This window comes from Thamnophis elegans, chromosome 4 (assembly GCF_009769535.1).
Source record: "Thamnophis elegans isolate rThaEle1 chromosome 4, rThaEle1.pri, whole genome shotgun sequence".
NCBI classification, from domain to species: Eukaryota; Metazoa; Chordata; class Lepidosauria; order Squamata; family Colubridae; genus Thamnophis; species Thamnophis elegans.
In genome coordinates, this window is record NC_045544.1 from 55,817,221 (window position 1) to 55,961,399 (window position 144,179).

The 144,179-nt window shown below is 42.0% G+C and overlaps 1 protein-coding gene across 1 annotated transcript; it reads right to left on the minus strand.

Moving 5' to 3' along the window:
- Nucleotides 1-19,584: 19,584 nt before the first annotated feature.
- On the minus strand, nucleotides 19,585-119,331 carry CNKSR3 (CNKSR family member 3). Its single transcript, XM_032216684.1, is given in 19 exon segments — nucleotides 19,585-20,821; nucleotides 22,026-22,115; nucleotides 24,011-24,219; nucleotides 26,718-26,836; nucleotides 29,277-29,423; nucleotides 31,132-31,200; nucleotides 35,445-35,459; nucleotides 35,461-35,490; nucleotides 35,492-35,506; nucleotides 37,398-37,517; nucleotides 42,779-42,820; nucleotides 45,604-45,691; nucleotides 51,015-51,132; nucleotides 51,135-51,170; nucleotides 51,173-51,215; nucleotides 61,847-61,878; nucleotides 61,881-61,982; nucleotides 61,985-62,008; nucleotides 119,095-119,331. Coding segments are annotated over 19 exon segments (1,650 nt in total). The 5' UTR covers nucleotides 119,147-119,331; the 3' UTR covers nucleotides 19,585-20,522.
- Between the last annotated feature and the right edge of the window lie 24,848 nt (nucleotides 119,332-144,179).

Consider the following 144,179-nt stretch of genomic DNA (forward strand, 5'->3'; position numbering starts at 1 on the left):
TTAGGCATTGGGCAACTGGCCTGTATTTATGACCATTGCTGGGTCCCAAAGTCATATGAATTTTCATCGTAATTACAGGTAGTCCTTGACTTATGACCAAAATTGAACCCAGCATTTACATTGCACCCATGAGCCCTGGGACATTGCAACTGTCATAAATATGAATCAGTAGCCAAGCCGTCTGAATTTTGTTCATGAGTCCATCAGGATGCTGCAATGGTCATAAGAGTGAAAAAAGGTCACCTTTTTTTCAGAGCCATTGTAACTTTTAATGGTCACCAAATAAACTATCGTAGATTGATTAAAATTGTAGAAAAATTAAAATGCACATAGCATTAATCAAACCAGGAGAAATTTTGATCACATGACTACGGATATACTGCAACAGTCATACGTCACTTTTTTCAGTGCCTTGTAACTTTGAACAGTCATTAAATGAACAAGGATTACCTGTATAGCAGCTTCCTGCATCTTTTTTTCCTACTATAAAACAACTAAATTGATCCAGAAGTCACACAACATGCAATGTGCTTTTTCATGCATAAAGAAGTGCCTCTAATCACATACTACTACTTTTGGGTTGAAATGATTTTCCAGTGACATTACTGTTGCTCGGGGATTGCCCAGTTGGGGGCTCCTCTGTGTTCCTATTAGTTGCCCACTGAAATGGTACCCATTTATTTGCATCTGGTCACCCACTTTCGAACTGCTGGGCAGGCAGGAACTAGACTCTCTGACGGGAGCTCATTCCACCCCATGGCAGCAGCAGGTCTCAAATGCAAGCCTGTCAATCATCAACCCAGTGTTCTAACCTCGTGAGCCACCGCGCTCCTCTTTGATCATGTGAAGATGCCTCAGGGTAAGAATACTCATGATGACTCCTGGTAAGAACACATTAAATTAACATGCCCACTCAATCCCGTGCAAGGCGTTTATATCAGAACATGTCTTAAAAGAGTTCAGGTGCACCTAGCAGAAAGACTGCACAGAACAACTCTGTGTATTTCTACTCATAAGTAAATCATTCATTCTTCAATTGGGCTTCTGTGTAAGGGTAAACAGAGGGCTGCAGAGCTGCTCACAGGTGTTCTTTGCACCTTTAATTTGCATTCCCCATTCATCTAGTATGTTCCTTTGGCACAAAGGAAAAGCCCAAAATACTAAAAGCCATATGCAGGAAAAGTAAAGAGGAGCCAAAAAATGGGAGTCCCGTTTTATTCAAACTACAGTATGTATCTGTTTTTTCCCCTCACTTGAACTTTACAGAAAAACACACACACACAAATAAGGCTTTGTGCTGCCCTGAATGCGGTCCACAGTTACTGGTCCAAGTAAATATCAGCACCATCTCTATTTGGGAAACAGAGAACGAGCTTGTTGAATGGGCAGCCAGTAGCTGATTCTGATAAAAGCATGAGATCTGCAGATTTATCAGACCAACATTCTATTACTCTTGTTCAGTTCCCTACCAGGACATCAAAGACAGTCTGCTTCGTTACTGCTAATAAACTACACCATTGCTAAGGTCCCACGGTCATCACTGGAGCTTAAGAGACATTGCATTTGGGATAACAAACTTTGTATTTGTGGTTTGAATTTATGTCATTGTCATGCTTATAAATGCCCACTTGCCTGAAAGTAAATCTCTACTGGAATAAGAATATATGTTGTAGATCAGCGGCCCCCAACCTTTTGGGCACTAGGGACCAGTTCTGTGTAGAGAGATTTTTTTCGCAGACTGGAAGTTTTGTATACTGTCTGTATTCTGCAATAGAGGTTCCACTTGTTTGTGCATCCCGGTTTCAGATATTCCGTGGACTGTGCGGTTGGAGCACCCCTGTTGTAGATAATTCCCTTGCCTGGATATTATACAGACGTTACATTTGAATAATCTATATGGGCTGTATGGATGGATGTATTAGTATACGTTTTATGCTTATCTGAATATGGCTAACTCTAAGCAGCTCACAATAATCAACAAGCCACCAATACAAGTAAAAGAAATAATAACAAAGAAGAACATCACATCATACAACATTAAATCCACAGTGTCATCATTCCAAGGCTTGTTTCATTTTGTTTTCATGTTTTTAGATATTCATGTCTTTCCATTGTTCTTACTTTGTTTCTCACATGTACATAAATTGCACATGCTTCAACTGTTTTATTTACCAGGGAGAAATAACATTTTCTTGTAAATGGTTAACAAAATGTTGTTCTCCAAGTATTCCCTTGGGTCAAGTTAAGATTATACACCTGATCCCACAGTTAGGAAAATAATGTAAGAGCTAAGGCTTAGATGCAAACAATGTCTGATTTACAAAGAACAAAATGCAAACAGGTGTGGGTGATTTCGGGGAAGAAACGGTGAATTGAAGACAGCGCTGCTAAAAGAAAAGTCACCAGCCACAGTAGGATGAAGAGCATAATTCCTCTGTCCGGACAAGGAAAGGACTAGAGCTCACTCACAAATGCTCCAGATAGTTGCTCCTTTTGAGGAGATCACAAGACAGTGGTACCAAGAAAGTGATTTTGATAATTTTCTATATTGGATTTTTACAAAAGAGGCTTGTTAAATCTTTGAAGAATTTTCTGAGAAGATACAAAGAAAAAATGAAAAGCAATCAAGCTCTAACACATTATTTGAAGAAACTAAATATTAAGATAAATAAATAAAAGGAAGGAATATAAAGTTGGTTTATTTAATCAAGGTTAAGTAGATACATTGTTATCTCAGGTAACCCTTAATGAAACTTTGCTGATCCGGACAGAATTGATGTGGTTTTAAAGATTTGCTTATGGATAAGACATGAGATATGGGAAGCAGAGATCATTTATTGTATTTTAGAATCAAGTGATAAGCTACTAAAATTGTTTCTATTTGTGATGAATGGAAAAATCATTTCCTTATATATTTTTCTCAATATTGTTAAGTTATGAATTTACAATGATTTTGTCCAAAGTAGGAGCTACAATTTATGTAGGTGTATAGTTCATTGATGTTTAAATTCTCCTTGCGCTGCTGTTCTACCAGAAGAACTAATTTTGCTGCAAGTCAATTTAATGTTTGTAGCCAGAAATACTTTATCACTCCTCAAAACTCTAGCAGTTCAATACAACAGTGATGAAAGAAAAACAGCCTTTAATAAATCATTATAATCTCTTGCCAAGTTAAACAAATCCTAGCATGTGTAGCATAGCCCTCAACCTTGAAGAGACCTCTCACATGGATTATCAGTGACCTTGTTACTTCACTCCACAAATCTTTTTGAACTGTCAGGTAATCTACAGCACACTATAATAGCCACATTTTGTCTTATTTCCTATGAATATGGCCTTATATCAAAATATTCTGCTAACCACTTTGGAAAATGATGTTTGCCTAGGCCAAAATTTGAACAGATCGTGACATTTTATACAGTGACTATTGTAATGCTGAACAAGTATCACGGTGAGGGGGCTTTTCTTTTTCTTGCATCAATAATAACTTTGGTTACCATACAAAGATACAAACATGCATTTTTTTTTCCTCATTTCTCTTGCTGAAAGTTGTAGAAATAGCAGTATGTCATTTTATCTTTAGCTATGGAATTCTTACTCTTTTCATATCAATATGTGGGATTCTTATTCCTTCCATATTAAGCAAATTACCTCAGAATTGAATATCCATAGCTGCTCTGGAAATGAGGAAACAATGGGCAGCTAAACATGGCTCTATGTTGCATTTTCCAACTGTTATTCTATTCTATTCTATTCTATTCTATTCTATTCTACTCTACTGTTGTTTGATTTTGACTGGATGTATTATGAGAACCCATAGCCAATTTGACTTATTTAAGAATTATTCTATTCTGTTCTATTCTATTCTATTCTATTCTATACGGTTAAGCCAGTTAAAACTTAGACTCACACATGAGGCTAAGCCATAATGTTGTTTGATTTTGACAGGATGTATTATGAGAACCCATAGCCAACTATGACTTATTTAAGAATTATTCTATTCTATTCTCTTCTATTCTTCTAATTTCCTACCAGTAATAGCACCTTACTTGGACTCCTTTTCCTTGATAGTATCCATATGCCAGAGACAGGGAACACAGTTGGAGTCCCTCCCAATCTTTTTTTTTAAGGGGGAGGTAGGGTAAAAATAAGGCCAAGAAGCAACAAGAAATTAAAGAGCAAATCTTAGGATGAAGTACACTGAAGAAAAGTGTACATTAATCTAATTCTACTTAGGGTGAAAAAGCTTTTCTCCACCCAACCTTCAGGGGAAAGCAGATGAAGAACATAAGGTGATGGCGAGTGAAGCCACAACGTGAAGTGAGCAAGGCCCAAAGAAATCTATCTTGTTTTTTTCAAAATAGACATACAAAAGCAAATCATTATGCAAAGATAATCCATGCCACTAAATTCACTGAAAAGTCCTTAATACAGTAATCCCATTTCCTTCTAAAATAGGCACATGGCAAATGTGTCTTTCCCTCTCTTCCTATCTAAATGTGACAGAATGGGCATTTGTTACTTTCCTTTCAAAGTCAAGGGCTGAATTCTCAGTCTTGTTCTGCAGACAACACTGTTCTATTTTTAAAGCTAACACAGTAACTTCGGTGTCTCCTAAATTGCATTACGTTCGATATTAAGACTTAGCTTCACCTGTCTGTATTATGGCTATCATTTAATTGGGGAAAAAAGCTAGACTATGTAAACAAACAAAAATGGAGCAAACGTGGAGAACTTGTGATTAATTTATTGACTGATTGATTGTTTGATTATATTTGTTAAATGCGTCAATCAGATACTTCTGGACTATTTCCATGCATCTATTTTAACTTCTGCTTGAGCTGAATAAGGAAGCAGAACACCATGTTGTGTTAAAGGCTACTTTGAGGAAGGCTAAAATATTTCATTTATATTTAGCCATAGTAGATTTTCTACTGCTTGTGTCTTTCTTCCAAAATGTTATCTCTGGCATGGTTTCAGTATGAATTGGAGTGGGGGGAGGAAGGCACTGAATTAGGAACATAACTTGACAAAACTTGATTTCATACCATTGCTCATCAGGACACTATGAATATTAGGAGCTGGAAAAGAAACTCAGCAATGGGAGTGATGCTTTTCTGACCTTTGACCCCTCTTCCTACACTGTGGTATATCCAGTGTGATGTATTGTGGCTGATATATGTTTAATTTTAGAGCAAAGCTGGGTAATGTGCAGACATTCAAATGGGAACTGGAATGTATCATCTGGAGGGGAACTTTTTCCTAACTTTGTTTTCAAGGCTTTGCTTCATGCTGATATTTAACTGCAAGAAATTTTGAAAAACAATTCAGTGGCAAAGCAAAAACGAATCTCAACTTTATTGTTTAATCTCACAGGGTTGTAAATTATAAACTTTGTTTTAATCTTTGGAGAAGTCTTTGTATTTCATTTTGGTTTTTGAGAAAGGTACAAAGATGGAACTAAACGGATCCATTCAGATAATATAATTGAAAAAGCTATGAGTGATCCCTTCCTTTCTAAACTAGTGATGTCACTGAAAAGACCTCTTCACTATATACAATTTTGCCTGGAAGTAGCTGTCCACCACTCCCAAGTATTAAAATCTATATATGAACTCCATAAGCCTTTGTGATGTTGCTAAGGATTTCAAAACATAATTCCAGCCTTCCACATTAGGAAGGAGATTTTTTACAGAAATTTATTTTGAAAACTGGAATGCTTTGTTGATAATTTTATTGTATAGAAGGTGAAGGAGGGAAGAAGAGGGTCAGCTAAATTGAATTTAATATTACCAAGAGGGAGGAAGTGGTCATTGAAGTGAAGCCAGTAGGAACCTTGGATGAAGGTGACCACATGAGCCAAAAATTCACTATATTAGAATTTAGGCATGGAAAACTGCAGATAGCTAGTTAAGTATTCTAGATTTCAAGAGGCCTTCAACAAACTAAATCTTTCATATTTTGGAAAGTTTCCATGAACAAAAAATGCTACAGAGGAAAAAAGATCAGGAGAGCTGAGTAATTCTGAAAAATAGTTTTAAAACTTAATTACCAATAATAATAAAGATGGGGAGGCCACTAACAAGGACAACATGGTTGCATGAAAATCTCTCTAATAAACTAAGAAACAAAAAGGATGAGTGCATGAAATGAAATGAGAAATCAAGAAATGAGAGCCAGTTGGTGTAGTCGTTAAGGCACTAGGAAAGAAGAAAGAAAGAAAGAAGAAAGAGAGGAGGGAGGGAGGGAGGGGAGGGAGGGAGGGAGGGAGGGGAGAGGAGAGAGAGAGAGAGGAGAGAGAGGAGAGAGAGAGAGAGAGAGAGAGAGGAGAGAGAGAGAGAGAGGAGAGATGAATCAGAACTAGCCCATATCTCCAACAAGTCCAGTTAGAAAAGCTAAGGTCAGCATGAGCTGAGGTTTGTGGTGAATGTCAGAAAAAAGGGGCTTCTTGGGTTTCTGCAGAGGCGACAAAAATAAAGGAAACGGATGCTCGCTCTGCAGGTCAAAATAGGTAAGGCAAGAGAACACCTAGCTGCTTTGAAGGAATTCAAAATCTCCTGTACTGGATGGAGCCCATGGTGGTAACAGAACTGCTAGATGTTGTCTTAGAGCCCCGAGGAGAAGGGAGCAAACCCAAAGCACAGAAGATTGGAGAAGAGACAATATTGTTCCAAATGGGAAAAAGGAAACTATAGACCATTTAGCAGGATACTAATATCTTAGAAAATTCTAAAAAGAATCAAGCGGTGGGCTTGCAATTATTTAGAAATGAATTAGACATTACTTGAATTAGGATGGGTTTATTAAAAACAGCTTGCACCAGACAATGTATTGTTCTTTCATATTGCGACTAGATAAGCGGACCAAGGGAATGTTGTAGGTATACTGTACTTAGACCTCTGTAGGGAATCTGATAGACTATAGTCTCCATCTTAATAAACTAGATCGATTTAGGATGTTTGTCACTACTACCAGATGGATTTGTGGTTGGCCAAACGATCATAACCAATACATGGTTCTCAATAGGTCTATGAAAGTGATGGTGAACCTTTTTCGCACCGAGTGCCCGGAATCAGCTGTTTTTTGGCACTGCCGCACATGCGAAGGACAGCTGATCATTGCGCGCACATGTGCACCAGAAACCCAGAAGACAAACAGGCAAGGCCAGGTGCCAGGTGACATGGCTTTGTATGCCACTTTGCCATAGGTTGCCATAGTTTGCCATAGGTTCACCATCACGAACCTATGCCCGGAATCAGATGGTTTTCAGCACTGCCGCAGATGCGAAGGACAGTTGATCATTGTGCATGCATGCATGCCAGAAACCAAGAAGACAAACAGGCAAGGCCGCGTGTGCCAGGTGATATGGCTTCACATGCCACTTTGGGCATGCGTGCCATAGGTTTGCCATTACAGGTCTATGATCACATAGTGGGAAATATACAGTGGAGTACCTTAAGATTCTGTTCTAATCCCAGAACTCTAAAGCACCTTGATAAATAATTTAGATGAAGGAATAGAAGGGGTGCTCATAACATTGCAGAAGATACAAAGTAAGGCATGTATATTGCTAAGTTCAGAAAGCACAAAATTCAGCATGCAGAATTTCTTACGATTCTGCAATTTGGTAGGAAAAACCAGATGCCAACATACATGGTATGTGGTACGTGACTCAACAGTAATACTTGCCAAATGAATCAAGGTGCCCTTGCAAACTGTAGCTTTAAGTAGAATCCAGCAGTTTGATACAGCTGCAAAAAGAGCCAATGTAACTTAGGACTGCAGCAAGGAATAGTATGAAAAGAACAACAAAAATGATAGCACTTTTCTATGCTGCATTGGTCAAACCACATCTGGAATATTGTATCCTTTTATATTGCCACAATAGAAGAAAGATGCTGAGAAACTGGAAAGAATGCAGAGAAAATGGACAAAGCGATGGGCCTGGAAGCTAAATCCTATGAAGAGTGATTAATGGAACTTGATATGTTTAGGCTAAGAAGATAAGGCTAAAGGGAGCCATGAGAGCAATCTTCCAATATATGAAGAAGGGTTCAGCAGGTTCTGACAGGTTCTGGAGAACCGGTAGCAGAAATTTTGAATAGTTTGGAGAACCAGCATATACCACCTCTGGCTGGCCCCAGGAGTGGGGAGGGAATGGAAATTTTGCAGTATCCTTCACCTGCCACACCCACCAAGCCACACCCACAGAACCAGTACTAAAAAAATTTGAATTTCACCTCTGATATGAAGGGATGTCACAGAGCAGAGGGCACGGTTTTATTCCACATAGGACTCGAGGGTAAGACTTGAACCGGCTGATGGAAGCTTTATAGGAGAGATTCAAACCTGAAATAGGAGGAATTTTCTGATTATTAGAGCTATAATTAGATAGTGGAATAGCTTGTCTCCTGAAGCGGTGTCTGTTCCATCACCAGAGGTCTTCAAGATTGGAGAGCTACTTGTCTAGGATATGTAAATTCTCACACTGGGCAGGATGTTGGACTGGAAGACCTCCACAATCCCTTCCAACTCTTTGATTTGATGAAACTTGGTGTTTCTATGAAAGATTAAAATAAGTGTAGCTCCAAAGCTCATTTTTGAAACCTATTAGCAGAGCATGTTCTGCCTCTTCTGGACATCTTTATTGTAAAACCAATGAAAACCCAATAAAATAGGAAAGCTCCATTTTACCACCCATTTCTTCATTTGGCAGACAATCCAGACTATTCCCTCCCATCCCAGATATTGTACAAATGTTTTAAAACCATTTTTTCAGAGAGAAAACAAAATGTTGATTCATTTCCATGTTTCTGAGGTTTTATATTTTTATTCTGTAATGAGCTTTTCTATAGCCATTAAAAGTAAATCCATCTTCCATTTTTCTTATAAGGTTTAATAATTCCTTTTTTTTGGTATTTTGGTATTTTATTAAAATTTATAGGCCGCCCTTTTCCCTGAGGGGACTCAGGGCGGCTTACAACCATTAGGGAGGGGGTACAATACAAAATAAACAATATATAAACAAAATAAGTAGTAAAAACACAACATGCATTCTACATTCAACACTCGGGTGGGGCAAATTAAGGACTTATCCCCAGGCCTGTTGGGAGAGCCAGGTCTTGAGGGCTGCGCGGAAGGCCTGGACGGTGGTGAGGGTGCGTATCTCGACGGGGAGATCGTTCCACAGGGTCGGAGCTGCAACAGAAAAGGCTCTCCTCCGTGTAGTCGCCAGTCGACATTGACTGGCGGATGGAATTCGGAGGAGGCCCAGTCTGTACGATCTAATCGGTCGGAGGGAGGTAATCGGCAGAAGGCGGTCTCTCAAGTACCCAGATCCACTACCATGGAGTGCTTTAAAGGTGGTCATCAGTACCCTGAAGCGCACCCGGAGATCGACAGGTAGCCAGTGCAGCTCGCGGAGGATGGGTGTAACGTGGGCGAACCGCGGTGCGCCCACTATAACTCGCGCGGCTGCATTCTGGACTAACTGCAGTCGCCGGATGCACTTCAGGGGCAGCCCCATGTAGAGCACATTGCAGTATTCCAGCCTAGAGATCACAAGGGCTCGAGTGACTGTTGTGAGAGCCTCCCGATTCAGGTAGGGTCGTAACTGGCGGACCAGGCAAACCTGGGCAAATGCCCCCCTGGTCACAGCCAACAGATGATGATCGAGAGTCAGCTGTGGATCCAGGAGGACTCCTAAGTTACGAACCCTATCTGAGGGGTATAAAATTTGACCCCCCAGCCTGATAGATGGAACATTAGCCAAATTGTTGGGAGGGAAACACAACAGCCACTCGGTCTTGTCCGGGTTGAGTACCAGTTTGTTAGCGCTCATCCAGTTCCTAACGGCCTCCAGACCCTGGTTCATCACATCCACCGCTTCATTGAGTTGGCACGGGGCAGACAGATACAATTGTGTATCGTCCGCATATTGATGGTATTTTATCCCGTGCCTCCGAATGATCTCGCCCAGCGGTTTCATGTATATGTTAAATAGTAGGGGGGATAAGACCGAGCCCTGCGGCACCCCATATTTTAGGGGCCTTAGGGACGATCTCTGCCCCCCCCACCAACACCGACTGCGACCTGTCCGAGAGGTAGGAGGAGAACCACTGCAAAACAGTGCCTCCCACCCCCACCTCCCGCAGTCGTCACAGAAGGATACCATGGTCGATGGTATCGAAAGCCGCCGAGAGGTCAAGGAGAACCAGGATGGACGCATGGCCTCTATCTCTGGCCCTCCAGAGATCATCGGTCAATGCGACCAAAGCGGTTTCTGTGCTGTAACCGGGTCTGAAGCCGGACTGGAAGGGGTCAAGGTAGCTAGCTTCATCCAAGGCCCGTTGAAGCTGGAAGGCCACCACCTTCTCAACAACCTTCCCAACAAAGGGAAGGTTGGAGACAGGACGGTAGTTATTTAAAATGGCTGGATCCAAGGATGGTTTCTTCAGGAGGGGTCTCACCACCGCCGTTTTTACGACCGCCTGGATCCAGCCACGTGTCACCTCACTGCTGTTGGCAACCAGCCAGGAGGGACACGGGTCCAGAATGCAGGTGGAGGCACCCACAGCTCGAATGGCCTTGTCCACATCCCCAGAGGCAACATCCTGAAACTCAACCCAGAGATGGTTTGCCAAGTGATCCTCTTGTGTCCCGGCTGGGTCTGCTGCGGTGGAGTCCAAGTCCGACCGAAACCGAGCAACTTTGTCCGCTAAGAATTGGGCATAATCCTCAGCTCTACCCTGCAAGGGTTCCCCCGCGTCCCTCCTATTTAGGAGGGAATGGGTTATCCTAAACAGGGCGGCTGGGCGGGACTCAGCGGACGCAACCAAGGTGGCAATATGAGATCTTTTTGCTGCCCTAAGTGCCCTGATGTAATCCTTGGTGCAGGTTGTTAATAGTGCTCGGTTCGACTCGGACTTATGGGACCTCCACAAGTGCTCTAGGCGTCTCCTCCGGCGCTTCTTCTCCCGGAGCTCCTCGGTGAACCAAGGAGGTCTCCGGGATCCGCTGACCCGGAGGGGCTGTAGTGGCGCAATCCGGTCAAGAGACTCTGATGCCGCCGAATACCAGGCAGCAGCCAGAGTCTCCGCCGAACTGTGGGCGAGAGTATCAGGAATAACCCCAAGCTCCGTCTGGAACCTCAAGGGGTCCATCAGTCGCCTGGGGCGGAACCACCTGGTCGGTTCCTCCTCCCTACGGTGGGGGTTTGGCCTCCGGAAGTCAAGCCTCAGTAGGCAGTGGTCTGACCACGACAGGGGTATGGTGTCATTTCCCCTCAGACCAAGATCACACATCCACTGCTCCGAGAGAAATACGAGGTCGAGCATGTGACCCGCTGAGTGGGTTGGGCCCGAATTACCTGGGTCAAGCCCCTGGCTGTCATGGAAGCCATGAACTCCTGCGCCCCATCAGAGTGTTCACTGAGCGATGGCAAATTGAAGTCCCCCAGAACCATAAGCCTGGGGAACTCAATTGCCAGCTCGGCTACTGACTCGAGGAGCGAGGGGAGGGCTGCTGCAACGCAGTTGGGAGGCAGGTACGTTAGCAGCAGACCCACTTGACCCTTGAGGTCCAACTTCACCAGCAGAGTCTCACACCCGACAAGCTCCGGAGCAGGGACCCTACGAGGTACTAGAGACTCCCGGATAACAATAGCCACACCGCCACCCCTTCCCTGGGCTCTCGGCTGATGAAGCACCTGAAATCCTTCTGGGCACATCTCTACAAGGGGGACTCCTCCTTCTGTGCCCAGCCAGGTTTCAGTAATACATGCCAGGTCTGCCCTCTCGTCAGAAATTAAGTCCCGGACGAGAGGAGCCTTGTGAACCACAGACCTGGCATTTAGCAACAGCAGCCTGAGACCAGGGTCCTGACTACTCACGCCATCTGGCCTTGGAGTGGGACTCATAGGGCCGGAAGGAGGGATCTCTGTAATATAGCGAACCCTCCTTCCCCGGTAATGGCCAGCCCTAAAGTCCCCGCCGTATCTGCCTCTCCCTGTAGTGACCATTATGCTCCGACCCACTCCCGTATCCCTGGTCCCCCCAGCCACCCCGATGACCCCCGCGTTCCCCAGCAGGTCCTCCGAGGCACTCATACTCATTCACTCACCCAAGCAGTCTCCACACGGTAATTAAAACACAAAATACAGCAGATAAGTCAATAAAAGTGGAACCATTCGCTCAATCACATGCGTATCCCATACATATCCCATACAAAGGAAAAAAGAGAGAAGAAAGAAAGAAAAAGAAAGAAAAGAAGAGAAGAAAATTGCGCAGTTACTTAAAAGGTGCAAATTCTGGGAAAGTCCAAAAGAAAGTCCCGAGTGGTTGGGGGAGGGGGAGGGCCTTCTTGCGAACTGTAAGTGCCCTCCACTCGTCCAGTAGTGGTGCTGTCTGCAGCAGCAGGTCCGAGGTGGCATCAGGCAGTGATGGACATGGTAGATGGAGGTGCAGATGGAAGTGCAGGTAAGAGGGCAGATAACAATACAGTCCAAAAAGTCCAAAAGCCACTCTCAAGAAGGAGTCAAGTCTCACGCAGTAAAAGGCCCTGCAATGGCGGGAGCCCAGTGGGAGAAAGAATGCACTAACAGGAGAGGCCAGGCCGAGGGGAGAGGAAGGGGGGTGCAATAATAGCAGATGGAAACGACCTCCCATTCTCTCCCAGTGCTGTCCCAGGCTGACCGCCTTCTCCCTAGGACAAAGAAGATGGATAGTCCAGTGCAGTTCTAAGAACTCCTCGCAGTCCTCAAGGTCGGGAAGGCGCAGCTGAAAATGCCGAAAAAGCTGAGAGGTGCCACCCAAAGGCATCATACGAGGGCTGCCCAAAACGGCGACCCAGCTGTTTGCTTCTTCGGGCCCCCTGGAGCTCGTTCTCCTACAGGAGCCTCTTCCCTCACCGGCCTGAGTCACTAGTCAGTTCCCAGTGAATTTGCCTAGCTAACAACATTTTAATAACGGATTTTCTAATTCATATTTGCAGTTCCTGGGTACTCAAAGGCTACATGTGCACATTTAGAATAGCTTGTTTTTAAACTTTATTTTAAAACTTATTTCTTAATATTTAAAACTGACCTACTTATAGCAATGTGTCAGTTATTTCCAAGTTGGTTTGAAATAAGATAAACTAGGTTAAAACAAATAAACACTTTTTATATATTTATAGGAGCTGGATCAAAACATTTAATTAGGGAGGCAAATCCAGACTTAATTCCAAAGTAAGGTATTTTTAAAAAGATGGAGAAGTGGTATTCTCCTTCTGCTACCTTTTACTTGGCAGAGAAAAAGGGAGCAAACCAAATTTAAAAGTGATTACTTTTGATTACTTAGCCAAAAGTTTGGCATGAAAATAATCTCCTCAGGAAAAGGAATAATGAGATGAGCATGCAATTAAATTATGGTTTAGGTTTAGGTTTTATTTGCATTTGTAGGCCGCCCTTTTCCCTGAGGGGACTCAGGGCGGCTCACAGAAAACCAGGGAAGGGGGAAATACAACATTGAGACAACAACACATAATAAAATAATGGGCAACATGCATACAACATTCGGGCGGGGTAGGAATCCTTATCCCCAGGCCTGACGGGCGAGCCAGTTCTTCAAGGCTGTGCGGAAGGCTTGGACGGTGGAGAGGGTACGAATCTCTACGGGGAGCTCGTTCCAAAGGGTCGGGGCCACTGCTGAGAAGGCCCTCCTCCTTGTGGTTGCCAGCCGACACTGGCTGGCCGATGGAATGCGGAGGAGGCCTAATCTATGGGATCTTATAGGTCGTAGGGAGGTAATTGGCAGAAGGCGGTCTCTCAAGTATCCAGATCCACTGCCATGTAGGGCTTTATGGGTGATCAATAGCACCTTGAAGCGCATCCGGCGATCGACAGGTAGCCAGCGCAGCTCGCGGAGGATAGGTGTAATGCGGGTGAATCGGGGTGCACCCGCAATCACTCGCGCGGCTGCGTTCTGTACTAGCTGAAGTCGCCGGATGCTCCTCAAGGGCAGCCCCATGTAGAGCACATTGCAGTATTCCAGCCTAGAGGTCACAAGGGCCCGAGTGACTGTTGTGAGGGCCTCCCGATTCAGGTAGGGTCGCAACTGGCGCACCAGGCGTACCTGGGCGAATGCCCCCCTGGTCACAGCCGCTATATGATGGTCGAATGACAGCTGTCATTTAATATCATTTAATATAGTATTATCATTTAATACTTTCCCTTTGGAAAGAATTTACAAAGAAAAGCAGCTCATTAAGGCTCCGACTAAATATGGTACTTAGTCAGGTTTAATGGAAAAGAAAGAGACCATCTTGCTGATTAAGAAAAGGATACCAAGGAAAAGTAAACATTCTCTCTCACCCGTTATAGCGACCAAGAATCGCTGTAATTTTAGTTTTGTGGGGAACTATGGTGGAACTTTTTCAGAATCATTTTTTAATATTTATATCTATCTTCATTTCTATCTGTCTGTCTAATCTTATTCCTGTTTAGTGTCACATCTTAGGATATGGACACTCTGGTGCCATAAAATTTGTATTCATGTGTGCACTCTGATCTTTACATATACAAATTAAGTCAAATAAGGAAATTTGCTCCATTTCCACATGTATATTTTACTTATACAGTATATGTGTTGCTTTTTGGTACAATGTACTTCAGGCAAAGGAATCAACGAGGTCATTAGAGCTCCATGCCTTGAATGGAAATGTTATTTAGGATTTTTTTGGAATTCAAGAAACTTCATCTATATTTTATTGGAGTCAGGTATGAGAGTTAGAAGCATGTTTTCCATATTTAAAAGTGGAGATTGCCAGAAATTTAAATTCTGCACTGACTACCTTCTTTCTGTACCTATTTCAATTCTTATGGTTGTGAATATGTATCTCTCCAATGGGCCGAACGGAAACAATAGTTCTCCTAACTAATGACAATTACATGATAAACAAGGAATTGGAGGAAGATCGTTTTCAATCCTATTTCATTATGGTTCTGGAAAGTGTGGGAATTTCCTCTCCTTGGGTAGTCTTTCCAGGATGCAGATTTTGGCGGTGCCTGGGAATTGCAGGATAGAATAAATCTGTTTACACTGTGATGAATTGATTTAAATTTAAGTGTGAAAACTTAGACAAAGTTTAGGATAACAAGAGTGGTGTTGCTGGTTTCAATACAGCACAAAAATGCAAACATCCACTTAAAACTGTTGGTATCTACTTAAACACTTTTTTTTTGCTAATCCCAAAGTAGTGACTTCCTTTGACTGCAGACTTCATAGCAAGGTTCATTTGTTACTTTATCACTCACCAGCAAAATTAAAGTAAAAATTGCTTTTTCACACATACAAAAAAGGACAAGCTGATTTTGAATTCCAAATGAACCTAGAAGGACTTGTGAAGTAGAGGTCAGCTATCATATCCCGGGCAGGAATATGCAGTTAATTATAAAGGAAGCTGGCAAATCTCATTTTTAAAATCTTAATTGGCTTCCACTTCTCAACAAGTTAAATTTATTTTGCAGTAAAGCTATGGCCTTCTCTGCAACCATAGAATCAGCACTATAAAACTGCACATATCTTGCAAATTACAACAACCACATACAGAAAGGCTAATTTTATGGCTGATTCCCACCAAGAGTGGCACTCCAAGGGTAGACAGATTCTGACCAATTCATATGTTTTGCCCTATTTCCCATTGTGGAACTGCAGCACTTAGGAACTGCTCCCTTGTGTACATAAACACTTAAGGCTAAAAACAGTTGAACTTTACTACATGCATGATTATAACCAAAGATGCTTTGTCAAAAGAGAACTGGACTTGGTTTTTTCCTTGAAGACATTTCACTTCTCATCCAAGAAGCTTCTTCGGTTCTTGGATGAAGATCTGGAGGGAACTGAAGAAGCTTCTTAGATCAGAAGTGAAACATCTTCAAGAAAAAAACTAAGTCTAGTTGCCTTTTGAAAAAGCACCTTTTGGACAATCATGACCTGGATGACTGAGAATCTCCATGGATATGCATGATTACAGATAGCAAAGCCATTAATTTTTCTGGTAATTTTTATGCATTTGCTGCATGCGTAAAATGTAAAAAGACTATATTATAGTTTAGATCTGCAAGACCTCCTACTGTATCTGGTCACTTTCCATGGAGACATATTCTTTGCAATGGGTAATTGTGAGCGGGTTTAAATTTTTCTCCTTTTCATTGATGCAAAGAATTCAAATGCAGCTGGCCTGGGCGGGACAATTGTTCTGCTTTCTGTATTTTCTAAAATAGAAGAAATATAACTGAAATTTGCATGCCTACTGCCTTCTAAAGCGGTGGTATCTATTTCTAAAGAATTCTGTTAAGAGATCCTTGAAATATACCCTAGAGGAAAGAACTATTACGGGCACTGAATTCATACAAGCATAGTTCCAAGATTACCTCAGAGATCATGTAGTTCTAGATGATTTCTCCAACTGTGCTTCTGTGGGTAGATGATATTTCATGAGAGATTAATGGACTTTGGCCCATCATCAGGTCCCAAGAAATTTCTTTTAAAAAAATCTGGGAAGTTGCAAGGCCTGAAAGTTTGAAACACCTAATCGAGTCCAGTTTAATGTCAGTTTTTCTAGAGCAATTCCAAGATGGCTCTCCAGGACCTGTTTGAAGACCTCCAGTGAAAAAGAACATACCATTTCATGAGGCAAGCCATTATACTGGTTGACAGCACTTACCACCAGGAAACTTCCCATATCTATGCTGATTCTATTTCTTCCCGATTGTTTAGTCTTGCCGTTCGGGGCAACCAAATAGTCCACTCTCTCCTCTATATCACAGCATTTTAGATATTCAAAGGCTGTTGTTATATTCTCTTCTCTTAGTCTTTTCTTCTGGAGCAACATACCTAATTCCTTTAGCCACTATCTATAAATCATAACCCATTACTATAAATGCAGGTAGTCCTTGACGTAGGACCACAATTGAGCCCAAAATTTATGTTGCTAAGCAAGACAGTTGTTGGCTTTTGCTCCATCTTACAGCCTTTCGTCCCATAGTTGTCAAATGAATCATTGCATTGTTAGTAACATGCTTGTTAACTGAATCTGGATTCCCCACTGACTCTTATTTGTCAGAATGTTGTAAAAAAAAGGTGAACACATGACTACAGGACACTGCAACCTTCGTAAATACAAGGCAAATTTCGATGACATGAGAATGCTGCAACAGTTGTGTGAAAAAAGTCATGTCAATTTTTTTTCACTGCCATTGTAACTTCAAACGGTCACTAAATAAGTCAAGCACTACCTGTACTTTAATCAATGGCCCCACAGTTGGAATGGTGAAAAGTAGACTTGGGGGGGGGGGGTTGCACTGTTTTGAATCTGTACTCTATAACTCACCAAAGGAAACACAGTGCTTGAGCGATGCAAACATCTCCGTAACAATTCTCCATGCCTTCGTTCAAAATAATCTTTGATATGTTTTTTCAGAACTTTTACTCTAAAAATAGTAAAATCAGGATTAGACTCCACTATGCCTCATCGGTTCATTTACAAATTTAAAAAGACAAATCTTCATTCAATGTAAGCATTACCTCACTCTTACAGATAGAAGGTAAAGGCTAAATGGGAGTCCAATCAGGATTACACATTAAATGTCAGATAACATCTCAACTCAGGGCTTCTTGACTCACAATCAGTAGTACAATCACCTTTTTCTCTCTTATTATTTTCAGTATGTACCTTCCATTACCTGCTAGCTAAGCTGGGAAAGGTTTTAAGGCACAAGATTCCTTCTTTTGCCACAGCAGTGGTTTCTGCCTCAACTTGTAGAGAAATTATCAGCTTGATTAAACAGACATATCAAAAGCATGTTAGGTCTCTTGTCCAACTTGTTGAAACCCCCAAGATAACTTGCTAGTCTTAGAAACATCCTCCTCTATCATTGTATTTGAACTGTTTAAATTTTATGAGAATTCTTTGTAGTATACTTATCCAAATTTTTATAGACATTTCTGAATTTCAGTTCCATTTGAGTTTTTGGGGAAAAGTGCGTGGAGGAAGTGTCTTTCCCTTTAGAATACAGGTAGTTCTCTATGCAAGACCACAATTGAGCCCAAAATTTCTGTTGTGAAATGAAATGTTTGTTAAGTGAGCTTTGCCCTATTTTATGACTTTTCTTGCCACGATTTGTTAAACGAATGGCTGCAGTTGTTAAGTTAGTAACACAGTCAGTTTTTAAATGAATCTGGCTTCCCCATTTGACTTTGCTTGCCAAAAACTTACAAAAGGTACATGACCCCAAGATGCTGTGACTGTCATAGATAGGAAATCAATTGCCAAGTGTCTGAATTTTGATCACTTGACCATGGGGATACTACAACTGTCATAAGTGTGAAATATGGCCATAAGTGACATGTCTATGGAGATTCTCAGTCATCCAGGTCATGGTTGTCTCAAAGGTGCTGGAACGGAATCTTTTCATTCCCCATCATTTCAGAGCTGAAGAAGCTCTGAAGCTCTTTTCATTCCCCATCATTCAGACAGAGCTGAATAAGCTTTTTGGAGGAGAAGTGAAACATCTTCAAAGAAAACCCAGAAAGTCCAGTTGCTTCTTGTTTTTCAAGAAGCAATTTGGGACAGCCACAAGTTACTTTTTCAGGGCCGTTTAGTGACTTGGAACAGTCACTAAATGAACTGTTGTAAGTCGAGGGCTACTTGCAAATATTTTTGATACAATGGGAACGCAAACAAAATAAGGCATGATGACTCCAGCATTACTGGAGTTTGTTGAACTGATACCACTATCAGGTTGGGTGTGAAAGCAATATTGCTGTCTCATTTTTGGCTCTTGACTACAAGGCATATTATGTTGATCAGCTTCAGTTAGCAGTTTGAATAGAATCTAATTTGCTTTGGCTTCATAGATTATGTGATGCCTATTTTCCAAATGTAAAAAAAAAGCCTTATTAGTTTCAAAATTAACATTTTTAGTTGATAGATTTGTCATGAACTGCCCAGTATACAACCTATGGAAGTCAATCCAATATTTGAAAGCAATGTAAAATCTACCTTTTTCTTTTTCATTGCAAATAATATACCCCAAAAGAGGTTTTTGGGAGTATATGACTATGACAAATCTAATAACAATGGCACCTTCACAGCTGTCCTGAAATCATCTAAATGAGTTAATTAAGTGAGATAAGATAACAATAGGTTCGTACCAGAGGTGGGTTTCTGCCAGTTTGGCCCGGATCGGGCAAACTGGTAGTGGCAGTGGTAGAGATGCACAGAAGCATCTCGCACATGTGTGAGCACACACGAGCGAACTGGTAGTTTAAAAAATGGAAGCCCACCATTGGTTCATACTCATTAGTAACTAAGGGAATACACTGAATGACCTCTAAATCCAAATAAATAAACTTTAACAGAAAAATACAGCACAATGCCATTTTTAAATTATTTTAAAAATGAACGCTCTTTGTGAAACTATACCAATACTCTTTTTACATTAAAAAACAACACATTCTTAGTCATTTTGCAATTACTTTCTTGCATAAATGGCTCCCATTCCAACCCAATGCTACGGAAATAATTGGGACAGACACAATTTTGTCTACCAGTGTTTTAACATAGCAAACTGTTTTAACAACATTGTCATTTATCAGAACTCAATCTTTATAACACAAACAACATCAACCCAGTTCAACCTTGACCCACCAGGATTCTCCAGAAGTCTGCAGGGTTTTAAAACACCACTTTGGTTAACAGCTATTCAGTCTTTTTTTATTTTTCCACAAGAAAATATACATTCCTTTAGTTTTTACCATTGTCACTTAAAGGGCGTATCGGTGACATGTGGTGACAATCTATGTCAAGGGGATCAAGACTGCAGCAGTTAAGGCAAGGATAACTCAAAACGGCACTGAGGTTTTAATAATTGGGATTGTACCCAAAATAGTGATATTTGTGGTGAACCAGAAGGACTGAAGAAAGCCTTCTCTTCCCTTAGAGCTGTAGCTTCCGTAGGCACTTGCAAGTTGCATAGTTTTGAAGCAGAATGACACCTTCTCCTTTCCTCTTCCTTGGTCAGATTTGGAGCTTAGAGGTTTTTCTCTCAGTGCTACAAAGCCTCCACGTATGAATAGCTGCATAGCATCTGAGCAAATGAAAGGCCACCTGACCTTAGGCCAAAGTAGAGACTGCTTCTGACAAGAATCCATTGATTTCACATTAGCAGTGACTCCTGAAGTTCTCAACCTGGACTGATTTCTCTGGAGGACTACGTGGAAGTTCTCTTCATAGGCAGGTGTTGTTGTTTTTTAAACATCTTGAGTTCTCCTCTGCCTCTCCAATAACTCTCCTCCCCTCCCCCAGCTCCACCAGTGAATCTGAGATAGCAACATTAGGGAAAAAGAAGGATTCTCTGAAGGAGGAGGAGGGGAATAAAAGACATAGCCACTAAATATCTCTTTAGGAAATAGAGATCTCTCGGACTGGAGAATAAAAGAAGGCACTTGGTGAGACATTCAGCCACTTTCCATCCAATCTACTCAATGAGTCAATAACCTCAACCTTGTGATCCAGCTAACCAGCAAAGAGGGTTCTGTGGAGGAAGATTTCGTGGACGTGGTCACAGGCGGCCTTTTAGCAACATCCTCCTGGAAAGGGATGGTTGCACTGTTGTGGAGATCCACGTTAACAAAACACCTGCTACCCCTGATGTAGTCGGCTCCTTTTACTAACTGTTTTTCCGCCACTGGTCTGGGAAATGGATGTTGCAAAGGGGAGTTTTCTTCAATAATGGGTGGGATTCTTTCATTGCTGAAGTATCGGCAGAGGGCATTTTCAGCTGGAAAACCAAGCAGAAAAGTCTTATAAGAATTCACATTCAAAAAGCCTGCAAAGACTAAGTAGCTTTTAATATTATGCCACTCTCCAGCAAACATGAGAAAATGATTTTCTCTGCCTGTTGTGCAGGAGGAATATAACCTGAACTGGCCTCCACATTTTTTTTTTATACTGACATTCCTTTTCTTAATCCGCTAAAACCTGAATCTTAATCATCGGGAACAGCACCAGCCCAAATGTTAATGAGTAAAGTTGTTTAATTCCTCAGTCTTTCTTTTGGAACTTTCCATTTATCACTTCTACCATCTCCATGCCTTTTCCTTCTAAGCAAGCTTTTGAAACACAGCAAACTGAGATTGCTTCAAACTCTGACACAGATATAGTGATGTAATGATGCACATTTGCATCCTAATGTTTGCTGCAAGTATGCAAGTCACACTTTCTGAACCACGGTGCATGTTTTGGACTTGACACACACAAATATATTCACACATCCCTTGCAAACGCCAATGCCCGGAAAAGGCTCTAGGAGACAGACATTTTCCTATTTCGGCCTAGTACTTAAGATTTGCTAGCTGTGAGCATTTTAAACAGTATTTTAGCAACAATGGAATGTCCCAACTTGGTATTCATCTCAAATGAGACATTAAAACCAGTGTTTGTGCAAAAGTCCACAATTCCTGCTAGGCTAAGGGCCTCAATATGGGTGACATCAAACTGTATTGTGATTTCATTTACGCTTCATTAAAATTAAACATAAGTCTTGATGTGATTACTCTCCAATTAAGCATTTCAAAATTTCCTCAATCTATCGCATTAAAAATTAAAATTTGGTAAGCATTTCCAGAGGTGTCTGATGCATACACCCAGGGCTTTCGGGAGCCATGGGCAGCCAGGGTTGTGCACTTTTTCTCTCAGTATAACAACAGATTATTACATTAATATCTGGAGTATAAGGTATCATCGAAAGCACCTCTTCTATTAGATTAACATAATATAAACTAAGAGTCAAATATTGCTTTGACATTTGCCAAAACAATGTCTAGTTTGCTGACCCCAGGGAGGCTATTTGATTAAATAAATATGATGCCTGTGTCTCTCTGCTTGGCAAATGTACAGAGGGAAATCTAACATTAAATTGCAACGTGTACCATGAACAGACATTCTCATTGGGAAAAGCCACTGAATGTCAACAAGTTTCTTACCTTTTCTCCCCATCGCTCGCGGCTTAGAGAAAGATTCTGCAGCTCCCGACCAATTTCCATCAGCAGGCATAGACAATGGGCGAGGCTTTCCTAAAAACCACAGATAGTGTTACTACAAAGATACTATTAAGTTATGTGTAGGTTCTTGGTGCTCTTTCAGCTTGGTTGTTTTATTGCAGACATTTAATTACCAGGCTAGGTAACATCATCAATGTAAGAGGGGGATATTTTTGCCTTGATGGTAACAAGAACCCAGTACTTCAACCCTGAGCTACATATACTCTCCTCCATGTGATCTGTGTGATGGCAATTATTGTGAGAAGACAACTTTAAACAAGTTCATCTAAGGCCAGCAGCTCCCATCAAGAGACCACTGGATTCTCACAAGCAAGACCTCTTTACGTCCTAATATCTAAAGCTAGACTATTTCAGTATATGGGAAGTTTATATAAGTTAACAAAATTCAGGTGTTGATTTACTAATCATTAATAATCTGCAGATGAACTGATAATTATTTTTTCACTTATTACATTAATTTGTATGCTATCCTAGTTAGCCTACAGCAAATAACATTATAAAAATACATTAAAACCCATTATGCCTACCCAGTCCCTCAGGTACCACAGCTTGAAATAATTCCCAGATCTGAAAAATCCCATGCATTTATCCCATGAAAAATCTAGTTAATATATCAGAGCAGTCTGCAGGAGAGTTGTCCAGTCTATTCTTGTCCAACAGGGAGCAGCTGACCTTAAACATGAATTTCTATGCATGCAGTAAGTGTGGAGAAGTGTGACTTTCATCATTCTTATCACCACAGCGTAGACCTAAATAAGGGCATGCACTTGTATTGAATTATTTTCATTCTTCACCTTCTGCCACCATTACTGTATGTCTCCCTGCAGTTGTTCTGTTTCTCACAATTCCTTGGAAAGCACTCATTGCACTCTATTTCCATATTCCTGGACTTGTGTGGCACAACTGACTGTCTTCCAAGGTGAGTAAAATGAGGACCCAGATTGTTGGGGACAATATGCTGACTCTGTAAACCGCTTAGAGAAGGCTGTAAAGCACTATGAAGCGGTATATAAGTCTTAAGTGCTATTGCTACTAAAGGATCCAGGCATCTGAGATGGACCACCTTAACTGATCCTCTACTTTTATCTCTTTGGCAGAGGGTGAGAACGGAACTAATTATTTAGAGTTAAATTTCAGCAACACATGATTTTGCAGGTCTATTCAGAAACAGCTTGATATTAATAGGTTAATATGGGAATTGTTCCTATGTCAGTGAGTATAAGACGGCAGGAGAAAAGTTATAAACTCCAGATACATAGCAGAGCTTACCATATTTTTCAGATTAGATGCATCTCCCTCCCCCCTTAAAAGTGGGAGAAAATTATGGTGCATCTTATAGACTGAATATGGGCACTTTTGGCCTCCCAATCCCTCCGTACATCGCTTTTTCATCCTCCCCGGCCCCCAAAAGCACTCTGCAGTGTTCCGTATATCCCATTTTTGCCAAAAACTGGCATGTTTTCTCCAAAAATGAGCCTGTTTTTTAGACTCCTAAGCCCTCTGTGCATTGTGTTTCTGTCTTTCCAGGCCCCCAGAGGCATTCTGCAGTCCAAAAACGCTTTTGGCGAAAATGGGTCATGCAGAGCACTGCTGAGTGCTTCTGGGGGCCAGGGAGGGTGAAAACACTACACACAGAGACAAAAAACTATTTTTTTCTTGTTTTCCTCCTGTAAATTTAGGTGTGTCTTATAGTCCGATGTGTCTTATAGTCTGAAAAATACGGTATATTTTAAAAACGTTTTAAGTAATTTCATAATTTTTCATAATACAGTATTTCTATCAGTTACAGATTCTCTATGTTTGAGTTTTCTAAAAAGGAAGAGTTTTTTAAAGAGTTTTTTTTTTCAAAGGTGTGGGTTAAACCTTCGGAAGAAGAAAAACCAAATATAGGCTCACGGTGTTCTCACCATAAGATGGAGTTTTCTCCCTCATCTTTGCTAGTGGAATATTTGTTTCTCTGGGATAGGCAGGCAATGGATCAGAATCTATCAGGGTAAACCTTCGTCTTCTACATTCCTGATCAAGGAAAGAATTGGGAGATTCTGCACCTTTAGAACCAGGGAGAGGCTGTCTGGGTTTATTGCCTCCTCCATAAATGAAGTTCCCCTTCTCGTCCCTGAAAAGATATGAGATTTAATTAGCAACATAAACAAAGGGCCTGAAACCCTGAACAATTCTAAGGCTATTCAGTTGCTACCTGAGAGATAGTGAAAAGCGTAAACACAGAAGGAAAACAAAAGGAACTCGGAGTTTATATGCCTGCTGCAATTTTGCAAGTTGCAGGGAAAAGTAGAAAATGTGGGACAGCCCCAGAATTAAATTTTCTTCTCTTCTGTTTTCTTTATAAAGTCCCATGATTTTACGGTGCAAGCAACAGCATGTTTAAAGATAACTCAGATATTATCACATAGTACTCAGACAGGCGGCTGAATAAATCACTGCGATCAAAAGAATGGCCTAAGTATTCTGCAATTCAATTGTTCTTCCCTAATATTGGCAGCAACTCAATAAATCATGCAAGAGACCTGACTCATAATTTTTCAATAAATTACACAATGAGCACACCTATATATCATTTCCTAATTTATACAGAGCAGAAGAACTAAACTTTTACCTTCCTTTAGTGTTCTATTAATGTTATATAAGATTTTTTTTAAAACAAGGGAATTACTGGTTAGTACTGTCAAATATTACAAGGATTTTTTTTAAAAAAATAAAACTTTTATTCTTTTTATAGGAAAACTTGCTGCGCACTTTTCCATCAGTATCCCTCAGAGTTCTATTTGTGATGGATGCATTATTTGGAAACTGACAGTAACTTCAAGGTAGCTTACTTTTTCCTTTTACAATATGTAAAAATACCAGTATTCAAAACCAATTAAAATTACATCCCAAGCTAGCAAATTTAAGTAATAAATAAAAAGTTGAAAAGGAAAGACAGAATGATTTGTTATCAAAAGCTGGAAAGAATGAAGCTGTTTCAACAAATCATTTAGAGATGTCATAGAACTACTGCATAAGATTGATTCTGACATCTTACATTTATTTTATTGCTGAATATCCAGGTGAGAATATCCATATGCAGAGTAAAACAATACTTAAAGAACAATTTGCTTCTGGGGACATAAATGATTGAACTAGATCTCTCACCCTCCCACTCATGTGACAGAAATGTTTTGGCAAATCTCTGAATAGTAGAATCTGAATGGAGTATTCAACATGTAGATTTTTTTTATCCAAAGCAAAAGATTCCAATTGAAGCTTTACCATGTTGCAAGTGTTGTGCATGAATATGTGCTTAATGTAAGTCTCCACACTAACATCAGAAGACAATTATCCTTTTTCACTTTTAAGTGACTTTGGCATGGCTATTTTGGCTTCCAATTCACAGTCTTAGCATACAGCATTCTCTATCTCAGAGGCATTTGGAAGGTGGGTAAGTCAAGATGGCAGGTACCCGTGTGATCAAAACTCCACCCCCAGAATAGAAGTGGGACCTTCTGACAGTCTTCCCAATAAACTAGACAGGCAACACACCCTGATGATTTGATTCTACTTTATTGTAAAACTACATTAAGAGAATCCAGCAAGTCTAAAAGTACAAACTACCCATTGCCACTTTTAACTGTTTGATCCATTAGACTGGGTTCTCCCTAAGTTTTTCTCTGACCATTAAGTCAATGGGGGCTCCTCCCTCTCTTGTCTGATTATTTCCTAGGCAAGACTTCTTCCCCCTTGTATCTCAAGGTCATCTACACATTCCACTACACCATCTTTTCTGCAATCATGCTCACATCTTGGCTTTCTGACATGCCCCAAGAATGCCCTTCCTGCTTTTTTCTTCATTCTGAAAAGCAAAACCAATGTTAGCTCTAAACGTAAGCTATTTAAAACATTTACGAGAGATGCACAGACATTTGCATCTCTTTTTATTTCCACATGCTTTTTTTATTTGAGTATAAATAAATGTGGCCTCCGCTAAATATCTACTGCAATCAAGCCACTGTGAATGCTCACGTCCTTTGAACCTAGATGAAGCAACTTTAAGTCATTTCAACTGCTTAAAGTTATTTCAGCACACCAACTTGGATTCAAAAGATTTAGAGTAGAGGTCTTCAAACTTGGCAACTTTAAGACTTGTGGACTTCAACTCCCAGAATTCTCCAGCTAGCTATGCTGGCAGGAAAAATCTGGGAATTAAAGTTCATAAGTCTTAAAGTTGCCAAGTTTAGGGACCCCTGATTTAGAGGCACAACCATTTAGAAAAGAGAAATAAAAACATCTAGTGCTAGACAGGAACCTTTTAGGAAGCAGAGATACATAATGGACAAAATGTAGGCGTTTTGCCAAGCACTACCCCTAACCAAATTATACATCTTCTAGTAAAAATTTTCTAGTAGTTTCTTTTTGTAGTAAAACCTGTGCTCTATAATTCTATTGACAAATATTTTTTCAGCCAACAGAAAATAACACTGCCGTACATTTAAGAGTTCAAAACTCTATGAAATACAAAGTAAATCCCATTACAACAAAGTAATTCATCTGGAAAATGAATGCCAAATAGCCAGATAATAATGAGTGGCTCTTTTAAGTAATATGTAGCTGTTGGCATACCGAGGTGCGTAGGGAACAGTTGGTGGTGGAGGTATGTAAAGATCCAGAATGGCTGGTTTCTCTTTCTTTAGTGATGTCTCCTTGGTGTTTTCTGATGATTGAGTTGGGTGTAGGCTGGTCTACAGGGAGAAGATACAACAGTTCTTAAATCATTTTAAAACTACAAATGCAGTCAGGCCAGTTTCTCTACCATATGCTTACGTTATTCTCCATTCCTCATTTTTATCTGATTCACTGGAAACTGGAAACAATGATTACTTTAAATACTTTATTTTAGGATAATTATTCTTGGAATGTTATCATATGCTAACTAGCTAGGGTTGTTGACAATAAAGACATGAACAATGTTTTAAAAATAAATACTCTGTCCCACACACAGGTGCCTTTCATTTTTTGTGTTCTATCATGTTGGACTTAGGTTTGGCCAAAGTCTTTAAGCCAAACAGAAGTACAGAAGCAGTTTTAGGAATACAGAATTGCTTTAAAACATTAGGCACAAATTAAGAATTAAACATTGGGCAGAAATTCAGGTTTACCCTACTAGAGACAGATGCTATCTATGGAAGGTTTAAGATTGTTCATCAACATGGAAGCCATTTCCCCAATATGATCTTTCCCCAAACCTCCTCAAGCATTCAAGTGATTAATCTCATAGGGTAATTCAGTTAGATTCTAAGTATTTCCCCTATATATGGTTCAGATCCTAAATAACTTGCAGAAGAGTATAGATTTTGTTACACTTATATAGCATGAATTAATATTGTAAAAAGAAAACCAAGATATTGTTTTTTAATTTTTAAGGCGCACTGTTTTCCTCAGTGGATTCTTTCTTAGAGATATTGAATTCCCCCTTCCCTTGCCATTATCTGCTTAGACCCCAAAGAAATTCTCTTTGAAAAGATTTTAATCCCTGTATCTTCCACACCCTTTTCCCCTCCCAGGTTACACAATGCCTCCAGTTTTGCTAATATCAGCAATTGGCACTTCAAGGGGGAACAGCATAATTCAGCATAACAGCATAATTCAGAGAGGCTAATAAAGATTAATCTTTGACAAATGCAATATTTGGTCACAATTTTTCTACTCTCCAACTATCCACAGTTATTTCCTGAATTCAACTTTTGCAAAGGAGTATAAACAATTCAGCTCAAATAGCCTTTTAGATATCCACCCCAGTTAAGAATGTTCTGGGAGTCAAGGGAAAAAATTATTCTTCCCTATTTTTTTAATTTCTTTTGTGCAGTAAAATAAGATTATTATAAAAGGAGACTTCACAAATTCATTTAAATTTTTAAAAAACGCTGAAAAACTATTTTGATAAAATCAGCCATTATGACCTACCAATTATTAAATTTGTTTTATATTTATTTATAAACATACACACACTTGCTACTAATTATACTAATGATACTAATATATCTCAGTACATTTCAGACCTTTTCACTGGCTCTCTTGGAGATTTTGTATTTTTTGTTGATTTTCTTGCTTTAAAAAAAAAATTATTAGCCACCCAGATTTGTTTAAAACGGACAATCGCATTAAGTAAATAAACTCAACCTATCTAAAGGAACTGTTTAGATGTACTATTTTTGCTTTAGTTATCTTAGAATTAATATGTATTTACTGCATTTTGAGCTAATTTGACCGGGTTGATTTGTATTTACTATATCGTGTTTTTTATACTGTGATTTTTTTAAAAAACATGTGTTTTTAAAAAATCATCTTCTTAGCTTAATTGAAAAATTCTGTTATGAGCTAATGATGCTGTAAAATGTTTCAAACGCAGAGCCTGCTTCATTTCCACCTCCCATTATAATCTATAACAATCAAGTTTACACCTTTAAGTGTGCTATCATTCGAGCTGACTCCTTTTCTTCCTTTCATTTTCTGAAATCAATGTTGGAACATTTTAAGTAATTCCTGAGTCCCTCCTGGAGAAGGGCGGCATACAAATAAACCAAATACAATAAACCAAATACAAAGGAAATAGGGGAAGAGAGATGTAAGCAATTCAAAACTGTCTTTTGCAAGACAGTCCTTTCTGCAGGAATGTATGTAAATGAAAGATCACAGAGTCAAATGCCAATGATTAAAAGATTTTTAAAAAAAACAATCCCCAAAACTGCATACGGGAAACTGGAATATAAGAATCACAGCTACTCTAAAATCTTAGTTTCTGACATCCTAATTTTTCACGTTATGAGAAGCTATCTTTTTGTTTTTGTTTTTTTTAAAATAGAAGATCACCGGATACCAAACAACTTCAACCAGTAGCAGTATGAAAAATAACAATTCAACAAGGACTCTATCTAGTGCTTATTTTGCATGGTTAAATGGATCACACACAAAAAAAGTACATATGTTTTCCAATATGAAAACTGCATTTATGATAACATTTCTATCCCACCCTAGCTTTGTAAAATCCAAAGTAGTTTGCATAATAGCAAAATTTAATTAAAAAGTTCTGTCACACATAACCAATTATGGAGACAAAATATACATATTCAGTAAATAAATAAATAAATAGGTATATATAAAGGGGAAAAAACTTCATATTACCTGTACAAGTGGTGGTTTCCACCTCAGATTTTTAAGCGGCGCGGGGGTAAAATTAAAAGACCCTGTATGGCGTTTCTTTACTAGGAGAGTAACTCCAGAAGGATTCTCACGGAGCTTCCTTACGAGATTTTTCAACTGCCACCCCACCTTTTAAATACACAACATATAAATCATTTCATTAAATCCAATTTAAGAAATGAATTCTAAATAAGGGCATCTTCAATACATCAGAAGAAAGTCAAAATGTTTTCCATTGCTATGGTTTGTGATTTTTATTTTTATTTTTGCATGCTTTCAAGAGTGTAAGTAAAAAGTCTTGATGGATACACTCTTCTTCTTTGACATGAAACAGTTATGGACAAATAGGATATCACTAATCTTAGGTATATTGTTTCTGTGAATCCCTTGGATGTCAAATGTCGAATAGCTTTAGAGGAAGAACCATTGTGGAATAAATAATGTAGCTACAGGATCTACGTCACCCCAAGTAGGTAGATATGGTTAATTCATGTGGAAGATGAAGTGTTACACCAATAAACTCTCTCCAGCTTTCTTGAGGATATTAAGTATTTTTCTGTTAACAGACCACTTCCATTAGTTCTATAAACTTTCAAGCCACTTGGACATTTTAAGAGCAAAAATAACTAGCCAATGCAAGAATTAATTTTGTCTTTTTTTAACCACTAACCATAACACTTTGATTTTTCTTTTTTTGCTTTTTGGCAGAGACTATGATTACTGTTAAGTTAGGGAAGGCAAATAATAAACAGGGAACAAATTATCCTATCCTAGGGCAAAAAAGAAATAACGATGGGGATGATGATGATGGCCATTAAACCTGAATACAATTTCAAAATGGAAACTGCCACCCAAATTCCTGTTCCTCCAAAGCTCTCTGTGCGTCCTTGGTTATGATGGAAAGGCACAAAGCCTTTTTTACTTAACTGGCCAAGAATATAATATTTAGTGTATGTGCTGCTTGACTATATTGCTCAAAACTTTTAAGCTGGCAGACAACTAGCAAAGCACAAAATCACATAAGGCAGAGAGAAACTGTAAAGCAATAAATAAAATCCTTTCTTTGAAGTGGAAATATTTCCCATAATAAAATGCTAATTCTGCTAAATAGAGATGCATTTGTTTATACAGTTTAGTATTCATCATAATTGTAATGATTTGTAATTGTAAAGATGCCAGAGGCTGCATTCATGGACATTTACAACATTCCTTGCATAATGATCTTAGACATTTCGCTTGGATAAATTCATAAAACACTTAATAATCCATGAAATGTTCTCAGCAGCCAACAGTAAGTTTGTCAATCAGAAAGGTCGGCAGTTCGGTGGTTTGAATTCCTAGCGCCGTGTAACAGAGTGAGCTCCCGTTACTTGTCCCAGCTTCTGCAGTTCAAAAGCATGTAAAAATGCAAGTGGAAAAAATAGGAACTACCTTTGGTGGAAAGGTAACAGTGTTCCGTGCCCCTTCAGCGTTTAGTCATGCCAGCCACATGACCATGGAGACGTCTTTGGACAGTGCTTGCTCTTCAGCTTTGAAACGGAGATGAGCACTGCCACTTACGTTGGAACAACTAGCACATATGTGCGAGGGGAACCTTTATCTTTACCTAAGTATCTCTATTTTTTAATAAGAATCAATTATTCAAGCCTGTGTTTTCTTTAACCAAAGTGGTTTGTGACATTTAATTCTTTTTTTTAACAGATGGTTTTGCTACTGAACGCATTAAGGTATAAGCAGTGTTCCAGTGTAAAAATAAAGGAATGCAATAGTAATTCAGGCTAAATTTTGATTCTAAGTGGGATCTTTTGAACCACTTCTGCTGTGATCATCTACTTACCACTGTCTGCCGGTTCACCTGAATCACTTCGTCACCAGCATGGATTTTCTGAGACCGATCAGCAGGAGACTACATAGTATAAAAACAAAGAGAACAAACATTTCCAATTTAAAAACCTTCAAATGATACACAACCTTTGGCAGAAAAACTATATAAATGGAAATGTCTGCAGTGTTTCTGTATGAGCTACAGCTCCAAAGGCAGGCCCCCTACAATTTACTAGTCATTAAATAACTAGCCAATTGTTAAAACCCAAAAAGGACTTTTCTTACACTGAAACAAAAGCTAGCAATTGAAAAGGGGGGGAGGGAGTTCATTTCAATCTGCAGAATTCTTTTCTATTTCTCTAATGACACCTGAAATTTAATTATGCATCCCTAACTGAGGGAAAAGCCACTTGATTCCTGACAATATTCAACCTGAAAGAGAGAATTAAAAACTTTAATTTTTAATTCAGAGTTCAGAGATCCTAGGAAAAGAGGTGAATTGTTTCATTCTCTATTAGCAGGCAGCTTTGGAGTCAATCAACATATCATGTTGATGGAAAATATTTTTTGCTGAAGAAACAAGAGGAAAATTATTCCAGAATTCCTTTATGTGCCTTTAAAGTCTGCGGCAGAGACTCCATCAGAGTGTGGGAAGAAGAGCAGAAAGTTCTGCTCTGCTGGCAAAGTTAGTAAGACAATTAGGAGAATTTTTGCTCAGTTCTACACTACAAGGGACACAAAGGGACGTGGTGGCTCAGGGACTAAGATGCTGAGCTTATTGATCAGAAAGGTCAGCAGTTCAGCAGTTAGAATCCCTAGTACCGTATAACGGGGTGAGCTGTTACTTGTCCCAGCTTCTGCCAACCTAGCAGTTCGAAAGCATGTAAAAATGCAAGTAGAAAAATAGGAACTACCTTTGGTAGGAAGGTAACAGCACTGCATACGCCTTTGGCATTTAGACATGCCAGCCACATGACCACAGAAAAGTCTTCACACAGTGCTGGCTCTTTGGCTTAGAAACGGATATGAGCATCGCCCCCTAGAGTCGGAAATGACATGTGCAGGGGAACCTTTACCTTACACTACAAGGAAAGGAATTCTGCAGACTTTGTTTGAAATGGCTCTGCAGCTGCAAATCTGTTCCAGTGATTCTCTGACAGATCTCATCATAGAGAAAGAAAAAAAGTTCCTGAATTGACCTGTGTGACTCAAATCAGCTGAAACCAATGGCTCATTTCCCCTGTTCCCTTATCAGGTGCAATGCAGGGCAAGAAAAATTCCCTTAGGGCCATCTGAGATGGAAAATCTTATTAGGAAAGAAATCCCCACCGTCATCGGACTGAACTAAGGCATTCTTTTCTTACACATCAGCATTAAGAGGCAAAACTATACATGTTGCATCCTTTCATAAATGGAAGCTCTGGCGAAAGAGAGGAGAGACATTGGGAAACATACAGACTCCAAGATAACTTCCTTTTAGTAACAACATTCCTTTCAGGGACCTAGCCGATCTCCCTCTAAACAGACAACTGTAGACATTGCGTATCCAAAACACATTCTTTCTGAATTGAGAATTAATTTGTTAATAAACAAGAGGGGGGGGGTGGTTTGAAGCCCAATCAGCTTTCATCACTAGGATTTGGAAAGTGACTGGAAAGTTTTGTTTGGGTCAAAACATTCCCATCAAAAGCAGGAAATCAAAAGTCATTTAAAACAACTTGGAAATCCTGTCACCTGACAGGAATTGGACACATCTCTCCATGGCACTAAGAGCTGCTATGTCAGAGATGCAGCTGGATAGATACCAAATGACAGGAAGCCAACAGAGGCAAGACGCTGTTCATTATACTGCTACAAAGAAGAGAAAGGACGCTTATCTTAGCAACATGATTTCTCAGCAGAGATCTGGAAACCCAAGAAAAGAAGGTTACATGCTTGTGAACGCCAACTAAGGTTCCTAGCACTGATTCGTTCAACAGAAAACATAAACAGTCAATCTAAAAAGGCCAGTTTGGCATGGTTAGGAGAAAGATTTGAACACATCCATTCCTTAGGTGTTTTATATGGTTTGGGATAGGAGGCAAAAGAATATCTCAATGACAAAGGCCACACTGGCTGGGGAGAATGGGATTGTCATCCAGTTCTATATCTGCAGTTCAATGGGACAGTGACATGGTAGAGAATAGAATCGTTATCTTTCTATTAAGGGCAAAAATGAACTGGAGCTCATAATTAGTTTTCCCCACCCATTAATTAAATCTCCATGGCTTTTTCCTTTTCAATTCTAGAGATGCTATGCATTTAAATAACTCTCTCTCTCTCTCTCTCTCTCTCACTCTCTCTCTCTCTCTCTCTCTCTCTCTCTCTCCCTCCCTCCTCCCTCTCCTCTCTCTTATTTTAATAAGTTCCTTTGATTCCCAGGAAGCCTATGGACTCTTCCATGCCCAGTCTAAATATCCTGCTGGTGTTTTCCGGAAGGAATAGAGTGCACTACTGAGCATGATTTTGCTGAGACTGCATTTTCAGTCTAAGCATTTGCTCATTCTGGGAATTCCAGTTGTACAACCCCAAGTAGCATTAGAAAGACTTTTACTGATTTGCATACAGCAAACTGAACTAAAAGGTGGATATAGAACAGATAGTCAGTCATGCACATGCTAAATTACTGCTGCCAGCAATAAGATAATGATAACACTATGAAATCAAAATAAATGAAAATATACACAAGTAGTTGCTTTCTATCCCATTTTTTGCCACTTTGGTAGAAGAAATGGCAAACTGAAAACAATGGAGCTTTGATGACTATATGGACTGCAATGTTCCAACAAATGGACATGCTCTTCAGGATTCTGGACTAGGAGAGATTTGGAATTGTCCACAAGTATCTTCCGGGTGATGGTACCCTGTTTCCCTGAAAATAAGACCTAACCGGAAAATAAGTCTAGCATGATTTTTCAGGAGGCTTTTAATATAAGCCTTGCCCCTCCCCCAATTAGCCCCAGTTAAGATTGGCAGCCAGATGGGCGCATTTAGTGCCGTATTTCCCCAAATTAAGATCTAACCAGAAAATAAGCCCTATACATCTTTTGGAACAAAATTATTAAGACCCAATGTTATGTTTGGGAAAACACGTAGTCTCCAGCAGTTTTAGAAGTCCATATGAGGGATCCCAACCTTTGCCCAAACTGTGATTTTGTGTCTTTATGTACATAGGGTTCAAATACTTCCTTCTTAACCAAGTTTGGAAATGGCTGGTTAACTGCTTTTCAGATTTTAATCAACCTTCAAATGGCAAGATTTGCTATACCAAATGAGTTTCCTATAAATACAAATTTAAGGACTGCATTTGGAAGATGATATGGAAGAGGAACACATTTCAAAGGATAGGATTGAGACTGATCGGAAAGTGATTTTAAAATGACTAAGGGCTGTAGAAATGATGTAAGGACACTGGATATACAAATGAAACTTTCTGATAGCTTAACAGACTAGCTTGACAACTCTTTGGTCAAGAATCAGTTACACCCTATGTATGTGTCCTGAGATGGGCACTCCAGGTCTCTAACGCCTGTGAGTCCAAGACAACCCTCTATACCTTACTCCCTGAAGTACAAGGGGCTTCCAGCTTTACTTGTACTTCACAATGCAGTTAAAACCATCCTGTTCAGATGGACCTCTTGGTATAGGCTATATTGGTAGTTGGACTGGACTATATTGGTAGTTGTTTAGGTTGTTTAAAAATAATGACCTGGATAACTTTCTTAGGCCAGATTTACAAGAGACCTATTAAAAGGTTTTTTTTTAATTTGTTAAAATGGGACAAGGAAAAAATGAAAAGAAATCAACCTCTAGGACATTTCTGAGGGGATTAAGAATCAAGAGTGTTAAAAATAAAGTAAGAATATAAAAATATCAAGTAAAGTAAAAGGAATATGAAGTTAGTTTATTGGACCAAGATTTAAAATAGTATATGCTGTTATCTCTGGTAATCCTTAATGGACTTTTGCTGACCAGGACTGAATGTCAAGGTTTTAAAGATTTATGTATAAAGAGATGGAATATGGGGAAAAGAGAAGGTGATAAATTACTAAAATTGTTTATATATGTTATGAAGGAAAAGTTTTTCTTTATATATTCCATTTTTTAATTCTTTTCTATACTTTTATTTTCTGCACTTTCTTTTCCAGTTTCTATTAGTTCTTATCTTTTTAATTATAACGTTTAATAAAACTACTACTTTAAAAAAAGAATGTTTTGCTTTTGGTTCAACTTTATCACAAACAGTTAATGTTAATTCCCTTTGATGTAGTCATTAAGAATACTTACATTTTCTGTTGTCCCCAGTTACAACATGTAAACCATCATAAGTAGAATTTTATGTACATTCCCTAAATTGAGAAATAGAAAGATAAAATAAGCATAAGAATAATAACAGCACATCCACAGTTATACCTCAAATGCTTTCAGACAATTATTTCTGAGGAACAGTGTGGCTGATAATACCACGCTGGAGCCTGCCCCAAACCAGCCCTGTTGAATTGTGTAAACAGAGTATAGCCTCCTTTGGAGAAAAAAAAGGAAAATAAAACCTGCTCACCTACGGAGGTCAGAATCTAAACAAAAACTACTTAACACCAAGACCCTCCAAATCATCATGGAGCAAAGTGATCTCAATTTATTTCTTAGGAGAACATCACAAACAGAAAATTCTTGAATGGCTCAAGGGAACAACTGTTTATTTGGATCTTTAACATGGGGAATAAAAAGGAATATTTATGTTTAGTCAAGGTGGCTTGATGTTCTGTTTATCTATTTTTCACATTTTGAATCACCCATCTCCCTTAGTGTCCTTCATGTTATTTTAGGATGGTATTGTTTTACTGAATCTGTGCTGGCAGTACTTACTCCTACTTTTGTTATTATTGATGGGAATTGGGCGACCTTAGGTATCTAATGAATAAAACAGCATAAAATGATTTATCTGTATATAAAAGTTGAACAATTTGATTTATTGTAGCATACTATATGCATTGCTTGTCATGCTCATTTTGAATTGTATAATTGAAGCAGTATATAAGCATATGTGATGAATAAATAAATAATATACAAGGGTATGTTTCCCCCATATTATGTTATTCCCCCATCTCGGTATTGAGATGAGGGACCAAAATGAGTGTGGGTCTCGTGGGAATGGCTGAAAATCTTTAGTCTGAATATAGCCTAGAAACTCTTCAAAATGTATATATACGTGCTGGTTGTCAAATTTAGCTTTTTAAGATGTTTTCTAAGCTAGAGCATAGATCACCAAGAGGTTTGCAATATTTCAAATGTTCCTCTAAAACAAATCAATTTCAATATAATGAAAACGTTAATATTAATACACAAATCCTCTCTTGATATCCACATTTTTAGCATGACAAATCTTAATGGGACTCCATAATGACGTTTCAGGGCCAATACAAAGAACCCTGTTTTTAAGTGTTTCTCTGTTCTCTTGTATATAGTAGAATACTTCCCTATTGAAAAAAAAATTAAAGTCCTGGACATGAAGAATTACAACTTTTATATTTCAGTTTGCAATGTAAACTAATTATTCAACTAATTAAGAGGGCACTTAGGTTTAGGTTTATGGTTTATTAGATTATATGCCGCCCTTCTCCCAAGGACTCAGGGTGGCGTACAACATTAAAAGAAATACATAATACAAAAGTTAAAAAAATTAAATAGAATAATCCAAACAAACCCAATAAGAATTGACAATAACATTTAAAAAAAAAATTTTGAATTAAAATTAACAATGACCAATAATTTATTTTGTTTTGTTCAGGCCAGGCTGGCTTGCTGGAAAAGCCAACTTTTTGGCACCCTGCGGAGGCCAACTCTGTGGGATCGCACTGGACGATGGGAGGCTACTGGTGGCAGTAGGTGGTCTCACAGGTACCCTGGGCCTAAGCCTTGCGCTCTTAGCCAAAATACTGTCATAAATAGGAATGTCCACAGGTCTGTCTGTCTTTGTTTGTTTTGTATGTATGTATGTAAGAGGCAAACAGTGAAGAGAAATGTCAAGATGGTGACCCACTCCTTTTATATGTGCATACACGCTGTGGACAAGATACATATTAAAAAGGGCAGGATTTCAATTATGCAATTATAGCCTCCATCTTGACTTTCTTTTACCCTTCCTGCTTTGAGAAATAAAGTAGACTTTGTTATTTTAAATAAATTTAAAGTAGTAGCTGGGAGCAATTGAGAAGAGCAAGAAAATGCAAATATTCTTACCAAGCCTTCCCCAGGTTTGATATTGTTTAAATGAACTTCTTCGAGACAGGCACCCTGACTTATCAGTGGATCAGTTGTTGACCTGATTGTCTTGTCACAGATTCCATTCAAAACCTTTGACTAGAAAAAAGAAGAAGAAGAACATGCTTTATACATTATTTCAGGAGGTGGAGTGCTGGTCTCATGCACAGCCCCTCCAACAAAGAAAATAACAACCTAAATTAAGAATAGCTAGTTCCAGAGTCATAGGATACATCATTCTGCTCAAAATTAACTTTCATTAATTTCATTGGTAACAAAGCTGTGGTACTTTATTTCAAACTAAAAATTCTACAGCCATAATATAAAGTCATTTTTAATTTTGGACACATACGATCCAAGATGGCTATAACTGTTTATCATCCACAAACCTGGAAAATAGTAAATAATATTTACTGGCAATCCTCTGGGACAAATGATACATATAGGCTGAGTCCAATTAACCTGAAAACCATGAATTAACCAGGAGATTTTCCTCTCCCGTATCTAAGTCAGCTTTCCGTTCCCTATGCCCAATCAGATGTACTACAAATGTCCAATCAGGGCGGACAACAGCTAGGAATTACTAGATTTACAATCTCATCTCATATGGAGAAAATCAAGTTAGAGGAGAACATTTCCAGAAGTTCGGTCACCAACATTAACCAAAAACCTGACTTTATAAAGAAAAAAAGTTAGTCTAATTATCTTAGTGGTTATTAAATTATAGAATTTATGTCCTAAAATACACCAGAAAATCCAGTATTAATCATTTAATATGCATTTAAATAAAATTTAAATGAATTCTGTTTGAGTTGGCAATGTTACTGTTTAGGTTTTAACCTTTATAGTATTTACTTATTTCAAAAATAATGAGATTAGTTGCCTTGGATTCCCAAATATGGATGCATATTTCAAATGAAAGAACATTTTATTGCCTTGTTTGGAATCCCAAACTTTTGGCTCGGAGATGCAATTTAACAATACCGCGGGGAGGGAGGGATCAAAATTAGATCAAACTGAAGCTGGCCAAGGCGAAGCGGATTTTAGAAAGGCATTGAAGAACAAAGTCTTCCCATTGTGGATTTTTGCTATTGTGATCCCTGCTTCTGAGTTGACTCAGCAGAATATTTACAGCATGAAATGGAGAAAAAAAGTCAAACTTCCTCATCCACCAAATGCATAGTATACAATATATATATATATATATATATATATATATATATATATATATATATATATATATATATATATATATATATAACCACACATCAAGATCATAGGGAAAATCTCTTCTCTTCCCTACACTGTACATATACTGAATGGCTAAGTCTCTTTCCTCTAAACACATCCCTTTCCTTCTAAACTAAAAAGCTCCCCCAAAGTAATTTGAGGGAATATTAACAGTCATAGCATGCTCAATTGAGGATCTAAGGAGAATTTTCCTCCTGTCAAATAATAAGGAAAAAGAGCCATGGTGGTGATGTGGTGGTTAGAAAGTAGTACTGCAGGCTAACTCTGCTGACTGCTACCAGTTCGATTCTCACCGGCTCAAGGTTGACTCAACCTCTTATCCTTCCGAAGTCAGTAAAATGACGACCCAGAATGTTGAGGGCAATATGCTGACTCTGTAAACTGCTTCGAGACAGCTGTAAAGCATTATGGAGTGGTATATATATCTAAGAGCTATTGCTAGCCAAGAGCATTGAAACCTGAAGGCAGCAGCAAACAGGGAAGTGAAAAGATGTTCGACACAATTGTAGAAGGCACAGGAAGGAAAGACCAAGAGACAGTCTTCTCAAAAGAATGCATCTTTGCACCGTCAACATCTACAATGTTATCACTGAATGATAAACACTCAGAATTGTTTCCACATCATCTCACATTTTAAAAGGATGCAATGGTTATATATCATGAGGCAAAACAGGATAAAATCATTAGAATGAGGCTGCAATTATTCAATGGGCTCTCAAACAAAATGTCACTCAAGAAAACTAGAGGGAAAGCATCAGAAGATAGGTACAGGTTTGGATGTTGGACCGTGTCTCAGAATCTATGTGCACAGGTACACAATTGTATGCAGGAATGTTTACGGTCAAATCATTTGAAAATTGAAAAAAATAAAATATTGCCAGTCATAAAAGGCATATTGTAACAGTGAAGTAAGAAAACAAACTTCAAAGATCTTTGTGAAACATTATTTCAGTAAATCAAGGAATCATCAAGAAGAAGAATAAGCTTTGAGAGCTGCTGAAGTCAGTTTATAAATATAAATATCCCCAAATTAAAGAAAAGATACTCCTATAACAAATGAATGCAATTACCCTACATGTGCATCTCCATTGTCAGTCAGAATAATGTATTAATCTCAACAATCAAATCAATTGAAATTCTCCAACACTTATCTAATACCTATCCAGCCTTGTACTTCCAGCTTCTCCTTGCTATCAGTGCCCAGTTTTTATCCCTTATTCACCAATATGTATGTATAATTTCAAACCTAACCTTGTATTGTTGCAAGTTCTATCTCCATAAGTGTTGCAAGTTCCACCATAATTTATTAGAGGAAAAGCAATTATCTGTATCTTGCATCTCATACAAACAATTATAGCCTCAGTAATATTTACTCCTGGTACCTACTATTGCAAAAGCTAGGAACACTGTATACAAATGTTGTTGGAATTTGACTAATAAATTGACTCTTACCTACTATTTTGGAGAATTGCCCCAAAGCCAATACCTATCACAGCATTTCCCTTATGGGGAATGTTACTACCGATCAGGGTGAATAAAAATTGATGATATATCTGCTGTATATTCTGCAATATTTAAATTTTTGGTAAACTCATTCAATGAATCCAAGTTCTGCAAGATGAGATAACGTGCACTGCATTGATGCATTCACACAATTTCACAGTAACCATGAGATAAATCATAAAACATAAATCATAAAATAAAGTTCAGGAATATTCCTTTATCCCATTTTTTGCAAACTTATGTACTACAAACTGAATGATTGTTAGAAGAGAAATGCATTTGTACCACCAGGCTCTAAATGTGAGGAGGAAGACCAAGCAGTAAAAATTAAAGTGAAACCTTCTAAACAGGTTATAAATGTAATATTAAAGAGCACCTGTCATTTCCGATCCATCATGGCAGCCGGCATCCACTCACCTTCTGCCTGCCACATCCCTCACCTTATTGTGTCACTGCCGCATCACCAGCCGTCCCATTAAAGTGAATGGGACTGTCAGTGAGTCAAGAGCAGATCAGAGAAGGAGCCTCTGCAGGACAAAAATGACAGCTGCTCTTTAAAAAAATTGATTTAAATCGAGTTGATTCAAATCAAATCCACTCTGCTACCAATATAGGAAGAGTGTCAGGAACACCTCTCAAGCTCCAACCCAACACACAGTATGATACTAATTAAACAATCATGGCTACTAGACCAGAAAGGGATATGGGGCAGTGAAAAGGAGCCAGTGAGCTGGATAGGCATGCTTTGTAAGCTATAAGCTTCTCATGTTTTTAGAACACAGTTGTTGAAAGCAATTGCACTTACACACACACCAAACAATGTTACTATAAAAAGTAAGAGTATTGAACAAACCATAATGCATAAATAGAAGGGCGTTTGGTTTTTTTTTTTTACGGAGGGTAATCAACAATTGTTCTGTTTTGAATGGAGGTGTGAGTATTTTTAGATGCTGTGAATTCCTCCCCATCTCACTGGCAGGCGGAAGGCCTTATCAAAGAACACAGCCCGATTCATGTCAAAAGGAGGAAGCAACGATTAACCATTACAAAATATTGAACGCAGGTCACTGCATCCCTATTCCAGTCACAAGGCTGCCTCAAACGTATTTGGAAAAATCTCCTTTCACATCACTTCTGATTCAAAAGAGTGTTTTTTCTACTGTTGTAATGTATTGTCAAGGGACGCGATGACTCAGTGGCTAAGACGCTGAGCATGTCGATCAGAAAGGTCAGCAGTTTGGCGTTTCGAATCCCAAGCACCACATAACGGAGTGAGCTCCCATTACTTGTCCCAGCTTCTGCCAACTTAGCAGTTCCAAAGCATGTAAAAATGCAAGTAGAAAAATAGGAACCACCTTTGGTGGGAAGGTAACTGCGTTCTCTGCACCTTTGGCGTTTAATCATGACCACGGAGACGTCTTTGCCAGTGCTGGCTCTTTGGCTTTGAAACGGAGATGAGAATCGCCCCCTAGAGTCGGGAACGAGTAGCACATATGTGCGAGGGGAACCTTTACCTTTTTTGTTGTGTGTTCCCCTTAAAGTTCTGTCCCCAGAACAATGAGCTCTGAGCTCTGTTGAAGCCTTCCTACGTCCATTGGAGGCCTCAAAACAGATTGTCATACTATTCCATCTGTCAGCACCCTTTTGCTCCAGCAATTGTGACTAAAGCAAGGCAGTGACTAAAAGAAAAAAGAACAGAATTCCTTTCCACCTATTTTACATTAATAATACTATTCATTGGGATTTATAGGCCACTGAGGTCCAGTGAGACTCTGAATGTGTACGTTTAAAACAATAAAGCCACATAACAAAAGAGTCACAGCAGGAAAAAGTACTACAAAGACAACTATGGCTATTGAAGGAACCATAAGTAAGCATCCATACAACCTAGGCTGGAGGTCCCCAACTTACAAGAGATCCATGGTTCTATTAAAGAGCCAGGTTTGACAGCTCTCCTGAAACTCAGCAGGGTTGAGTAGATCGAAGGAAGGGCAGAAACAATGCAACTGGACAAGAATCTTTCATTTGCTTTCTCTGTGGGTCACATTACAAGCAGCTCCCATTGTTTTCCATTTCCTGTCCTGAAATTTCTCTGCTCACACAGAAAAAGGAATATAAACTCCCCATTTGATGGGCCAATATCCTTCGTATTCAACCTCGGTATATTTAGTCATGAGTCTTGCAATGACGGGATAGGAGTCTATATGCATTTCTTGAGAAACAAAAAATGCTATCAACTGAGCTGGAATCCAGAATAATGAACAGACTTGTATTTGCATTTCAGGGCAGATGAAAACCAAACTGAATCAGCAGCAGAAAGAATGTAGGGAAAATGCTCCCTACATTGAATGGAGGCCTCTACTTTGTCCATTTTTAGCCTTCAACTAAGCAAGCTACATATCAAAACAGGGCTTTTGGATCATCCAAAAATAGTTGGATTTTCTCATTTTAGGCGATTAGATAAGCCTGGAAACTAGGCAATAAGGAGCCATAGATGCCTGTTGTTCCTATTGAGCTTTGTAATAAGTAAGCTGCTTTCAATCATAAAAAAGTCCTTAACAGAAAGGAATTTGAAAAATGAATTGAACATAAACATTTATACTTACTACATTGAGAACTTTATCTTCCATTTCAGCTACGAGGCAGTCCTTTAAAAGAACATATTCTATTACTGGAAAATCCTTATATAGCATCAAACTGTAATTTTGACTTGACAGTCAGTAAAATATGTCTGGAGCATAGAGAACAATGCAGAAGGGTGTGTTTTTTACAATGATCCAAAAGCTTCTCTGCGAAGCTTCAGCAAGAATCTTTACTGTTGGTTTTAAAATGTTTTTATAAGCCGTTTAATCAAAGCCTCACATAAATAAAATAGATGGTTAAAGGAAGCATAAAGTTAAACCATTCGTTCCTCAATAGACTGGCAGCTTAAAATCAACATTGATTTTAAGATGTGTGGCCTTCAACTCCCAGAATTCCTCCCACAACATGCTGGAAGTCCAGACATCTTTAAATTGACACGGGTAAGAAACAGTGCTTAAAGAAAAGGGAAGCATCAATAAAGGAGGATACTTAAAAATTGAGGGTTGAAATGAGTGGTCCTTAATGGTCTCTGAGCTTGGTTGTTTTCTTGCAGATGTTCCATAACCCAAATTAGGTAACATTCCAGGGTTTCAGAGGCAAGTATTTCCCAATCCTAACCAGAGATGCTAAGGAACAATCCAGGACAAAGGAACAAGGCACTCAATCTATCATGTAAGGTATGTGTCTGCAACTACAATAGAGCCTGTACATCTTCTGAACACACAATATAAAAAAGTAATGTAAAACACAATGATTTGCATCTAAATAAGGGCCCTTATGTGCAAATCCTCCATCCACCAGCTTAAAAATATTGGACAGCAGCTTGACTGTCAAATCAATCCCACTAAATTGAGAAAGTTTGATCAAAAAGATTTGCTAGTTGAAGGACACAGGGAAGTAGTGGGAAGGAAGCAAATGGGAGGAAGGCCTATTTGTTATGTAGATTTCCAGTTAAAGTTGGAAGTTTGCATCTTCCAACATCTTTCATCCAGCAGTGCTATTATCTTCACCTGCTCTACTATAACTCCAAAAATGTGATTCACAATGTATTCTCATAGAAAGGTGTTTGGCTTTGCAAATATTACCTGCAAGACTCTGGGATGAAAGGACTACATCCAGCGAGTGTGAAAATATACAAGCATGTCTATTTTGCCATTCTGGCTCAGACAGTTTCTTAAAAGAAGAAAGTGTCTGTAATCTTCTAATTCTTCATTGCTCCTGTTGAATATATATTGCCTTGTAAGCACCTCAATAGGTTACAGCTTAAAATAATTTATCTTGATCCAAGCAAGAAGAAGAAATGACCATGCCATTACTGGGAAAAGAAAAGACCCTAAAATGTGCAGTTCTGTAAAGATGGCTTCAGCTGAAGATAACTATAATCACACCTATATTTAGAGCATAATCTTTTTAATCCTGTGTGTGATTACTGTAGAAAGTGACAATAAAGGCAAGAGTGGCTAGAGAAAAAACAAATATTAGCTATTGTTGCCCACAAACCCTACACATCCAGAGACAGGTTTTTAGACCCAGCCGCGAATTAAAATATTTATTGGATCTTTCAGCTGTTATGTTTAGTCTGACTCTAAACTGTTTCTACATTTGAATGCATCACTTACCGTGTTTCCCTGAAAATAACACAGGGTCTTATTATTTTTTTATTCCCAAAATAAGCGCTTGGTCTTATTTTCGGGGAGGTCTTATTATTTTTGAGGTGCAGGAGGTGGCGAGCATGGTCATCTCATGGCTGCTGCTCTGTTGCAATATTTCTTTGGGGGAGGGCTTATTTTAGCACATGCTCTCAAAAGCCCGATTGGGCTTATTATCTGGGGAGGTCTTATTTTGGGGGAAACAGGGTATTTCTTTCTGTCTTTCTTTTTGGATCAATATACAGGTAGTCCTCAACAACAACAACCAACAACCCCAGGTTTCTGTTGACAAACAATGCAGTTGTTATGTGGGTTTAGCCCCGTTTTATGACCTTTCTTGCCATAATTGTTAAGTGAATCATTACAGTTGTTAAGTTAGCAACACAGCTGTTAAATAAATCTGGCTTTCCAATGACTTTGCTTGTCAGAAGATCGCAAAAAGGGGATCACATGGCCCTGGGACACTGGAACGGTCATAAATACATGCAAGTTGCCAAGCGACCCGAATTTTTATCACGTGATCAAGAGGATGCTGCAACGGTTGTTACGTGTGAAAAGCATCATCAGTTATGTTTTTTCAGTGATTTCGTAACTTCAAATTGACACTAAGTACTGTAAATGGTCGTAAGTCAAGGACCTTTTTTATTCCAGTTCTTGCTTCCTTTTGTGTATTTATCTCTCTTTTGGTTTTATAGATGGCACAACTACAAGTTGCTACTAGCAAAAATGAGCTGCTATGTATAAATTAATCAGGGTTGTAACTGCCTTGCTTTATGGCATGCCTTCTACTGTTCTGGCCTTAAAAAAAAGACGTATTACCAGTAAAAACCTTGAGAAAATTATATGTTAAGGCCTTATGTTTTTAGAGATTCTAACAGTGGCGGTTTATTAGCAACAAACAACTGCTACAAAGGTACTGTTAGAATTAAAAATCTAATAATGAACTTCCTAAGTAACTAATTTAATAAAAATTTAATTTAAAAAAATCCTTGTTAAAGTAATAGTATTAGCAACAACAACAGTTTAAACCAAAGCTCCTTGATCTGATCATACAAAATCCAAAACTCACATGCATCACTAAGCTGCTCATAAAATTATATTACAATTATTTCTGTACATCTACTGTTCTGCATTCCTTTGGGACCTTTAGGAAGAATAACAGCAGAGAAAGAGAACAGACATACACACTCTTAACTGACCTTCTGAACAGTGGTGGTAAGATCCAAACACAGCTGAATGATTTTATTCTTTGTCACAGAAAAGTCAGTTATCCCAGTAAACGGAGTCCTGTGGTAAGACAAGAATGTGCCATTAAGGAAAGAAGAGGCCACACAACAACAGTCATTACTGGAAGCTTACTTTGTATGACAGTGTTGCTATTTGTTGATTAACAGTGTCATCATGTCATTTTTCATGGCTATTTACAATAAGTTACAATGAGAGTTTCAACTCGGGATTTGCTGAGGATATCTATGTCTGGGGAAAGGCAAAGTCAGTTTTACTTTAGTTTTCCAACTAAGGTATCTTTTTGTGCAGAAAAGTTCAAAAGAAACAAAAGGACACAAGTTCTAATTCTAATTCTTTCCCCTAACTTCCATATTTGTGGAGTTGCTCACTGGCAGGAATACACTCCTCTTGACTTCATTTCCAAAGCCTACATTAAAGGTTAAAGATGACTTTCCTTATGCCATTGCAAGGTCAAGAGACCAACCTTCATACAGGTACTGGTAGTCCTCAACCTATGACCATAATTAACCCCCAAATTTCTGCTGCTAAGCAAGACAGAGGTTAAATGACTTTTGCCCCCATTTTACAATCTTTCTTGTTTATTAAGTGAATCACTGCAATTGTTAAGTTAGTAACCCAGTTGTTAAATAAATCTGGTTTCTCCATTGACTTTGCTTGTCAGAAGGTAGCAAAAAATTATCACATGACCCCGGGACACTGCAAACCATCATAATATGAACCAGTTGCCAAGCCAGTTGAATTTTGATCACATGATTATGAGGATGCTGCAATGGTTGTGTGAAAAATGATCCTAAGTAAACTTTTTTCAGTGCTATTGTAACTTCAAATGGTCACTAAGTGAATGGTTGTAAGTCGAGGGACTATCTGAATTATGTGTGATGGAAGAAAATGGAACTACTTCTAGTAATATGCTACACAGGTCAGTGAAACCCTGATCAAAATTTATGAGGCAAGACAAGGAATTTCCATAGATGAATAGGGAAAAACAAAAATAGAAGCAATTGTTCTAAGTATGTAATTACTCTCTAAAAGCTAAGCTTGTTAAAATGCAAACTTCAGTTCAGATTAACAGTTATTTTTAAAACTAACCTACCACGTAATACCAAGAACATATCGATGCCATCCAGGGGAAAAGAAAGGGATTTTTCTCACCCTGGTTAGAACAAGTTATAACCACAGTCTGTCATAGGGTATTTTGAGAAGCAGAGACCTCTGACTAGTGACAGATCTCCCCATCATCCTTGACCCCAGGAGCTGAATAAAGAGTAGATTTCTTACAAACATAAGCCATTCACATGGATGGTATCTGTCTGATGTTGGAAGCTAAGCAATACTGGACTTCGTTAACAGCTGGATAAGAGACTACAAAGAAATCCCAGGGTTAAAGTTTAAACTAGGAAGGAACTAAAATACAGACTCTACCCCACCCACCAAAAAATAAAAATCCAGAAGAAGAGAAACTATTTCCATATTACTACCTACCGTATTTCTCCCAAAATAAGACCGGCTCTTGTTTTTGTTCCAAAAGACGCATTATAGCTTATCTTCCAGTTAGGTCTTATTTTGGGGAAAATACAGTACTAAATGCTTCCCTCTGCTGACGATCTTAACTGGGGCTTATTTTAGGGGTAGGGCTTATATTACAAGCATCCTGAAAAAAAAATAATGCTCAGGCTTATTTTCCAGTTGGGTCTTATTTTTGGGGAAATGGGGGCGTATATGGAAATGTTCATGAGGTTACCAACAGTTGAGCCTAAGTTGAAGAAGTCTACCTACAGCATACATCTTGAGTCAGTACTGTCTATTCTGACTGATTATGGCTTTCTGATCTGAGATAAACTCCCACTACAATCTTCCAATGAATTATAGCCTCTTCCCATTTAAATCTTACTTCAGGCCTATCTATGTGTGCCTAAGTTAGTTCACATTGGCTACTGCAATGCCCGTTAGGAAATCAATACACTTGACTGAATAAATCCACCATTCTTAAGACTAAAACACAAGAATGAAAAAAGATTTACTTTGGAGGTAGCCCACTAAAAACAGCTATTATTGTGATACGAACCCAGGTGACAGGATAGCATTTGGAAGGAGTGACACATTTTCACAAACCAAATTCCTCTCCATTCTCTGGTCCATATTTATATACACAATTTCCTGATGCCGAACATCTCATTAATGGACTTGTTTATTTAGCACATTTTACCCTCATCAGTTCCAGGTTCAAATGTGGGACCACTTGCTGAAACTGGGAACCCTAAAGAAGTGTTGCCAGTCAGTAAAGACACATACTGAACAACAACAACCTTTGAAAGAATGAAGATTGCGAAGAGGCTGCATTATAGCTTGTTGCACAAAGTTGGATCCATTACAACTCAGTGAAAAAGGAGAAGAAGCTATGTTTACAATAGGCAGCCAATATACATCAAGGAAAGAAAAGAAAAAACAGACAGAAAAATGAGAAAAAGGGAATCCAGCAGAAAATAGTAGCTATTTGTAATACATGTCTGTTTACTCAGTTATAATCTCTTTTTATGGTCATTTCATGGTATTATGACATGGTATATAATATCAGCTCAACTGGATGGCTTAATGGTACAATGAACCTTTGTCCATCAACAAGGGTCCTTGAGCCTACTATAATTGGGAATCTACAAAGTAAGCCAGTAATCTCTCCATTTTTCAGGGTTCCTTAATGTTCTAACAAGTGCTTTCCTGCCAGTAATATATCTGGTGTATTTCATTCCTTTCGGTAAGCCAGTGTTTCTCAACCTTGTCGATCATAAGATGCATGGACTTCACCTCCAGAATTCCCCAAAGAGCATGCTGGAAGTTCTTCAAATTGACACGGGCGAGAAACACTATGTAAAGAGAAGTATCAATAAAGGAGAATATTTGCAGTCTAGGGTTGAAATGAGAGGTCTTCGGTGGTCTCTGTGTTTCGTTGTTTTCCTGCAGATGTTTCATTACACAAACTAGATAACATCATTGATGTGTAGCACTGATGATGTTACATTTGGGTAATGAAATATCTGCAAGGAAACAACCAAGCTCAGAGAACAGCAAGAAGCTCTCAAGAGAAGTATTTTCTAACCCCAGATCCAGAGATTATTTGCTCCCAAATTAGGCATTAAAGCAGCTAAAAATGTTGCTACTGCCATAGCATCATCAATTGCCCCTCATTCCACTTTTCCACCTAGGAACAAATGATTCTGACTGATTTGTGGAGAAAGTAAACAAAGATGAACGCTTGGCTAGGCTAGAGATGAAACATCACTATCTCTTGGCAGCAAAACCAAGGGATACAAATTAATGAACGCCAACATCCACTGCATGTGGTTTGGTTCGAAAGTCAGAGGCAATTCATGATGAACAGCCCACAGAATTGCAACGTCCTGCATTAAAATGCAAAGTTACTTTTTAAAGATAATATTTGTATTTAATCTCATTCTGAAATAGAATTGGGTAGGAAAACAAAGGCCCTTTCAGAGAGCCAGTCACCTGATTCTTTCATTATCTGCAGGAGAGGTCAAGGCAGAGACAAATCAGCCTGGGAGGTAGCGATGTTACATGAGCTGCCTTTCATCCTGCATAAACATCTATCTCTTTAGAAATCCAGGGGAAACTATTGTACCAGTTTAGATGGGGGCTGGGCCAGTCAGAGGTGTTTACCAATTCTCTGAACTACTCAAAATTTCCGCTATAGGTTCTCCAGCACTGGTCAGAACCTGCCAAATACCACCTCTGCTATAAAGTTCACATAGGATCTAGTGCAGGAGGTTTTTCTCTCAGCAGCATAAATTGCTTCAGAAGGCTCTTGAAGGACATAATGATATGAGCAAAGTTTAGATTTGAAGCAATCAAAATGCTAAGGGTTAGGACTGTGTCCCTTGCTATAGCTTTTTTGCAGTTCCTTAAAGGAGTCATAACCTTTCCTGGACTGGTAAGGTTTGGGCTCCAGAAAATGTTTGAGTTAAGAATATTCCTGAATTGAATTATTTCCTAAGTTTGCACAGCTGCTTATTGAAGAAAAAGAAGCCGTTCCTTGAAGGAATAGCCAACAGGTATAGTAAGAGAGCTGATGCCAGATCTGAAATACCACTGGCTGCTTCACCTCCAATATTGCACACCAATGGTTGTACTGAATGTTAACTCTTTTGTTCTTGTTTGGTTTTGTCTAGCCCAGGTTCAGCAACTGCGACTCTGGAGCCGCATGTGACTCTTTCCTCCCTCTGCTGCGTCTCCGTCACTGGTCGGAGCCACAATTTTGAGAGGAGCTTGCCGGGGGGGGGGGGGGAGAAAGAGAAGCACGGTACGCCAGGAGAAGACTCTAAGGCAAGGGTTTTCCAGTTGTGTCCACAATTAATAGGGCTTTCGGTTATGATAGGTAGAGGAAAAAGTACGCTGCGCTAGGAGGAGACTCTATGGTGGGGTAACTGAACTTCCGGTCAGCTCTAGAATTGAACAGGGGGCTTCCAGTTAGGACCTTTGTGGCTCCCGGTGTTTTCTTTTCTGTGTGGGAAACAAGTCAAACGGCTCTTTGAGTGTTTAAGTTTGCCAACCCCTGGTCTAGCCTTATCTTTGAATGTAGTTTGCAATCACAAAAATGCAAACATATTTCTCTGCTTGCAAAAGGACATTTTCAGCCTTCTAGATACAATACGTAGGTAGGTATGTAAGCAGACAGACAGGGAGAAAGGAAGGAACAACAAATATGACCCAAGTCTGGAACAAGTCCAACTGAAGGACACCCTGAAGTCTCTCTCAGAATGTCTCTACTTTATATTTCCTGTCTCACAAGCTGGAAGGATGGAAGAAGTTCTGTGCTATCTCCAAACCTCAGAGGATTTCTCAGCTACTTGTCATCTTCCACTGCAGTTGTCACTACACTGTAATCGTAATATTAGCTAGAAAGTAAAATACATTTCTCTCAATATATTTCTCTTTAGGCCTCTGACTTGGTTTCCTTTCATGCCTTGGTGAGAAATCAGGCGAGCCTGCAATCTTGCATCTTCTCACCTGGAACAATCCCTAATGCAAGCAATCATACTGCCTTCTGAATATTCCCATATGCCTGTTTAAGAATCAATTGCAAAATGTAAAGCCAGTCGTAGTTACCATAATAAGGAATCTGGTCACAGTTAACTATGTTTAACTGGAAATGCCTCGTATAAAAGGGAATCCAAGGAAATTTTCTTTATTTTAAAAAAAGGACTTTTTTTGGCTCACTCAAATAGTGCCTTGGCAAAAAGTATGGGCAAAGAGAAAGAAAAAAAAACCATTACTAATCCAGGAATAGATCACCCTTAGACACATGAATTACCTCCTTGTTTGCCGAGTTAACAGGATACAAGACTCCTACCTGTCCAGCCACGTCAGCAAAGCCTTAGCAGCACCAATGAGTTCTACCACGGAGGTAAGGAATTCATTAGGAGGTTTGCGTGAGCTATTTCCATCGTAGTTTGAACTCTTCCTCCGGTGCCCATGTAGTTTTGCAGGTTGTTGGATGAAGCTCGCACTTAAGAATCAAGTTCTTCATGTTGTCTGTTTCAAGGCCATAATTCTACAGAAAAGAGAATATTTTTTTTAAAAAAAATGAGTGTCCTGGTCTCTCAAAATGATCACTGAGCGCCCAAGGTGGAAGCAAAGGTAGATTATCGGGAGGCACTTATCATACTCTATAAACCTTGCATACAAGGTAATCCTGAATCTGCAATAGTTCATTTAGTAAAAAAATTTACAATGGCACTGAAAAAGTGACTTATGTCCATTTTTTCCACACTTACAACACTGTGTATCCCCATGGTCAGATGATCAAATTCAGGCGCTTGGCAACTGACTCATAAATATGATGGTTGCAGTGTCCCAGAGTCATGTGATCGGCTGTTGTGACCTTCTGACAAGCAAAGGCAATGGAGAAGCCAGATTCACTTAACAACCAGGTTACTAACTTATCAAGTTACAGTGACTCACTTAACAACTATGGCAAGAAAGGCCATAAAATGGGACAAATTCACTTAACAACAGTCTCACTTAGGAACATAATTTTTGGGCTCAATCGTGGTCATAAGTTGGGGACTACCTGTATTATCTGAGTGCAATTCCTTAAGTAGTACACATCTTTTCCAATAATGTCACTACAGCTGTGGGGAAGGGAGGGCATAGAGGCATGATTTACAGGAAAGATGCAGATGTGTTAAGGTGCCCTGTGGCCACCCTTTAGGCACTGTGAAATAGTATTTATTCTTTGGAACCAAAGAACAGCACAGCCTACACTGTCAAAACCATCTCAGAGCTGGTAATCAAACTATGTATTTTCAGGCCTTACATCAGGGGTGTCAAACTGATTTCATTAAGAGTTGTGTTTGACCTGGGGGGGGCAGCAGTGGTGGGCAGAGTCCTCCCGGGCTCAGTTTTCATCCGCAATGGCCTCCTGCAGCCCTCTACCAGTGAAAATGAAGCCTGGAAGGGCGGTGGGCCGCCGTCCTAAGCTCAGTTTTTCCTGACAAAGGAACCATGAGCCAGTCCTTCGCTGTTTCCATGGCAGTCCCCCAGGCCAGATCTAAGCACTCTGCGGGGTGGATGCAGCCACAGCCTTGAGTTTGACACCCCTGTTCTACATGGATTGATTTGATGTTTAAAGCTGGTAATCTAATATCTACTTCCTTGAAAGAAAACTCCTCTGAATTTAATAGGACTCACTTCTAAGTAGTTATGAATAAGATTATCCTGCCAGTCAGCAGTTGTAAATTACCAATATTAAAAATACTAGTTTTAGTAAGTTAATTAAAATCTTACTTTTGATTTCTAGTATATGCTATTCCAAACATAGCCGTATTAAGTCTTTTTACAAATGACTAATAATATATGCAATTCAATGATGCGTTCTATTATTGCATGTCCCCATGCATATTATTACATCTAAATATTTGATGCTCACAAAGAGAGTTAGCTAAACGCAAGCAACCAAATCTAGGTTAGTGCTAAAACTTTTTGAAAGGGATTCCAATTAACTAATAATATTTTAGATAGAATGTTCTCAGATTGACATTGATTAATCACAAATTTCCTCCTGCTGCCCCCCAAAAAGACACGAGGCACTACACTGTATTTTTGCTTTTCTTTTTAAAAATAAAAATAACATTTAAAAAACCCCAGTTGTATGTAATGCTCAGACATTCAGTTAAAAGAGGAAACGAAATAATTTATACTTGTCTCAGCATTATATTTAAACATCCTTTTAATCAGATTTAAAACTTGATCTAAATAATTTCACAAAATGCTTTCAATCAGTTTTTGTTCATTACTTGACCGTAATTAAGTTGCATTTCATATATGACATGTGATTGATTGATCAATGCACACTACTTCAGACACTCAATATGTTTAAATTCATCCCTGGAGGATTAATTTAATCCTCTTAGGGGGATAAAATAATACTTATTAGTTCAAAATCAGCATCACAACAATTCTGTCTCAAACTACAATGTGGGCCTCCATGAAGAATGAAAGTAAGTACAGGAATATGTTAAAGAGAGACAGTAATGCTTACATTTTTTTTCCTACCAAATTAAGCATGTCTGCATTCTCAAGTGCAAAGCATAAACACTAGAAAAACCACCTTAAATCTACAGTAGTTTTAAAAACATCTGGGGCATGTGGGCTGAAGCAGTATGTTAAACTACAGGTACCCACTCCAACCGGTAATAATTGCACCAAGTAGCAGTTATGCACTAAGGCCGTGATGGCTAACCATAAGTGGCACACAGAGCCATCTATCTGAGCACGCCAGCCGTTGCCCATTGCTTTTATGAGTTCCAGTATGCACATGTGCGCCGGCCAGCTAGTCTTCGCAAGCACCAGGAAACTGAGCTTCCAGTTTTTGGCACACACGTGCATGCTGGCCATGTGTGCATGTGCGCATGTGTTCCAGAAACCAGAGGTCCAGGTGACCGGCATGCATGCATACGCTGGAAACTGGAAGCTCAGCCCACCAGTGTATGCATGAACACTGGGGAGCTGCTCTTCTGGTTTCTGGTGCTTTCCTGCAAGCATGCACGCTCCCGTTTCGGCACTCAGTGCCAAAAAGGTTCGCCAACACTAAGCTAGGGGTTAACTATATAGCAATAGCACTTAGACTTATATACCGTTCCACAGGGCTTTACAGCCCTAAGAGGTTTACAGAGTCAGCATATTGTCCCCAACAATTTGGGTCCTCATTTTAGCGACTTCAGAAGGATGGAAGGCTGAGTCAACTTTGAGCCAGTCAAAATCAAACTCCTGGCAATCCGCAGAATTAACCTGCAATACTGCATTCCAAACACTGCATATATGGCCAAAGAGAAGTTCCCTCTTTCCCCTTTGGCAGGATGTTTTTACTACCGAGTTTGGTCTTAATGCAATCCTGGTTTGTTATGTGCACATGTACTGGCAAATGCATTGCTAAAGTCTAAGTAATAAGTATGAAACAAACACAGCTATATATGTAGAAAGAGGTTTATATCTGAGGCTCACATTTGCTTATGTATATAATCTTCCATTATTTTCATTTCTCTTTATTACTAGTCATGATTTCTGAAACTAGGTTTTCTTTCTTCAGGGTACAATTAAAGAGCAATAAAAGGTAAAGATTCCCTTGAGTCAAGTCAGTTCCTTGTTACCTTACACATATGTCCATGTAGTTTGCTTGGTATCAATTTGGAAGTAGTGTGCTATTACCATCTTCTAGAATGTTGTTTACAACTTCCCAGGACAGCTTGCAGATTTGGGTCTCATGGGTGGTCTCACATCCAAATAATAAGCAAATTATACTGCTTAGCTTTTTCTGTGTCAACCAAGTGTGCTCAGGCTGTTATGGATTAAGCAACAAAAACACCCCAAACTGGATTGACCTCAACTTCCAATCCTCTACAATGGTAGTTCATCAGCCCTCTATTGGATCACCTTCTGGTTCACAGGTCAATCATTGCCTTACTTGCTTGACCTCCACGCCAATGATGATTAATTAAGATGGAGTAACTTAGGCAGAAAATGGTCTAAATTAAAATTATTGCCTGAAGACACTTGAAGCCTTTTCCGATGATCAGATCTGCTGTCTCATTGTGCACCTACTTCTTTGGAATTAAAAGATGACTAGGCATCATTGTCCCTAATGGCATCTCCTACATTACTTTTTTCAGAGCAACTCCCTAGCTATCTCAGGAGCATCCGCATTTAAAACAGCGGAAAACAAATAGTAAATGAATGGTTGCACCATGGAATCGTGGCAATAACAGCAGCAAAGTAGTTTCATTTCTTAATTTTTATTGAGCCTCCAAGTATAGCAATAAGTATAGAATTTAGACTTACATACCGCTTCATGGTGCTTTACAGCACTCTCTGGGCAGTTTACAATGTCAGCCTATTGCCCCCAAAAATTCTTGTCCTCATTTTACCAACCTCAGAAAGATGGAGGGCTGAGTCAGCCTTGGGCAGGTCAGGATCGAACTCCAGGCAGAATCAGCCTGCAATACTACATTCTAACCACCCACCACTTGGCCACTGAGCCAGGGCTCAGTAATTCCACTCATATTATTCAATATCCATGTGAAATTTCAGGAGTGATACTTCAGGAGTGAAATATCATTGGTATGGTGGTCAGACACACCTGGGATTATATGGAGATCTTGACTCTACAAGGTGATAATTTGAGTCTACATAGGTCAAACCAAATCAGATTGAAGTCCTGAAAGGAGGAGGCACTGCCTGTAGGTGATCAAACAGGTTTCATCTTGATCCCTAAATCAGTTCTAGACAAGGCTGCCCTAATCTTGAAAGAAAAATCCTTGCTTTGGGGGCCCTCCTGTATCTGCAGTTACTATTTCAGCAACTGTGTGTGTTTTTTCTGAATGAAGACTCCCTAAGAATTATTCATGTTCTCATCACCTCAAGTTTAGATTATTGTGACAGCCTCTACGTGAGGCTACTTTTGAAGATGGCCCAGAAGCTACAATTGATTCAAAACTCAGTGACTTGATTAGGATTCAGCCATACTGAAACCATTGATTATGAAAATGCTTCTGAGTCAATTCAAAGGACTGATTTTAACTTTTAAAGCATTACAGGGATTGGCACTTATGTTTTAGCAGTCATCTTGACAACTCTTTGGTCAAGAATCAGTTCACCCTATGTATGTGTCCTGAGATGGGCACTCCAGGTCTCTAACTCCTGTGAGTCCAAAGACAACCCTCTATACCTTACTCCCTGAAGTACAAGGGGCTCCAGCTTTACTTGTACTTCATAATGCAGTTAAAACCATCCTGTTCAGATGGACTCTTGGTATGAGCTATATTGTAGTTGGACTGGACTATATTGGTAGTTGTTTAGGATCTTGTTTCTTTACGGTTTTATTTTTAGTTCAGTTTTGTGTACATTACTATCTTTAGCTGTTTTGAAGTAGGCCTATTCACTATATTAATATAAATAAACAAGTGGTGGTTGAGAGACAAAAGAGACTGCAGAATTCAGACAGGAATAATGTGTGAAAGAAGCACTTAAAATATCTCTGTACTCAACAGAGAACTTCATGCTCAGGCTGAACTTTACCCTTTTCATGGTGAAAGTCTGCAGAGTGTCAGAATGGAGTTTATATGCATGTCCTCAATCCACTCTATGCAAAATATACAATTTCTTGAAATATTTTCCCCCTTATTATGTGGGCAGTTGCATAGCACATCGCAGAAGCTCAATACACCTTTTCATCACACGGAGAAAAAACACACACATCACTGGGAACACATGAAGGTCAAACATTCCTGTCTTGTTAATCATTAATCCAAGTAACTGTGGCTCAAGTTGCCTTTGACAGGCTTTCCATAAAGCTTACTAGAATTTACCCGGGCAAAATGCAGACGGGTATAAACATGTATCCTATGCATCTTACCAGACAGGACAGTGAAAAGTTAACATTGCCTTTTAGTATCCAGTTTTTTAAAAGATAGCCAGGGAAAAACAACCTGCACCCAGTGATGATGATATTATTATTATACAATTGTATCACAGCGGCCAGTTGTTTCGCCGGATTTGACATTGGTTACTAGTCGGGCCCCACCAAGGGGCCTAGGACGTTGTAACGTATTTTCGTAATTATGCGTGCAGATCCAAGCAGTGCGGTTTTTTTGCATTTGACTGATGGTGATTTTGTCAATTTTTAACTGTTTTAAATGTAATTCCAGTGCTTTTGGAATAGCACCCAGTGTGCCAATTACCACTGGAATTACCACTGCTGGCTTGTGCCATAATCGTTGAATTTCAATTTTTAAGTCCTGGTATTTTGCAACTTTTTCATGTTCCTTCTCGGCGACTCTGCTATCACCTGGTATTGCGATGTCTACGATTGTGACCTTATTTTTCTCAACCAGTGTGATGTCTGGTGTATTATGCGCCAGTATTTTGTCCGTTTGTATACGGAAATCCCACAAGATCTTGACCATCTGATTTTCGGTGACTTTTTCAGGCTGATGTTCCCACCAGTTTGTTGCTGTTTTAATATTATAATTTTTGCACAAATTCCAATGGATCATTTGTGCTACTGAATTGTGCCTCAATTTATAATCAGTCTGCGCGTATTATGCGCCAGTATTTTGTCCGTTTGTATGCAAAAATCCCACAAGATCGTGACCATTATTATTATTATTATTATTATTATTACTACTCCTACTACTACTCCTACTACTACTACTACTACTACCACTACTACTATTATTTAGCACTTATACAACATTTCAAATCTGCAGGCTGAACTCAGCAGTTTGCATTATAGACAGCCTTACAACAGTCAACCAGCCATCACTGTATTGCTATTATTTCCACTCTCTCCTCCCAAGGGAATGAAACTAATTTTCCCTTAAGGCCATCCATGGGTAAGTAGGGATTAACCAGCTAACACCCCAATCCTCTTAAATTTCTCACAGAGGCTTTTAGAAGGCCTCAGGGAGAGTTATGTGGCCCTGAATTTTGTCTGTCTATCTATCCACCTATCCACCCACACATCAATTACCTTCAAGTTGATTCTTTAACAAATGCCTAGACAGTCTCTTAAATTTTCTTGGCAAGATGTTGGAAGTGTTTTGTCATTGCCTTGTATCTTGCCTTAGACACAAAGCCAGCTGGGTGATCTTGGCCCAATCTTAAGAAAAAAGGATTGGGCCAAGGTCACCCAGCTGGCTTTGTGTCTAAGGCAAGAGCAGAAAACACAGTCTCATGGTTTGTAGTCTAAGTGCCTTAAGCACTATCTATCTTAATATATACTCACTTTTTAAATTGCCTAGCAAATGGAATAGAGTAGAATAGAGTTGGAGCTGGGCAGGCAAGAGTGGCCTACACAATTTTTGGGCGGGGATACTGAACAGATAATTTCTTTGAATTTCTCCAAAGAGAGAAGAGCCTTTTAAAGAGGATAGTAACCCCACCACTGAAAAAATCCAATGGGAAGAACTACACCTTAGTAACTTCCAAGCCAGGGAGGCAGATAACCTTCGTTCTGCTGGAGAGGTGACTGTACAATGAATGGCAAGACATCAACACAAGCTCTTGACCATTTCATAACTAACTAAATCCAAGAACACTTTATTTTTCTTAAAAATTCCATTTCTCCAGCTTCAATGACCATTCATAGGGAGGGAAATGCAAAATTTCTTTATGCATATTAGATAAATTTAATCTAAATGATATCAATTATTGAACCACCTTCAAAACATATGAATAGGACATCTTGTTCATGAGCAACATTTAATAATGCTTAATAATGCTTAATAACTGATCTACCATTCACAGAACAATGAATTGCGTGGCACCAACTCTAGTGTTTTCTGAGCAGGAGATAAGAACATTTTTAACTGTCTAGAATATTTTTGGAAGCTGGTCTTTCATGCTGACGCAGGGAATATGAATCACAGAGTGGGTCTGACCTAATAGTAACCATAGATTTAACATAGTGTTTCTCAATTTCTGAAACTTTACAGGTATGTGGACTTCCCGCAAGCTGGCTGGGGGAATTCTAGAAGTTTAAGTCCACATATCTTGAAGATGCAAGGGTTGACAAACTTTGAGTTAGTATTTCAAGATTAATGGCAGCTTCTCGTCCACCAATCTTGGACAAAATGTGTTTAGTTACATATTCATTCCAAAAAGCAAACTCAGTTCAGACTATAGTTTATAGGAGTATTGGGTGTCTTGTCACCTTCTAGTATTTCTAAGAGGAGCATTACAACAGGACAAGGACTCTTGAGTGAACAGGAATTGGCTCACGGACATTTGTTTATGTGCTCATCGGACTCTCTACTATGACTTTTTGTAAATTTAAATGTTGTTCACCATAAATTTCTAGAAAACAAAAATGGAATGTGATTACACCCTACCAACTTTGGAAAAAGAAGGAGGAAGAGGAGGAACAAGCTAGAATGGAACAAAAGAGGAGAGCGAAAACAACCTCATCCATTTGACTTCTGGTAAACCAGCATTTTGTGACTGCCCATGCCAAATAGACCAGTTATTTTCTGAAAATGAGCAAACCCTCAACCCCAATAGCAGTTCTTTTATGAGGGCACCCAGGAGAGCTAAAAAATTTCCATCTCAAAATAGCTGTCTGCCTCTGAAGTAATACAAAATGACTAAGTTATACCACACCAGGTTATATCATGGCTTCTTTGTTTGTGGCTTAGATTGAGGGCTCAACTCAGCCTCTGTAATATAAAAACAATGGTTTATGATTTGGGGCATTATGGTTTGTTCAATAAACAAAAGTTAAGCAAATCGTGTGTGTGTGTGTGTGTGTGTGTGTGTGTGTGTGTATCAGTGGTGGGTTTCCATTTTTTTACTACTGGTTTGCTCATGTGTGAGCTCGCGTACGATGTTTATGCGCAGAAGCATCCGGACGGAGCCTCCTACCACCACCACTACTGGTTTGCCCAATCCGGGCCAAACCGGCAGAAACCCAACTCTGATCTATATGCATATCTATGCATATATCTCATGAATTCTGCTTTCCACAGGAGATGGAATGGCATTTCGACTAATTCTGCCTAGTGCATTAAGCAAGATAGATTAAGTTGAAGAGCCAAACTGAAGAAGGGACACTACTTTGACAAATGTTGATCTCTTTTCACTCTATATCTCTAGAACAGAACAGAACTAGAACAGAAGAATGTCCCTAGATGGATGCCATAGATATTATTCAAAGCAAGATTGCATTCAATAATTTGAGTATGACAGGCATGTTTACTGGTATTGTTATGTCCGTGCCCTGAGGACGTGGCCACGCACGCTCCAACCAAGTGGGAGTAGCGCTGGCCAGCGCAGGACGTTAGGCAGTTGCTGATTGGCTGCCCCACTTGACAGCAGGCTTATAAATAGCTGTCAAGCGGGGAACTGTCATTTTTGCCTTGGTTCTGAAGTTGTTGTTAGTTGCAAATAAACAGTTGGTTTAACTTCTGCCTCACCTCAGTCATTACCCCCTCAGAATATTTAATAGGTATGACCCTAAACTCCCTTACTCCAACATGAATAGTTGTATTTATTGAAAATTGCCAGGTTAAATATGTTTCCTTAGTGTCCTTTAACCCCAATTATCTGCAATTGTATAATTGCAAGGAATAGGATTGATTTAAGTCAATAGTTCCAAGTCTAATGCATATGTTACAGAACAAAAAGCATCTCAAAGCTTCCAGTTGATCAAGTGCAAATGATTTTGGTCCTAGACCTCTAAATGCAATTTGCAAAGGGAATCCAAAGCTCTGCCCATTTTAAGAAGAATACACTTAAATGCAAGAAGTGTTACATAATAAATGGAATGCAGCCGGTTAAGGGCAAAAGTGTGATGAAAAATTCTTTCCCACCATTCTCACTGGTGAAACAGTATATGCTTTTGGCACTGGCTCACAGGATTGAACAAACACTTCATACAAATGTATTCCTACTGTGAAATAGACTACTCACAAGCGCAACAGCCATTAATGAAAGGGGGGGTAGGGGCGTGGAGGAAAGCATCTTATTTTAAATATTTAAAGACAACCCTATATAATATATATTTTTGCATGAGGAAGAGGGGAGAAAGTCATCTGTGAAAGATTTCCCTTTTCGATGAACTTGCTCTATCATATGAGTTGAAAAGCTCCAAACCTTTTCCAGGAAAAGAAAATGATACTTCCCAATCCTCAAAATACATAATTCCCTATATAAACACCTCCCAGAAAACCTGCTGGGCCCTCTCACTTACGCATTACTTAGAACATGGAATGTAACCAGTGGTGGGATAGTGGGTAGTGGTGGTGGTAATTTAAAACCAGTTCACCCAGGGTCAGATTGGCTGTTGTGGAAGGTGTGGTCTACCCATCCCCACATATGGGACAAGCCTCCCACAATGGTCAACCTGACCCTGGATGAACCGATTGTTAAATTACAATCATCACCCCGCTATCAAAGTGGATCCTGGGTGCCACGCTGTAATGGAGAAAAAGGCAACGGAGCAGCTGGCACAAGGGAAGGAGGAGCAGTAGGGAGAAGAGAGGGAAAGCGTCTTTCTCTTCCATTGCACCAGCTGCTCCATTTCTCCAGCGCAGCACAGTGCCCAGGATCCACTTTGATTGGGGGGGGGGGGGGTATTTAACAACCGCTTCGCTTGAACTGGTGCAAACTGGCTGAATCCCACCACTGAATGCAACCTCCCACATGCCTTCAACAAGATAGCCCCTTTATAACAGATGAACAAGGTATGACAAACAAGGTATGACCAAATCACAATCCCTATCATTCCTCACCAATAGGCCAGCTGAAAAATGCTGGAGAGGTAATATTTAGTGGCCCATCTGTTAGCCACCCTTGCTATCCACTCCCTAGAAAAACTCAAGATTTTCCACGGTCATCATCTTTGATTTGAATGGGAAGCATTCAGGAGGCAATATGTATGAGTTAAAATCAGAATGACTGGACAACTCATGTATAACAACTTCTCTGTCCAGTTCATCCACTTGCAACCATAATACTGATTTACGTGTAAAAGACAGATACTGATTGCATTGAGAAAGGATTTGGCAAAGTTGCTCAACCTTTCTCAACGCAATTAGTATCTCTCTTTTGACAAATATTATTCAAGCTGAGAAAAATGAGACAGGATGACAAGGTCAACAATGCATCTCAACATTGATTTTACCAACTGACCAGTGCACAGAGGAGATCCACGGCCTCTAAACAAGCTCTTGGTGTCCAATCCGGGAGACCCCCAGTTCTTCAAGATCCTGGTGGGAAATCTGTAACAGCTGAGCACCATTTATCTTCTCTCTTTCAAACTTTGGACATACTGCTGAAGACAATCATCCAGACCTTCATTAAACAAAAACAAAAACAGCCGATGTAATTGTTTTTCTTATTGAGTTTTAATTTAAAACCATGCACATTAATTATCCACACAACTCTTACCTGGTTAATATTGCCTAAATAAAACATTCCATGCACCTTTATGTCAAATTAAAAACACTTCAAAAATGAAAGCAGGAGGCGCAAAAAAAAAAAAAAAAAAAACAACCCATGAACACAGAGAAACACAATATTTTTAGTACAAATGTTATTTTGGAAAAAAAATGCTTACTTAGGATAACCTTGTTGGTTAATTCTTTAAGTGACTCATATTCATATAGCCCTGCACCCTTCCTTTGCCTCCATTTTATATCACTGCTACGTCTACCTCCGTTACTTTCATATACAGGTAGTCTTCAACTTACAGCCATTCATTTAGTGACTGTTCAAAATTACAACAGCACTGAAAAAAGATTTTTTTTCACACAAGCATTACAGCATCCTCATGGCCATGTGATCAAAATCTGAAGACTCGGCAAGTGGCATGAATTTATTATGACAGTTACGGTGTCCCAGAGTCATGTGATCACCTTTTGCGACCTTCTAACAAGCAAAGTCAATGGGGAAGCCAGATGCACTTAACAACTGTATTACTAACAACACCTGCAACAATTCATTTAAAATCTGTGGGAAAGAAAGGTCATACAATGGGACACAACTCACTTAACAGCTGTCTTGCTTAGCAATGGAAATGTGGGGCTCAATTGTGGTCATAAATTGAGGTCTACCTGTATTACAATCAAATTGCAGAGCTCGTGACATGAGGAGTCCTCTTTCTGCTACTAGCTTTAGTGATGTGATACGATGGAAAGTAATGATAGGGACAGAGTAACGCTTAATTTCCAATTTCTAAAGTTGGCAAGAAACAACCTTCATCACCACTGTTATTACAGTCTGAATTTTTATTTTTTAATACCAACAATACCAAGATAAGAATAGAACATCCAGTTTTTCTGGTCATCAGCCAGGTGACCACAGCATTCTCACTCATAAGGAAACTAGAGGGAAGTGAACTTTATGCAGTGATGGTATTTAAGAAAGAGGTGATTTCTGGCATTCTCTTCCCCAAATCAAGTAAGTTATTAAAACGGGAAGATTTCAGTTAAGAGAGCTGAACTGAAATGCTTCTGAATAGTTTTGTAACTCCATCACTTTAGGTGCCTGTGAAACAGGCAGATTCTACAAATGCACATCTATTTGGTGCCTGGAGGTTGCAGGACGATAGCCCCGAAGACAACAGGATACAGAAAGACCATTGGACTTACCTGAAGGGTCCTTCTCTGTGCACCGCGGGAGAGTCCAAGCAATGGGTTATTTCAGTCTGGTTGCCCTGGAAACTGAGGAAACTTTTCCCTGACCACACCTCCTGGCGTGATCCCTCTCCAGAAATTTGAGATGGTCTGGCCATGAGGATGCAGCAAAAAAACGACCAAGGAGATCCATACTGTTGACATGACGGCTTTAAATCCCCAGACAGACCAGGGTGGGTTGGACTCTCCCACGGTGCACAGAGAAGGACCCTTCAGGTAAGTCCAATAGTCTTTCTCCTGTGCACTGCTTGGAGAGTCCAAGCAATGGGACATACCCAGTTATTGTCGATCTGGGTGGGCAGAAGAAAGGCCCCGCGATTCGACCAAAGAAACCACAGCCTGTAGAACCCACCTGCCAAGGCCGCCGTCGCCGAGGCAAATGTGTTCAGTCTGTAATGTTTGGCAAACGGAGACGGTGAAGACCACATGGCTGCCCTGCAGATCTCCTCGATCTCCTGAGGGGCCCAAGCCGCAGAGGTAGCAGACCTGCACGTTGAATGGGCAGTTATTTAGCGAGGCACCGCCCTCAAATGGAGTTCACATGCAGACGTGATGTATGCCCTGAGCCAACAGCAAAAGGTAGAAGATGAGACTTCGTGCCCAAGGACCCGGGCTGGAATGAGATGAGTAGGGCCTTGGACTTTCGGAATTCCGAAGTACGGTGGAGACAAATCTCCAAGGTCCGTGGTACGTCCAGTTTGTGCCACTTGTGCTCACTAGAATGGGAAGGATGAGGGCCAAGGTCCGGCAGGATAATTTCCTGTGCCTTATGATACCAGGTGTTGACCCTCGTAATGAAGGTCGGGTCAAGTCACGAAACGACTCCATCGGCATGAACGATACACAAGTCCTGCCGCACCGACAGGGCCGTCAACTCAACGGGCAGACGTAATAGCAATAAGAAAAGCCGACCTCAGTGAAAGATGTCGTAGAGACCCCTTTAGGAGAGGCTAGAAGGGTGGCACGGAGAGTACTTGCAGGACCATGGACAGCTGCCAGGTAGGGTAGCGATGAACCGTGGGAGGAAGCTCCGTAGGGGAAGTAGCACACTCTGGGAACCCTGCTGAGGGGTAGGAAGGGGTCCCCAGACCAAACGGTTGACAAAGCCACACCTGGCGGCGGAGTGTGGCGGGGGAGGGACCCTTCTCAAGGCTCCCCTGCAAGAAGTTCAGCACTCGGGACACTGGAACCATGACCGGGTCGAGCCATAGGTCCCCACACCGCCCAGCGAATGCGGCCCAAGTAGAGCCGTATATCCCCGTTGTCAAGGGACATCGAGCAGCTGGGATGGTACACACAACCTTGTCCGATAACCCCTCGGCCTTCAGCAGGTCCCCCCAAGAACCAGACAGCCAACTGGAGTCACTGGGGTACCGTGTGGACGATGACCCCTTGGCTGAAGGAGACCTGATCAGGGGGGATCCGCCACGGTGAGGACACCGACAGGCTGACAAAGTCGGTGAACCACGACCTCCGGGGTCAATGAGGTGCTACGAGGAGCACTTGCGCCCCCTCCTCTATGATCTTGTGGAGGACTCCGGAATAAGAGGGAGAGGAGGAAGCGCGTACAGGAGACCCCGTTATCAGCTGGAACGAAGGGCATCTGTTCCCTCCGCCCCAGAGAATGGAAGCGGGTGAAGAAGTGGTGTAGTTGTGCGTTGTTCTTGGTGGTAATAGGTCGACCGATGGCATACCGAATTTGCGAGACAGTTGACTGAACAGAGCAGGATCCAGCCGCTATTCTGCGGAGTATATAGTGATCCAGCTCAGCCAGTCCACTTGAGTGTTGTTCACACCTGAGCGGAGGGACTCCAGATGTTGTTCTGCCCAGTGACCCAGGGCCTCCGCTTCCACCATCAGTCTTTTGATCTGGTGCCGCCCTGGAGGTTGATGTGTGCTTTCGTGGCCACATTGTCCGTCATCAAGGGAACGTGGTGGTGGCGGATGGACTGGTGGAAGGGATGAAGTGCCAACGTCGCTGCTCGCAGCTCCAGGAAGTTGAGGCTGAAAATCAACTCCGCTGGGGACCACTTGCCCTGACCACGAGACGTCCCATGAGCGCTCCCCAGCCAGCAAGACTGGCGTCTGTGGTAACGACCAACCGGTCGGGCTCCATGAATAGATGTCCTTTGAGGAGGGCAGGTGAGGCAGAAGAAGGCACTGCAGTGCCCTGGAGTGGAGGCGAGCCCAAGGAACGATCGACAGGTAGGAGATCATCTGCCCCAACAGCTGGGAGAGGGGGACAATCGGAACCTGCCTCGCCTGCATCATCTGTGGGTCATGGACCGAGGGCCACTAACTTGTCCTGGGAGAGAAATCCTGCAGGACATAGTGTCTATCCCCGCCCCCAGAAGGTTGATTCTGGAGGTGGGAGAAAGGTGGCTTTTCTCTAAGTTCAGAGAAAATCTGCGGATTCTGAGTGTCCTCATAGTGACCTGAAGATCCCACAAGGCCTGCCGCTTTATGGGCCTGCACCTGAGATGGGCCACCACTATTGCTAGGACCTTCGAGAAGGTCCTGAGCGCTGACAGGAGACCGAATGGAACGGCCCTGTATTGAAAGTGGCAGCCAGCATAAAAGGAGCGCAGGAACTCCCTGCCGGGGATGAATGGAAATATGGAGGTAGACCTCCCTCAGGTCGAGAGAGATCAACTGGAGGAACTGCATCTTGAACCTCTGGTAGGCGATAAGCCTGATAAGGTTCTTGAGGTCTAAGATGGCCCTCCAACACCCCCCCCCCCGAGTTCTTCAGGACCAGGTAAGAAACTGAGAATACCCGCTCCCTTCCTCGTCGGGGGGCACCTGCTCTATTGCATTGATCTCCAGGAGAGGTAGGCTCTCTTGGTTCATATGCTCCCTCATGATGGGACACGAGGGGGTAGGAAACCTGGTAAGGTTCCTGGGGGGAGGGGATAGGAATCCAAGGGAAGGATCCTCCTGGACAAACTGCAGGACCCAGGCGTCCTGAGCTGTCTGGGCCCCAATGGGAGGCGAACAGTCAAATTCGGCCCCCCAATGGGTAACAGGTTTGGGGAGCCTCCTAGATTTGTAGAAGGGCCTGTTGGAGGCGCCCCCGCGCTTGAAAGTACGAAATCCAAATTGTTGTCTGCCTCTGGCTCAAAAGGAATACCTGTCCTAAGCTCTATTCCCCGATTGCCCGGAGGGCCGGTTAGGGGGGTTGAAGGAAGAGGAGGTGTAAGGCTCGGAGGGCCGAAGGACTGCCTCCCTGGGTATGGGACAGACTTACGGTCTTGCTTTTCAGAGGCTGATGGTAAGACCTACCTCTTGTCCTTTGACTCAATGAGGTAAGGGTTCAAAAACCTCCCAAAATAATCTGATCCCTTAAAGGGAGCGGAAACCAATTCCCATTTGTGCTTCTGGTCAATTTGCCAATGTCAGAGCCAAAGCCAATGGTGGGGTGCGACGTTCGCAGCCAGAGCCCTGGAGATGAGTTTAGTGGAGTTGAGGGCGGCATCCGCCGCCTACTGCAAAGACGCAACAAGCTTGGTCATGTCCTGGTGAAGACGTACGTCTCCAGCGGGAATTTTGTACGTGAGTTTACGCAGCCAAAATCACTTTGGCCCTGCTAAGGCCTGAAGCGGAAGAAGATGCCCTAATGGCCCAGGCTGCCGCAAGAGGGTCTTGCGGCAGACGTTCTCCGCCTTCTTATCCTCTGCCCTGAGACCCTCTAACAGGTCCACAGGCAGAGAGGAATTATAAGTAAGGTCCGTAATAGGTGGATCTACAGCCAGAAGGGACAGGAGAACCTCAAGGCCAGGCTTCATTGTATAAAGCTGCTTGTCCACCCTGCTGGGAGAGGACAATGTGGCAGGCTGGACCCACTGGTACTGGATGAGGTCCAGAAAGAAGCCAGGAACCAGCACCAACTCCTGTTGAAGAGTTGGGGCATCAAACATGGCCACATTTGGATCAACTGGGCCGAATCAGTTAGAGTTGGGCGGGCCTGGGCTTAATACCCACCATAGTGGTCGCCCTGACCTTACGAAGAACATATTTGAACAAGCCAGGCTTGAAAAGTCGCGAGAAGGAAGGGGCATCTGCGGTAAGATCCTTATCCTCCAAAAACCCCTGTACCACCTGGTCAGGAGCTTCCAAGGCCGAAACCTCACTAACCACGGAGGACTCTAGAGATGGATGACGAACCCGCTTAGCCGGGGGAGGCCCGCCCTGATCGGAGGGGGAAGTGACAGGAGCCACAGGCGTGCCGCGTTCCCGCATGACATCCGCAATGCCCTCTGCGATAGCGCGTCCAACTACTGCTTGCATGCGGGCGGACAACTCGGGTTCTTGATCTGAGTCTGGGTCCAAGCCAGCGGACTCCTCCATATTGACTCGCCCCAGGGGGGGGGGAATCCTCTGGGAGAGGACCCTGGTCGTGAGACCAAGAGGGATCCAGCGATGGAGTCAATGACCGGTCCAGAGACAGGTCCTGGGACTCTACCTCCTCAGCCATTAGAGTCTTAACATCCCTCCTAGGGAGGGGAAGTACAAAGGAGTCTCCAGCTGGATTGTCCTTTGCCGCTAGGCGCCGGGCTTCCTCAAACTGTTTGTCCAGAGCCCGTAGGCGCCTCTCAGCGTCTCTGGCCTCAGCCGCTGTGGGGGCCATAATGGAACGAGTCTGGGAGTGAACCTTGTCTCTGCCAGCCCCATTGCCCTTGGAAGGAGGAGAAACCTTATCCGGGTCCTGGTCTACTGGCCGCAGTCCCAGATGAACCTGGCATCTCCATGTCAATGACCGCACAGGCTGCTGACAATCACAGGCCAACAGCAGGAGTAGTTGAGGCTGTTACTGACTACACTGCAACATAAAAGGGGAAAAATCATGCATTAAATTGTGCAATGGCAAACAATCAATTTAATCCACCCATTACATTGAAAACACAACAGACAGTGCCAGTGAAGTGACATGGAGGTAGGGGCCTGTAGCGTTAGGCTGACAGGCCAGTCAGGAAGGCAGGGAGGCCCAGGCCCTTCAGTAAGTAAGGTAAAAGGGGGCAAGCCTGGGAACCCTCCCTGTGCCGGTGCAGTGGCCTTAGGTAGACCAGGGCCCCAGCGCCACGTTGGTAGCGATGAGGGTGGTAGGCAGACAGGAGGCAACCCGTGGCTGGCCCCCTGCCACCCAGCGGTCTCCTGATTGTAGCGTGGCTGCGCGGCTTGCAACTTGGCCGGAAAGCACGGAAAAGCACTTAAAATGGCCACCGTGTCGTGAGAGTAATTAAGGAGGCCAAGGCGGCGATCGACTGGCCCTCTGGCGATCGCGCGCTCCTCCACGGCAGGCTCTAGTGGGGAACGGGCCAGAAATGTGAAAAAACTGTGAAGAAAACAATAAACAGGGAACCTTGGGGTCGCTGGCTATGGAAAATCCTCTGCTGCTTCTGCCGCGGCAAGCCTCCACAGCCAGCCTGAGGAGATCGGCTTGGGAAGCTCTCCCCCACCACATGCTTACCTCCCGGCCTCCTAGAGGCTCGCTGTAATAGGATTAAAGGACAGATAAGAAAGGAGAAGGAGATTGTTTAACAAAGGGAAAAGTAGGAAGAAAGGAGAGTCCAAGCCAAAGAAATTAGGTTAATTCAGCTAGAGCTCAAACAAATGCTTCCGAACTGGCAAACTGAGGAAAATTTCTGGAGAGGGATCACGCCAGGAGGCATGGTCAGGGAAAAGTTTTCTCAGTTTCCAGGATAACCTGACTGAAATAACCCATTGCTTGGACTCTCCAAGCGGTGCACAGGAGAACCAGAAAGTCATATGGAAAGGATTTGGTCTTTGCACCAGATCAAAACTGTTATTTTTTTTTATTCCCGCACTGTGTTCAAATAGGAGGTTTTTTTTAATGGTTTTTTTTTTAGCATTTATAGTGCAACTTTCATGGACTTACCGCCACAATGGTTAATTTTTACAACTAGGGTTGGGAAAACCCCAGAGAAAATTTTTTAAAAAAGGATTCAAACACTATCTGCAGCCCTGATGTGTCTTCTACTCATGGAGTAAAGTTCTTCATCCATCCACCCATCCATCCACCCAGCTAATAGGCCCAGGATGGCAAACCGGTGGCACGCAAAGCCATATTTGCCAGCATGGCAGCCCTCATGGCAGCTGATTTTCAGCCTTCTGGAGGGCTGGGAGAGGCCTGGGAAGGGCAAAAACTCCTCCTCCTGGGGGAGGGGGGGTCGCACACATGTGTGGGGCACGCGCACACACATTTTGGCACGCCTTTAAAAAAAGGTCAGCCATCACTGTAACAGGCCATTCCAATCATTGAGCCAGTCTTTGGTTCTACACACGTGTGTGTACGCAACACACATATACACACATACAAATCTTACCTAAAATTCTCTATAAATAATATAGGTTGAACACAGGGTTGGCAACCATTGCCATCCAATTTATTACTTCCGCTCTGGAGGTCACAAGGTCAAATTGTGTGAACTCTGAATAGTTACATAAAACTCTGGGTTAGTTATCAGTCTTTAAAGTGCAGGAGTTTGTGCCTTATTTCATTTAGCACCCTACAGATAACGAAGAAATGGGATAAAATGAAACTCTGGAATGCCAAAGAAAACAATGCAACTGTTATTAATCCATTAGTTCAATGTGCTAAAAGCTTCTTTGTCTGGATAAAATTCTTTTCCAGGGGAACAATCAGATAATCAAAATAGGCCTCCTAACAAAGAATCTTTCAACAGTTTAGTTTAGCAAAAACCAAGTATCTAACTTTAATTCTTAGGCAAGTTATACAATATATGTGGGAGGCACAAAAATCCAGAGCTCTGTCTTTCAGTACAGCATAAGCACTGAATATAAACTAGGGCACAGCAGCCTCAAACAGGTAAGTATGGAAGAAATAATATTTCATACAAGTGCTAAGTAAAGGGGATGTACCAGCCTAGCTGTTTTTATTAAAACGCAGCACATTGTAAAATGTTGCTTTACAAAAGAACTTCAAAAACCACCTTTTTCTCTCAGTGCTTGATCAAAAATACGACAAAATGCAAATGTTTTGCATATGTAAATAACCACTTCATGGATATTTTAAGGGAAACTACATTCCTAACTTCTCCACCCTACCCCCCCCACACCAAAAAAAAAACCCACTTTCCCAGCCCTACACAAGATTCCATCTTTACACTGTAGCTAAACTAACAACAATAGCACACAATTGCTTCCAGGCCTATACAAAAAAAAAAAAAAGCCCTCACTAAACTAGATTAAATCATCATGTTCCATATAAACAAACACCAAAAGAGGAAAGGGAGAAAAATCTATGTTTGATCACTCATTTTTAAAGTAAATCTTGTTGCGGGAATAATTTACATTAACACTAATTCAGATGTGTGTTTTGAGGAGGATGTTAACACAGAAAGAATTTTGCTTCTAATATCAGGGTACCTTTGAGAAAACTGAATGGATCTCTGCAAAGAGATCTAAATTGAGATGTTCAGAATCCATATGCACATCAAAATCATGCCTTCTATAATACCACTACAATCATATAAACTGGAAGTTCCTTCAAGTAGAGCCTAGTGCTTGATAATTTAATGGATATTCCTTGCAATTTTTTTACAGTTATGAGGAATGTTTGTTAAAGCTTACTTCTAGTAAAAAATGTTCCCAGATTAATTGCATTCCCAGGAAGTTCCTACCATAAGAAGAGAAAAGAAATGTCCATGTACCATAGAGTTCTTGGCAACAAGATGACAACAGTTTTTGGCTGTTGACTTTTGGGATGTTCTTCAACATCCCAGGATAGGTTAAACACTTGATATTTTGGAGAGATGTCCCAACTATGCTTTAGCCCGATATGACGCCAGTGGTGGGTTCCGGATCTCATTGCAACCAGTACAATGCAACGGGGTCGGGCATCCACTAAATGAACACATGAAGCAAGCGCATGCATACTTACTGCCCGCAATGCCTCAGCGACACTTCAGCTGCTCGGCAGAGCATCGCGCAGGCACCGTATGCTCCGTGCGTGTAAACTCTGAAAGCTTCAAATACTGGTAAGGAGCGTGGGCAGGCCCTCTGTAGCACCGTACCAGAAGGGTGGCGTACCGGTCGTAACCCACCACTGTATAATGCTATTTAGTTTTTCAAGGTCAGCCAAAGCTAGTTATATGATAATTTATTAAATTTATTATGCCACTCAAACTCAATGACTATGGGTACCTCACAATAATAACAAAAAGATAAAGTAAAATGAATAAAAGATAGAAGACAGAAGATAAAAGATGGTAAATGAGATAGATGTATGCAATGAAGGGATGGGCCTCATTCTCCTTCACTAAAGGCCTGGATGAAACAAGAGTAGAGGGCATTTGGATCCCTAATTCCAGAAGTCAGGTGCTACTACAGAGAAGGTGCATTTCCACGGTTCCACTAGATCAGTGTTTTTCAACCACTGTGCCGCGGCACACTAGTGTGCCACGGCACAGTGTGAGGTGTGCCGTGGGAAAAACACTCGCCCCCCCCTCCCCCCAAAAATCATTTTTAAAATGCGCTTTCTGAACTCGGCCTCTGTTGTCTTGGGAGCCTTCGGGGCGAATTCGCTTAATCTCCCGCCGCCGCCGTCCCTTTCACCCGAACCAGAGCTAGGGTAAGCCCCGTGGCCGTTGCACACGTGCGCGATCCTATTTTCTCCAGGGAATGACGAGCCCGAGGAAGAGGGAGCCGCACAAGGGTGGGGCTTGTCATTGCAGGCTCTGGGCTGACCCTGCCTGAGAGCAGCTGCAGCTGCAAGCCAAGAGAAATTGAGAGAGAGGGAATGTGCACGTTGCGCTCTCCAGAAGGGCTAGGAGTGGGTCCGGCAGCTAAGGCTAAGCAACGCGCGGCCTTCGCCGGGACTGATAGCCGCGGCGAAAGCAGCCCTCGCTGGCCGGCCCTCGCTTTTGTCTGCTGGGTAGTGAAGGCGGCGGCAGCGGAGGAGGAAGCAGCCCGGCGTCGCTGCTCGCCTTTCCCGCTCTGTGCATGGGAGAATGTGTGTGTGTGTGTGTGTGAGAGAGAGAGAGAGAGAGAGAGAGGTAATTCATAAAATCCCTTCCCCCTCCAGCCATTCTTCCCCTTTCCTACAACTGACATTGTTTTTTTAAAAAAAAAAAAATTGTGGCGGAGGCTGTTTGCTTCAACGTGGCTTGCCTCGTCTTTTGGGGCGGGAGGAGGGCTCTGCCATAATTCCACATTAGCCAACAGTTTTTCCATGCTAGAGCTAGAAGTGTTGTATAAGCCCAATCTATATGAGAACCAATAGAAATTAGTGGATGAATTCAATAAACCATGGTTAACCATGTATAAATGTCTTGTGGAAACATTCCCATGTTGTCCTACTGCAAGTAGATTCGGTGTGTGTGTGTCAGGGTGGAAGGAAAATCTAAGTAAGATTATAAACACAGTTGTAGTTTTAGTAGTTTTATTTAGTCAATATAGGCACAGAGTTAAAAATTTTTAACATTTTCTAATGGTGGTGTGCCTCGTGATTTTTTTCATGAAAAAAGTGTGCCTTTGCACAAAAAAGGTTGAAAAACACTGCACTAGATTACAATGATTAATGGAAGAAATATAAAGGACAGCTACACTGCAGGATCTAATTGGTCAGGCAGATGTTATGGGACACAGGTGGCAAACAGGCTCTATTCCACATAGATTTTATAGGTAATAACCAGTCCCTTGAAATAACTTGGCAACCAGGGTAGCTCATGAAGCAAGATACTGCAAGTACTGCCAATGCATTCTAGGCCAGTTGAAGTTTCTGAGTGATTTTCAGGAGCAGACCAACTACATTGCAATATATTCGGATAACTACTTGTGTAGGAGTCTTTGCAGTTTGAGGAGATAATGGTCTAGAAACATGAATAGATAGATACAGATAGATATATAGAGATAGAGTAGCTAGGATAGATAGATAGATAGATAGATAGATAGATAGATAGATAGATAGATAGATAGATAGATAGATAGATAGATAGATAGATAGATTGATTCATGTTTCCAGACCACCATCTCCTCAAGCTGCAAAGAGACTTGGTTATTTGAAGGGTCGCCTAATTTAGGAGAAGGCACAATAACTCCAAATGGAGTTGCACAAAGGTCTCCCTGTCCATAGTGGACATCTGTTCTTCAAACAGGAGAAATTAAAAATGATGTATCGCGAATTCTTTAGCTTACTACTCCTTGAAGGATGAATGTGCATGCATTCAAGACCATGCCAACATATATTGAATCACACTTTTTTTGCTCATCATTTTTACGTCATTGTTGTGATGGACCAGTGCATATGTAGGATTGATAAAACAACAGGGGTCTTAAACACTGTGCTGAGTCAGGAACCTTTGCTAATCATGATTTATTTCATTGGTTGAGTCCATAAATCATGCTAAGCCAAAGATTATGGCTTTCAAAGCATAGCTTGTTATGTCTGAATGACACAGTTGAAAGCACAGGGTAACCCAAATGGAATTCTAACTTCTGAGTAATTTATATGACTGAACCAGACTACACTAACATAACAGATTTAAAGGAACAAGACCTGAAACCACTGCTGATCCAGTGTGCTAGTTCCCTCAATGAGTAACAGCTGAAAATGTCATCTGAGCTTTCTCACTAACAAAACTGGAAGAGACTGGTAGCAGCAGACTAATTTTAAAAGAGAGAAGGCTGATGTTTCATAAATTCTAGCAGTCTCCATGTGCAACTCCCTTCACTGAAAGGAAATTATCATTCAACAATGCCAGATTAGCTAGGTCACGTACATTATATTGTCAAATGACTGGGAGGAAAAACCTTCCCATTTGATTATTCCAAAGCAGGAAAAAAATGAGTTTTCTAAATCAACAATTTACACAGAGGCAAACTGGTTGTTGTTACCAATTACAGCTATTAGAATGTGTAAGTACTTTGCAGCTGAAACAGGCATTAGTCTTATTTTGACTAAGAAGCGATGAGCTTCATATACATATATTTATTTGAAATCCAATGAGGTTATTTAAAATTTTGACAACCCCCCCCCCCCCCAGCTTAAAGCAGGACTGAGACATATTCTTCAAAAAGGCCTAACTATACATCAAGTCTAGGAATAAACAAAAGAGGAATTACAGGTAGTTGTCAACTTATGACAGCAATTGAGGCCAAAATTTATGTTGCTAAGTGAGAAATTTGTTGAATAAATTTTATCCCATTTCTTTGCCACATTCGTTAAGTGAACCACTGCAGTTATTAAATTAGTAGCACAGTTGTTAAGTGAACTTGGTTTCCCCATTGATTTTGCTTGTCAGAAGTTTGCAAAAGGGGATCACATGACCCGCCAGGACCCTACAACTGTCATGAAAATTGAACAGATGCCAATCATCCAAATTTTGATCATCTGACCATGGGGATGATGCAATGATCATAAGTGCAAAAAATTGTCATAAGGCATTTTTACTCAGTGCCGTTGTAATTTTGAATCGTCATAGCCATCTAGATGTTACTATAACTCCTACTATTCCTTATTATAATAAGACATTCATAATACAACAATAATTGATGTCAATATTAAGGCTGCTGGGAGATGTAAATCAGCACCATTTGTAGGGTGCAGGTTCCACATACCTGCAATGTAAGAGTCGAGGCGGCGCAGTGATTAGAGTGCAGTACTGCCAGGCTACTGCTGACTGCTAGCTGTAGTTCAGCAGTTCAAATCTCACTGGCTCAAGGTTGACTCAGCCTTCCACCCTGCCAAGGTGGGTAAAATGAGGACCCAGATTGTTGGGGATAATATGCTGACTCTGTAAACCGCTTAGAGAGGGCTGTAAAGTGGTATATAAGTCTAAGGGCTATTGCTATGTGATCCCACAGTAACAAGTGGCAGAAATGGGAGATGAATAAGGCCTGTTTGTAATTTTGACTCCTGGTTTACTTAATAAAATGAGCTTTGGAAGTACATGCCTGTAGTAATTGTAAGATTAGGAATAGTTCACCAACCTACCATATTTGACCAACACGTAATCTTTCAGCATGGCACACGAGCTGGAGTTGAACAAACAAAATGGAAACAAAAGCACATTCACAATTTTTTTGCAGACACCTGGTATTTCAAGTTTCAACAAAATCATATACAAAAGCTGTTGGCTTGCAACTATCAGATGCAGTATCAACTGAACTAAAGAAACACCTGCCCAGAGAAGCAAGTCTGGGCAGTGTTTGTGCCACCACAAAACCATCTGGATGGGTATTGCTGAAATAGGACACCCATTTAAAGCTAAATGTTGCCTTGTCAGAATAAGAACCCAAACTGGTAGCCTGCATTCTTCCAGGATTTCTTGAAAAAGGAGACCAGCCAAATTGAGGGAAAATATTTCAAATTCCTCATGTATCATTCGGGAGAAAATGTGGTTTAATTTTACCGCTTGAATTTGGCAGTGAAAAGAAAGATATTCGCTGAAATAATAGAAATACAAGAAGAATCTGAAAACTCAACAAAATCAGTCAAAGCAAATATAAACTAGCAGGTAAAACTAAGGCATAACTTGCAAAGAACCACATTACAATTTCAGTACATTAGAATTAAATGCTTGAGTGAACAGCCACATTGGCACTAACCTACAAAGAAAGAGGATTCCCTTACTCAGTGCCACATAATGTAGCACTCTCAATGGGAGGTAAAAGAGCCTCTCCTTGACAAATTGTAATAGCACTTAGACTTATATATCGCTTCACAGTGCTTTTACAGCCCTCTCTAAGCGATTTACAGTCTCAGCATGTTGTCCCCAACAATCTGGTTCCTCATTTTACCCACCTGGGGAGGATGGAAGGCTGAGTCAACCTTGAGCCTGGTGGGATTTGAATTGCCAAACTGCAGGCAGCCGGCAGTCAGCAGAAGTAGCCTGCAGTACTGCACTCTAAACCATTGTGCCACCACGTAATACATGTAGAGTCCTCCTTTAGTGACCACAATTGTGACTGGTAACTCCGTTATTAAGGGAAATTGGTCATTAAATGAAACTGCGACAATGCTTACAATCTTACTTCAGCTTCTTTGTTTTACGAACCTGCAAAAGTGTTAAATGTGGACATTGGTCACCGTTATAATTTCAAACAGTCATTGTCCAAGGCAGTTGCTAAGCAAGTACTGCCTGTATATGGGTAGGTGGAGAGGCTTCTCTCAAATATCCCAACCCTTAGTTATTTTAAAGTAAAAATTTTAGACTTGGTCCTTATAGCCAGACACAAACTTCCAAGGATAATTAGAACTGTAGAAAAAACAATTAGTGCCAACCTGCCTTCCATTGAGGACCTGTACACTGCACGAGTCAAAAAGGGCGTTGGTACTTACCTGATACGCCTCTTCTCATAGTGGGGGGAGGAGTATCCAGAATGGGTTGACCTTATCCTCTCGTGATTGGTTTGAGTCAGATAAGCTCTTTGGGCTCCGCCCCCTGGAAGTGAGCCTGCCCAGTTTTATGACGAAGAGCTCTCTCCGACTCGTTGCATCATTCGCTCCAGACTCTTGATTCAGTTTTTTTGCTTTTATTGTCTTCAACATCAATAATTAAATAACAATATAAACAATGAACATAACACTTAGTTGTACAAGCATAGTCAGGGAGGGACTGGATACTCCTCCCCCCACTATGAGAAGAGGCGTATCAGGTAAGTACCAACGCCCTTTCTCCATAGTGAGGGGGGAGGAGTATCCAGAATGGGACGTACCAAAGCCTGCACTTCCCTAGGGAGGGAGATCCCTGAGGCCATATGTCCCCCACTCAGGCCTGTTGAGGCACGGGTCCTGCCCTGTGAACCGCCTGCAACACCCTGCGGCCGAACGAGGCCTCTGCCGAGGCAAAGGAGTCCAACTTATAGTTCCTAACAAAGGGAGAGGGGGAAGCCCACGTGGCTGCCCTGCAGATTTCGGCCAGGGATGCTTGTGTGGCCCAGGCCGTGGATGTGGCTGCACTCCGTGTGGAGTGGGCTGTGATATGATTTGGTGTCTGTAACCCCTGCGATTGGTAAGCAGTGGCAATGCAGGTTCGCAGCCACCTGCCGATAGTGGTGGAAGTTACCTTATTACCCAGGGATCCTGGTTGGAAGGAGACAAACAGGGCTTCGGATTTCCTGTTTGGCCTGGTTCTCCTGAGGTAATCCTCAGAGCCCTCCTAACGTCCAGAGTGTGCCACTTCCTCTCCAATGGGTGAGAAGGGTCTGGACAGAAGTTGGGCAAAATCAGTTCCTGGGCTCGATGGAAGCAGGAGCACACCTTGGGAATTAAGGATGGATCCCGCCGTAACACCACCCTATCTTGGTGGAAGACACAGAGATCCTCCCTGGTGGACAGCGCCTGCAGTTCGGATATCCGCCTGGCGGAAGTGATGGCCACCAGGAAAGCCACCTTCAGGGTCAGGAACTTAAGGGAAACTGTTTGTAATGGCTCAAATGGGGCGCCCGTTAGAGCGTCCAATACCCTGTGTAAATCCCAGGAAGGGTACCTGTGTACCGTAGGTGGTCTGAGGTTGGAGGCCCCCTTAAGGAATTGCCTGACCATGGGGTGGTGTGTCAGGCTCTGATTTCTGCCACACAGGAGAACTGATGAGATGGCTGAGACCTGTCTCCTAATTGTGTTAGGAGCTACCCCTCTATCCAGGCCTGCCTGGAGGAAGTCCGGAACCTGAGGCACCGTAGCCTGGATGGGGTTGAACCCCCGGGAGTTGCACCAAGAGTCAAAGGCCCGCCACGTGGAGCCATAGATGCGCTCTGTGGAGGGCCTGCGGGCGGCCTGGATAGTCCTTATCACCCTGGGGGAGAAGAGGTCTTTCCTCAGGATGCTCCGCTCCACCGCCAAGCGGTCAACTGGCTGCAGCTTCTGCTCCAAGTTGGCCCCTTGGTCCGGTTGAGCCAGCCGGCTCTGATGAACCCACCCCTGCTGTATGTTCTGCCCTCAGCGAATGTTGTCTAAATTCATAGGCTATCTGAGGTGCTTCTGCGATCTCTCATAGTCGGGCATCCCATTCTGAGTTTGTGGTGGGTTCTGGCATGGGGACCAGCCTGTCTGACCCTTTTTTTTTTTCTTTTTTTTTCCCCCGGCCATAAGGGTGCTATGATTCTATGGCTAGGATTAGCGCAGAGATATTCAGAATGTACAACACAGACGGAGTTAATGGGCGGCCACTAGAGTGTGTGTAAGATGTAGTGAGGGGAGCTAAGGCTCACAATAAAGGCCTGCCACAAAGGTAAATTAATAATAATAACAACAAGAACCACAACCACAATAATAATAATGAAATAGAATAAAATACAAAGGGGGCATCTTCCCGCCTGATAAAACCAAGAAAGATTAAGGAAACGATTGGTCCCTTGCTGGGAGAAGTGGCCCGAAGGTGACAAGCAGCAGGGGTAAGCCGAACTATTAACTCGTGCTTGGCATCTGTCTTTACCCGAAGGGATAAACAATCCAACCTATCAAGAACCGCATCCCAAATTCAGATTAGGAACCCAGATGAGATGGGGAAGAAATGGTAGCCTGTCTATCTTAGGCAAGGTCCAATTCCCAGGACCGGGTGGGTTACACCCAGGGGTCTGAAGGAGCTGGCGGAACAATTCTCCAACAACTGAAACTATATCTATCAGAGATCCTGGAGTACTGGAGACCACTATAGAATTGGCTGATGTGATTCCCCCCCCTTCAGAAAGGAAGAAAAACCGTCTCGAGAGCCCAAGGCCAACATGGGTTTGTCAAAAACAGATCATACCAGACTGGCCATATTATATTACGGTGACAACCCTTAGTGGACCATAGGAATGCCATTGATATAGTTAACTTGGACTTCAGCAGTCCTGATAAGGTAGACCATAACCTACTATTAGATAAAGTAGAAGAATGTGGTTAGAACCTAGTCACCCCAGGTGCCTTGGTAACTGGTGCACCCACCTGTACTCCTCAATGGAACTGCCTCTTCATGGAGGGAAGAGTGCAGGGAGTCTCCCAAGGTTCAGTGTTGAGCCCAGTACTCTTCAACATCTTCATCAGTGATTTGAATGAGGGTGTTAGGTGTGTAAGCTAACATTGGGATAGCAAAATATATGCCATGATAGTAGTACTGTTTCTTTAAGAACTGCTGTTATCTCAAGCGGTCATAAGAAGGAGCCGGAATGACTGTTAGCTCCTGTTTGTTAACGCTGATGGGGGGGGGGGGGGGGTCATCAGTTAGCAGATGACCCCAGGGCTGGCCGGAATAGCCAACACTTCAGAATACAGGCTAAAGCTACAGAAGGATCTTGATTACCCTTGAACATTGGGCAATACCTAGGAAATGGGATTCAAGGAAGTAAGGTTCTACCTTTAGGCAATGAAGGTGAAGTGCACAGGTACAGGAGACCTTGCTCCACAGTAGTAACTGTGAGGGGATCTTGGGAGTCCTAGTGGACAACCCCTTTAATGTGAGTCAGCAGTGTGCAACAGCTGCCAGAAGAGCAACAGTTTTTGGCATCATAACATAGGAATAGAATCAAGCTCCCATGAAGTGTTAATCCACTTTTTAAGGTCTTGGAGGCCACACTTGGAATTCTGCACTCAGTTTGGGTCCCCATGATGTAGAAGAGATGTGGAGACTCTTAAGGAGAGTGCAGAGAAGGCAACAGGGGATCAGGGTACTGGAGACTAAAGCCTATGAAGAACGGTTGCAGGAACTGGGTAGGTCTAGTCTACTGGAAGGAAGGACTAGGGGAGACGTGATAGCAGTGTTCCAATATCTCTGGGGTTGCCACAGAGAAGAGGCTGCCTGACTATCCTCTAAGGCACTTGAGTGCAGAACAAGAAGCAATGGGTGGAAACTAAACAAGGAGAGAAGCAACTTAGAGCTGAGGAGAAATTTCATGACAGTTAGAACAATTAATCAGTGGAACAGCCTGCTCCAGACATTGTGAGAGCCCCAACAGTTTTTAAGAAGCTGTTGGGTGGCAATGACAATAGCAATAGCAGTTAGATTATATACCGCTTCATAGGGGCTTTCAGCCCTCTCTAGGTGGTTTACAGAGTCAGCCTAATCAACCATAGGAACCATTTGTCTGAGATGGTATAGGAATCCTGCTGGGCAGGGGATTGAGCTAGAAAGCCTGCAGGTTCCTTCCCATTCTGCTCTTGTATTGCCTAGTATTGTATGGTATTGCTTAGCCGTTTGCCTAGTCACCCCAACCCTTGGAAGGTCTTCAGTAACCTGATGGGGGCTCCATTGGGAGCTGCACTTTAGCAGCTGGGCTGAATATTCTCCCCCCCCCCCCTGCGTTTTTCCAGGCTTGCAGGGGGGCTGCCGGCTTGGGATTAACAAAACAAAACACAGTTTTTGCTACTGGTGTCCAGTAAGCCTCTCGCCTCTCCCGCTTCTGTCTCCTAATTAAAGGAGAGTTTTCTTAAGGGGGAATCAAGAATTAACCAACGACAACACAGCTTGCTACTGATGCCCATCAGTCTCTTGCCCCTCCCGCTCTGTCTCCTAATTACAGTAGAGCTTTCGTAAGGGGGAATCAAGAATTAGTCATGGCAAACACAACTTGCTACTGATGCCCATCAGTCTCTTGCCCCTCCCGCTCTGTCTCCTAAATTAAAGGAGAGCTTTCTTAAGGGGGAATCAAGAATTAGTCATGGCAAACACAACTTGTTACTGATGCCCCATCAGTCTCTTGCCCCTCCCGCTCTGTCTCCTAATTAAAGGAGAGTTTCTTAAGGGGGGAATCAAGAATTAGCCATGACAAACACAGCTTGCTACGGATGCCGGTCAGACCTCTCGCCCCTCCCGCTCTGTCTCCTAATAAAGGAGAATGTTCTTATGGAGGAAGCCTTCTCCTGTTACTTGGCAGCCAGAAAGGTAGGGGGGGTGGTTCTTCCTGCAAGCCTTGTGGCAGCTGCCTTTGTGATTCAACAAGGAAGTAGGCTTGGGGGGGGTTGATCCACACCTGCCTCTTAACTCCTTGATAGGCCTCCTTTTGGCCCTTTAGCTGCCTCCCTCGCTCTTAGGCTTAATGCCTCTGCGATCGTCTCTCACCTTTGTAGGTTCTCCTCAAGTGGTGGTTGTTGTCCTGCCGGCCTCCGCTGAGCTGCTGGGGGCCGCCATCTTGGACCACGTGGCTTCAAGATGGCCCCCCGGCTCCAAATTCAAAAGGCTCCTCTTTGCTGGAGCACATGGAAATGGCTTTTGCCTTTGCAGGCTTGCCATGCGGCTGCCGCTCATCTCCCGCAGCTGTTTTAGAGCCTTTCCGGCTCTCACCTTGTCCACTGGTGATAGCGTGCCAGCACAGGTTTTCGCTTTTTAAAAAACCCTGCGTGGCTGAGGGGAGCGGAGGAGCGCTTCTGCTCCTGAGAAGCCTCTCATCAAGGGCTGCCTCTAGGAGGCATGTGTGCCCGTTCTCCTGCTTTGCCCGGCAACGGTCCTCACAGAGTGACTCCACCTCACTCAATGGCCAGGGCAGCGTGCCGCCCCAGAGGGCTTGTGGCAATCCGGTCGTTTGCAGGAGGAGGCTGTGTGCGATGAAGGGAGGCAGGGTTCGCCGGGTCCAAGTTTATTTTCTTTAATCCTTTGTAAATTACTGGAGGTCTGGAGAGGTGCAACCTTTCCCTTGATTGGGGTGAGTCAAATCTCCAGCTCTTACAAGCCTCAGCTGTTAGGGCTGCCTGCTAGAGGCTTTTGCCCGACCTCCTGGTTAGGGCTGCCTGCTAGAGGCTTTTGCCCTTCCTTCTGCTGCCCGGCCAAGCTCCTCACTGAGAGTCTTCGGATGTCCTCAGTGTCCAGGGCAGCCTGCCGCCCCAGGGGGGCTAGTGGCAGTCCCAATCCTGCAGGAGGAGTGAAGCAGGGAGGCAAAACTCGACGGGTCCAAATGAATTTTCCTTTAGATCCTAGTAAATTCCTGGAGCTCTCAAATGAGCAACTTCTCACGATCGATTTGAGTCAGAAAACTGGGCAGGCTCACTTCCAGGGGGCGGAGCCCAAAGAGCTTATCTGACTCAAACCAATCACGAGAGGATAAGGTCAACCCATTCTGGATACTCCTCCCCCCTCACTATGGAGAAAGAGGACCGTGAAAATATTTACAGACTCCTCGCATCCTGGACATAAATTGTTTCAACTCCTACCCTCAAAACGATGCTATAGAGCACTGCACACCAAGGCAACTAGACACAATAACAGATTTTTTCCCGAACGCTATCACACTGCTAAACAAATAATTCCCTCAACACCGTCAAACTATTCACTAAGGCTACGTTACTATTAGTCTTCTTACCGTTCCTATCACCCATCTCCCACTTATGACTGCATGTCTGAAACTTTGTTGCTTGTATCCTTATGATTTATATTGACATTGAATGTTTCCTGATTGCTTATTTTGTACCCCATGGCTATCATTAAGTGCTGTACCTTATGATTCTTGACGAATGTATCTTTTCTTTATATGTACACTGAGAGGTTATGCACCAAGTGTGATTGTATGTCCAATCACACTTGGCCAATTAAGAATCCTATCCTATCCTATCCTGTTAAGCCAGTTAAAACTTAGACTCACATATCAGGCTAAGCCATAATGTTGTTTGATTTTTACTGGGTGTTAAGTGTGTTTTGCCCCATTTTACATTTTTTCTTGCCACTGTTGTTAAGTGAATCCCTGCAGTTATTAATGCTCGTAACACAGTTGTTAAGTGAATCTGGCTTCCCCACTAACTTGCTGCAAACAGGTGACCCCGGGACACTGCAACCGTCATAAAATATGAGTCAGTTTGCCAAGCATCTAGATTTTGATCATTTGACCATGGGAACACTATGATAGTTATAAGTGGGAAAATAGTCATACATGACTTTTTCCAGTGCTATTGTAACTTTGAATGATCACTAAATGAACTGTTGTAAGTTTGAGAGTTACCTGTACTTTTCATCAGTAGCTTCATTTGTATATTAAAGAACAAGGACAAAAGGTTAGAACCTTGTTGTAATGGCCCTACTCAACTGCTGTAGAGCCAAGCTCCAGTGAAGTATTCTTTAGAACTGACTCTGTACATAAAGCCTCTCATCCCTAAACTCCATTCAGCAAGCAAAATTAAATGTTCTAGAAAAAGAAAATGCAACTTTGTCCTGCTGGTACTAATTCAATGTTTGCACATTAGCAGGATTTCGGGAACCTCCCTCCTTCAAATCAGACCATGACTGTTCAGTATTTGAAAGCTCCTCCGCTATATTTTTGTTTATAAACATTAATGTGGTTTGAGTTATTATTCAGCCAGGGTGACCAAAGAGGAAGTTAAGTATTTAAAAAAAAAAAAAAAAAAACAGAGCATCTCCACCTCTGCTGCTTACGTTACCACCATTTGTCCCACAAAATAAACCAGTCCCACCCAGTCTGAAATGTGGAAACCCATATTCAATATTTAGATTCTAGGAGATTTAGATCTATTATACTTTGGACTGGTCTATGGGTCAAGAATCTGGAAATTTTGCATACAGAAACAGCAAAGTAAATATACTCAAATGTCCACACTACACTTTTTCAGTGTACATTTCTATAACCATATGTTTTTTGTTTAAATCCAAATACAGAAGTACAAACAGATTAATCCATGAAGGCTTATGTCATCTTTTTTAATGCCATATTTTAACACGCCATAAGGTACTTTGTTGCTTATTTTTGCTGCAACAGGATAAAAAAGATAATCACTTTGAAAATTAAAGGGGGGGATTAGAAACAAGGCTTCTTTGATGTGGAATGCAACATTTAGGAAATAATCCCAAGTAATTTAATCTTGTTTTGTTGAAAACTGTTTTAAGAAACTACTAGATTTTGAAAAAAGATTTAAAAAACCAGTCAGTCACTCATTTCAATTTCACTAGTGCCATCCAGGAAGACCAGGTTCAACCTTTCCAACTAGACTTTTATTTATAGAATTCCAAGCAAGCATCTGTTAAGTCAACAAATGTTCTATGTTTTCACTGGTCAAGCCCAAGTTTATTTTAATGTTTAACAGCAACAGCAGAGATTTGTTTATCGTATTACAAACTGCTATTTGTCCTTCACTCTTATGAGAGTTAGGTGTCACCAAACATATCCTGCTTAGAGTTGAGCGATCACACCCTATCTTTCAAGATACATATTATGTGGCCTGCCATGGAGAATGGATGTTACAAGACTTGTTTATGAATTGCAAGGACTCCTTTGGCTGAACTCTAATAATTAATAGGTTGGCACTTATTCCCATAACGAAATCAGGAAACTATGCTGCAATGTTACTTGACATGAGGAAACACCTGGGTTGGTGTGGGATACTCCTGCAGCCTGACAGAGTTTGGAAGATTGCAACAGAGAATGTGTTCAGATCGCCATAATGTCTGCCTTCCCAATTTGATTGTGATTGCGGATTATGCACATATGTATGAGTGCCCACAGAAACTGTGGTAATGCCGATAAACAAGTCAGAAGAGCGCCATAGGAAGTGCACATTTGCATGTAATGATTTTGAAATCAAAGAAGAAGAAAAACAATGCAAAATAGATGCACTTAGTAGTCTGTGAATAACACCTAGTACCTAAAAGCAAAATTCCATCTTTTTCTGGAGGTCTTTCAAGGTGATTTAGAGATACTTCATGGTCCAAAGTTCTTTTTGGAGATGAACCCACAGAACACACTAGTGTAGGCAATCTTTGACTGACAATCATTCATTTACTGACTATTCGAAGTTACAACGGCACTGAAAAAAATGACCCTTGCAGCATCCCTGTGGTCACATGATGAAAATTCGGGCACTTGGCTACTGACTCATACTTATGATGGTTGACGTGTCCTAGGATCATGTGATCACAATTTCTAATATTCCCAGTTGGCTTCGACAAGCAAAGTCAATGGGGGGGAGCCAGATTCGCTTAATGACCGCATGATTCACTTAAGAACTGTGGCAAAAAGGTGATATAGTGCACGACTCACTTAACAACTGTCTTGCTTAGTAACATAAATCCTGGGCTCAATTGTATGTAAGCCAAGAATTACCTATAATGAGCATTTCCAAGCTACGAATCCTTCAGTATAACCATTTCACCATCAAGTTGAGACCAAAATTTTTATGTGTCAATTAAATTCATCCTCAGCCAGAAATTACAATTCTGCCTTAGTGTGACATATAATGAAAGATATAGACAAGGCTACAAATCATAGTTCCATCAATCATAATTAAAAGGGATGCTTAATGCAACATTTCATCCCACTCAACATAGCTTTTCTAACTTGCAATAGACATATAACTTTCAATCAATTTCAACCCCATTCTTATTTCTGTAAAAAGAATTACTGGATGAACTATACTTTGCATTTAACAGAACATGGTCTGTTAAATTGCTCACTGAAGCAATTTAAGCACTTGCAGTTATGCAAGCTCCATTAATGCAAGCATAAATAGAACATTGGTCTTACCTGAACGTGTCTTTTAGGAGTAGGGGAGGGAGTGGTCACCTGTGGGATATTCTCAAAGCCTGACTGGTCCAAAGACTGAGAGCAAAGCCTTAAATATTGGTGCCTTCCAATCCTGGCCCAGTTTTTCGAAGTCGAACGGTACAATTGAAACAACAACAAAAAAACAACAACCAAACCTCCGGGACCACTCAGTCCCTCCCCTTCCCCCCAATGGAACACAACTCAGGGCGGGTTGTGACCGCTCCCTCCCCTCCTCCTAAAAGACACATTCAGGTAAGACCAACGTTCTTTTTCCAGAGGAGGGGAGGGAGTGGTCACCTGTGGGACATACCCAAGCTATAGTCCCAGGGAGGGAGAACATGAAACCACTAGGACCCAAGGGGAGCATCAGCCGCCACCCTCTGCAAGACCCTCTGACAAAACGACACGTCCGCAGACGCAAAGGCATCCAGATGATAATGTTGGATGAAAGGCGTCGGAGAAGCCCAAGTGGCCGCACGACAGATATCCTCAAACGGGGCCCTCATGGCCCACACCACCATGGTCGCGTCACTCCTGGTAGAATGGGCCGTGACGCCCGACGGGGCCGGACGACCCGAAGCCCCGTAAGCTTCCATAATGGCCTGATGCAGCCAACGGCCGATGGTAGCCGAGGACACCCTAGAACCCAGCGCCCCCGGCTAGAACGAAACAAACAAGGCCTCCGACCTACGGACCCCCTCAGTCCGCCGGAGGTAGACCCGCAGAGCGCGGCGGACGTCCAAGCAATGCCAGAGCCTCTCCCTATCATTGGACGGACCCGGGCAAAAGTCGGGCAGGACGATCTGAGCCCTATGAAAGGGAGTATTCACCTTCAGGATGAAGGTAGGATCAAGCAAAGCACCACCCTGTCATGGTGAAAAAGGACATTGGTCTTACCTGAACGTCTATTTTCTGATGGGAGGAGGGAATGGTCACACGTGGGTTTTATCACAGCCTGATTGGTCCAAGACTGAGAGGAAATCTATAAATACCGGTGCCTGTCCATTGCTAGCCCAGATTCTCGAACATGAACGGTACAACTGAAAACAAGAAACAACAACACAACAACCCCGGGAAACACCCCCCGGGCCCTCCCCTTGGCCCCAACAGACAGAACTCAGGGTGGGTTGTGACCATTCCCTCCTCCCATCAGAAAATAGACGTTCAGGTAAGACCAACGTCCTTTTTCCAGAGTGGGAGGAGGGAATGGTCACACGTGGGACATACCCAAGCTAAGGTCCCAGGGAGGGAGAACAGAAACTCTAGGGCCCAAGGGGAGCCTCCGCTGCCACCCCCTGTAGTACCCTACGACCGAAAGACGCGTCCGCAGACGCAAAAGCATCCAGACGATAATGTCGGATGAACGAGGTTGGAGTGGCCCAGGTAGCCGCCCGGCAGATGTCTTCAAACGGGGCCCTCGTGGCCCACGCTGCCGAGGTCGCCGCGCTCCTGGTAGAGTGCGCCGTGATGCCCAACGGAACCGACCGCCCTGAGGCCACGTAGGCCTCTGAGATGGCCTGACGCAGCAAACGGCCGATGGTAGCCGAGGACACCCTCGAACCCAGAGCTCCAGGTAGGAAGGAGACGAACAAGGCCTCCGACTTGCGGAAATCCTTGGTCCGCCGGAGGTAGATCCACAAGGCACGGCGGACATCCAGACGATGCCAAAGACGCTCCCTGTCAGTGGACGGACTCGGGCAGAAGTCGGGCAGGACGATCTCCTGAGCCCTGTGAAAGGGGGTATTTACTTTGGGGACGAATGCCGGGTCAAGGCAAAGGACCACTCTGTCCTGGTGAAAATGACAGAGGTCATCCTTACAAGACAGGGCGCCCAGCTCGGATATACGCCGGGCGGAAGTGATGGCCACCAGGAAGACCACCTTCAGTGATAAGAAGCGCAAGTGCACCGAGCGGAGAGGTTCAAACGGATTTCCCGTTAAGGCCTTGAGGACAAGCGGAAGATCCCACGTGGGGAATCTATGAACGGGGGGAGGCCTGAGATTTGCCGCCCCCTTGAGGAACAGCTTGACCAGAGGAGACTGGGAAAGAGAAGAAGACCCCGCCCCCCCCCCAAGACCGAGGACAGAGCCGCCACTTGGCGTCGCAAGGTGTTTTGCGAGAGCCTGTCCTCCAGGCCCTTCTGAAGGAGATCCAAGACGTTGGGAATGGTGGCTCTGTCGGGAGAGATGCCCTTGGGGGAGCACCAGCGGACGAATGCTGCACAGGTGGAGTTATAAATGTGGGTCGTTGAGGGACGACGGGCCGCCTCGATGGTGCGAATGACCCCGGAAGACAGATGAGCCCCCCTTAGAAGCCGCCGTTCAAGAGCCAAACGGTCAGCTGAAGCCACTGAGGCTCTGGGTGAATCAGGGCCCCCTGCCGTAAGACCACCTCCCCTTGCGGGATCCTCCACGGGGAAGTCACCGACAGCTGAACCAGGTCCACAAACCAGGGTCTCCTGGGCCAAAACGGGGCCACCAGAATGACCAAGGCCCTTTCCGTCACCACCTTCCTGACGGTCCCCGGGATGAGTGGAATGGGGGGAAAGGCATAGAGAAGGCCCGGGGGCCACCGGCTCCTGAGGGCATCCGTGCCCTCCGCCGAGCTGGATTAGAAACGGGAGAAGAAACGCGGGAGTTGTGTGTTCTCGGGAGACGCAAACAGGTCCACCCGGGGGGACCCGAACCGATGACAGATCTCCCGGAACAGCGACGGGTGGAGTTGCCACTCGCCGTTGTCCAGAGTTGCTCGACTGAGCCATTGGAGAGTCCCGAGATGTGCTCCGCCACCAGAGACTGCAGGTGTTTCTCCGCCCATGACCCCAATCGCAGAGCCTCCAGCCAGAGGGCTCTCGAGTGGGTCCCGCCCTGACGATTGATGTGCGCCTTGGTGGCCACATTGTCCGTCAGGAGGAGAACATGACTCCCTTCCACCGAGGAGCGAAAGTGACTCAGTGCCAGACGTGCGGCCTTCAGTTCCAGCCAATTGATGTTGTGACGGAGGTCCGAGGCCGTCCATCTGCCCTGAGCCATCCGAGCGCCCACCAGAGCCCCCCACCCGAACAGACTTGCGTCCATGGTGACGGTCACCCTGCTCGGCTCCCAGAACAAACACCCCCGCCGGATGGCCGGGGAGAGCCACCACGCCAGGGATGCACGGACTCCCGCCGAGATGCGGAGAGTCTGAAGGGAATTGCTCATTCGTCCCCTCTGATAGGGGATAAGCTCCCATTGAAGGGGCCGAAGATGGAGCCTGGCCCACGGGACAACCCCTATGCAAGAGACCATCTTGCCCAATAACTGCGACAGAGAGAGGATGGAAACGGAGCTCTTTGTGCGAACGCTCTCCGCCAGCCGACGAAGGCTTACCTGCCTCTCCTGAGACAGACGCACCTCCCCCAACTTGGAATCTATGACTGTCCCCAGATGCAGATTGCGAGTGGAAGGAGTGAGATGGCTCCTTTCAAAGTTTACCGAGAACCCCAGGGCCTGGAGGCTCCGAATGGTAAGCCGAAGATCTGAAACGGCCTGAGACAGGGAGCCCGCCTGAAGCAAGACATCGTCTAAATAACATTGGAGGCGGACCGGGACTGATCTCAGATGGGCCGCCAGAGCAGCCAGGACCTTTGTGAAGGTCCGCGGGGCCGAGGCCAGGCCGAAGGGAAGAGCCCTGTACTGGTAATGGTGGGACCCGTGGGAGAACCTCAAGAACCGGCGATGAGCAGGCAGGATGGGAATGTGAAGATAGGCCTCCGTGAGATCCACGGAGGCCAGGAAATCGCCTTTTCTGATGCCCTGAAGGATGGACTTGAGCGATGACATTTTGAACCGCCTGTAGACCAGAAACCTGTTCAGGCGCTTGAGGTCTAGAATTGCTCTCCAACCCCCCGTGCTCTTCAGAACCACGAAGAGATTTGAGTAGTGGCCCAGGCCCCGTTCCCCTGCGGGAACCGCCTCCACCGCTTGGATTTCGAGGAGGTGGGCGATCGCCTGACTCATCAGGCGGCGGCGCTCTCGACTCCGGGATGGAGGGAACGACCGAAAGAGATTTGGAGGAGTGGAGAGAAATTCTAACCTGAGCCCGTAACGAACCGTGGCTCGGACCCAGGCATCCGACATGATGTCGTCCCACCGGTCCGCATAAAGAGTGAGGCGGCCGCCGATGGGATGACTCGGGTTCGAGTCACTTCCCCCTGCGGAAGGGACGGCCGCCTCCCCCACGAAAGGGCCGCCGAGCCTGGCCCTGGAATCGGCTCCTGTCCTGGAAGGGCTGCCCCAAGAACTGCCTGTCAGAAGAGAAAGAAGAGAAGCGCTGGTTATAGCCGAAGCTAGGGGCCCTATACCACTGCCTACGGAAAGGACGTGACTTGTTCTCGGCCTTCTTAGCCGTGGAGGGGAGGACCTTCTTTTTGTCCTTATCCTCCACTAGGATGCGAGTAAGGGCCTCCCCGAAGAGATCGGGCCCCTTGAAGGGGGCAGCCGCCAAATCCCATTTCGCTTTGTTGTCCATTTGCCAATGGCGTAACCACAGGAGCCTACGGGAGGTGACCGAGGTGGCCAGGGCGCTAGAAGCAAACTTGACCGTATCCAAGGTCGCGTCAGCTGAGAACTGACACGCTGCCAGAATCTTGACCAGATCCTGATGGATCCGGTCCTCCTGTATGGGAATGTGTTCCTGCAGCTTCTTGAGCCACATGACCGTGGCACGATTAAAGTATGAAGCTGAGGCCGCCGCCTTAATGGCCCACGCTGTGGCGTTGAAGTTCTTCCGCAAAGTAAGCTCTGCGCGCTTATCCTCCGGCTTCATCTTATCTGCCGCATCGCCCAACACCACCGGGGAGGAGGACACCAATGCGGCCACAGGGGTGTCAACCGTCGGGAGCTGAATGGCCTGAGCAAAGGTTTGCTCCACGTTATAATGCCGACGGTCGGTACTACCTGGAGAAGAGAAATTGGAAGGTTTAGCCCACTGGTCAGTCAGAACCTCAAGGAACAAGGGAGGGGCAGGGATCTCTTCCTTGTTGGTGGCCGTGGCAGAGAACATGACCATGTCGGGATCCCTTGGGGGGGGCACAGAGGGATCCCCAGTTCCGACCTTGGTGGTGTGTCTCGCCTTATCCAAGAGAACTTTAAACAAGGCGGGCATAAATAGGACCTTGGAAGAAGGCTCCTCCGAAACAGTGGTATTCTCATCATCTGAGAATCCCATCTCCTGGGGTAACTCCCCCCCACCCAGGAAGGAAGTCTCACTGATCATGGAAGGGGAGGAAGCCCGACACTGAGCCCTGTTCAGCCCCCCATGCCTAGAGTAAAGGGAGCCTTTGTCCCGCTGGGCAATGCCCCGAGTGATGGCTGCAGAAAGAAGCCTTTTAATCCCTTCAGGGAGATTATCCAGATCCTCCACATCCCCATAAGTGGAAGCCGGGCCCTGGGGGGCCAACCTTTGGGGGGAACAGGGGCCTCTGGACGTGCCCTCCAGAGGATCATCTATGGGGGATGGAGAACGCCCCCTCCTGGAGAAGGCCCGTGACCTACCAGGGGAGCTGCCTGAAGAAGCCGGGCTAAAACCCCTAAGGGGTGACCTCTCTGAAATGGGCCTAAGAGGGGACCTGGATCTGTCCCTAGATAAAGGCTTGGAGGACTGGGCCTGCCTTTCTGCCCTGGCAAAAGTCTTTTCCAGCGCCCTATGGCGAGCTGCCTCATCCCTAGAGACAGAACTGGAGGGGCGCCTTGAAGAAAGGGATCTCTGAGGGGGAGCCCCCCTCCCCACCTCCTGATCCAAGGCCTCCTCACTCCCAGTAGGGCCTGCCCCCTGCCCCTGGGGAATCTCCACTCCCTCGTCCATGCCCCACTCACGTGCCTGATGAAAAGGAGCAGGAATCGGCCTCCAAAGTCCCACCTGAGACCAGGGCCTGAAGCCTGTGGGGAGACCTAGGCTCAAGGCCTCTCACTAGGCCGCACTAGGCCCGTCGATAAAGGCAAGGCCTCACGCACGTGGCAGCCTCCAAAATGGCCGCCGGAACTCCGTGCGCGGGAGAAAAGGGCTGGAAATAATCACCAGCAGCCCAGCCAGGCTTTTCTAGCCGGCGTTACTTTAAAATTAGCAGGGAGAGTCACACGGCACACACACACGCTCTCCTCACCCCTGCTCTTTGTCCCCAGGCAACACAAACAAAGGAGCCTGCAGCGAGGCCCCCTACGGAGCAATCAGCTGTAAGGCGGGCCGCTCGCTCCTCGAGGCTCCGAAGCCACTTGTAACTTTTCTGCTGCAAAAACGGCTGCTTCTAAGCAGCTTAAAGGAGCCGCACCCCCGTTACCCGGAGACAGGCAAAGGCTCCTGGCCTGCGGGGGGGAGACTAGTGCCCCACTGGGCCCTCCCCCAGCTGCCCGAGGCAGAGATCTGTCCCTTGGGGCCACAGCAGATCAATTTAGAATTTAAAAGGATTTAAAGTGCCCAATTAGCCAAATAGGAATCAGATTGCATAGAACTCACCCAAAAGGAGAAAACAAGTAGAATCCTAACAAACTACTCTACAGAACTTGGACCAGACTGAGAGAATCTTGGCTAGCAATGGACAGGCACCGGTATTTATAGATTTCCTCTCAGTCTTGGACCAATCAGGCTGTGATAAAACCCACGTGTGACCATTCCCTCCTCCCACTCTGGAAAATGGCAAAGGTCGTCCCTGGAAGACAGGGCACCCAGTTCTGAAATACGTCGGGCAGAGGTAACCGCCACCAGGAAGGCCACCTTCAGTGACAAGAACCGTAGAGAACAGACCGGAGAGGTTCGAATGGGGCCCCTGTCAAAGCCCTGAGCACCAGGGGAAGATCCCGCATGAGGAACCTGTGGATGGAGGGAGGCCGGAGATTAGCCGCCCCCTTCAGAAAACACTTGATCAGGGGGACATGGGAGAGGGAAGAAGACCCTCCCCCCAGGATCGAAGCCAAAGCTGCCACCTGGCGGCGCAAATTCTGCGAAAGCCCGCTTTCAAGGCCCTTCTGGAAGAAGTCCAACACGTTAGGAATAGTGGCCCTATCGGGAGAAATGCCCAGAGGAGAGCACCACCGAACAAAAGCTGCCCAGGTGGAATTGTAAATGCGGGTCGTCGATGGACGCCGAGACGCCTCAATGGTGCGAATGAACCCAGAGGACAGATTAGCCCCCCTTAGCCGCCGTTAGCTGCCGTTCAAGCTGCCGTTCAAGAGCCAGGCGGTCAGATGGAACCACTGGGGCTCCGGGTGAATCAGAGCCCCCTGCAGCAAGAGCACCTCCCCCCATGGAATCCTCCACAGAGGGGCCACCAACAGCTGGACCAGGTCTGCGAACCAGGGCCTCCTGGGGCAATAAGGGACCACCACAATGACCAGGGGCCTCTCCGCCACCACCTTCCTGACGATCCCCGGGACGAGGGGAATGGGAGGGAATGCATAAAGAGGGCCACCGGCTCCTGAGGGGGTCCATGCCCTCCGCCGACCTGGACTGGAAACGGGTGAAAAAACGAGGAAGCTGGGAGTTCACGGGCAAGGCGAACAGATCCACCAGGAGTCCCGAGCCTCTGACAGAATCTCCAAAACAGCGACGGGTGGAGCTGCCACTCGCCATTGTCCAGAGTCGCCCAACTCAGCCAATCCGCCTGGACGTTGGAGAGCCCGGAGATGTGTTCCGACACCAAGGACAACAGGTGCCTCTCCGCCCAGGCGCCCAGTCACAGAGCCTCCAGCCAGAGGGTCCACGAGTGGGTCCCCCCTTGACGATTGATGTGGGCATTGGTGGCCACATTGTCCGTCAGGAGGAGCACATGACGCCCCTCCACCGAGGACTGAAAATCACACAGAGCCAGGCAAGCCGCCTTCAGCTCCAGCCAATTTATGTTGTGGCGGAGATCTGAGGCCGTCCACCTGCCCTGAGCCATCCGAGAACCCAACAGGGACCCCCACCCGAACAGACTCGTGTCTGTGGTGTCTGGCTCCCAGAAGAAGCAGCCCCGCTGAATGGCCAGGGAAAGCCACCACGCCAGAGAGACCCGGACCCCCGCCCTGAGACAGAGAGTCCGAAGAGAATTGCTCAGCCGCCCCTCTGAAAGGGGATGAGCTCCCACTGGAGAGCCGAAGGTGAAGCCTGGCCCATGGGACAATCCTGATGCATGAGACCATCTTGCCCAATAACTGTGACAGAGAGGACCGAAGCTAACTGCCTTCCGTGAATGCTTTCCGCCAATTGACGAAGGCTGCTCTGACGTTCCGGGGACAGCAGCACCACCCCCGACATGGAGTCTATGACCATCCCCAGGTGTAGAATACGCATGGAGGGGGAAAGATGGCTCTTGGCGAAGTTCACCGAAAAGCTCTGAAGGCTCCGAATGGTGAGCCAAAGATCCGAGACGGCCTGAGGAAGAGACCCTGCCTGAACCAAGACATCATCCAAATAACATTGGAGCCGCACTGGGATAGAGTGCAGGTGAGCCGCCAGGGCCGCCAGAACCTTCGTGAAAGTCCGGGGGGCTGAGACCAGCCCGAAAGGAAGAGCCCTGTACTGGTAATGGTGGGTCCTGTGCGAGAACCTCAGGAACCGGCGGTGAGTGGGCGGAATAGGTATGTGAAGGTAGGCCTCCGTGAGGTCCACAGAGGCCAGGAAGTCCCCTTTTCTGATGCCCTGAAGGATAGATTTGAGGGAGGACATTTTGAAATGCCTGTACACCAGGAACCGGTTCAGGTGCTTGAGGTCTAGAATCGCCCTCCAGCTGCCCGTGCTCTTCGGAACCACGAACAGATTGGAGTAGTGGCCACATACACACACACATACACAAAATAAAATATAAAATTAAATTAAATTCTGAAATCAAGTTTACAATAATCAGAAAGAAAAGTATTTTGGCATACTCAAGGCTTAAGAATATTTTCAGCCATCAGTTTGTTGAGTAGTTTGTGCTTACTTCAAGAGAATGTTGTACTATAAAATACTCTTTAAAACAAAATGCGGGGAATAAGAGATGGGGTAATCTAGTAGTTAAAGTGCTGGGTTAAGATTGGAAAGACTTGGGTCTAAATCCATGCTTAGCTATAGAAGAGAGAGAACCATGAGGGCTTAATTTTCTCAGTAACTTTTAACAGACAAAGCTAATGATGGTAGTTACAGTTCAGGAAAGACCTCCACGCCTGCCTTAAAGCCTACTAAATTTTTCCCAAAGAAAAGCTAATCAGATTAGATATATGAATTAAATTTCCAAGTAGATAAATTTGAGAACTTGGAAATCATTGTGCATTCCACAAATAGTTACTCAGATTGCCAAGAACCTATGACTAACCCACAAGAAAATGACTTTGTATATACTAATTTAAAAATACCAAATGCATTTGTGCAAAATAAGTCATTTTCCCCTTCCATGCTCTAACTCTGAAGTGTAAACACTGCATGGGCCTCTAGATGTTTCAGAATAGTCCTCAATGTACCTAATAAGCCAGGGTTCCTGGAAGTTAAAGTAAAACAACATCTGGAGCGCCACAAACTGATCATACTTGAAAACGATCATTTAGATCTTTAGTGCCCTAAATTGCATATAAGCCCCCTATTTTATTATCCCAATGTCATTCTACTCCCTTCAATCAGTATTTATTTCATTCTGGATACCAGTGGGAAGAGCTGCTGCTTACAGATGTTGCTCTATGACAACTCCCAGCATTTATTACCCTGTTTCCCTGAAAATAAGACCTCTCCAGATAATAAGCCCAATCAGGCTTTTGAGCGCATGCCCTAAATTAAGTCATCCCAAAAATATTGCAATGCAACAGCAGCCATGAGGTGATCACGCTTGCTGCCTCCTGCGCCTCAAAAATTATAAGACCTCCCTGAAAATAAGGACAAAGGAAAATAAGACCCTGTCATGTTTTCGGGGAAATACAGTATTACTGGTCACACTGGCTGGAGCTGCCGGGAATTTCATAGATATCCACAAATTTCATAGAAATCTACTTGTGGATAAAGGAAGAAACTCTTTATTTGCTCCCTTGCTTTTTCAACCCCTCAACATCAGAAAAACCAATTTCTGACTTCAGAAATTCTCTGGAAGAACAATCCCAGCTTCACATTAGGTTTAGTAGAAAAACCAGACTTGTCTCTATTCAGTTCATCATATGAAGCCTGCACTTTTTCTAAGGAAAAAATAATTTACTGTAGTATTGTACACACCCTACCCTACACATAGCAGACACTCAGCAATTATTCAATGTGGGAAACATATATTCTTGCATCCAGGGACGTGCAGTCACTAGAGGCAGGGGAGGCAGGGCCTCACTAGTCTCCTGAGGGAAAGGAAGAATTTTAAATAATTTATTTTAAATAATTAAAGCCAGGGTAGTTGCTACCAGAATCAAAGTCACAGTGGCTTGGTGTCTGCTCTCAGTGTTAACTATGGGAGGAGGCCAGAGAACTCGGGGCCTCTTTTGCCTAAGGAATTGTTCGCCTTTTAAAAGTTAAGGAGGAGTTAAAAACCGAAAACTTTCATATGCAAAAGAGGCACTGATTCTCCCGCCTCCTGATCGGGGAGCAGCGAATCATGCCTTAGGAGCACGCTTACGTTGAGCACGCTTACGTTGGGCGGACAAGAGGAGAGTTGAGAGAGTTTCCACAGCTGGAAAAGGTGGATCGGACGGAGGGAGGGGGGGATTCAAATTTATTGTAATTTAATTTGTAATTTTTTTATTGTGAGGTTTGTGTGTGTGTTTTTTTCTTTCTTCACAGCGGTGGGGTCGGAGGAGGCAGGGGGGCGAGGCGGCGGAGCACGGAAGCGGTAGGGACGTTCTCGCCGCTGTGTTTCAACAGGCCAGGCATCTCGCATTTATGTCCGCCATAAACGTGAGACACCTGGCCTGTTGGACACAGTGGTGGTGGGGGGAGGAATTGGCTGGGTGGGATGGCTGGCTGGGGAGGGGAGACCCCTTTAAAGCCCAGCACCGAGCGGGGAGGAGGAGGAGGAAAGCGGTGAGCCAGGCAGGGAGCAGGTCGGGCGGGGGTGGGTGGGCTGGCTGCAGGCTGGGGCAGCAAGATTGTTCGTATGAGGCGGGGGGGGCAAGGCAGTGGAACGCGACGGCGGCGAGAACCATCTCAGATGGAGCCAGGACACCCGGAAGGCAAGCCGGCACTTAAAGGCATGCCGACAAACAATCCTGATGCCCCAGCCTGCAGCCAGCCCAGCACCGAGCGGGGACGAGGAGGAGGAGGAGGAGGAGAAGAGTGGTGAGCCCAGGCAGGGAGCAGGTCGGGCGAGGGGTGGGTGGGCTGACTGCAGGCCGGGGCAGCAGGATTGTTCATCGGAGGAGGCGGGGGGCAAGGCGGTGGAGCGCGATGGTGGCGAGAAGCAACATCCCCGCCACTGTGTCCGACAGGTGTCTCGCGTTTATGTCCACCATAAATGCGAGACGCCTGTCGGACACAGTGCCAGGGACGTTGCTTCTCGCCGCTGCTGTGGTCTTGCCTCACCAACGGTAACCATCACCGCACGTCACTGCTTGCATCAAACATCAAATCTTCAACTTTGTATCGCCAAGCTATTCACATTGAAGTATTTTTTTTTATAAAAAAAACTTTCTCTCTTATTTAGTAAACTTCAAGCATTCCCTCTTAAGGCTTCCTTGAATCTGTGTTAACTGTAAAAACTAAATGCCTCACATCAATGTAAAAAAAAGTATTATTCTATACAACATTTTAGGGGGAATGGAACTCATGTTTATATACATTCATGGATCATATGATACTCAGTGGGATTAAAGCATGTGACCATATGACTTGACGGAAATGTTCCATTTCCTTTAAAAAGATTTCTGATGAAAATCCAACCCCATTGCTTTGTTTTCTCCCCTAAATATCTCTGTCTCTTACAAACTGCTACTGGTGACAGATTTGTTTCTAATTTACATTCTTTAGGCATGCCTCAACTTGTTCTACTCACAACAGTCTTCTGGCAAAGGAGGTAACAAACAATGACAAAAGCTCCCACTTACACACAGTTTTCATGACAGCACTGAGTTAAGCTCTCTAAGGATGCCATCCTCATTCAGGATCTAAAGCTGCCTACCAATTAATGATGAAGACTAGGCTAGAAAACAGGGGACTTGCTTGGCTACGAAAGCCAGCTGGTTGATCTTGGACTACTCTCTCTTAGCCCAACTCACAGGGTTGTTGTGGGGAAAACAGGTAGACGGAGGTGTGCTGGATATCTTTGCTGCCTTGACTTATTTGTCAAAGTAATAAGGGCAGGATGCCAATAAATAAATGAATAATTTTTTAAAAAATATTAAATCTTATTAATACCACCAAAGGCAAGAGAAAGTCATGATGGACTTTATTGACCTTCCCCTCTTCTCAAAATCTTACTTGTTTATAATCATTCCACGGACAGCTAAGGTTGAATATTATGGGGATTAGTTAACTAAAACGTTCTACAATATTGGTTAGTTGACAGAAGCCTTTCAATTAACTGCAACATCTGTCAAACCACTGAGACTGATACTCATGACAGAGTCACTAGACTATCTGCCAAATGTGCATGCAGCACAGAGGATTCAATGAAATGCAGATCAGAGTTCATATTTGTGGATGCTTTATTTTCCCTCAGTGATCAGGAGCTTCTGAATATCGTAGGGCAGTGATGGTGATTTCAAGCCGCTGTAGGCCCCACCGGGACCTGGGCCTGCTGTTCCAGTCGGCTGCTATGCCAAAGGAGAGCCACTGCACCAGTCTAAATGGCCGTAGGCCAAAGCGCGATCCCTGCGCACGTGGCGGCCAAAGCAAAATAGCCGCCGGAACTCTCTGCTGATCTAGCGAATCTGCCGGGCGGCCGAAGGTCCACGCTGCTGCAGGCAAGGTCGGGGGAGGCCACGCGGCATCCAGGCACGCACCCCCTCCCCCAGGAACACTTGTAGCGGCTCGAGCCGAAAGAAGAACGTGGTAGCCGCCCGAATCAAATGGCGGCTCCGCAAGCGGCTCGTATGCGCCTTGTGGTGCTGTTGCCGCGTCTCCCAGCTGTTTAAAGGAGAACGCTGCCGCTCCAGCAGCTGGAATAAGAGCTGGACCCCCGCAATCCCGGGGATAGGGCTGAGGCTCTGGGCCCGTGGGGGCGAGGCAGCATGCCCCACAGGGACCTCCCCAACCGCCCAGGGCCCCGCCTTGGGGCCGCAGCTGCAGAATTTAGCAATTTAGAGAACCTTTGAAAAATGTCCAATTAAACCAAATGAGACCAAATTGGAATAAATTTAAATCCTACCATGGGATACTTCTCAACAGTTCTTGGACCAGAAAAGACTGAGAGGAAACTGGGATAGGACTGGAAGGCACCAGTATTTAAGCGTTGGCTCTCAGTCTTTGGACCAATCAGGCTTTGAGAATACCCACGTGTGACCACTCCCTCCCCCTCCTCTGGAAAAGTTTCAGTTTCCGGAGGCTTTCCTGAAGCCTGGGGAGGGCGAAAACAGCCAACGGAAGGCCAAAAACCAGCTGGCCAGCGCACACATATGCACCCTGGAGCTGACATAGGGAAATGCCTCACGTGCCCTCAGATATGGCTTTGCGTGCCACCTATGGAATGTGTGCCATAGGTTTGCCATCACGGTCCTAGGACAAAACATAATGCAACAAGGTGAGCACTCACTATTTGATTAACTGAAACCAATTATCCTTTCTCCTTTGCATCAATAACATTAATAGCATGTCAAAATCTGTCTTCCAAATTCTTCAATGTTTTCTCCACTGACAAAAGATATTTTATTTTTATTCATCTTGATTTGGAGTGTAAGACATTTTTAATTGTCCCTGATTACTATAAAGTGACAGAGATTATCAGGGATAGGTTCTGTTGTTGTTTGTCACAAATCTTTCCACCCCTCTGATGTTATTGGTGGCTGCATACTTCCTGAACAAAAAGACCTACATATGGAATTCCCTCATATGTGTTCCTTAAAATTTAGTTGAACTTGTGGAAAGCCAGAAATGAAAGGATTATTTAATAAACAACATTCACATACATTATGCCCACTTTATATAACTAAGCCAAGAGCCTTCCACTTTACCCAACAATTTTTTCTTATCTTTCAGGGGGGAAAAAATAAATCCCATTTCTCCTTTACCAAAGAGAATTAAAATGGTTGAAAGACAGGTACTTCAGTCCTTCATTAATAAATCTGAAACTTTATAATAAAGATCCAAGGAAAATATAGATAACAAGCTGGCAGCAATCTATAATTTCAACATATGTTTAATTTCAACACTATGCATGACAACCCTATATTTGCAAAACTGGAGCCAGAATAGTAAACCAGAATAATGGAGCCAAGCAGTTAGTATTCTCTCAGGGTACAAACATGTCCCAAGCAAATGAGGTATTGTTCCAAGAACTTTGCTTAATTTCCCTGGGGTACCCTAGTGAAGGATGGCTATTGCCCATGAAGCTATACTGAGGCACAGTATCAATACACTACAATAGTTTGACAGATATCTATACTTTCTTTCATATGTGTTGGGGATTAAGTCAAAGGTTTCTCAGCCAGCAAAGATACAGTTGCTGGGAATTCTGAGAATAGCAGACCTAATACATCTGGAATCTGCTGGGTTGTAGTATGCAGATATACATTGCCTATACCAATGCAACATTCTTAACACAGCTATTTTTCTGGATTTTTCACAATACACTGAATCATAATCTTAATCCTTTTGTCTGAACAATTTGTCTGAAATGGTATAGGATTTCCTGCTTGAGCAGTGGGTTGGATTAAAAGACCTCCAAGGGTTAGGGTTCCAACTCCCTTCCAACTCACTCTACTCTACTCTACTCTACTCTACTCTACTCTACTCTACTCTACTCTACTCTATTCCTTTATTTGGCCAAGTATGATTAAACACACAAATGTCTTCCAAATGCATTAATTTAAACAAGAGTGATCACAAAAGAAAGCTAATCTCAAAACCAACCAATTTTACCATGCTATACCTATTACTTTTAATGGACTCCACTAAATGTATTATCTGAATATTACCATTACACTGTGTCTTATCTACTGTAATTAAAGGTTTGCATCTTAAAAGCACGCATAAGCCATTAATGGAGATACATTCCACTACAAACATATTACTTCTCTTATTCTTTATTAGTAAAAGAGAAACATATAAAGAAGAAATGTTCTCCAATGCTTGAGGATGTTGCTCCCACCATTTTTCTTATGGGCCTTCTACTTGATAACCAAAAAGAACTGGATGGTAAGAAATCAAACCATACACATTTTAGAGAACTTAAAGCAATATGAAAACTAACGTTGATTTGCTTGGAGACATGTCTACAAAGTCTACAAGAATAAAATATCTACCACCGCAATGCACAAGTTAATGGATATACTCATTTATTTCCTTTTTTGAAGGACACACAACAAGCCAGCCAGCCTCTAATTAACTAGCATTTCATCCAAACTAGGAAACTATGGATGACATAATTAAAATTTTACACTGTTTGCATGCTCAGATGCTATAAAGTGTTTCAAATAACATAAATGTTGATGGTATAATTATGCAAATAAATTATATACATTTCGATATCACAACATTCAAATGTAATAGATACCTTCCCTCACCTTTGGTTGGTTAAAACAAGGTTTTACAATATCTGATAATCTGTATTTTCCATTCATTCGTTCAATTTTTTTCCTGCCACAGAAATAATTACTGAAATGTAACAATCTTTTATAGAATGAAATCTAAGCATCTGAAGGAACTCCTTAACAAAGAAAGCAAGCTATAATTTTTCCCATCCTGAAATCTGTTTTGTGACGCAAGTCTTAATGGTTAAGATACAAATTATTCTTCCCTTGCATTAAAAAGTAGTTACTTTATTTCAAGAATGGAAAATGGATAGTGACTGAACAAAATAAATGTAATAGAAAATAAATGTAATAGTAAAATACAATAATAAAATTAAATTAAAAAATAAATGCAATAGTAAAAGAACACCCAATTCTATTCTGGTTGGTTTCAATTTGACTTTCATTGGTCAGTTTAGGCCTTTGGAGAACAGTAGTAGATAGCCTCCTGTCCATCAGCAGTTTTGTGGTTGGTGGGGGTTAAAGAAAACTCAAGAAAAGAACCATTTTTTCACTAAGAAATACATGCATACTATCTTTTTAAATATCTAAAATGCTTGATTCAAATATTGCCCATCTGGCCATTTTTGCTGAAAAGGAAAAAAAGCCTTTACTTGAATGTGTCTGAGAAAACAGATAACTAATGTGTAGAGTTGTTTGCATATATTAAATTCATATTTAATTGAAAAAGTATTTTAAACAAAAGAACGTATTTTATCTTTAGTTCTTCCCACTTCATAGTATCTAACAGATTTTTATTGCGCATTATTACTATTTTATTTGTTACTTTTTAGGATCCACTACTTCCACTACCTCAGTTAGCTCAATTATATTGTGAACACATTTCTGGCAATAAAATAGGAAATTCAAAAGTAGGCATAATGAACTGCCAGCCCATGTGCTAAATCCAGTCACAGTTTCATTTGTGCTAAAGTTTGCTCTAAGTATTTACTCTACAATTCTTCAAGATAACCACATCAAATAGAAAAAAAAGAGGCAGCAGTGAAATATATTCTTGTTCACAGGCTAACAGTTAATGAGTATGGACAGCCTACTGATGTCAGACTGATTATCATCTAAATTTGGCTTGTATCTTAACCAATATTATCTCTCAAAAGTCAAAAGACCAGAGGTGGGAAGAAAAGGGATTGGGGAAGGAAATAATAAAAGCACTATTGTAGAATCACACTGCAAGCTCCATTCACATGTCATAATATCACATCCATATATGAAAGAGTTGTTTTGAATAAAGCATCCTATAGATAAGGGATGGTGAACCTACGGCACGCAGAGCTATTTGTCAGGGCACACGAGACATTGCCATGTCAGGTAGCCAGCGCACATGCGCACGCTGGCCAGATGAGTTCAGCCTTTTTTTAAGCCATTTTTCACCCTCCCCAGGCTGTAGAGGCTTTATAGGAGCCTGGGGAGGGCGAAACGAGCCTCCCCCCCCCCAGAGGCACTCCGGAGGCTTCAGAAACTTACCCGAAGCCTCTGGAGCGCAAAAAAACGGCCCTATGGGCAAACAGGAAGTTCGGGAATGGACTTCCAGTCACTTCCGGTTTGCTTAGAGGTTTGGTTTAAGCCATCCGGAAGCTTCAGGAACCTGAGGAACAAAAACCACCCTACGAACAACCCGGAAGTGACTTCCAGTTTGCTCGGAGGGACTTCCGGTTTGCTCGCAGGGTCATTTTTTGCCCTTTTGCCCTGAAGGACCCTGAAGCCTCCAGAGGCCCTCCGGGGGGTGGGGGGACTTTTTTCGCGCTCCCCAGGCTCCTATAAAGCCTCTGAAGCCTGGGGAGGGCAAAAAAGCATGAAAAAATGGGTGGGGAGCGCCTCTCATGCGCGCATGTGCACTAGGGGGTCGCACATTTCATTATGGGTGCGGCACGCACAGGCATGACCCCCCTGCACTCCCCCCTCCATGGCACGCGAGCCGAAAAAGGTTCGCCAACGCTGCTATAGATACTTCCGACTGCACTAACATCTATAGCTTTTTTTTCATTAGCAGAACTCATTCCAAAGCAAGGCAGCAATAATGGTTGTTTCTGCAGATATTTAATGCACGTAAGTACCAACAAGTTGTTTCAGAGATACAGGCTGAATCCACATTTCCAATTAACTTCCATATTGAAGTTTCTTTGATTGCGATCCAGCCAATTGTTGTTTAAACTGTGGTTAAAGAAATGATGGCTTAGCACCCTGTGTGAGCTCAGTTACAAACATAGGAACCAAACCACACAGCTGGCCCAGATGCAGTTTCACAACTAATTTATTTAGTTAAGACTTTTGTAGGACCTAATTATACCTTTTGTAACATCAGGGGATTGCCCTTATGCCTATTTCTCAAGGTGTATATATTATTATTTGCCAGTAATATCCTATTGCATTAGGAAATATGTTGGGGATGTCAATCTTCATTAATGCAAGAATATATCACAACCACGTTTCATAACTAACCACAGTTTATCACAATGATTTCTGCATTCTTTTTTCCAGACTTCACTGTTTACCAATCATTCTTTAAACAACTCCTAATCATGCTTCATGCATGTGATACAATGTACAACCCATACAAATGTATGACCTGCTTCCCATTTTTTAGTTTAATGTTTTGTCAAAGTTGGACATAAACTATTGTTTACCAACCACATGAGAGTTAAAACCTAAACAAGTTATGGGGCAGTATTTGTTAAGTGTGGCCCTATGATTTCTAGGATTCTCCCAAGACACTCTCATGGAAACACAAGGTCAAAATTATTTGCTAGCCTGTGATGAAAAATAATAGCATAATATTAAAATCCCATAAAACAATTGTGAAAAGCTGTAACAGTAGGGAATGCATCAATTTTGATTTTAATATGGTGCCATCCAGAGCTGGTATTCAGCAGGTTCTGACCAGTTCTGGAGAAACAGTAGTGGAAATTTTGAGTAGTTCGGAGAACCTGTAAATACCACCTCTGAGTGGCCCCGTCCTATCTATTCTCTGCCTACCGAGTCCCAGCTGATTGGGAGAGAATGGAGATTCTGTAGTAACCTTCCCATGCCATGCTCACCATGCCATGCTCACCGAGTCACACCCAGAACCAGTAGTAAAAAAAATTGAATCCCACCACTGGTCTGAGCCCTGTTGTCCTGTTTACATAGTCTGTAATTTCTTCTGATTTTATTTGCTTCCTTTATTTAAATATTCAATTCCCACTGATCAATATGGCTGATCGGGAGGAAATAGGGATTTTGCAGTAACCTTCTCCTGGAGTTGGATGGAAATGGAGATTTTACAGTATCCTTCCCCTACCACGCCTACCAAGTCACACCTTGTCCACCAAGCCACGTCCACAGAACTGGTAGTAAAAAAAATTGAATCCCACCACTAGTGCTATCTATCTATCCATCCATCCATCCAAAAACAAAAACTCTTTTGGAAGCCACAGTAATTTGGTAAACTGTAAAGTGGTCCTCAGAGAAAAAAAAGTTTAAAAAACTGTGAACCACGACCCACTATCAAGCCTTGGCCTATTTGCAACTAGGCTGTGCGAATGGCAGGCCAAGGTCCGTGCGCACCACTGCCCCTCGCACTAAAACATCCTGTCTTCTACCCCCCCCTCATGTCGGGCCAACAACCCGGAAAGGTTGGAGAACACTGGTCTAAGGCAATCTCTAAAAACAACCAATATCAGAATAAAGATATAGAAATTTAAGGCAAGGAGTTAGATTTAGAGCCAAGGTGGCACAGTGGTTAGTGTGCAGCACTGCAAGCTACTTCAGCTGACTGCTAGCTGCAGTTGGGCAGTTCAAATCTCACCAGTTCAAGGTTGACTCAGCCTTCCATCCTTCCGAGGTCAGTAAAATGAGGAACCAGATTGATGAGGGCAATATGCTGACTCTGAAAATGGCTTAGAGAGCGCAGTAAAAGTACTGTGAAGCGGTATATAAGTCTAAGTGCTGTTGCTATTTAGTGCCTAGATGGCCAAACCCAATGTTGAAAAACTAAACAAGATAGCTGATTTGCAACTGAGTATATACAGTACATACACATAGAGACAAACATACAGAGACACACACGCATACATACACATACACTCCTTTCCCATAAAACATTAATGCATTGTTTTAGAGCCGAGGTGGTGCAGTGGTTAAATGCAGCACTGCAGGCTACTTCAGCTGACTGCAGTTCTGCAGTTCGGCTGTTCAAATCTCACCGGCTCAGGGTTGACTCAGCCTTCCATCCTTCCGAGGTGGGTAAAATGAGGACCCGGATTGTTGTTGGGGGCAATATGCTGACTCTGTAAACCGCTTAGAGAGGACTGAAAGCCCTATGAAGCGGTATATAAGTCTAACTGCTATTGCTATTGCTATTGTTTTGGTCCAGTTGCAAAGAAAATTGCGTTCAGCAGAGGTACCTATGAGGTCACTAGGAAGCAACTTTATTCAGAGGCGATTTTAGATAAATGATGGAGAAACTTTCTGGCTTCTAGTGGTTGTGTGAAGTATTTGGGAGAAAGAGCTGCCAAAAGTTGGGTGATGATGCAACAGGCAGAGCTGGGAATTTCTTAAGTCAATGAAGCGGCAGACGTGATGAACCGCGGCCTCGAAGCTGTTATGGACTGGATGAGGGTTAACAAGCTCGTGCTCAACCCAGAAAAGACCGAGTGGCTGTTGTGTTTCCCTCCCAGAGATTCGACCAATATTCCATCACTCAGGCTGGGGGGTCAAATTCTACACCCCTCAGAGAGGGTTCGCAACTTGGGAGTCCTCCTGGACTCACAGCTATCGTTTGACCACCATTTAATGGCTGTGACCAGGGGGGCATTCGCCCAGGTTCGCCTGGTGCGCCAGTTGCGACCCTACCTGAATCGGGAGGCTCTCACAACAGTCACCCGGGCCCTTGTGACCTCTAGGCTGGAATACTGCAACGTGCTCTACATGGGGCTGCCCTTGAAGAGCATCCGGCGACTTCAGCTAGTACAGAATGCGGCCGCGCGAGTGATTGTGGGTGCACCTCGGTTCACCCGCATAACACCTATCCTCCGCGAGCTGCGCTGGCTACCTGTCGATCTCCGGATGCGCTTCAAGGTGCTATTAGTCACCCATAAAGCCCTACATGGCAGTGGATCTGGATACTTGAGAGACCGCCTTCTGCCAATTACATCCCTGCGACCAATAAGATCACATAGATTAGGCCTCCTCCGTATACCATCGGCCAGCCAGTGTCGGCTGGCAACTACAAGGAGGAGGGCCTTCTCAGTAGTAGCCCCGACCCTTTGGAACGAGCTCCCCGTAGAGATTCGCACCCTCGCCACCGTCCAGGCCTTCCGCACAGCCTTGAAGAACTGGCTCGCCCGTCAGGCCTGGGGACAAGGATAGTTCCCCTCCCGAATGATGAATGTATGTTGTTTACTATTTTATTATATGTCTTATCTTAATGTCTGTATTCCCCTTCCCCGATTTTATGTGAGCCGCCCTGAGTCCCCTCAGGGAAAAGGGCGGCCTACAAATATTAATAAAATCTACAAATCTACAAATCATGGTGAATCCATGTTTGAGGTTGTTTTCTTCATTTAAAACAGGAGGAGGCTTACAATTCTTGTATGCTTCCCACTTAAAATGGGCACCCATCTTATGGAACCCCCCCATTCCCAAAACATCCTCCCTACTTATTTTATGGAAGTCCCTCAAGACCTGAATATGTCATCACGCTAGGGGTCCCAGGGTACCAATGAAATCTTGAGGTGATTCCATTATTGTTGCTAACATCTAATATCTTTTATGCCTTATTCTTTTTATATATTTATTGTTTTATATCTTTGTTGTAAACTACTATGTTTTGTGAGATGGGTAGGCCTATAAAATTTAATAAATAAACAAATGACAAACAATGAAGCTACTGAGCTTCAGCAGTTGTGGTTGGGGAAGCTTTTAAGAATAACAAAAGTGGCTTGGAGGCCACTTACAATTATTTTTGCTAAGCCAATTTAACAGAATGATGAAGCCAGAAAACTCTTTAAATGCTTCAAATACAATAGAACCAAGATCACATGAAGTGTTAATACCACTTTATAATGCCTTAATAAAGCCACACTTGGAATACTGCATCCAGTTTTGGTCACCACGATGTAAAAAAGATGTTGAGACTCTAGAAAGAGTGCAGATAAGAGCAACAAAGATGACTAGGGTACTAGAGGTTAAAATATATCAAGAACAGTTGCTGGAATTGATTATATCTAGTTTAATGAAAAGAAGGACTAGGGATAACATGATAGCAGTGTTCCCATTTCTCAGGGGCTGCCACAAAGAATAGGGAGTCAAAAGGGACAATCAGAACAATTAATCAGTGGAACAACTTGCCTCCAGAAGTTGTAAATGCTTCAACAAGTTTTTAAGAAGAGATTGGATAACCATTTGTCTGAATGGCATAGGGCAGCGATGGTGAACCTTTTTTGGCTTGTGTGCCATAAGCGGGGGGAGCACAGGGGGGTCGTATGCGGGTGTGCCGCACCCATAATGCAATGTGCAACAACCCCCCGTGCGCATGCACGCATGACAAGCGCGGCCCCACATTTTTTGCATACTTTTTTGCCCTCCCCAGGCTCCAGAGGCTTTATAGGAGCCTGGGAGGGCAAAAATAGCCTCCCCCGATGGCCTTCTGGTTTGCCTGTAGGGCTGGGGTTTTGCGCTCCGGAGGCTTCAGGGAAGCTCCTGAAGCCTCTGGAAGGCCTCGGGGGGGGGGGGGGGCTGTTTTCGCTCTCCGCAGGCTCTTATAAAGCCTCTGGAGCCTGGGGAGGGAAAAAAATGGCTTTAAAATGGCTGAACTCAGGGCCTCATGTGCCCTGACAAATGGCTCCGCATGCCACCTGTGGCCATCCCAGGCATAGGGCATCCTACCTAAGCAGTGGGGTGGACTAGGAGACCTCCAAGGACCCTTCCAACTCTGTTATTCTATTCTATTCCCCATTAAACAGATCATTTGTGGCACTGTGGTTAGAATGCATTATTGCAGGCAAATTTTGCTGACTGCCGACTGCCAGCAGCAGTTCGATTCTGACCAGCTCAAGGTTCACTCAGACTTCCATTCTTCTGAGATAGGTAAAATGAGATTGTTAGGAGCAATATGCTGACTCTGTAAACTGTTTAGAGAGGCTTTAAAGCACTGTTAAGCAGCATAAAAGTCTAAGTGCTATTGCTATTAAGTAAAAGTTTTAAAAAACCCTTCTCTATCCCTCAGCTTTATATGGATATTTAAGTCTACCAACAACTGATGACACACCAAGATGTAAGTGTTGTAGCGCCATCAAATACTCTTCCCATCTTAGTTCACATGTAAAACGTCCTTTGGCAAGCACTCAAGTCTCATTAATACCTAACTTTTACCATCTTTGGTTGTGAATGATGTTAATGTGACAAAAACATACAGATTAATCTCTTTATCCAGAAGAAATCTCAACCCGCCCATATGGAATCAATCAGGGAAAAGGATTGGCAGACAAATATGGCCACCCTTTAAAAACATATGCTTCAGATTAGCAACTGTGAATGCAAAAATTTATTCAAAGTAATTACTGTTAATTAGTCTTTCCCAAACTGGTGTCCTCCAGATGTGCTAGATCCCAACACTCAGAAGTTCCGCTGGGAATTCTGGGAGTTGGAGTCCCAATTCATCTGGATGTGCTCATTTGTAAAATGGTTGTAATGAAATATAATTTTCCATATGCATCATGAAAGGAATGTTATAGCAGATTACAATCTGAAGCCATTAAGTCTTATTTTTAAGAAACAGAAATAGACATTTTTGTCGAATGTCTGTTTGTGTGTCTTAGAAAAACAGGCCAATATAAACTTTCTCAAAAATTAAAATTTCCAACCCTTGTTACATTTGCTTAGAAAGCAAACAATAGATTTTTTTTCCAAGTTAGTGATTCAACTAGAGGCAATGCTTGTTTGAATGCTTTTGAAACAAACAGGTTTCAAAGGATAGCGTGTTTTGGCACATCTTTAAAAAAAAAACTTAAAAGCGGATGGGCTTTAGCAGTTCTCATTTAGTTGTTCCACAACACAAAAATGAATGTAGTCACTCCCAACATTTCCTTTAGCTGATACATTCCTAAAGTATTTTCATCTTGTACTGTACAACTCTAGTGGAGCGCTCTCTCCATCCCAGAATTCTCAAGAGCATCCTTAGGGTGTGAACTGAGCCTCTCTGAGGGATTACTCCTGGTGTATCATGGTCTCACAAGGAACGTGATCTTCTGAGATCATGAATTGTACAGATGGATAAGGTTTCTCTTTATCATTTCTGAAAGACAACACAGGGACTTTTTAATAATACATCATTATGTTTCTGGGTGTACAGATGATGAGCCTAAAAGGGCATTTCATTTTCTAATCACAATTTAATCTGGACTTTATGTTTTGGAATCCTACAATTCTTTGAACAACTTTGCCCAAGCCGATGTCTTATGGACAGTGATGAAAACAGGTTCTCCCAATGGAAGAAAGCATGGTGACATTTTTTCCCCCTTATTCCTTTGCACCATCCCCTTCCTGCTTTTTGTCATTCCTTAATTCCTTTGTTTGTGTTTTTTGTTTGATCTTTTGCAGAAATTTAAGAACCTATTAAAAAAAATTAGTAAAGGGTGGCTCAGTGGCTAAGACACTGAGCTTGTCAATCAGAAAGGTCTGCAGTTTGGCGGTTCAAATCCCTAGCACTATGTAAGAGAGTGAGCTCTCCTTACTTGTCCCAGCTTCTACCAAACTAGCAGTTTGAAAGCATGTAAAAATGTAAGTAGAAAAATAAAGACCACCTTTGGTGGGAAGTAACAGCGTTCCGTGCGCCTTCGGTGTTTAGTCATGCCGGCCACATGATCACAGAGACATCTTCAGACAGCGCTGGCTCTTCGGCTTTGAAACGGAGATGAGCACCACCCCCTAGAGTCAGAAACAACTAGCACATATGTGCAAGGGGAACCTTTACCTTAAATTTAATCACACAACCCAAAAAACCAACAACATAAATTATAATGCTCATCAAGAACAGGAGGGAATATCTTATCGAGGTTGAAGACACAATCCAGATTTCTCCAGAGGGGACTAAATCAGGGATGACTGATAAAAACATGGGAGAGGAGCACATTTGGATTTTAGCAGCATGTCATAAGCACTCTTGCCAGGGCAAGTCTGACCAATTATAAGGCAGAAGTCAAAGTCTTTGTTGCCACCTGCCATTTTATTTTTTACAAATGGTACCTGTTATCAGTCTATGGGAATATACACTGGTAACTGGTTCTGCACCGTTGGAAATTCAAGTTTTTGTTTCAGGTTGCTGTTCTGCTCTAAAAGATGCTATTTTCTAGGAGTGTGAGCTTCTGAGATCCAAAGCAGGAAAAATGCTTCAGAACTGGGGTGGATGTGGTTCTGGGGTTTCCAGTCCACAGAAAAAAATGAATTTGAGTTAAGAACATGCTTTATCCCTCAATTCAGATGTGTCTATATTCCTGGCTATCAAGAGCTCAGGGGAAAAAAATCCAGTTGCTGGCACATATAATAAGTATACTCATGCTGGATCTGAAGCACCATTTATTTATTTTTAATGGGGGGGAGTGGCACTTCAAAAATAATCTGCAAGGAGTGCTTGTGACTTCACAGAAGCACAGTATATATTCATTAAGGCAATCCCTTTTTTTCTGGGAGTGTCTGGAAAAAAAGTTGCAAAGAGTTGCTGTACTCAGATGAGGATTGAAGTCCTTGTGAATCATTTTCAATGCATGCAAAGCTCTAAAAAGACCTTTAAAAGGTACATTTGGGTAGGATAGTACACTTGGCAGGCAGAAAGGGACATACCCTGTTTTCCTGAAAATAAGCTCTCCCTGGATAATAAGCCCAATTGGGCTTCTGAGCGCATGCACTAAAATAAGCCCTCCCCGAAAATATTGCCACATAGAGGCAGCCATGAGGTGACCATGCTCGCTGCCTTCTGCACCTCAAAAATAATAAGACCTCCCCAAAAATAAGGCCAAGTGCTTATTTCAGAGTCAAAAGAAAATAAGACCTTGTCTTATTTTCAGGGAAACACGATAGTGATAAACACTTTTTTCATTCCCAGATGCTATGCCAGGAACCTGAGCCAATAAACCTTTACAATTTAGGAAAAGCTTTCACAGAAAAACCTGATGGGCACTAGCCCAGCAAGCGAAGTTTAGTAGGAATGACTGTGATACATTCTACAACAGGATACTCTTCCATTATCTAGAATGCTGTAGGAGAAAGAGTAGCAGAATCTAGGGCGGGAATGAAAAGAGGAACCAGCCTAGAATCTCTAGGTAATCACAACTGAAGTACAATACCTCTTGAATGCTGTTGACACTTATCTAGCCACCAAAATAGAGCTAACCATTAGTTAAGTACATTAACAGTTAGTTGAGTAGATTCCTGTGCATAGACATTAAGTAACAAATCAATTTAACTGTAACTTCATGTGTGGCCCTGCTCTTTTGCACCTGATCATAATACTAATTTGGGATTTTTAACACAGAATTTCTAACATTGGATGAATAAACCTTTATTTGTTGAACAAGGAAGGGGCTCAATGTGTCTGTCCTTTGGATTAAGTACTAATGGGTCATTTTGCACATCACCAAAATCCAAAACCAAACAAACCACCTAATGGTTAAGGTGTGAGCCAACTGCTTCCCTCCAACCTGCAAAGTGTTTTCTTCTTTACTTTAAATGCCACTTCAAAATATTAATTGTTTTGTACTTTGTATTACCAAGAATGCTACTTCTCATTAAAAAAACAACCCAGTAACATTCATGAATAGCATTCACTTTGGCCAAATGAAAATGTAAGAAATAGAAATAGAAATCAAAGCTGAGGTAATAGCCAGTTTTCCTTAACTTAAAACAATTTAAAATGTAACTTAACACCATGTAATTAACCAGTCTTTGACTTAATTTTAAATGACTGTTACGAAATCCAAAAGCAATAAATTAAAATCATGCAGTGTAATTAGTCCCGGCCTTGATTAGGCCATGATCAAATGTCCTCAGCTTAAATAAACAGCAGAAGAAAACAAGTCAAAGTACATATTACAACAAGTATAAAGATTTTTTTTGCCCTCTAGGACAGAGATTCAATCAGAATAGAGCTGGAAGGGATCTTGGAGGTCGTCTTATCCAACCCCCCCGCTCAAGTAAGAGATTCTATATACCATTTCAGATAGATGGCCATACAGTCTTTTCTTTAAAACCTATAGTGCCGAAACACCTATAACATCTGGAGGCAAGCTGTTCCACTGGTTGTCTTCACTGTTGTTTCTCTATAATTCCAGAATGCTTTTCTCTTCTTGATTAATTTCCATCTATTTTTTCTTGCCACGCCTTCTAGTGGTTTGGAAAATAAATTGATCCCCTCTTCTTTGTGGCAGCCCCTCAAATACTAGAATACTGCTATCGTGTCACCCCTAGTCTTTTTCTCTAGACTGGCTATACCCAATTCTGCAATTGTTCTTCATGTTTTTGTCTCCAGGCCCTTAATCTTAGTTGCTCTTCTTTGCACTCTTTCCAAAATCTCAACATATTTTTTCTGAAGTATGGTGACCAAAATTTATTGATCCAGCAAGTTTTTGTTGGGCTGTAATTTTCATTAACCTTACCCAGTATGACCAATATCAGAGAGATAGTTGATTGATTTATTACATTTGTATGCCGCCCTTTTCCCCGAAGGGGACTCAGTCCGGCAACAATGTTAAGGATATATTACCCATCTCATTTTATGTATTGGGTTTTGTTTCAGCTTCTATTATTAAATAATGCAAAGCAACAAACATACACAATGTTCCTATTCCTCCTCTTTTCTCCCACAATAACTCTATGAGGTAGGTTGGGCTGAAAGAGAATGACTGGGCCATGGTTACCCAGCCAGTTTTGATGTCTCAGGTGGGACTAAAACTCACAGTCTCCCAGTTTCTAGGCCACCACCTTAACTACTACACTAAAATGGCTATCTTTATTAGGAGAAATAACAAACTTTGGATCAAGTAGCTAGGACTGAAGACAATAAAAGAACCTGTGTGGAGTCATTGCCATCTATAGTGGAGATCTACAAGAGGATTCATATTTACATTATGGTGCAAGTGAAAGTCTGCTTACAGATAAGGAAAGTGAAGTTTATGTCTGAGGCTACAGCACTTTCAGACCTAGACAGGTTGCCCTGTTTTATTCTGATTGGAGTTCCTTGGGTTTTATGATTGCAACTCCTAATCAAAGATACAGTTTTGGATCTCAAGGTATGAGTCTTAAGTAAGGATTAAGTTTCTTTTGCTTTCTTAGGTTATGAAAAGGGGAGTACAAACTGTAGTTCTCAAATTTTCCTCCTAACTCTCATATTCCATTTCTCTTCCAAATCCTTTTTCTTTTAAATTGTACATCTTATGTATGCAAATTATGACTTTTTTCCCCCTGCCAATAATGAATTCCTCTCCAGGCTGGCTAGTGGTGACAAAAACTTGTGGTCCATATCCCAGAAGCATGAGAGTGAAGAAATCAGTTTTCAGAATTTCTCAGAAGAAAGGAAACCTAAGGTCCGTCAAATTGTACATCTCCTATAATTGTACCCAATTTAGAATAATGAGATCTACTTTGGAGTAGCCATAGGACATTTGATCATGGCCTAATGGAATATATGAAAGATAAGGTAAATGTAAAGGTTCCCCTCACACATATGTGCTAGTTGTTCCCGACTCTAGAGGGTGATGCTCATCTCCATTTCAAAGCCGAAGAGCCAGCCCTGTCTGAAGACGTCTCCGTGATCATGTGGCTGGCATAAGTAAGGTGCATGGAACAGTGTTACCTTCCCACCAAAGGTGGTTCCTATTTTTCTACTTGCATTTTTACATGATTTCGAACTGCTAGGTTGGCAGAAGCTGGGACAAGTATCGTGAGCACACTCCGTTAACGCGGCGCTAGGGATTTGAACAACCAAACTGCCAAACTTTCTGATCGACAAGCTCAGCGTCCTAGCCACCGTGTCCCTTCAATATTTGTTTAATAATTCAATAAATATTGCCATTTTACAGAAAGGATAGCATAGGAGCAACAAGACTATTTTTAAAAAAAGTAGCTAGAGGTGACTTACTAAGTCTCATGACTTGAGTGAAACTCAAACTGAAGTGCCCAAGCCTTTTTGTGTTATTGAATTATTTTGTAACCAGAACAGATATCTTATCTTGTTAAGGTGACACTTAAATAAGCCACTGAATGCAGCTCCTGTATAAATAGATCACTATCTAACTCAGGGCTAGTCAACCTTTTTATACCTATCGCCCACTTTTGTATCTCTGTTAGTAGTAAAACTTTCTAGCCGTCCACCAGTTCCACAGTGATGGTGATTTATAAAGTAGGGAAGTAACTTTACTTCATAAAATTTATAAAGCAGAGTTACAGCAAACCCCTACCGCCCACCATGAAAGCTGGAATGCCCACTAGTGGGCGGTAGGGACCAGGTTGACTATCACTGATCTAATTGGACCAGTAACATTTGCATATTTCATGCTTCCAACATGCATACTGTATGTTTTCTGGCTTGCAGAAGTCAGAATGTGGTCTTTAAAAAAAATCAATATTATATTTTAATCACTAAACAACAATGATTTATGGGTATCTATAACTTCAAATTTGAACATTCTGAATGCTGCATAGACTGCATTGTTATTCCATGAAACAATTTGAATAATTTTTTTTAAACTGACACCGTGAGACCACGAGCACACAATGTTGGTCAGATACTGAAAATATAAAGATAGCTACAACTATAAAATAATTCTTCCACTCAATGTCTGGGTTCACAACCTGCTAATAATATAATTTGATGGCTTTCATTCATTTTGGTTTGTATAAGGGATAAATCAAGTCAAAGCTGCTGTGACCTTGTAGCTAAACAAACTACTTGTGCAGTTTATTTAACTAACAATACAGAGAGAAGACGGAAGCCTCCCTTCCATGCCCTGAGTTATCCAGCTGGACTATTTTCGGGATTACAAATGAACTCCCACCCTGAAAAGGCTCTGAGTCTGCTTTGGTGACTGTATGTTTTCTAGAGGGTGGAAACTTTCCCAACCAGAACACTGATGCCATTTCTGTGGCTGAAGTATTGTTACAATAGGGTGAACCCAGCCATTATCGGCAAATCATTGTTAAAATTACAACTGAAATATTACTATTGTCCATTCAATAAACTATGATTAAAACCCATCATGACTTAATATGATACAGAACCCAGCTACTGAGAAAGCACCTAGAATTTTTAAATAAGGAAACAGCATTGTAATGAGTTTAATGCTGTTTGAAAAAAACACCACCAGATTTCTCACTTTGGAATATTAACAACTGTACATATAAACGGCTGAATGCATACAAGATGCTTGGCCAGATAATTACAATTCACTAAGTAAACTACAATTAACTACGTACAAGTAGTCCTCAAGTTACAACAGTTCATTTAGTGACCATTCAAAGTTACAACAGTGCTGAAAAGTGACATAACCATTTTTCACATATGACCTTTGTAGCAACCCCATGATCATGTGATCAAAATCCAGATGCTTGGCAACTGGTTCATACTTAGGACCGTTACTGTGTCACAAAGTCATGTAATCACCCTTTGCAGCCTTTTCACTTAAGAACTGCAGTGATTCACTTAACAACTGTGGCGAGCAAAATCAGAAAATGGGGCAAAGCTCACTTAACAAATGTGTCACTTAAGAACAGAAATGTTGGGCTATAAGTCAAGGACTGCCTGTATATGTAACAATCTGAAACATAAATATTGATTCATATAGTATGCTAAGATGCAAACAACTTTGGCTTAGACTGTTGCATCAACCCAGCCACAGACTGATTTCACATATCACGCTAAGTCATTATTTATAATCCACAGCAGATTGGTTCATGCAATCCACTGGACCAGTGTTTCTCAACCTTGCCAGTTTGATGTTGTGTGGGTTGCAATTCCCAGAATTCCCCTGCCATCATACTAGCTGGGGAATTCTAGGGCTCGAATTATCTTCAAGGTTGCCAAGGTTGTGAAACACTGCACTAGGCCAAAATGGACCATACCACACAATTAAAGTGTACTATGTCATGGTCATATAGTGCAAATGTTAACCTGTCCTTATGACATGAATTTTCCATAAAGAATCAAAGTGGCTAAGAGACTTGTGACAATGCAGACCAGCAAACCTTAGGCATATTGAGATCTTATTCCTTAGCTGAACTATAACTCATCCAAAGTGATGATACCTTTCCTAGAAAATCAGATTTCTTCTGTTGGGATGCAGCTGCCTGCATTATTGTCTAGCCTGGTACAAGATCAGCTGTGAAATATTCAATTCTCTTTTTAAAGCAGCATGACAAAACAGCCACATTTCCCTTTTATATAGAAAGGAAGCTCCTCCATCCAATCGCCTCTTATTTCCCTCTTTATTCCTTCACCCCTCCTTTAAAAACCTTCCATAATTTCTTCTTGTGAAGGAGGTTTTTTTTCCCCCAGAAAAAGAAAGATATACACAGAAAACCAGGAAGCTCTAAAAGGGACCTTTTACATATGAGGCAAGGAATAAAGCCACAAAATAAGCACAAACATATTTAGAGCCATAGCATCCATTTTCATGCAAGCTATGGTGATTTTTACCACTTGTTGTAGCCATAATCATGCAGGAGCTAGATAAATATTCCAAGACTCCATTTACAAAAACAATTTTTAAAAGTTTTCAGATCATTATCTATTCAGAAAGAACTCAGCCACATTTACATATATTTTCACGTATCTGAAAGACATTTTAGATGAACAGGATCATTGAAAGTATCGCACATTCTCTTTTAACAGGCCAGGCATAAGTTGTGTACAAGTGCAAAGGGAAAGGGAAGGGTTAACATTCAATTCAACCTGAATGAAATATAAATGATGTTTTAGTGGTAACCTCCACTAAAGCCCTTGAGCCAAAAGAGTAAAATAATGTAACAGAAATATAGAAAGAGCCACAGATAAAGGTTTGTGACCCGCATACACATCCTTTCATGTTTTCCTTTGAAAGTTTTCAAAACAATGACTTCACACGAATAATCAAAACTATAGTACTTTTTTTAACCCAGGTGTTTCTTCTACAGTGACCTTATTTGCAATCACCACATTAAATGTATCTTTCATTGAAATGGTAATCTATTATTTTTCAAGGTTGTGGAAACAAAATAATTATCCCATTGTGCTGAACATACAATATTCATGGGGATCAAGTTAGAGAATAGTGGAGGGAAAACTAGGAAGGCTCTAAAGCACAACTTAAGGTTGTTTATTATTAATGAAAATCTTTGACAATACCAAATAGTTGATGAATATCCTGAACCTAGAAGCTGAACAGATCAAAGAAAACTGCTTATCAAAAAAGCAGAAGTCCTAAGAAGCATTCCTGCAATATCAGGATTGCATTCATCCTTAATCTATGCTGTGCTGCCTAGCCAGTCTTCCCCAAATTGATACATGCCCCATTATCTACAATCCAGGAGGACCACTCTGACAGGTATCTCAAAATTATGAAAATGGTGTGGTTCCACACATCCAGCTGGATCAGTCTGATCTAAACAGACAGATGGTGCATTATTGGGGGGGGGGGGGGAATGTGTGTTTATGAAGATTCGGGAACACTGCCAACCAACTAATGCACCCTTAGTACTCACTTTTCTCTTGGAATCAAGTGGTGCCTAAAGTTGAACTGTTCTGGAGCACTGCATGTTTGGGCAGAAGCACTTTGGGCTGCGTTCAGACTAGCATTTTTACCTAGGAGGTAGGTAGCTGCAAAACCTACCATCTCAACATTTAACAGTAAATATGCAAGATAACTTAATATTTATTTCTTTGGGCACCCTCAATTGCCAACAGGACATCCGTTCAAAAGGGAAGCTCTGGAATCTAGCATATTTATCAGGCTCCAATGACGCACATCTCCTGTGGTTCCTGGCCTTTTTGAACCCTCCTTCGCGCTTCAAGCATTAAAGTGGGGGAGAAGGGTCACTTTAAATTGAGATCTTCCCCTTAAATGAACGCTGCGCCCCATTATTAGCCTTCAAGGCCGCCCAAACGTCCAACGGACACGCGTTCTGTGTTCTCCACTAACTCTGGCCAACGCTTGGCGGAGTGTGTGTGTGTTTGTGTGTGCTTTGCGTGAACATCAAAAGCTGGAAAGCAGTGAACTCTCGCGATCGGCCTCCCGGAGCCCAAGCCTTCATCCCAAACTGCCATAAGGCGCTCAAGGCCGCGGAGAGCCTGGGTTTGTTTTGTTTACCCGCGCGGGAGGCCAGCTTGTCTGCCAGAGATAAGCGAATATGTGCGCGCGTGTGTTTTGCTCGTAGCCAAGGAACTCGGGGTTTTGCAAAAAGCCCTTCTTAAATTAAGAGCGACAAACAACGGCAGGCACGATCCTTCCGTGATCTACGTGTCCTCCTCGGTAGAATCCGGGAGCCAACGGGAGCCGGCAGGAGAAATCGAGAGACCCGGTGGGAAAGAAGGAACAAAGATGGGAAGTTAGCAGAAGAAAGTTTGGAGAGAAGCAGAAGAGGACTTGGAAGCGTCCTAAGCAAATAGCTGCGCCGGAGAAAGATCCAAGCGCGGAGGAGCAGCCGGAGTCCTATTTCTTACCCTTGGTCCACTCCACAACTTGCTTAGGATTCCACTTGGTTACGGGCTCCATCCTCTTATTCCTCGGTCCAGCCTTTGCTCTGTCCCACCACCCGGCAGATCCGGATTCCAGCAAGGGACAGCCGGCCGGAGCTCCAACTAGCTCCTTCCTCTCTGTCCCCAACCACGGATTTCCCCCTTCGCGTTCCCATCCGAGCGGGCAGCCCGCGCGCCGCCCGCCCTCCCAGCTCCGCCCTTCGGCCCAGGCCGGCCTCTCCTGCGCGTCCAGCCCCTCCTCCACGTGCTTGGCACTCTTGCCAGGAGACCCGTGCAGAGGCGCTGGCTCGCTCTCGCCCTCCCGCCCTTGGCGGCTCCGGGGCTTCGTCTCTCCCGCGCCTCCTGCAGGAAGGAAGGGTTCGGGCCGCTTAGCTCAGGTTACAAAACTGCGGGGGAGGGGGGGGGGATTGGTTGCAGTCGTGGGGACCCGCCCGTTTTTCGCAGCTCTTTCAACCTCCGGCTCTGCGCGGGGGCTGGAGTGAAACTCCTGAAAGGCAAAAGAAGCCCAACCCGGCATGGACCAGAGGCGCCCACGCAGGCTCCCTGCTCCGGCGGGTGTACTTTGTTTTGCAATGTGAAACCCCACTGGAAGTGGTTGCCAAGTATGCACATCTGCGAGCTTGGGCGGGGGGGGGGGTGGGTGTACGGACCCAAAAAATATGAACGGAAAGCCACGCGTGGATTTGTTGTCCCTCGTTTAACAGAGCTTGGAAATCTGTGTGGAAGCGCCTACAGTATTCCCATTATTTCCCCATTCAGGTGATTGTAAGGTTTAGCGAAGAGCAGTCCTGTTCCTGTCGCCAGATGGGCTTTTCCAGCATAGAATTTCAGTTGGGTCACTTGGCCAAACGTCATTTTTAGTCATTTTTTTAAATGACACACTTGCTGCCTTAGCCAACACAGGTACAGGTTCAGTACATGGAGCAAGATGTCAAAATTGAGGCCTGCATAAAAGCTGCAATTTATTTACCTGTGATACAGTGGATTTCTCTAGGGATCCTTGTTATAAGACGATCATAATTCTAACCTTTCTGGGCTGGGGAAAACTAATGTTTATATGTTGGAAATTTAGCCTCAGCTGATGACTCCTTTTATTTTGGTTTCTTGCTTGGTTTTAATACTAGTGAATTGGCTAGATCAGGGGTGTCAAACTCAAGGCCTGAGGGCCGGATCTGGCCCACGAGGTGCTTAAATCTGGCCCATGGAGCCAGCCTGGAAATAGCAAAGGACCAGCCCATGGTGCCTCTGGCAGCTGAAACGTAGACTTTTCCATATATTTTCCAAATCAAGCAATAAAGTTCACATTCTGTGCCATGTGCATGGATAGGGTGTTGGGAAGGGATAAATGGGCCTCAAAAATTGCTACTTGGGCATTTGCATCAGACATTGGAATACAAACAGATAGCAATGGGGATTTTGCTTTGATGGTCCCATGTGTGTCATCATTTGGATGAAGTATCGGTTTGCTGCAGGCAGTAATAATGAAGATTATGATTAATTAGAAATAATTATTAATAATAAAATATTAATTAAATGTACATGTCATGTGACTCACTACCCCCAGTGGTTTGCAAATTTGTTAAAAATGTGAAAAACAAATAAATTACAAAAAAACAAAGCAGAAATGATGAAAGAAAAAATGTAGCTTTAGTCATGCTTGCCAAAGGCCTGATGTAGAACCAGATCTTCAGAGCCATTTGAATTTTGGGAGCACCACATTTCATTAGGTATAGAAAAACCATGTTTCCAGACTCTCAATGGATGGCATTGTTTAACTGAAGAAACATGGGACCCTTCAATTGTTGTGTCCTTGACTTACGACTGACAGCCGGCAACAGCTGAGCCATGCCTGATTGGCTAAGGCGCGGCTGACTGAGCGCGGGCTGTTTCCTGCAATCTCATTGGTTGCCCTGCCTGACAATTCTTGTATAAATCGCTGACAGGCAGGGCAAGGTTCCATCTGTATATTGTTGATTTTGATTCTTGTCTGTTAGCAATAAAGCTGTTCTAATTATCTCAGCCACTCCATGCCTCATCTGTCCATCGTAGCATTTAACATCAACCCTGCTAGGTTTGACCAGCCAGGCAGATGCTATGGGAGGCAGGCAGCCCCCACCCCACCTTAAATAACCAGTTCCTAAGCTACAGGTCTGATCTGATCACCCTGCATATGGCCTGTTTCACACATTTCTTTTAGTTCTGTCTCCTACCAGAGTTTGGTGTCTTTTAGATTGTCAAGTACAGTGTGTCTGGTGTCCAACAGACTGCAGATAGCAGAATGGCCATTTAATATAACTAAGAGTTTTGTAATAAACATGCTGGATAATTGGCAGCAATACTCAACAAGATGTAGCACCAGTAACATGTAGAAAATAATATAACAATAATGCTATGATTTTCAGTGGTGACTTTTTTTTAATCTCGCAAGTAATACCAATAGGAAATATGCATATCCCTGGTACAGTAGTGTTTCCAATAAATCAGGATAGTGTGGAACAAGGCTGGAGATGCAGCTCATTTATTCCACAATATAATAACAGTGTGGAAGACAGTGGAAAATCATTAGTATAAATTTACACTTAAAAGGTATCAGTGGCTGAATACAGTAACATTGCATGTCATACTATGCATTAATAACATGATTTGATTTCGGCTTAGCACAATATACAGGTATGTAGCCACTTCCGAAAATGTTGCCAAGAAAATTGTAGGGACTTGTCCATGTAGTTTCCAGGAGGTACGATTGATGCAAACGTGGACATAAACATACACCCAACATTTTATAAACAATGATTTATGGAGTAGCAGAACTCTGCCAGACTTCAAAGTCCAGATTTTTGATTTTATTTATTTATTTAGAAAATTGATATTGCCGCCTACTCGCATGTGGAGACTCAATGCAGCTTACAAAGACATGTATGATACATACATAGATGAAATTATGGAACCTGAATAACAAAGTTTTGGAACAAAAGCTCTACCTTAATTATATATTCTAGGTTCTCAGTTCATAATGACATGCTAGTTTTTAACTTGACTTGTGAATGCACAAATGCAACTATTCATATATTTTTACCCCCAAAAAATCACATGGATAGAAAATAAAGACAAAGACAAAAAAGACAAAAATATCAGAAAGAAGTTAACAAAGAGTCTCGGAGAACTGTTAAAAGAGATAAGAAGCAGCATTACAATTTCATCTGTAAAGACATTGAGGATGGAAATAAGACATGGAAAAACAAGGGAAGTCTTTGAAACGTTCTCTGAAATTCAGTATTGAATTGATATGCTAAAGGATGCCAATGGATGGATAGATAGTAACTGATTCAAAGGAGATGATAGATAGATAGATAGATGATAGATAGATAGATAGATAGATAGATAGATAGATAGATAGATAGATAGATAGATAGATAGATGGATGATAGATAGATAGATAGATAGATAGATAGATAGATAGGATAAGATTGATTGATTTATAAAATTTATTGCCGCTCATCTTACCAAAGGGTAACTCAAACAAAGAGATGGAAGATGAAACAAAAATGAAAGAACTATATTGAAATGTACAATAGAGATGTCAACATCCAAGATACCTTAAAAGATTTTCCTTACTTACAAGAACCTCTAGGATTAAAAGACGAAATTAGATCACCACTCTGGTCATTACCAGTTTGGAAGGTTACATGAACTGATGGAATAACCACTAAAATATGGAGTTCGATGCAATAATGTGTCTACACTTACAAAGGTCAGTATTGTGCAAACCATGGCATTCCTGTAATTCTCTGGAAGCAAAAATTGGGCTTTGAAGAAGCAAAATAGGAAGAGTATTGATGGTTTTGAACTTTGGTATTGGAGAAGATTTCTGAGAATACTATGGACAGCCAAGAAAACAAACTGATGGATTGTCTGACAAATCAACCCAGAGTTCATACTCAAGGCGCAATTTACCAGGTTCAAATTATCCTACTTCAGATTCCTTTTGCAAAAACCTAGCTCTCTGGAGAAGGCTCTGACACTGGAAAAGTTGGCAGGAAAGAGAAGAAGAGACCAACCAACAACAAGGTGGATAGACTCAGCGACAATAATTATGAGTGCACTGTTGAAAAAGCTGAAGGACCAAATTAGGGACAGATCATCATGGAAAATAAAATTATTGTGGTCATTAAGAGTCAACAATGACTCAATGGCATATTATCATCATCGTCATAATCAAACTATTGCAGTCTTTCCGCTGAAAGATTGATGTTTATATCTATTTACTAAGATTTGAGCCCCATTTTACTGAGTACAAATAAAATTGTAACTTCAGAAATAAATAAAGTTTCCCTATCCCCTGAAATATTTGAGCATGTTTGTTTTAGAATGTGTTTATTCTGTTAGTTTTTTAACATCACTTGAAGGCAGTGAGAAAGGAAAATCCTCTCAAGCTTCCTTTAATCAACAAAAGTAGTTACATTAGAGGAAATATCTGAGATGGTAAACATTATTTGAAGATGTAGATGTTAAAACAACCGTAATCAAACGACATGTTGCATGTGATGATGGTTTTTTTTTTTGTTTTTTTTTTGTTTTTTTCTTTTCCATTCCTTTTTGGACTTTTTTTTGCCCTTTTTGGCCTCCCCCTCCTCCCCCTACCCCTTTTTTCCTTTTTTTTTCTTCTCTCTCTCCCTTGTTTTATTTTGTTGTTTTTTGTTTCTTAAACCCTAGCTTATTGTGGTGCTTATCAAATATACAATAGAGAGATACGGGATGTATAAACTTAGTAGGGATGCACCTGTGATTAAACGACATATTATATGTGAAGATGGGTTTTCCCTCCCCCCCCCCTTTTTTTCTTTTCTTTTCTTTTTTTTTCCATCCTCTCCCTTTCCCATTGGTGTCTGTGTAATAAAAAATAAAAAAATAAAAAAAACAAAAGTATGTCAATCAGTACTTTCTTTAAATCTAAAACCGAAACCTGGCACAGACTTCAAATACCTCAGGCCTCACTTTTGTTGACATATTTTCCTGGCAACTGGTAGACTTACTAACATGATTGTGTTGGCAGACGTGGCAAAACATTTCCCCACTCCCATCACATGATGTGCATGCATGCATACCGGGGTGGGTTCCTGCCAGTTCTAACCTCTTCTATAGGAAAGGTTCCACAAATCTACAGTGCCGTTTAGAACCGGTTCCAGCTCCTTCCCCCTGCCCATCTCCATATCAAGATGAATAGCAAGAGAAGAATTCTGGGAATTGAAGTCCACAAGTCTTAAATCTGTCAAGTGTGAACACTTCTGGGTTTTTTTTCTAAAGGGTTAGGGGTGCAAGGGTCTTGTAACTTGATAGCTTTAAGACTTGCACTCTTCAATGCCAGAGTTCCTGAGCCAACATGACTGGAGGAAGAATTCTGGGAGTTGAACTCCACAAGTCTTAAAGCTGTCAACTTTGAACACCCTTGGGGTATTTTTTTCTAAAGGGTTAAGAATGCAAGGATCTTCTAACTTGACAGCTTTAAGATGTGTGCTTCAAATGGCAGAGTTTCTGAGCCAACATTTTGGTTGCTAAGCAAGAGCATTGTTAAGTGAGTTTCACCACATTTTGCAAGTTGGCCACGCCCACCCAGTCACATGGCTGGCAAGCCACTCCCACCCGGTCACATGACTGGCAAGCCACTCCCACCCAGTCACATGGCCAGCAAGTCACTCCCACCTGGTCACATGGCCAGCAACCCACTCCCACAAAGCAGGCCACACCTACAGAAGAGGTTCTAAAAATTTTTGAAACCCACCACTGACAAACATACATACTAGGAATTGTTAATTAATTACTTTCTGGCCCAACCCTCAAAGCATTTGGAGGTTAGGAGGAGCTTCTATTTCAATGGTACATTTTATAAACTGGGCCCAAATGTTTTTGAGGAGTAAGGAGATGAGAAATAACAGTTGTAAACGCAGAATAATGGTTTTGTACACTTCCTGGGTGACCTAGTATGTCTTTTATAAAAGGGAAAATTAGCCAGGTTAAAGCAAATGGTCCTATTCTTATGCTTATGCTTAGACCAGGAGTGTCAAACTGAAGGCCCGGGGCTGGATCCAGCCCATGGAGTGCTTAGATCAGGCGCACAGGATCACCGTGGACACAGCGAAGGATTGGCCAATGGTGCCTCTGCCAGCAAAAATGGAGGACCTCCCGAACTCAGTTTTCATTGGCAGAGGGTTGCAGGAGGTCACCACAGCTGAAAACAACTTGGGAACCCGTTTTCGCTAGCAGATCTCTCGGGCCAGCCTGGCCACACCCACTCCCCCCCCCCCAACATCATACACAACCCTGATGTGGCCCTCAATGAATTGAGTTTGACTGTCGTTTGAAACCCACCAGCTGAAAATAAGCTCCATTGAACTCACTCGGACTAACTTCTTAGGAGACGTGTATACACTTGACTCATGACAGGCTATTGTTTCAAAATACAGCTGAACCAATAAATCTTCAAAGGTGAGCCATTATTGCACCTTTATTTAAAAAATATATCTGGATGCAGCAGGAAATAAGGAATCCCCGTCTTCTCTGCACACCTTTGTCCTTTCTTTGGTATGTGGCAAAACTGGAACTCTGATCACTTGAAGCAGGTTGGGAAGAGGATGCTCATGACAAAGTGGATAGACTCAGTTGTTAAGCAAATCACTGCAGTTGTTAAATGAATCATGCGGTCCTTAAGCTAATCTTCCATAGTTGACTTTGCTTGTCGGAATTACCTAGAAAGGTTACAAATGGTGATCATGTGATCCTAGGACTGTGTAACTGTTATAAATACATGCCAGTTGCCAAGAACCCAAATTTTGATCATGTGACCATGAGGATGCTGCAATGGTCGTATGTGTGAAAAACGATCATGTCACTTTTTTCAGTGCTGTGTAACTTCAAATAGTCACTAAACAAATGTTTGTAACTCGAGGACTAGCTGAATTTATTTGTATGTAAAAGTACATCATTTATTTGGTTACAGGTATCCTCGGTTTGAATTGGAAATTTCCCAGAGATTACTGTTGTGCCAATAATAACAACAACAATAACAATAACAACAACAACAATAACAATAACAATAATAATAATAATAATAATAATAATAATAATAATAATACACTGGTTGAGACAATAAGGTCACAATCATAGACATTGCAATACCAGGTGATAGCAGGGTCGCTGAGAAGGAACATAAAAAAATTGCAAAATACCAGGACTTAAAAATTGAAATTCAATGACTATGGCACAAACCAGCAGTGGTAATTCCAGTGGTAATTGGCACACTGGATGCTATTCCAAAAGCACTAGAATTACATTTAAAACAGTTAAAAATTGACAAAATCACCATCAGTCAAATACAAAAAGCCGCACTGCTTGGATCTGCACGCATATTACGAAAATACGTTATGACGTCCTAGGCCCCTGGGTGAGGCCTGACTAGTTACAATGCCAAATCCGGCGAAACAACTGGCCGCTGTGATACAATTGTATAATAATAATAATAAAATCCTCTGATGATGCCAAATGCAGACTTTGCAAAGAAGCTGATGAAACTGTTGATCACATACTCAGCTGCTGTAAAAAAAATCACGCAGACTGATTATAAATTGCACCATAATTCAGTAGCACAAATGATCCATTGGAATTTGTGCAAAAATTATAATATTAAAACAATAACAAACTGATGGGAACATCAGCCTGAAAAAGTCACCGAAAATCAGATGGTCAAGATCTTGTGGGATTTCCGTATACAAACGGACAAAATACTGGCGCATAATACACCAGACATCACACTGGTTGAGAAAAGTAAGGTCACAATCATAGACATCGCAATACCAGGTGATAGCAGGGTCGCCGAGAAGGAACATGAAAAAATTGCAAAATACCGGGACTTAAAAATCGAAATTCAACGATTATGGCACAAACCAGCAGTGATAATTCCAGTGGTAATTGGCACACTGGGTGCTATTCCAAAAGCACTGGAATTACATTTAAAACAGTTAAAAATTGACAAAATCACCATCAGTCAAATGCAAAAAGCCACACTGCTTGGATCTGCACGCATATTACGAAAATACGTTACAACGTCCTAGGCCCCTGGGTGGGGCCCGACTAGTAACCAATGCCAAATCCGGCAAAACAACTGGCCGCTGTGATACAATTGTATAATAATTATAATAATAATACTCCGCCGTTGCCGGTCCCAAGCCTGGATGAGAAGAAGGAGGGTTGGGGTCAGGTTGGCAACCTGGCCCCATAAAAAAAACCCGCCAACCCATACAATATGGTGAAAGAAACGAATAAAAATTTTATACCGCATCGGTCGTCGCGCGGGTTAACAAGGGCCGCTGTGGATGTTGGGGTCCCTGGACATCTGTCGACAAGTGGGCTACAAGTGGACCAGCCAACAAAACGACAAAAATATAGTGCAGATGAAAACCGTACCATAATGGCCTGTTACTACAATTCAGAGCCAGAAAAAAAAGGTATTTAAAGCGAATGTATGAATTATGGAAACAACAATATCCAGACTCAAATGTTAGTGAACAGCGACTAGCAGGTCAAAGGCGATTTATTATACGGAATAAAGTGTTTAATGAAGTTGAACTTGAGGAAATTCAGGCAATTTGCAAAACTAAAAAACAACATCACAAGCGGAAATAACTGATACTCAAGACACAACTAAAGACATTGTAGTAGAACTCCCAGCAGAAGCTCTCGGGAGGAAATACACCCACCACCACTAGAACCCATTATCACTGAACCAACGGATGAACTACTCAAAAACAAAAAGAATTGAAGGACAAGATCATGAAGCATTTTCTGCTTAATGAGGAAAGGCAACGTTTAACAGCATTAAAACTGTGCCTAAGAAAATTTGGTCCCTATCATGAAATGGTTAATGTGGTGCTTTCAACAATTGAATCAGAATCCATCTTGGCAATGAATCAGTTAAAGTACAGTGCAGCTGTAGTAGTCACTAATGAACTAGGCATTAAAATCAAGCACCTAGTCACAAAATGGAAAAAGCATCAAAGCCAAAGTGGAAAATCCGATTAGAACAAAAAAGGTCAAAAAAATTAAGGGCAGATGCTAGCAACTTAAAGAACATGCATGAGCAACGGCTTAAAAACAGCAAAATTATAGATCGGCTAATCAGAAGATATAGATTGGATTCAAGAAACATCAATGAAGCTGTAGAGATTGTAAAAAGCAGATAACAGCAACAGCTAGAAAAATTGAAGATATGAGGCACGAATCATCCAATATAAACAAAATCACCAATTTCTATCAGACCAGCGGCGTTTTTATCAAAGTCTTAATGTGAATCGTGACACCAAAAGTGAAAAACCAGAAAAGCAGGCCACGGTTGAATTCTGGAAAGAATTGTGGGAAAATGCAAAGGACTATAATAAGGAGGCAAAGTGGATACATGACTTTGAGAAAAGCATTGGCAACAAACAATTGCAAGTATTAGAAATAACAGCTGAGATAGTCAAAATCGAGTAAAAAAGTAAAGAATTGAACATCACCTGGAAATGACCAATTACATGGTTTCTGGCTCAAATATCTGACCAGTTTACATGCAATATTGCCAGGCAACTGAATGAAATTTACAAAATGGTCAAATTGATGAGTGGTGAAAACTGGAAAAACATACTTGATCCAGAAGGATGCAACTAAAGGAACAATACCTGAAAACTACAGACCCAATAACATGCTTGCCAACAACTTCAAATTACTCACAGGCATTATTGCAGATAACATTATGGATTATTTGGAAACTAACAACATCTTGCCAGTAGAGCAAAAGGCAACAAAAGAAGAAGCAGGGGCACAAAAGATCAGCTCCTGATTGATAAAATGATATAGAAAATTGTAAGAATAGAAAAACGAACTTGAATATTGTCTGGATTGATTACAAAAAGGCATTTGACTCATTGCCACATAGTTGGATCATAAATGCTTAGAAACAACTGGCATTAGCAAAATATTACTGAAAAGGCGATGAAACAATGGAGAACTGAGTTGCAGTAGGGAATGAGATCTACGGAATGGTTAATATCAAGCAAGGAATTTTCCAGGGTGATTCACTTTCACCCTCTTCTCTTCATCATCGCGATGATCCCACTATCAGTAATCTTTAAAAAAAATGAAATTAGGATACCAAACAGCCAAAGAAGCTGAAAAAATTTTTGCATTTACTATATATGGATGATTTGAAACTCTATGGAAAGTCAGAAATAGAAATCCAATCATTGACAAACACAGTCCGAGTATTCAGCACCGATATTTCAATGCAGTTTGGCATGGAAAAATGCGCCACTGTATCCATAAAAAGGGGCAAAATCACTACATGTGAGGGAATTGAAATGCCCAATGGCCAACTAATTAAATGCAATGAAAATGAAGCCTACAAATACTAAGGCATTCTGCAGTTGGATACATCAAACATGGAGAAGTAAAAACTATTGTCAGGAGAGAGTACACCAACAGAGTTAGGAAAATTTTGAAATCTAAATTGAATGGTGGAAATACAATCAAGGCCATAAATACCTGGGCAATACCAGTTATAGTTAACTGGTATAGTTAACTGGACACAAGCTGATTTGGACATTTTTGACCGAAAAACCAGGAAACTAATGACATGCACTACAGTTTACATCCACGTGGTGACACTGATAGACATACCTGCCCCGAAAATCAGGTGGCAGAGGATTATTACAAGTGAAGCAAACAGTTGAAGAAGAAAAACATGCACTGGCTGATTATTTAAAAGGAAAGTCAAGAACATCTATTAATCGAAGTAAAGAACAAAAATCTACTGAAGGCCCAACAGATGAAACAAGAATACAGAAAAGATGTGATAAAATCAAGAATGGAGAGTTGGCAGAACAAAGCACTGCATGGCCAATTTCTGGAAAAAATAAAAGATAAAGTGGACAGTGAACAAACTTGGTTATGGTTAACAACAGGTACATTAAAGAAAGAAACAGAGTCACTAATCCTGGCTGCGCAAGAACAAGCTATCCGCACAAATGCCATTAAGGCCAAAATCGAAAAATCCTCTGATGATGCCAAATGCAGACTTTGCAAAGAAGCTGATGAAACTGTTGATCACATACTCAGCTGCTGTAAAAAAATCGCACAGACTGATTATAAATTGCACCATAATTCAGTAGCACAAATGATCCATTGGAATTTGTGCAAAAATTTTAATATTAAAACAACAACAAACCGGTGGGAACATCAGCCTGAAAAAGTCACCGAAAATCAGATGGTCAAGATCTTGTGGGATTTCCGTATACAAACGGACAAAATACTGGCGCATAATACACCAGACATCACACTGGTTGAGAAAAACAAGGTTACAATCATAGATATTGCAATACCAGGTGATAGCAGGGTCGCCAAGAAGGAACATGAAAAAATCGCAAAATACCGGGACTTAAAAATCGAAATTCAACGACTATGGCACAAACCGGCAGTGGTAATTCCAGTGGTAATTGGCACACTGGGTGCTATTCCAAAAGCACTGGAATTACATTTAAAACAGTTAAAAATTGACAAAATCACCATCAGTCAAATGCAAAAGCCGCACTGCTTGGATCTGCACGCATATTACGAAAATACGTTACGACATCCTAGGCCCCTGGGTGGGGCCCGACTAGTAACCAATGCCAAATCTGGCGAAACAACTGGCCGCTGTGATACAATTGTATAATAATAATAATCAAACCCAAATCCAGCGAAACAACTGGCCGCTGTGATACAATTTTATAATAATTTTCAAACCCAATTCTTTCTTTCATAACCACCAAAGAATTAGGTTTGAAAATACAAAAGAACCAAAGAGGCAAGAAGAGGAAGCCTAAGTGGAAAATTCGGTTGGAATTGAAGATCAAAAAATTTCTTGGAGACTTGAGCAACTTGAAGAACTTAAGGCAAGGTCAGCTAAAGAACTATCAGGTCAAAAGTAGCCTGGAAGTAAGATACAATTTGAAGAATAAGGAGATTGCGGTAATAATTGAAGAGCTGAAGCTGAAAAGATTAAAAGGTATGAAAACCGAGTAACTCAGTTCAAGGAAAACTCACAGTTCAGAGAAAATCAGCACCAGTTTTATAAAAGATTAGAAAGTGGAGATGGAGTAACAACAAATGAAAAGTCTGATAAAGAGAAAGCTCTGAAATTCTGGAAGATTTGTGGGAAAACAACAAAAACCACAACAGAAATGCAAAAGGATCAACAGATTGAGGATTCTATTAAAGTGCATAAATGGAAGATGTGAAAATAACAAAAGAAATGGTGCAAAGACAGTCAAGAAAAGTGAAGAACTGGAGTACACCTGGACCAGATGATTTACATGGCTTCTGGTTAAAGGCACTTACAAGTGTGCACAAAAGATTTGCAGCCCAAATGAACTAGATCTTAAAAACACCTGAAAATGGTGAATGGGTGACAAATGGAAGGACATTTTTGATCCAAAAAGATAAAGAAAAAGGAAAGGACCCTGGAAACTATAGGCCAATTACCTGTTTGCCAACAACATACAAGCTCCTTACTGGTATCATTGCAAACCAAATTTATGGATACTTGAAAAGAAATAACTTGCTTCCTGTAGAACAGAAAGAATGCTGCAAAAATTCAAGAGGAACAAAAGACCAACTGCTAATCTTAAAGAATTCAAAGAAAAGACGAACCAACATGTTCATGGCTTGGATAGTTCCCCATAGCTGGATCAAGAAATGCCTGAAAATCTTTGGCATCAGCAGCAACATAAAAAAATTCATGGAAACTTCAATGAACCTCTGGAAAACGAAGCTTATAGCTAATGAAGAAGAACTGGGTGAAGTTGAAATTAAATGAGGCATTTTCCAGGGCGATTCCCTTTCATCCCTACTTTTTCTACTCTCAATGCTACCACTGACAATCATTTTGAAGAAGATGAACTGTGGATATGAACTTGCAAAGAAAGGACTGAAATTTTACACTTGGTGTACGTGGATGATTTGAAGCTGTTTTTGTAAAACAAAAGCTGAGCTGAATTTATTAATTGAAAGCACAAAAGAATTTAGCCAAGACATTGATATGCAGTGTGGAATTGACAAATGTGCAACAATGGCAACCAAAGCAGGCAAGGTCATAGAAGATGGTGGAACAGAACTTGAGAATGAAGAAATGATAAAGGCAGTAAAACCAGAAGAAGGCTTACAAGTACTTGGGGATTTAATGCACTTAATGCATAATAAAGTCAAGGAATTAACCTCATCCAAGTACATTCTATGAATTCGCAAGATATTAAAAGTCCAAACTGAGTGGAGGAAACATTATAAAAGCCATAAATACCTGGGCTATACCTGTGATTCGATACTTTGCAGAGATAATTGACTGGACCCAGATGGAGTTGGACAATTTGGACAGAAAACAAAGAAGCTTATGACAATGAATCATGCTTTGCACCCTAAAAGTGATGTTGACCCATTTTATCTACCAAGAGCAGAAGGTGGTCGAGGACTCCTACAAGTAAGAAGACTGGAATAAGAAAGACACAGCTTGAATGATTACATCCAGAAAAGTGAAGAACCAATGATTAAGGAAGTAAATAAAGGAGGACTTTTGAAGACAACTGTCAAAAACTGAATATAAGAAAGAAGTAATTGAGAAGCGAGCTGAAAATTGGAAAAGCAAAGCTATGCATGGCCAATACTTGAAAAGTATTGAAGGCAAAGCTGACCAAAAACTAACTTTGACTGGTTAAGATCAGGAGTACTGAAAAAAAGAAATAGAAGGCTTTATTTTGGCAGGTCAAGAACAAGCCTTAGCCACACACTGCATGAAGGCAAAAATTCAACATGTTACCATCAACAGCAAATGTCGCCTCTGTAATGAGAAATATGAGACAGTCGACACACTGGATCAGTGGGTGCAGCAAAAATTCACAAACTGACTACCTACAACACCATGACTGCATTGCTAAAATCATTCACTGGAAATTGTGCCAAAAGTTTGGATTTGAGTACAGCAAAAACCACTGGGACTATCAGGTTGAGAAGATTTTAGAGAATGAGAAAGTCAAGATCTTGTGGGATTTTAGAATTCGGACTGACAGGCACTTGGCCTACAGCACACCTGACATAACAATAGTTGAAAGGAAAAAGTATGATTCATTGACATTGCAATACCTAGTGATGCACGAATTGAAGATAAACAGGCAAGAAAAAAAATCACAAAATACAGAACTTGCAAATTGAGGTTGAGCGACTGTGGAAAAAGGAAATCATGTATTGTCCCAATTGTAATTGGAGCCCTTGGAGCAATACCTAAAAGGCTACCTTGCTATTTGGAAATTCTAAATTTACCTGACTTGAACATTCTAATTCTACAAAAAAACAACCCTACTTGGAATAATTTATATCCTCTGACGTTACCTTAACAGTTCCTAGGTCCTTGGTTAGGACTCGAGCTGTTGAGCTACAACCAGCCCCACCGGCTATGAATCTCACCAAAGATTATCATCATCATCATCATCACAGCAGCAGCAGCAGCAGCAGCAGCAGCAGCAGCATCGTAATGGGAATCTTCTAGAGCTGTCCTCAACTCCCAGAATCTCCAGCCTCATGGTAGTTTTAATACCCAACTCATAGAGACATAAAGGCCTTTAAAGAGGAATCTCCCTAGTGGTTCACCACTAAGGACAACTGAAGGAAGAACATTGTAACTTGCCAAGGGAAGGACATTAGGTACATCAGAGTGTTTGCTTAGAGTAAACCAAAGAGAGATTAGAGCACTATAGAAACTAGACTGGCCCTCAACATTCATTATTACTGCTTTAGAAGTGATCTGGCCTGCTCACAGCCCAAGAAACCCAGTCCAAGTCTAACCTTATAATTATAGTGCAAGAACGAAGTATGTAACTATGTGCAAGGGTTAGTTCAGTTACAAAATGGGATGGTTCTAATTTTTCCACACACAAACTAAATACTTTCAAATGTGGAGAGGAACAGATGCATCTATAGAGGCTCAAGGGGAACAACTGATGAAAGCAGGGCCATGCAATCACAATGCAAACTCTGCTCCTTTTGTATATATTAAAAAGATAGAGCTGACTGCATGAAATTGCTTTTTTGAACTTTGACAAAAGCATCAGATCCTGCAAATGCCTCTGTAGGGCATTGACCAATCCTGAATTAGGTAGAACATTATGTCCACTTAGTTGAAAATTCCTTGAACTGTAGTTAGTAATTATTGGACCTAAACTACCATTAGTCCCAGGCTGGAAGGCCAATGGTCAGATGATGTAGTGCCACAACTTGGAAGGCCACAAATTCTTCATCGCTGATCTACACTGATGCTGGAAGTTGCTCTCCAGATTTCCAAATAATCATGTTTCCTGGCATCTGCTTAGAAATGCCAGGAAGGACTTAGAATCTTTTGTATGCAAAGCCAAAGCGATATAGCTCTGTTTCCCATAAGCAGGGTGTGATTCACTCTACAGGACTTGGAAAACCTAGCTCGTATAAAAAATGATAAATTCAAAATCTCAGTTCAAGACTTGTTCCATTTATTTTTCTCTTCTTCTGGGGCACAAATTTTCTATCTGCAGAAACAGATAAAAATCTTTACAAATTTAAGGTCACATATTAATATATGCAGTGGACGTGGTGGCTCAGTGACTAAGACACTGAGCTTGTCATCAGAAAGGTTGGCAGTTTGGTGGTTCAATCCCAACGCAGAGTAATGGAGTGAGCTCCCATTACTTGCCCCAGCTTCTGCCAACTTAGCAGTTTGAAAGCATGTAAAATGCAAGGAGAACCTTTGGTGGGAAGATAACAGCGTTCCATGAACCTTCAGCATTTAGTCATGCCAGCCACATGACCACGGAGACGTCTTGGATAGTGCTGGCTCTTTGGCTTTGAAACAGAGATGAGCACCGCCCCCTAGAGTTGGGAACGACTAGCACATATGTGCGAGTGGAACCTTTACCTTTATTAACGTATGCATTTTCATTGAAGTTTATTTCAAACACATAGCTGTTATTTATTTGGGTCTTTGATGTGTTTTTATGGCTTAGATACTTAACACAGCATTCAGAATAGAACCTCAAATTCTGTCTGAGAAAGAGAAAAAAGAGTCAGCTGTTTGGGGTGTAATTTTGGAGAACCATAATAATTAATTATTCCCTCTTTCTCTCACTTTCTGAGTAATAAACCAGATTTGCAAAGGAGATCCATTGTGTTCAACCTGGAATAATATGGTCTTTGTGGAAATAAGTTATATTGTCTTTCCCACTCGACTATATAGAATGAAGTCAGAGAGTTCAGTCCATTCAGGAAATAAAGGTCCTCATTGTGTCTCATTGTGGCATCATCTTCATTAGTTCATATGCATTCATAGTCGTGCTAGAGGAGCAGGGTGTGACAAAACATGGACTGACTCACTGCGTTAGAAACAAACTAGATTTTAAGACCATGGGGCATCTTCCCCACTGTGAGAATCTTCCATTGTGGAGTGCTGAAGCTGCATCACACAAAACTCTGAGGTTGAAAAAGCTATCTGAAAATAATTGATGGGCGTGGTGTGGCTTGGTGAGCATGGCAGGGGAAGGATACTGTAAAACCTCCATTCTCTCCCCACTCCAAGGGAAGGATACTGCAAAAAAAAAACCATTTCCTCCTGATCAGCTGGGACTCAGGAGGCAGAGAATAGATGAGGATGGGGTCAGTCAGAGGTGGCATTTACCGGTTCTCCAAACTACTCAAAATTTCCGCTACCGGTTCTCCAGAATGGTCAGAACCTGCTGAATACTATCTCTGGTATGGACATAGAATAAATAAATAAATGACTAAGTGCCTGCAGAAAATAAAACCAGAAAATAAAAAGAGAGAGAGAGGGATAAAATAATAGTGTTATAGTGCTTGCTATAAGGGAATGGGAATTTGAACTCTTTCAGATGGAAATGAAGGGAATAAGTTCCCAATTATTTTTGCATCACATGTTGGAGGGTACTTACATCAGAGGTGCAGAAATCCTGGTCCTGAATTCAAATACAAACTGAACAGATACACTCCATAAGAGGTCTGGCCATCTTAGAAACTAGATAGGTTGTTGAGGCATTTTCCTTTCACTTTCAAAAACTCAGTGTTCCTTTATTTAATGCCAAGAACACCCAGAAAGATCCCAACCAGGCAGAAAGTCAGAGTTTCACAAACGTTTCCCAGATTCAAAATGGTTCTAATGGACCAAGACTCTGATCTCCACACTGATACCAGTTTCAGACTGACCCTGAATGCTGAGACATTATATTAGCCTTAGACTTAGATGTCTTGGTAAACCAGTGCTATATATTCATTCGCGGGGAGGGGGAGATGTTTTACACAAAGTTGCATTTGTGTAGGAAAAAAGGGATAGAAACCTGATTTCACTGTTTTCAATTAGCTTACAGGTGTTGTATTCATTAATGTAATAAATTTTATCCAGAATTAATAGGACCACACCTTCTGCATTAAACAATTGCCCTCTACTGTCCCATTTATCAGTGGGATGTTTTGGAGTCTCTTGTGAGCCATACCCAAGTCTTTTTTTGGGAGGGGATACAGGGGCTCTAGGTGGTGCATCCCAGGTAAAAGCCACAGAAGTTAAGAGATGTCAAAATAGTTGGATTTGTTTTGCCTGGGCTGCCTGAACATCCAAATTAAAGATCTAATTCATGTGGCATACCAATGTGACTAGCAATTTCTCATAATACACAGGCTACCGAATTGGAACCAGATGCAGTCAAGCTCAAATCACAAGTTTGTAGAGATTCTCAGTCATCCAGGTCATGGTTGTCCCAAAGGTGCTTTTTCAGGAGGCAACTGGACTTCCCTGTTTTTTCTTTGCTTCTCATCCAAGAAGCTTCTTCAGGTCTGACAGGATAGTGGGGAATGGAAGGGTTTATATTCCATATATAAATGACCAGTTGTCTGCAAAGAATATAAATCCTTCCATTCCCCACTATCCTGTCAGACCTGAAGAAGCGTCTTGGATGAGAAGCAAAAGTTTTCAAAGAAAAAACAGAAAGCCCAGTTACCTCCTGAAAAAGCACCTTGGGTCAAATCACAACAGCAGACTAAGAAGATTTAGTATCTATCTTGATACAAAATGTGGTCAGAACATGGGAAGAAAGCAACTTATCCTCATTTCCGGATAGGATCTAGAAGTTGCAACCAGATGGAAGTGGATATTTTACAATCGGGGGCCCTTGGGAATCATCATACACTACACTAATTCAGAGTAGGAGGCTCTCAGCCTCCTCTTTTTGTTGTTGTGGTGGTAGTGGTACTACCTTCAAGTCAGTGTTGATTCCTGGCAACTTCCTGGACCAATCCCTGCAGTTTTTTTGGTAAGATTTTTTGAAAGTGGTTTGCCCTTGCCTTTTTCCTAAGATTGAGAAAAAGTAACTGGCCCAAGGTCACCAAGCTGCTTTGTAAACTTAGGAAAGTAACTCACAATATCTAGCTTGGTGCTTTAAACCACCCCATCAAACTGACTCCATAGCAATAATTAATATTGTATGATGCCAGGGTTAGCACCAATTGGTCTGCACCAATTTCATATGTTGTTGTTATAAGTCGTGTCTGACTCTTTGTACCCCATGTCCCCCACTATCCTCCATGGTCTCCCTGAGTCTGCCCAAATTCAAGTTCACTGCGTTGATTATCCTATCTAACCATCTCATCCTATAGTGTCCCCTTCGCCTTTTGCCTTCTGTCTTTCCCAGCACCAATGTCTTCTACAATGGGTTCTCTCTCTTATTTGGTGGCCAAACTATTTGAACTTCAGCTTCAATATCTGTCCTTCTAAAGGAGAGTTAGGGGTTGATTTCCTTTAGGATTGAAATTTCATCTGTAGTTCAACTATATTACAGTTAATCTGTGAAATGCCTTGGTAATCTTTAAAAAAGCATTCACATTGGTAGGCAACTTTCTAGAACATACTTTCTAGTATTGATGCACTTTCTTCTTAATTTATGTTTTTGTATGTACAAACAGCATCACAACATATGGGCAAATGCATAACCTGGTGATCTGCTCTGTATATATTAATCTAGGAAGGGCAAATGAGGTTAGTTTCCTGTAAAAATTACTGGCACCCTTTGTGCCTGTTTATTGCATTTCTGGCTAGTAACATAAAAAAGTATTATGGAGCAACTCGACAAGTCTTCACTATTTTAGTCACAAGAACCTGGCAAGTAGTCCCTGAATCACCTCATCACTTAGAAAGGTTGGGCGTGCCAAAAAATATTCATTTGGGTTTTTCATTTAAAAAATAGTTGTGTTTGTTTGCATATATGGTGTGAATGAAAAGAATGTCCATTATTTATTAATCACATGTTCATTCTGTCTTTCTTATTTCTTTAATTCCTTATTTCTTTGCCTGGCTTTAACATTTTTCATCTTTTGCTGAATCCAACACCAGGTCAGCAAATCTGGAAGGGGTAGTCCTCTGTTTTCCTCAACTGCAACCATCTGTCCGTGGCTGTCTGGATTTTTGTAGAAGGTAATGTAAGCTGACAGTGAATGGCCTAAATTTAACTAATGACATGGAAAGAACACTTTTTTTTAGAATAAAGAAGGATAAGCATATTAAGGTGGAAAATTATATTTTCAAAATCGGTCTGATTTCTGACATAGATTTAGTCGTCCCTAATAGGGTAGTATTTTCTTAGCAGAAGTCTGGCTGCTTTTCCTTTCAGGAAAAAAAAACCCCCACAAAAAACAACAAAAAAACTCCCCAATACTGATGCTTACAAAACCAGAATTCCCTGGTTCTTCAATGAAAGTGATTGCATTTCCTTTCTCATTTTAAAGAGACTAAACTCGGTCTGAAAATATAATTAAATGTATCTAAGACTTGACAAAAAATGGAAACTTGCAAGAAAGCGTTGGATGTCAAGAACCTTGTTCTCTCTTCATGCCCTTAACACATTGTAGTGTGATAAAGTTGCAAATGTACTGTAAAGGAAGAACCAGAACAACTATGAGAATATATTTTGTTGATGTTGGGACTCAAATAATCACACTAGAACCTGACTTTTTGCAATATCTGATTCTTTTCAAAGGATGACATTCCTCAAATGTTAAAATGTAGCTAAGGGGGACATCATGGCAAAATTGAACAGTCTTAATAAACAGGTTAGGGGACACGGTGGCTCAGTGGCTAAGATGCTGAGCTTGTTGATCGAAATGTAACAGTTCGGCGGTTTCGAATCCCTAGTGCCGCGTAATGGAGTGAGCTTCATTTACTATCCAGGCTTCTGCCAACCTAGCAGTTCAAAAGCATGTAAAATGCAATTAGAACAATTGGACCACCCTTGGTGGAAAGGTACAGTGCTCCATGCACCTTCGGTGTTTAGTCATGCTGGCGACATGACCACAGAGGCATCTCAGACAATGCTGGCTCTTTGACTTTGAAACAGAGATGAACAATGCCCCCTAGAGTCGGGAACGACTAGCACAATATGTGCAAGGGCACCTTACCTTTTAATACAGAGATTCATATAATTGTAAATTCAAGAAAATGGGATTGATTAAGGCTACCAGACACAGGTTGAAAAAATCGTGGGCCACTAATGGCAGGAAAGCACATGGTAGTGCTTTCTGCTGTATAGTGCAGTGTTTCTCAGATATAAGATGTGTGGATTTCAATCCCGAATGGTAGCTAGGAAATCTAGCTACCATTCTTAAAGCAGCCACACTGAGAAACTGGGTCTAGTGATATTTGAATTTTTGTAGCCCAGATTTAACAGTCTTGTCCCCTCACACCTAGGAAAGCTATGTATATTCTATTTAATGTATAGAGCATGTTTTATGCAACCCTCAGGAAAGAAGTGATAAATGTCTACTGTGCAATCCATTTATTAATTCAATTTATATATGTAGCCCCTTTATGTTTCTAGATATTCATAATTTAAACAATACCAAAATACAAATAAAATAAATCTTAAAAATACAAATATTGAAACAATTTAAAACAAAGCTGTGCAATACTTTATTGGAAAAACACAATAATTCTGAACTGTTGCACTTTATGGACCTACATCAGAGGTGAGTTGCTCCTGGTTCTGCCTGGATTGTAGCAGCGGTGCTGAGGGGCTCCGCCCCACCTGCTTGGATGCTTCTGCACATGCGGCCCAAACAGTAGTAAAAATATTGGCAACCCACCACTGATCTACATCTCTGTGGTCCCCAGGCCTGATGGCAAAGCCAAATCTTCAGTCCTTCTGAATGCCATCAAGTTCAGGTTAGGGTTTAGTGGCAGGTGACAACCTTGGTATGAATGACGTTCCTTGTTCTGATTGAATTCAAGGTGACCCTTGAAAATGCTGAAAATGCTAAAAGTATTCATACATTTAATGTCTAGTGTAATTTTTTCAATAATGTACTCTAAATACTTTGTAACTATGTACAATACTTCACTGATCAAAAAGAGCCTGAAGCATTAAACCATACAGAATACTAAGTAATGCCTCTAATATAGAACAACTTTCCTGCAGCTACTACATATGGACTGCCAAATCCATCACTAGATGGCAACAAACAGCTAAAGGTTTTTTTAATAATCTCTTGGCTGCTCTCTAGTGTCACCTGAATTTGGCAGACTAATGTGTTAATAGTAGTCATAAACATGCCTGACGTATTCCCTGCCAGATGGGTTTTGGTGTACACGATAACATGTTTAAGCATTTAAACAAATGAGAGCATCATTAGCAGTTTAGCTAAAGGCACTTTTACCAGATGGGATTTAATTGTGGTGTTTTCCATTGTGGATTCCTCCTTCATGTCTTCTTGCCTGCAGCCTTAATATGAAGCAAGTAAATACATTAGCCACTGTGTCAGTAGGAACCAGTTATGCTTATGTTTTTTTTACTTTAAACTAAATGCAACTTTGAGATTTTTGAATCATTTGAAAATGTTAGGATGATAATGAAAAAGAAAGAAATGTATTGATTACTTAAAGAGACCCATGTAAGTTGTAAATAGAGAGGAGCTGTTGCACTAAAGCAAAAGAATACTTTGGGATACCAGATCTGAATTGCAAAATTGCAATTGCAATTGCAAGATCTGGATAACAATTGCAGTGGTATTATATGTTTGTTATCCCATCTTAGTATGTTGCACAAACCCAGATATTTAGTGAACAATGATTAAGCAACCCATAGTTTAGCTCAATGTGTTGAAGTCAGTTTGTCTTTCAGTTTCTCATTTATGGCCAAATCTAGACATGCCTACTCAGTGGAAAGTATCACTGAGTTCTATGGAGTTTCTTCCCAAGAAATCAGATCAGCCAACAAATTTTAATTATTTCTTTGTGGCTTCAAAAAAGTGATACTGAAATGAAATTCATGAATATATATTAATTACCTCCCAAAGACCTATTAGATCCCACATACTAGGCCTCCTCCGAATTCCATCTGCCGGCCAATGCCGTTTGTCGACCACCCGGAAGAGGGCCTTCTCTGTGGCTGCTCCTGCCCTCTGGAACGACCTCCCCCGTGGAGATCCGGACCCTCACCACCCTTCAGGCTTTCTGCAAAGCCGTCAAAACCTGGCTGTTCCGGCAGGCCTGGGCTGATGAGTTCCCACCCCCTCCTCCGAATTTGTGTGGCTGTTGGTTGCTTTTAAATTGTTTTTGTATTTTGTTTGTTTGCCTTTTGTTTTTTGTCGGTATATCCTTTCCCCTTTGGTTTGTGTAGCCACCTGAGTCCTTCGGGAATAGGGCGGCATACAAGTGCAATAAACCTTATAAACTTATAACCTTACTTCCATTCTCTGTCCATCGGCTCGTCACAAGAGACCATCCAGATAGAAACCCATATTTTACTGTTGCCTTTGTTACATTTGTGTTGTATTTGTGCTGGATAAATAATAAAGGGAGACTAGTATAGATCTATTTCAAGCTATTTAGCTCTCATTCAGCTAGCCATTACTCTTACTGGGATTTGAACCTGTGCTGTATTGCATCTTAGGCAGATGTGTTAACCACTAAGCCCAGAGTTCAAATATATATCTATTCTTCCTTTTTTGTACTCCAACCAATTTACAGTGACGTATTTATAAAGCTAGAAGGGATGCAGTGGCTCAGTGGCTAAGACGCTGAGCTTGCCGATCAGAAAGGTTGACAGTTTGGTGGTTCAAATCCCTAGTACCGCATATCTCCTTCTTCAGAAGCTAAGAAAGGAAAGGAAATTTAATCCTTACTTAAGCCTCATATTTTGAGATCCAAAACTGTATCTTTGACCAAACTTATTAGGAGTTGCAATCCATAAAACCCAAGGAACTGCAATCAGAATTTAGTCATGCCGGCCACATGACCACGGAGATCTCTTCAGACAGCGCTAGCTCTTCATCTTTGAAATGGAGATGAGCCCCCTAGAGTCGGAATGACTAGCACATTGTGCAAGGGAAACCTTTACCTTACCTATTTATAAAGCTAAATTTTAGAAACCATAATCTAGGTGTTCTCAAGTTACAACAGTTCATTTAGTGACCATTTAAAGTTACAACGGCACTGGAAAATGTGACTTGCGACTGTTTTTCACACATGTGGCCATTGCAGTATTTCCACAGTCATGTGGTCAAATTCAGATGCTTGGAAACTGATTCATATTTATGATGATTGCAATGTTCCAGGGCCATGTGATCATCTTTTCCCCAGTCAATGGTAAAGACAGATTTACTTTACAAACACGTTAGTAACTTAACAACTTGAGCAATTGCCTTAAAAAGAAAGGTCATAAAATGAGGCAAAATTCACTTAACACCGTCTTGCTTAGCACAGAAATTTCGGGTTCAGTTAGGGTCGTATTGAGGAATACCTATAAGTGTTTGTATTTGTCTTTCTGCTATACTTATTAAAAGAGGATGTAGTTCCTAAATAAGAGGTTCACTTTACTATATGGTCTTGGACATGGGACTAAATTGTATTACATGTAGTCCTTGCTTAAGGTCACTTAGGCAAGTGTTACAATGGACCCTCCACAAAGCTGATAAGACTTGGTTTCTGGAGTTCCAATGACTGCACAACAACCTGTGGTCACTATGTCCACATTTTGGGCACTTGGCCACTGGTTCCTTTTACAGATGGTTGCAGCACAAGACCAGAATTCACATATTTTTCTGGCTTCTGGCAAATAAATAAATTTTCTGGCCTCATAGAAATAAATAGATTCACTAATGATCACAGTGTTTGCATAATGACCACTGTAAAAAAATTGTAAAATCCAATCCAATTCACATGGGTGCCTCACAGCCATCACAATTTACAATGGCCTCCATTACACGAAGGAGTACCTGTATAGCTCTTAAAATTACACCAGGAGATGCAGACGGCCCGCAATTGTCTATGCATTGAGATAAATTCTCCATGTCAGATCTGCATGGCTATAGGAATTTCTGGTGGCAAGGGTATCAGAATGGGTTCTTCGCTTAACTCTATAGCCTTTTTAAACTCTCTCTCTGTGTGTGTGTGTGTGTAGATTGCACGGGTGTAGGTATGCTGGTCTGTTGTATTCGGATCTTTTCCCGTGTAAGATTGAGATTGTCTTGGCAACGTTTTGGCGAGGTCACACTCGCCATCTTCAGGCTGGTGTTTTTGGCTTCGTGTTTGTGTGAGTAAAGCGTGGTTGGAGCTGCCGTCTTTCTATAAATCTTGATGGGGGTTTGTGGAGTGCTGGCTTTGTTTCAGTAAGTGGATTGATTGGATGTGTGGCTGTAATCATGATTGGTAGATTGGTGCTGATTGGTGCTGGCTGTGTGTCCGTTGTTGTTTTGTGTTGTAATGGCCTGCGTGGTGGGTGGGGTTTGTTTGTTGACTAGGGCTGGTTTCCAGATGTCTGGTAGGTGGGAGGTATCATCATGTTTATTCATGTTGTGGTGGTGTTTCTCTATTTTGATAGCTTCCATAATTATTCTCTTGCTGAAGTGTTCAGTTTTGGAGATTAATTTGGTTCCTTCAAAATCAATTTCGTGTCCTGTAGGCTTTAAGATATGTAACA